At 47.7% G+C, this 113,629-nt stretch overlaps 5 protein-coding genes and 4 long non-coding RNA genes across 26 annotated transcripts; 4 read left to right on the forward strand and 5 right to left on the reverse strand.

Annotated features, from left to right (window-relative positions):
• Positions 1-2,261: 2,261 nt before the first annotated feature.
• Positions 2,262-13,115, forward strand: ENSA (endosulfine alpha). 2 transcript variants are annotated; one of them, XM_058715885.1, is made up of 4 exons: positions 2,262-2,456; positions 5,413-5,538; positions 6,825-6,991; positions 7,651-9,106. In XM_058715885.1, exons 1-4 carry the CDS (start codon positions 2,400-2,402, stop codon positions 7,721-7,723), a joined length of 423 nt encoding a protein of 140 aa, XP_058571868.1. In that variant the 5' UTR covers positions 2,262-2,399; the 3' UTR covers positions 7,724-9,106. The 2 variants fall into 2 exon arrangements, with proteins under 2 accessions (XP_058571868.1, XP_058571867.1); XM_058715884.1 differs by lacking the exon at positions 7,651-9,106 and adding an exon at positions 9,985-13,115 and having other exon boundaries at positions 2,264-2,456.
• Positions 13,116-18,780: 5,665 nt separating this feature from the next.
• LOC131504001 (uncharacterized) lies at positions 18,781-38,230 on the reverse strand. Its single transcript, XR_009257728.1, has 3 exons — positions 38,097-38,230; positions 20,432-22,148; positions 18,781-20,250 (listed from the first exon to the last, which is right to left on the reverse strand). It is a non-coding gene; the product is annotated as an uncharacterized LOC131504001 (long non-coding RNA).
• LOC131504002 (uncharacterized) lies at positions 27,765-29,203 on the reverse strand. Its single transcript, XR_009257729.1, has 2 exons — positions 28,862-29,203; positions 27,765-28,621 (listed from the first exon to the last, which is right to left on the reverse strand). It is a non-coding gene; the product is annotated as an uncharacterized LOC131504002 (long non-coding RNA).
• MCL1 (MCL1 apoptosis regulator, BCL2 family member) lies at positions 38,031-42,900 on the forward strand. The gene is made up of 3 exons (XM_058715882.1): positions 38,031-38,825; positions 39,180-39,427; positions 39,962-42,900. The coding sequence occupies exons 1-3, from the start codon at positions 38,138-38,140 to the stop codon at positions 40,076-40,078; spliced, it is 1,053 nt and encodes a 350-aa protein (XP_058571865.1). The 5' UTR covers positions 38,031-38,137; the 3' UTR covers positions 40,079-42,900.
• An 8,367-nt stretch (positions 42,901-51,267) lies between these two features.
• ADAMTSL4 (ADAMTS like 4) lies at positions 51,268-62,087 on the reverse strand. 2 transcript variants are annotated; one of them, XM_058715886.1, is made up of 18 exons: positions 61,955-62,087; positions 59,393-59,497; positions 59,151-59,208; positions 58,513-58,865; positions 57,606-58,281; positions 57,255-57,357; positions 56,388-56,524; positions 55,821-56,025; positions 55,416-55,588; positions 55,151-55,262; positions 54,862-55,047; positions 54,537-54,666; positions 53,991-54,195; positions 53,471-53,647; positions 52,974-53,180; positions 52,682-52,861; positions 52,265-52,409; positions 51,268-52,112 (listed from the first exon to the last, which is right to left on the reverse strand). In XM_058715886.1, the coding sequence occupies exons 2-18, from the start codon at positions 59,410-59,412 to the stop codon at positions 51,976-51,978; spliced, it is 3,204 nt and encodes a 1,067-aa protein (XP_058571869.1). In that variant the 5' UTR covers positions 59,413-59,497; positions 61,955-62,087; the 3' UTR covers positions 51,268-51,975. The 2 variants fall into 2 exon arrangements, with proteins under 2 accessions (XP_058571869.1, XP_058571870.1); XM_058715887.1 differs by lacking the exons at positions 59,393-59,497; positions 61,955-62,087 and having other exon boundaries at positions 58,513-58,602.
• LOC131504007 (uncharacterized) lies at positions 59,100-64,424 on the forward strand. The gene is made up of 3 exons (XR_009257734.1): positions 59,100-61,660; positions 63,964-64,067; positions 64,157-64,424. It is a non-coding gene; the product is annotated as an uncharacterized LOC131504007 (long non-coding RNA).
• A 3,061-nt stretch (positions 64,425-67,485) lies between these two features.
• LOC131504006 (uncharacterized) lies at positions 67,486-73,396 on the forward strand. Its single transcript, XR_009257733.1, has 3 exons — positions 67,486-67,754; positions 70,538-70,711; positions 72,464-73,396. It is a non-coding gene; the product is annotated as an uncharacterized LOC131504006 (long non-coding RNA).
• A 16,900-nt stretch (positions 73,397-90,296) lies between these two features.
• Positions 90,297-96,089, reverse strand: ECM1 (extracellular matrix protein 1). 5 transcript variants are annotated; one of them, XM_058715902.1, is made up of 11 exons: positions 95,882-96,088; positions 94,599-94,661; positions 94,404-94,493; positions 94,146-94,226; positions 93,970-94,050; positions 93,618-93,674; positions 92,997-93,313; positions 92,305-92,679; positions 91,527-91,747; positions 91,273-91,360; positions 90,297-90,610 (listed from the first exon to the last, which is right to left on the reverse strand). In XM_058715902.1, exons 1-11 carry the CDS (start codon positions 95,952-95,954, stop codon positions 90,380-90,382), a joined length of 1,677 nt encoding a protein of 558 aa, XP_058571885.1. In that variant the 5' UTR covers positions 95,955-96,088; the 3' UTR covers positions 90,297-90,379. The 5 variants fall into 5 exon arrangements, with proteins under 5 accessions (XP_058571885.1, XP_058571884.1, XP_058571882.1 ...); XM_058715901.1 differs by having other exon boundaries at positions 93,618-93,671; positions 94,404-94,505; XM_058715899.1 differs by having other exon boundaries at positions 94,404-94,505.
• A 484-nt stretch (positions 96,090-96,573) lies between these two features.
• TARS2 (threonyl-tRNA synthetase 2, mitochondrial) lies at positions 96,574-112,690 on the reverse strand. 12 transcript variants are annotated; one of them, XM_058715892.1, is made up of 19 exons: positions 112,560-112,690; positions 112,055-112,251; positions 111,598-111,721; positions 109,868-109,992; positions 108,626-108,743; positions 108,190-108,254; positions 107,824-107,902; positions 106,551-106,697; positions 106,293-106,391; positions 105,941-105,970; positions 105,753-105,853; positions 104,880-105,042; positions 104,518-104,655; positions 104,273-104,350; positions 102,226-102,347; positions 101,916-102,017; positions 101,668-101,740; positions 100,959-101,073; positions 96,574-96,935 (listed from the first exon to the last, which is right to left on the reverse strand). In XM_058715892.1, the coding sequence occupies exons 1-19, from the start codon at positions 112,623-112,625 to the stop codon at positions 96,787-96,789; spliced, it is 2,091 nt and encodes a 696-aa protein (XP_058571875.1). In that variant the 5' UTR covers positions 112,626-112,690; the 3' UTR covers positions 96,574-96,786. The 12 variants fall into 12 exon arrangements, 10 of the variants coding, with proteins under 10 accessions (XP_058571875.1, XP_058571878.1, XP_058571877.1 ...); XM_058715895.1 differs by lacking the exon at positions 106,293-106,391; XM_058715894.1 differs by lacking the exon at positions 105,941-105,970.
• Between the last annotated feature and the right edge of the window lie 939 nt (positions 112,691-113,629).

Genomic DNA, 113,629 nt, shown 5'->3' on the forward strand with positions numbered 1-113,629 from the left:
CTGAAAACATGCTTGAATTGTGTCTGTTTTCCCAAAAAGAAAACAGAGTTCTGCCTCCTCTTCATTATTCTAATTCCTTCCTCTGCTTTACTGTTGAATATTGCTATCACTTCCTCACTCTTTAACTGCATGCAATTTTGTCCCCTCCATCTTCAACTTCTGTCACTTTTTTCCTGGTTCTTCTCCTTACCCCTCTGATCATTTGTGTCTGTGTCCCTTACCAACTTTTATCCAGTTTTCCATCTTGGGACTCTTTCATTCTCCTTAGGTGATCTCATTTACTTCCACAACTTTACTTACATTTACATGAAGAAGTCCAAGTTTTGCTCATAGTGACCTTCTACTTTTCTCCCAAACTCTAGGTCTACATTTCCTAGACCTCTAAAATGGTAGCTATGCTGGAGATCTTGGGTCATTTATCCAAAGGCTTCATTGACTGGATAACTCCACCAAATGGCCCATTTGTCTTACAAAGTCAATGTTCTCAAAGCTGAACTCATTTTCTGTTTCCAATTCCATTCTCATATTGACTTCTTGAATTATTTCTGCAATATTACCCTGAAACACATGGCCACCTCATTCCCTGTATTCACTCAGCTGTGAATCTCATAGACACAGACTTTCTCAATTATGTTCATAGTTTTCTATAAACTACCACATTTCTAGTTTAAATCCCAATTCTCTTCCACCTAGAGTATTGTAGTGCACTCCTTGCTAGACTGCCACTTCTGGGGTCTTTCTGCATGGAATTCTGAATTATTTTTATTCATTATCTCCAAATGAATCTTCCTAAAGGGGAAGTTCTGATCTGCCCACTCTCTGGCCTAAAAACCTTAAATGTCTCTCACATGGATTACTAAATTATTCACAAGTGCCTTATCCTGGCATTCAAAGCCCTCCATGTTTTGCACTCGATTCTATTTTTCTAGCCTTTGTGTTGCACCTATCACCTGGAATACCCTTCCTTCCTTCACCTTTACCCAGAAAACTGCTGAGTTCTTTAAAACTTATCTCAGGGAGACCTGGCTAATTCAGTCACAAGCTGGTTGATGAGTTTGAGTCTCACGTTGAATGTAGAGTTTACTTGAATAAAAAACAAAACAAAAAAAAACCCCTTATTTCAAGTGCCACCCCCCACCCCATGAAGTCTTTTTTTTTTCTTGGTCACAGGTGGTAGGGAATCTAAACTGAATATGACTCTTCCTACGAACCCCTATAACACTTTATTAACACTTTTATTTCAATGCTTACCAGATTTTGCCTGGTATAATTGCGTATTACAGTGCTTCTCAGACTTTTCCAGAAGTACACCTAATTATACAAAAAATGAACAGATAGCCCCAAGGCTGTCACAAGAAGCTGGCTGGAAAATTAAACTTTAATATGAATTTTTCAGTGTTATTAGTATTAAACTGTTTGTTTTTAATATAAAAATGTGGACTGACACTCCAGGAGGATGTGTCTACTTAATCTGAGGGTACACCTGGCACACTGTGAAACCCCTCCCCACATGTCCATTAAGCTAAGAGCAGAGACTGTCTTATTCTATACGTACCACGTAAAACTAATATATTACCATCTACACACTGACGCTCAAGAAATACTGTTGAACTGTGACTCAGGATACGTTAACTAGTGTTAACTGTATTTACTAAATGTTTACCATGTACCTAGAACTGTGCTCTCCGTTTCAAGGAACTTAGTCTCCATGGGCTGACCCTGAACAAGTAAAAAACTGTACAGAAGAGTTAAATCATGGAACGTAAAGCCTTCTGTGCAAGACAACTTGGTTTGGGGTCCCAGTCTCTCCCCTCCAAACACCAAGTACATACATGGCAACAGTGTTGAGTACCAATTTAAGGTATACTTTGACTTCCAAATTATTTTCTGAAGATTGAGAGTTTTCTGCTAACACTGCACAAAGCTTAATCCTCTTTATCTGAAAATGAAAGGTTCCCATCTTTTCGCTCTCCAGTTTGAAGCTCAGCAAAGCCTTCCAGGTGCCGGGCCGTTAGACAGAAAGAAGTCTCGTCCCACCAAAGGAGCAAAAATGCCAAGCTAGCTGCGCCGCCCACTAACACCCCCACGGGCTCCCAATTGGTCCTCGGAGCTCACTCTGTGTCCACATTGGTGTTCCAGCTTGCCTGTCGCCTTCAAAGAACCCACCTCTAGCCAGCGACTATTGGCAGATCGTTACGTCATTGCCCTATCTACCTCACTCCCATTGGCTCCCATAGGAAGGGGCGGCCATAACGTCACAGGCAGGGGCCGCCATTTTGACTGAGCAACCCTAGTGACAGGAGCCGAAGAAGCAGCGCAGGTTGTCCCCGTTTCCCCTCCCCCTTCCCTTCTCCGGTTGACTTCCCGGGCCCCCTACACTTCACAGTCCTGGTCCCGCCATGTCCCAGAAACAAGAAGAGGAGAACCCTGCGGAGGAGACCGGCGAGGAGAAGCAGGTGAAATGGAGGGGGTGCGGGCCGGCGAGCTGGGGGCGACCGTGATGGGGCGGGAGACGGTCTCCCACCAGTGCGGATTGGTCGCCATGGTCTCAGGCTCTGCAGGGGTTGGCCACTTCTTGCGTCACGCAGGGTGAGCTTTAACACAGCTTGCAGCTCTGGGGCTGGTTGGTTGGGCCCGTTGTCAGTCAGTGCCTTACTCTTTCTGATTGGCCAATAGGCCTACTGCTCAACACATTGAAAAGGTGCTATCATTGGCCAAACTTGGGTGCGGGGCGGGTGTTTGGAAAGACTGGGTGAATGAAAGGGGGCAGGTGGTCCTGAGAAGCGATGTGTGTTATTGGTAGAGAGGGGTAAAAGACCCAGCAGCTAGGCTGGGTTCCCAATCAGAAGGATACAGGTGGAAGTAGAGACGATTAAAAAGGACCAGCATTGGGCGAAGGGAGAAGTAATTATTAATCATGGCTACTTTAAGGCGGGCAACTTTCTCAAGAGACCTATTTTGACGGTTGGGGTCCCACTGTTCCCCAGCCTCAATTGGGAACTAACAGGACTGAAGAGGACTAGAGATCGATAAAGCATAATGGAGATTAAACCTAGGAAAGACACGAAAGGAATCGTGACGAGAGACTCCACCCTATTTCCACCACGACCCCGACTTCCAAGGCAATGGGACTTAGTTCACCCACAATTCTGTGATGAAAACACCCCAAATAAACCTCTTCTTGGGGCTTGTATTTGACTTACAACATTTAGTACTGAAATGTTGTGAAAGGCACCTGATATATCTGCCAGATTTTCAAGGGAAGGGAATATAATTACATTAAAAAGAGACACAAATTGCTTTAGGTCTTTCTTTTTCTTCCTTTCTTTCTTAGGTCTTTCCTTCCTCCCTCCCTCCCTCCCTTCCTCCCTCCCTCCCTCCCGCAGGGGAGGCACTTGTGAGCGGGGGAGAGGCAGAGATAGGAGGGACAGAGGATCTGAAACAGGCTCTGTGCTGACAGCAGAGAGCTTGATGCGGAGCTCGAACCCACTAACCGTAAGATCGTGACCTGAGCAGAAGTCAGGCGCTTAACCTACTGAGCCACCCAGGTGCCCCTAGGTCCTTTTTTAAATAATTTTTTTAACATTTATTTTTTTGAGAGGAGTGGGGAGGGGCAGAAGGAGAGGGAGACACAGAATCCGAAGCAGGCCCCAGGCTGTCAGCATAGAGTCCCACGCAGGGCTCAAACCCATGGACCACGAGATCATGACCTGAGCCGAAGTCGGATGCTTAATCGACTGAGCCACCCAGGCACCCCCTTAGGTCCTTTTTTAAAAAATGTTTTTTAATTTATTTATTTTGAGAGAAAGAGGGAGAGGGGATCCCAAGCAGGCTCCTTAGTCAGTGCAGAGCCCAACTCAGGGCTTGAACTCACAAACCATGAGATCATGACCTGAGCAGAAACCAAGAGTCAAATGTTTAACCAACTGAGCCACCCAGGCACCCCGGCTTTAGGTCCCTTTAAAAAGTCACTAAAGAAAAGGGCATTGGGGCCCACAAAGACAAGAAGAGAGTAATAACTACCGTGAGAGCCCCTGCAAGCCAATCCCAAGTTCTTGGCATGTTCCCTAAACTTCCATCACTTGCCCCACTGGGGAAGGTGTTGACCTTTTGGCAAAAACTGTGGGTAAATACTAGTGAACCTCCTGTGTCTTAATTTTCTTGAGGTTAAAAATAGTGTCATTTTTATTTCTTTACCTGTTACCTTCCTACCTAAGGTTTATGGAAATGCTGAAGCAAAGTTGTTCCTTTATTAAGGTAGAGACATTTGGAGAAGGCCACATAGCTCAGAGAGGCTTAAATCAGATGACTGCCTTAGACTCGGGGTAAAAGGGAACATCTCAGCAGAATTATCCCCTTTGATTTCCTGTTTGACCTGTACTGTGTGTTAGGGATAGCCAGGGAACTTTCCTACTCCTCTTGGATCACCAGAAGCCCTAGTTAGCTCTTTTCTTTCTTTCCTAGCTCCTTTGCTGAATAAGCTATGGTTTGCTCTTGATTGAAAAATTGTGTTTAGGTATTATTTTTAACTCCAAGTCACTGAAGTGGTTCCTTAAGCGTAGTGTGAGAAGCAGAGTGTGTGTGTGTGTTTTCTCACAGTACAGTTATCTTGAGCTTTAAAGATTTGAACAAAAGTCTAGGTTTGTTTAGGAACAGGGTAGAGACAGTATATTCACAAGAGGGTAGATTTCCAGGAAAAGTTGATAGTATAAAGTTACTAGGGGCTCCTGGGTTGCTCAGTTGGTTATGCATCCCATGACTTCAGGTCACATTCTTACGGTTTGTGAGTTCGAGCCCCGCGTCAGGCTTTGTGCTGACAGCTCGGAGCCTGGAGGCTGCTTCGGATTCTGCGTCTCCCTCTCTCTCTGCCCCTAACCCCCTCACACTCTGTCTCTCTCAAAAATAAATAAACATTAAAAAATTCTAGATATTAGAAGGGTTGCTTCCCAATTTTTTTAAGTTTATTTATTTATGGGGCACCTGGGTGGCTCAGTAGTTTAACCGTCTGACTTGGGCTCAGGTCGGCTCACCATTCGTGAGTTCAAGCCCCGCATCAGGCCCTCTGCTCTCAGCGCAGAGTCGCTTTGGATCCTCTGTCTCCCTTTCTCTCCTGCCCCTCCCCTGCCCTGGAGCATGTGCACACTCACTCACATGCTCTCTTAAAAATAAAAACTTTTTTTTTTTTTTAGGTTTATTTTGAGAGAGACATAGTGTGAGTGGGAGAGGGACACAGAGAGAGAGAGACAAGACAGAGAGAATCCCCAGTTTGCACTGAACTATCAGTGCAAAGCCCAATGTGGAGCTCAAACTCACAAACCATGAGATCATGACCTGAGCCACTTAACTGACTGAGCCACCCAGGTGCCCTTGCTTCTCAATTTTTAATTTAATTGGCCCATTTGTTTCCTCCAGGACACACAGGAGAAAGAAGGTATTCTCCCTGAGAGAGCTGAGGAGGCAAAGCTAAAGGCCAAATATCCAAGCCTAGGACAAAAGCCTGGAGGCTCCGACTTCCTCATGAAGAGACTCCAGAAAGGGGTATGGGACCCAATCTCTTATCCTCTTACTGGAGCCAAAAGGGTCTTTAGTGATGAGATCTGTAGAGCTTCTTCTGAATGTTTATCCAGAGGTTCTGCTGTTGGGCAGTAGTAGAGAGGAATTAAAAACTTGTAAAGAGCGAGGCAAATTATTGTAAATCCCTAATATGGTATCATACAGGGTATGAAGGCTTAATGTTGAGACATTTGGATGTGGGGGGCATTGGAGGATTGGGGGAAGGAAGGATGTTAGAAACTGAAATGCTGACTCCCCCAGGCATTTGCCTGTTTAAATGGTGGGAGTTTTAGGACTGCACTTTTTAAGATTAGAGCTAAGTTTTGGGGTGCATGATTTCAAAAAAAAGATCAAACCATCTGTCCTATAGATTTCTTCAGCTTGAAATGAATAGCTTTCTTCAGACCCTTGAAATTAGCACCAGCCATTAACTGTGCTCTCTCAAGAGACTTATTTTTCCATCCAGAGTGGTGGTCCTCACCAAGGGAGGGTCTGCTTTCATAGCCATCTAGCTCCCAATCAGGTTTCTCAGTCCCCATAGGTACCTAAAGCTAATTGAGAGATTGTAAGGCAGTAAACTGCCTGAGGGCGTTCCCAGGTGTGGATGAAATAGACAGTGAAACAGATCCCTGTGGAGAATACTAGTTATTGAGTCTTAGGCACAGATGATGATGTGATGCTGATTTGCAGTTTACCTTGCTGCAGGCAAGGCAGGCGTGGGCAGGCTGTCATAGCCATGGAACATGTGTGGGAGCAGTGGGAGTCAGAGGAAAAGTACATTATCCTCATGAACAAACCGTTTCTATTCATGGTCTGAGGGAATCATTTTTAATTTTGAGGTTGTAGGCTTGAGGTTGATCTCCTGCTGATTGCTAGGATAGCTCCAGATTGACACTTCTGTATGTCTTGTTAATTTCCCCAGGACTAAGCCCATTGGAGACTAATAGGTCCGCAGTAAGCCTTAATGAATAGCCAGTAATTTGGTTGAACCATCCTGTATTGATGGGTGTATAAAGGATGTAGGGGCTATCTCTTTGCTCATAAAATGTCTACTGTAGCTAGGAAACTGCCTACAACCTGAAACGCCAGAACACATTGGAGACAAGACATAAGTACATGTAATTAATGCTAAACTATGTGTGTAATGAGGTTAATCAAGGAAGACTGGAAAAATCTAAGCATTGATGAGGGTTTATAATGGATGTGGGTCTCCTTGCTTTCGAGGAAGGCCAGAGTTCCTCACTCACCTAAACATCCCTCTTGTCTCCTAGCAAAAGTACTTTGACTCAGGAGACTACAACATGGCCAAAGCCAAGATGAAGAACAAGCAGCTGCCAAGTGCAGGACCGGACAAGAATCTGGTGACTGGTGACCACATCCCCACCCCACAGGACCTGCCCCAGAGAAAGTCCTCACTCGTCACCAGCAAGCTTGCGGGGTAACCTGGGCCCCCCCTTCTCTCCCCTTCCTCACCCACTGGACTTTAATATATCATAGGCAGGGATGAAATGAGCACCTAGATAGATCTTCTCAGCTTGCTAGCCAGAAATGACTGTGATTCTCCTGGGGGCTGCTGAGAAGGTGATGTGGGTTGAAAAGGGGCTCTGAGTTCATTTCTTTGATTAAATTGAGATTTTCGCACCCTCACTGTAGCCCAGGTAGGGGCCCAGAAATAAGAGACTAGGATTGGATAATGCTGCAAATGCTCTTTTTCTTTTGTATGAGAAACTGGGGAGATGTGATTTCTCCTTTTGGAAGAGAATATCCCAAAATTGGTTAGGCTAAGCCTTGGGAATAATATAGTAGATTTCCATCTAGAAGCTAATCCGACATAGCTGGGAAAGGTAGACTGAATGAGATCTGTTTTCTGTGCTTCTACGTGTTTTTTCCCTTAGGCTGCTATTGCTTTGTGTTTCCATTATGTCAGGTTTAGAGAACCCTCAAAAAGAAAAACTGATTTGCTTGCCTAAAACTACAGTGCCCACCTAACCTCCCTTACTCAGTGAGTGTCTCTTACAGGTTACCGTGGCTCTTAAATAATGTAAAGATTGGAGAACTTCATTCACATGAAATGGGCACCTTCTCTCTCTCTTCCAGCATGTTGCTTTCGAAAATATGGGATAGTAGAAAGATTCGCACTGGCTTTGGAGTCAAGATATCTGGGTTTTAGTTGCACTCCATCTCAGCAGAACTGATATGTAACCTTGGTCATTTAACCTCTGTGGATTTCTATTTCCTCATCTGTAAAAGAGCTGAATATAGATAAGATGGGTTAGAATTTTAAAATCCTGTAACTGCCAGCTGAAAAAAAGTCTGTGCTATTCATTGTAAAACTAAGTGAGGAAGGCCTGTGAGTGAGCCTACAAAGGGGAACCATTAGAGGACTACATGGGGAGAGAGGAAGTTGAGATTTGGGGATTATAAATTCAGGCAAGAGGGCCTCATAAGTATCATGGACTTAAGGCCAAGGGAAAAGTTCTAAGAAGCTAGCTTTATTGAAAGCTTCTTGCCTCTACCCCCACCCACTTTCCTGGCCCCCAGTCTGGGCCTTTGCTGCTAAAAAGCTGCTCTGGGAGCCAGGCTGCAGGCCTGAGGACACGTGCTTAGTCACGCACATGTAGAGTCCCATGTTTCAGATGTGATCAGATGCCAGGCGTACTGCTAAGGAGACCAGAAAAAAAGGGGCAATCTGAGCCAGCCTCCAGGCCTCGGTACTGTGGTGGGGCTGGAGCAGCAGGTTCCTAGGAGATGATTCACCGTGGAGGAAGCTGGTGGAGGAAGATGGTCAGGGGGCGAGAAATGGAGCACTGATAAATCTCTGCCTTCCTAGGGCTCAGTAACTCAGCTCTTGTGGGATGAGAAGCAGCAGTGGAGATTCAAGAGCAGATGGAGGAGAGGGGTACACGTGGCCAGCGTCTTCAGTCTGCTTATCACTAGCTTGGCCTGAATCCTACTGCTGGTTATGACAGAGAGGGCCAGGGCAACAACTAACTGTTTAAGAGGACAAGATTCTGTAATTCTCTCTCGCCCTCTCACCTCACAAATCCTAATACATCAAACCTTTGGGCTGATGAGAATGACCCGTGGTGCCTGGCTGGCTCAGTCGGAAGAGCGTGCGCGAGTTCAAGCCCCATGTGGGGTGTAGAGAGTACTTAAATAAAACTTAAAGAAAAGATTTAGCAGGAGAATGACCATGAACTTGCTGGTGCACATGCAGAGTGATTGGCAGGTGTGTATACTCCTTTCCTGACCAGCCATTCACTTTTCAGGCAGTCACTCAGATGGGGTAGGAGAGAGTTGGTAAGGAAGGAAGGGAGAGAGCAGGATCCCTGGATTTCCTGGCCCCCAAACTCCTTAACTGTCACTTGTAATTGTATATAATTTTTGTGTTTCTTGCTTCATTCCTCATGCTGTCTTCCTTAAAGTCCTTGTGGGAAGGGGAAAATGCTGAACATCCTTGTATAGTTTCCTCAACTGTCCCAGCCATGTTGTACATAGATATGTCATGTTATTATATATATAAATATATATATAATTTTGTACGTTTTCTTCATCTCCGATCTTCTCGAATTTTGTACTTTTTTCTTTTCTGTCTCAGCTGCTTTCTCTATTGGTCATTTGAATCTTCAAGACTGAGGTCACAAATCTGGTTTTTAGGAAGGAATAGAAAAAATAGGGAAATCAGAAAACTGTTGATCTTGCTCTTTCTCTACCTGGTCATCTTCAAGGATAAGAAACAAAGAAACAAACTACATTTTGTATTTGCCACCTATTTCCACAGCATGAAATACATCACGTCCATGGCAAAGAAGGGTCATTCCCAAATCCAGATCCAAATTGCTTTGATTAAACCTAGATTATTAAATCCACTCAGAACAACACGTGTGTTGTCTGGCCGTGGACTACATGCTGTCACCACCTCATCACTCTTAGCCCCCTGTCAGTCTCTGCTGCTGCGTACAGCTGACTGTGGCCATGCCTGTGAAACCAAGCCTGCTCTAAGCCAGGCAGCTTATGGCCCTGCAAACCTCCAGTTATTGTGATCTTTGTCTAAAGAATTTTCTGTATTGCTTTCATGGGTATCTCCAAAAAGGTAAAGAACACTTTTTGTGGATAGAAAAAAACTGAAATTCCCTCCCCCCCACCACCACCACTTCTCCCTCTCCTTCCCTCTCTCTCTCCCCTCTCCTTCCCTCCCCTCCCCCTTCTCCTCTTCTCTCTTCTCTACCTCTCTCTCCTTCTCTCTCCCTTCCCCCCTCCCTTCCCCCCTCCCTCCCCAGCTCTCTGTGGATCAGATTCAGGCATGTGCCAGGTAGCCTAATGATTGTTAAGTGTGGAAGAGTCATGGGGTAGGGACTGGGATGGAACTTCGAATTTTTTCCCTTATTACTTGACAGTGTTTTCTTTTTCTTCTTCTGTGTTCGTCCGCAGTGGCCAAGTTGAATGATGCTGCCCGGGGCTCCGCCAGATCCTGAGACGCTGCCCTCCTGGGTCCTGTGCTGGCTCCTGCCCCTCCCTGCTTTGGCAGCCAGGGGTCAGGAGGTGGCTCGGGTGCGGGCTGGAGAGGCAGAAGCCCCTGCCCGTCGGTGTCCCAGCGCATGGAGCCCCTTGGGCTGAGCACCAAGACCCTGAACCTTTTTTGTTTTACCTTTTTTCCAAATAATTGTGGGGAGAAATCTCAGTGAAATCCTGGGGGGTGGGGGGTGGGGGGTGGGGTGGGGGGGGGGGTTGGTGTTTGAGAGGGTGGGATGGGAAATTTGTGGGGGATATGAAATAGGACTTGGAGTTGATAAAAACATTCCTGACTATCTTCCTTCCCAACCATGTGGCTGGTGTGGGATGGGTGTAAGGGGGAGGAGTGGAGCAGATTCCAGATGAAGAGTTCTGATTCAGCTCTGTAGAAAAATGCCTTGTTTGCTTGGATGTGGCTGGGGACCTGGGGTCAGATAAAAGAAACTGTCCATCTAAAGATGACAGAAGCAAACAGCCCCTCTGGTCCCGCAGAGCAAGCTGAGAACCCAATGTTAATTGTTCATTTTAAAAAGTGCTGTCCTTGAAATAGATTTGCTGTGGGGAAAAAAAGGGCAGTGAGTGTGGGGAAAGGGGCCATGAGCGTGGGGAGCCCCACAGAGCCCAGGGGACTTTTTGAGTATTTGAAATAAAAAAAAAAAAAAAAAAAAAAGAAGATGACCCACAAAAAAACACAACCCAGAAATATTCTGAAGCAGTTGGTGTGTTTTATTGGGGTTTGGGGAAAGGGAAGAAAATGAAACTGAAGACAGCATTCAGGGGAGAAGCTGGTATGGGGCCCTGAGTTCTAAGGAACAGGGGCCCTTAATACAGGATGTGACTGGGCTTGCCGCTTCCATCACTCAGGGAGAGGGAACAGGGTTATTGGCGTATATAGATCAGGGCTTTTCCGGACTCCTGTCCATCCCTTTTGTTTGTGTAGCTAGTGTAGAAGATGTGTCAACCTCGGGTTTTGGTTCACAAAATAAGGAATCTGATCTAGTTTATTAACACCTAGAGCTTAGTATAGGCTAAGCAAAAAAGGAAGCCCACTCTTCCTTTTCCCTTTTAGTCTTCCATTCCTTCATAAGTTCTTAAGTCTGTGAAGGAGAAATGTGACCTCTGGTCATAAGCCAAAAGCTCAACCTTTCTGTTTGTGGCCAGCAGGAGGCAGAGTGACTTACTTCCGCACCATTGTCACAAGTATCACTGGAATCCTGCCTCTGTAAGAAGTTAAAAATTGCCTGTGAATGTAACCTAGAAAACCAACATTACCAAGGGAGAAACAAACTCACCTGTCTCTCCGTGACACACACCAACATTCACATACAGTAGATGAAATCTACTTGCGCATTTTGCCCAACTTTGGGTAGGAGAGTTTGATATTTTCCCAAATGTGATTGGCTTCTCAAATGAGTATGCATCAAGGAAGATAAAGTCCAGGAGACGTAGATATTCCAGCGAACTCTCCATCTTTTTGAAGGGGACGGGTAATTTTAAACTAGACTAGGAACGTGATTCTCAGTATCTAACTCATTCTTTCTCTTTAATCAGAAGTTTTCCAAATATGTTTTCAGTTCCTCAGGATGTTACAGACTTGCTGTCTTCTGCTTTAGCCAGGGGATGGTGATGCCTCTTAGCCATCAGCCTTTCTGAACCACATGCTAGACACTGAGCCAGCCAGGTGGTATGGAGGTACATTAAAGACATTCCCTACCATTGTGGGGTTTATTGTCTTTGTGAAAGAAAACATCTGCAAAAGTTCACATACTTGAAACTTACAGACTCAAAGCTATGAGCTGTACACACACAAATAGAATGTTTACTGTAGTGGGGTGAGTCTTCTCATCTTTATTCCCCTTCAGCCAGTCCCATGACTTCTTTTTGAGCATGACTTCCCTAGTGTATGTTTGCCAGGTGGATACAGCTGGGGAGTGAAATCAGTGAGGCTGAATGTGGGATCATTTGGTGCAGGTTCATTTTAATACAGATAAAGTTGAAGTGTAGAAGTTATTTAGGAGGTGGCAAAGTTAGGTTGCTGAAGAGATCGAAACAGTCTCTCAGCTTATATATATGACTTTTCCAATATTCCTGGCTTCCCTGGTCCTTAGTTCCAAGCTGTAGCGTTGAGGGATCCTGAGGGGCTGAGAAAGGACTGTGGCTATCTCTATTTTAGTGTAGAACCTTGCCATTCCTTCTCCCTCACCCCCATACTACAGGGCCAGGCAAGCAGGACAGATTGCTCTGCAGTGCCTCAAGTAGCTATTCCTGCCCACATCCCAAAGAGTGAGGTAAGGGTTCTTCCACTCCTCCAGCATAGTTGAGTGATGATTGTACTGACAGGCGTCTTGACCATCTGATATACAGGGTGGCAGGGATGAAGTCACCATTATTATTGTCCAGCAGCATTTATTTTAAGCTAATGTGGCCCGGGCATGGAAAATGCAGGCAAAAGAAAAAAAACTTGGAGCCTTTCCATTGAGAATCTCTGCAGTGAGCCAGCAGTACTCACACGAGCAGTCCTCAGGTGTATAGTGCCCTCTACTGGGCCTTGACGGGGGTTAACTAGGAAAGGGAAGCTAGGACTTGACAGAGGCATACAAATAAATGCAAATTCTAAGCAGAGTTTTAAGCAGAATTCTTCTAAGGGAAGGAGAATCAGGAGAAGGGTTGTTAGCTAACTTTTCTTAAGAGACTGGGGACTTACTAATGATGAGGTGAGGCCTCCCGTTCTTGGGCAAGAATATTTTCATTCACCGGTAACTGCTGAACACTCACTTTGCAATTAGAAATATTAGCTGTTGTTGGGCAGATAGACAATGTAAGAGATGGTGTCTGCCCTGAAGGAACTTGAAGCCTCATTGAGACGATGCTTCTACACATAATGCAAGGCAGCATATCATCAGTCCATCTGTAGTAAAAGAATCCCAAGAAGGGAACATCCAAAGGGCTGCAATCATTAGGTAAATACTGGTGGTGGAAATGAAATTGTCCAGTTTGATTACTTAATAAAAGCCCAAAATATGCCAGGTGCTGTGCTAAAATATAAGTGATATGTGGGTGCTTCCTTTTTCCATGTGAAGAAATCATGCTACCGTGTTGAACTTGGGTAGTACCCAAGTAGGCCTAGCTACATAGAGGAATGGGGATGAGCAAATAATAATTGCTAAATGTTTTGAGCACTTATGGTGTGTCAAGCCCCATGCCGAGTGCTTAACACACCCTCACAGCAGCTCCATGAGAAGGCAGTCTTACTGCTGCCATTGTCCAAGTGAGGAAACTAAAGCAGTAACTTGCCCAAGTGGCACAGCTTCTGAGAATGGAGGCAGGAGTCACTACGGTGTCTGCAAAGGGATGGGGAAAGAGTGATCAGGAACACTTATGGAGCAAGTTCTGAAGGAGGAACAGGATTTCTCCAGAAAGGTAAGGTGACAAGGGGCATTTTGGTAGACAGACCAGCACTTAGAGAAGGATGGGGCCGTGTGGAGTCGGTGGTATTTCTGCAACAGCAGCATCAAGTCCTGGGGAGTGGCTGGTACCAGGCCAACAGGGCAGATAGGAGCCACATGACAGAGGCTATGACAGGCAGGCATGCCTAGGGACCTGATGGATGGCAAAGAAGAATATTTTAGGTCAATGCCAAAACATGTGGAGAAGGAATTTGAAGGTGAAGGATTTAGTGATGGACTGGCTCTAGCATCAAGTTGTCTGGTTTTTATCTATTTTGGTAACTCAGGACAAGTTTCTTAAGCTCTCTTTGCTTAGTTTACTTACTTGTAAAACAGGAATGATGTGGTACCCACCATGAAGGGTGGTCGTGCTGACTAAACAGCATTAAGGTGTGCAAAGCCCTCTCTTCAGGGATTCCAACAGCATGTAAGGAGCCGTCAAGGAGCTTACAGACTATAGAGGGATATAATAAGGATGGGTAGACAAGACAATTAGAATACAAGAAGGGATGAGCACAAAATGTTCTGGAAGCACTTACCTAATTTGGGGAGGTAGAAGAACAGAAAAATCCTTCCACAGAAAGGAGTTAGTAAGCTGAAATCTGATGCAGTAAGACTGACAGGTAAAGGTTATGTCAGGAAAGGGGATCTTCCAAAAGGAAGCATGTAACAAGATGCAGATGTAATTCCATTACATTGCAATAATTGGAAACTTGAAGTAATTGAGAGTAGTTGTAGCATGCCATGCAGCAGGTCAGGCTGGAGACGGGTGGAGGGAAGCAGGAGTCCGATCACAGAGGGCCCTTTGGACTTTATCCTGGAGGCAATGAGAAGCGCTGTTTAAAGACTGAGCAAAAGAATGACGAGTCAGATTGGCTCTTTAGAATAATCTTTCTGACTACGGTGTGGGCAAGAGGTTGGAGAGGGTAAAATTGAGGTATTTAGAGGTGCTGTTAACAGGATGGAAAGTTAAGGGATATGGCAGTTGTAAAGAAAAGATGATTCAACCTGTGGCATAAATTTGACATAGCAATGAAGCATCATTACCTAAGTGGGGAATTCTGTACTACACTCCACTTAGTAAACGGTTACCACAAGCTATTATAAATAAGACAGACTGTTGTGTTGCTACAGTACTTAGGCTAGATATGATTAGGAACTAAAGAAGGTAAAGACAGTAGGGATGAAGAAGAGTGGACAAATTCAAGAGATACACAGGAAGCACAATCAACAGAACTGGATATGGGGTGTAGGACTTGGGAAGAGAAAGCACTCTAATAAAAGATCCCCAGGTTTCTGGCCTCGGTTACTGGGTAAAGGATGATGCTATAACCTAGAGAGAAACTACCACTGAAAGAGCAAGTTTAACAAGGAAGATCATGAGTTCTGTGTTGCAGAAAGGATGATACGAGGTGCCTGTAGGACATCAAAGAATAGGTTACCCATAAGTTACTGCATTTAGGAGCCTAGAAGGTGAAGAAATCAAAATAGGAAATGTAGATTCTGTGAATTTCACAGTACACTTAGTAATACTATGGAAGTGAAAGCATATAGAGCAAAATGACTGGAGGACTGGCCCTGATGAAAGCTAACATGTGAAGGCAATAAAGAAAGGGCCCAACAAAACAAGAGAATCTGGAAGATGTGGTGCCCAAGAGTTTAATGGAAGAATTGAGTCAATGTGAAATGCTATTGGAGGTTGCTGAAGTAAGAAATTAGAAATATCTCTTCTATATAATAAAAAGTCCCCCTTGGGGCACCTGGGTGGCTCAGTAAGTTAAGTGTCCGACTTTGGCTCAGGTCATGATCTCACAGTTCGTGGGTTCGAGCCCCATGTCGGGCTCTGTGCTGACAGCTCAGAGCCTGGAGCCTGCTTTGGATTCTGTGTCTCTCTCTGCTCCTCCCCTGCTTGCACTCTGCCTGTCTCTCAGAAATGAATAGACGTTTAAAAAAAATTTTATTTTTAATTAAAAAAAAAAAGTGCCCCAAGGGGTGCCTGGCTGGTTCAGTCAGTGGAGCACGCAACTCTTGATCTTGAAGTTGTAAGGTTGAGCCCCATGTTGGGTGTAGAGATTAAAAATAAGATCTTAAAAAAAAAAAAAAATGCCCAGAATTTCAAGAAATGTGTCACAACAGTGGGTAACTCTATTTGTCATGATTATAGTTTAGAGTGTCTATGTCCACTTTCTATATTTTTCCAGATTTTGGAAATGAGTGTATATTTGATAATTAGAGGTCATTTTAATTCTAAAAACAATAAAAATCACATTTTTTTTTAATGGACTAAAAGGGTGTCCATTTGATTTGGCAATTAGTAACCTTCTTGAGCCAGCAGTGTCAACAGATTGGTAGAGGTAGAATCTTGCCTGTAGAACCAAGTGGTGTGAGAAGGTTTTCTTGTTTTAAGATGTTAAATTTAGGCACATTTATTGACTTGAGTGAAAGGAACCAGTAAATGTTGAAGCTCAGCGGAGAATGATGAAGAAAAAGGAGGGGATGTAAATGAGTTCAGGTGGATATGGTCAATTAAACATTTCAACATACATTTATGAAGCACTTATGTGCCAACCACTATGCATGGTGAGGTGCTGGGGCTGGTTTAGTTGGGAAGCCAGCTGTGTAGGAAATTGGTCTCAAGCAGGGAGATGTTTACTGCATCCTGCCTGAGGCTCAAGGTGAAAATATAATGAGGGGTAAACTCACAGCTGTTTGTGACTGGGGTTGGTAGTTGATGGGAGTCCTTCTCCGATGGCTTCGCTATTCTTTGCGGAGATGTAAGGTTGCAAGTTGACAGGGAGATGAGAGTTAGGGGGCTTAAGAAGAGTGGCCATCGTTTAGGAGAGAGGTTGAAAGGGAGAGGAATGGAAGAGAACAGACAATAATACTAAGTAAAAGCGTTAGAGAACAAGTGTCAAGGGCCTAACAGATTGGAAACATGAATGTGTAATCCTTGGAACGTGTAATCTACTGGAATGGTACCAATCTATATTTCTGCTGTTTTCTTTAGCAACACCCAGCCGCCTGGGTACAAGAGCAGATAAGATGCATTATTATGTAGCTCCTGGATCATAGTCTGTGGACACATGGAGTGGATTGATAAGGGAATAAGGGGATGGAAGGTGCTGGGGAGGGACAGTTCAAGATATCCACCCGATTCAGACCGGGTGAAAAGGTAGGCCAAAGAAGGTATGATCAGCTCTGGTCAAGAGAGGTCTTGATAAGGTCAAAGAACTGATGATGATTTAGAAGTGAAAGAAGTGTTTAAGTTGGAAGCTCAGGACCTGGTGGTCACAGTGATGTTAGAGTTAAGATTTTGGAGTTGGAACTCTTCCATGTAATGAAATGGGTAGTAGGAATGGGTGTCTAAAGTCGGGTAAAATTAAAGGTCATTAGAGTCAAAGAACAAGGGAGCTCCTACATCCAGCTGCAAAGGTAGGTAGCTCAAGTATTTGTGGTTTTGTTGTTACCTCTTGTTAAACCCAACTGTCTTTTTTATAAAAGGAAGATTAAAGCAGTTAGCTTACAAAACAACAACAGAGAATTATGGGCTTGGAATGTTGGATCAGTAAATCAAGGTGTTGCAATCAACCCAGAATTATGTAGGATTGGGGAGAAGAGGAAGCCTCGTACCAGTCCTGGTATAGAAGTGACCAGGAGTAGCCAAGAACATGAAGGAGAGTTTAGCCTGAACTCCATAGCAGGAGGAATGGCATGTAAATATCTTAGAAGAATAATGGCCTGAAAATGACATTAGGGAGCTAGGAGTATCTCAGTTTCCCCACTTTCTGATACTGGAGGAGGGGAAAACCCTCCAGGGCTGCAAACAAAGCAGGGTCTGAGGGGAAACGTGGGTGTAATTTGAATGAGTGGGTTGAGGGAAATTCCTCTTAAGAGTTTCTGTGTGAGACCTCAGAGAAATGAGGGGACCAGGGATGAAGGTTTTGTAAGTGAGTGGGAGAGTTCTGCATTGGGGGCAGAATCCAAAGATCATACAGAGATGGGACCACTTGTGCAATGAATTCACATTAAGGTTCTCAACTTCGGTTTAAAAGTTGTTTGGTATCAGTCTTGACCAAAGTCCCCAGAGGGTTATGGGGCACAGTCTCCTCAGGCCTGTCTCCCAGGGTCCTCAGGGGTAGGTAGGTTGAGCATTCCACCTCTGACAAGGCATCCTAAGAAAAAAGAGAATGGAGCAGTAGCTTAAAACTGATTATAAAAAGGAATAAGTAGGCTAGACTAAAACAAACAACTGGAAGAGGGTCCTTCATTCACTTATTTTACAAGTATTTATTGAACTACCAGGGCTTGGTCTCATTTATTGCTATATCCTCACCATCAAGAATGGTACATAACAGGGGCACCTGGGTGGCTCAGTCGGTTAAGCATCCGACTTCAGCTCAGGTCATGATCTCAGTTTGTGAGTTTGAGCCCCACATCAGGCTCTGTGCTGACAGCTCAGAGCCTGGAGCCTGCTTCAGATTCTGTGTCTGCCCCTCCCCTGCTCATGCTGTCTCTCTCTGTCTCTCAAAAATGAATAAACATTTAAAAAAAAAATTTTTTTAAAGAATGGTACACAACAGGTGTTCAATAAATATTTGTTGAAGAATTGTTCATTGTCAATCTGTAAATATTCAGAAAAAATTAAAAAGAGTTTGACCTCCTGCCACAGTCTCTGAATAGCAGAAACAGGGGATAAGCAGAAAGACAACACCTCTAGTGAGAGAACAGCTTGGGAAGGCTACTCCCCAGACAAAGCTGGACCTCTTTTGGAAAACTTTTAGATGAGCCACATGACTAAGAGCAAGTAAGAGCCAAATACTCTGTCAACGAAGGATAGCTTTTCTGTAATGAAAATGTCTCCTTATGACAGGAAGAGCACTCAACACTGATAACCACACTGTGATAAAGTGGCCCCTTCAGTTAAAAGTTTTGATATAAGTAGAGCTTTGGTGACAGAGGTATGTAGTGTATTTAGATGGACTTTTTTTGCACCTTGTTTTGACATACTTATCATAGGTAGATACTAGAGATTAAAACAAAATATGAACTTACAACTAAAATAGTTAAAAAGCTCAAACTGAATATAGAGTTTATATAGTATATGAACTTCTCTCAAATTATTCATATTAACCTCTAGGACTGCAAACCCATGAACAAGCATCATTCTTGATCTAGTGCCAGCTACCTACCTTAACGGCCTCAAACCCAATTAGTAACATCAAACTGATACATATGCTAGAATATTTGTATGTTTTTTTATTTAAAAAAAATTGTTTTATTGATTTATGAGAGAGAGACAGCATGAGCGGGGGAGGGGCAGAGAGAGAGGGAGACACTGAATCTGAAGGAGGCTCCAGGCTCTGAGCTGCCAGCACAGTGCCCAACACGGGGCTCAAACTCACAAACTGAGATCATGACCTGAACTGAAGTCATATGTTTAACCAACTGGGCCACCCAGGTGCCCCTACAATATTTATATTTTTAATGAGAAAGAAAACTCTCATGCATTAGCAGACCTGTTGGTAGGGGGTGAGAGTGAGTGGTTAGCAAAAGCAATTTACTGTTGCTAAAATTACCCCATGAAGAGACCACCTACTCAGAGACACAAAGGGAAGTCCTGGCTTCATTCAGTGACCGTGAGCCCTGGCTCAACAGTTAAGGTCCATGTCTGAAATGCCTGTTATGATTAGGAAAGTCTGAGTCCCCTTCAGACTTCCCTACTTGCACTTCTGAGTCATTTTCTGTTCCAGTGACCAAAACTGGGCACAACTACATATGAAAAATATTCAGAAGTGCAAAGTTTGGGAACTAAAGGGACATTAGAGATCATGCATTCAGTGTACTCACTTCACAAATGGTAAAACTGAGGCCAAGAGATAGTGCCTTTTGCCTAGCTGCACAGCCGTTAAAGGCAGCTTTAAGGCCATCTTCTATAGAGGCTGACTTCACAGCAAATTTGGGACTCTGGCTTTCATTTATTTTTATTAGAAGTAAACAAACTAGGTGCACCTGGGTGGCTCAGTTAGTTTAGCATCCCATTCTTGATTTTGATTCAGGTCATAAGCTCATGGTTCATGGGATCGAGCCCCACATCCGGCTGTGTGCTGACACTGCACAGCCTGCTTGGGATGGGCTCTCCCTCTCTCTCTCTGCCCCTCCCCCACTCGTGCATGTGTGCACTCTCTCAAAATAAGTAAACATATTTTAAAAAATTAAACTAAATACTCGGGTTGGAAGCTTGAGAGGAGCTCAGGGCCAAGCTGAACAAGCTGGTGTCCATGGTATCCCCTTCAAATAACATGTGATGGTGTCCTGCAGTGGATCGAGGAGAGGGCTACTGTAGGACCAGCATCCTCTAACTCATGCTTTCTCTACCTTGGGACTGTGAACATTTTGGACTAGGTACATCTTTTGTTGTGGGCACTGTCCTGTATATTTTAGAGATGTTATCAGCAGCTCTGTCCTCTACCCACTAAATGCTCAGTCAGAACAACAACAAAAGTCCCCAGATGTTGCCAAATGTTCTCTAGGATCCCCTAGTTGAGAACCACTGTGCTGACTTAAGGAAGGGGCTCCGGTAACTCGGTCCTGGTCGCATTTAATCCTCTCAGCAGCACCCATCCTTACTCCTATACCCTGCGCCTGGCTTCTCTCCCTCATGTTTCCCTCTGGGCATGGTAGCATGCCTTCAGCAGATGGGATCCTCCAGCTTCTACCTCCATGGCCCCGAAAGTGACACCTGGGGTGAAATAGGAAGCAAAAGTTTCTACCCTCCCCCTTTTGAACCAAGGGGATCCCCCCCTGACTGCACAGGAATTTACATACTTGGTTAAAATAAGACAAAATGTATGCAGGGCTTAGCTCTTAACTGCAACTGCTGTGAACCGAAGAGAGATCAGGGTCTTAAGCCCCTTTCCTACCTTGGGGGTGGGCTGGGAGGGGTAGATGAGGGCACACCAAAGGAATCTGCCTTTTCTGCACAATTTTCCTTTGACTCAGCAGGCAACTTCCCCTCCCCAGCCACACTCATCCTCACCAGTGCCCATATTTAGACACTGCAAGCCTGTATTGTCATAGAAGGACAGAAACCAGATGGTTGCTATAGAGATGTGTTTACACACACCCCTAGAGCATAACCCAGTCTGAGCCTGAGTGGTAGGGATGAATGGCAGTTCTTGCTGGGACATGCAGTTTTCATAATTTGCTATTACCTTACCTCTTCTATTCTCCACACATTTTTTTTTAAGTTTTATTTATTTGATCTCTACATCCAACGTGGATCTTGAAGTCACAACCCCAAGATCAAGAGTCACATGCTCTTCCGCCTGAGCCAGCCAGGCGCCCCTCTCCACACAGTTCCAGGCTTCTCATTCCTGCTTCCAGATACCACTTCCCACTGACAAGTACTGTTCTTAAGCATCTTCTTTGCCTGAGGAAGTCACAGTTTAAACACAGAAGTACTGGGGTGCCTGGGTGCTCAATTAGTTGGGTGTCCGACTTCAGCTCAGGTCATGTTCTCACAGTCTATGAGTTCGAGCCCCGCGTCAGGCTCTGTGCTGACAGCTCAGAGCCTGGAGCCTGCTTTGGATTCTGTCTCCCTATCCCTCTGCCCCTCCCCCACTTGCACTCTGTCCCTCTCAAAAATAAAATTAAAAAACTAAAGAGAAGTACTTAACCTTTCTGAGCATCAGTCCCTTCATCTGTGATATGAAGATAATTATAATACAAACCTTAAATGGCTTTTGTTAGAATGAATTAGGTGTATGTAAAGAAATTTGGACCGTGGCTGGCAAAGTAGACGCTCAATAAATGGAATTTGTTCTCACGCTAAAATAAAACCCCATTCTGGGACACCTGGGAAGCAGCCACTAGTGCCTTTGGAAATCTTGGCTTATGCCTCCTCTGACAGTAGGTAAAAAACTGTTGTGGGAGGGAGGAGGGTTGCTTTGGTTTTTTGTCTTTGTTGTGTTCAGCTGGAAAGCTGTTTTGGGAGGGGAAGTCTGGGCATATGATCTCCTCCTTTCTGCAATTTGTTTTGTTTTTTTATGTTTATTTTTGACAGAGAGAGGGAGAGACAGAGCATGAGCGGGGGGGGGGGGGGGCAGTGGGGAATGGGGGGAGACACAGAATCTGAAACAGGCTCCAGGCTCTGAGCTGTCAGCACAGAGCCCTACGCGGGGCTCGTACTCACAGACCACGAGATCATGACCTGAGCCGAAGAGGGACGCTCAACCGACTGAGCCACCCAGGCGCCCCTTCATTTCTGCAATTTGAAATGAAAGACACAGGGAAGAGAAGACACAAGACATCAACTCATCCTTGCCTGGCTGAAATGGAAGAATAAAAAGGAGGCAAAATGCTTTCTGGGCCTGTGGCTCGGGCTCCTCTCCTCCAGCAGACCCCTATCCAAGAGGAGGCTCGCTGTGTCCATGTAACAAGCCGAGGCTTGCTCCTACTGTAGATTCTGTGCATGATGCCTGCTGAAATTTTTGAGGGAGAGAAAAAAACAGACAAAAAACTGGTATTTTCTAATACCAGATAGAAGGCAGGTAGTTCCACCCCAGGTAAGACTTCTCTTCTTCAGCATGAATTTAGTGCAGAGCTATGTTCCTGAAGGAGGTCTCAGCTCCTCCCAACCTGCAAGGAAACAGAAAGAAGAAAACATTATGCCTTTGTATTGTCACTTCTGTTTTGTCTCATGGAATAGATATTACTATCCTATTTTCACAAGTAAAATTGATTTGATTGAAAAAGGCCTGGAAAGATTAATGCTAAACAGAATTATAGTCACTTTGGGAGGTGGTTAGGGAGGGGTAAGGGGAGTGGGCTTGAAGGTGGTGATCAAAGGAAATTTAGTCTCATCTGTCCTATTTTGTTTTTTCAAACAATATTTATGTATTGTATAATTTAAAATTAAATTTTAGGGGTGTCTGGGTGGCTCAGTTGGTTAAACATTGACTCTTGATTTTGGCTCAGGTCATGATCCCACAGTTAGTGAGTTCGAGTCCCACATCCAGCTCCAAGCTGACAGTGCGGAGCCTGCTTGGGGTTCTCTGTCTCCTCTCTATCTGCCCTTCCCCCGCCTGTGGGCTTTTGCTCTCTCTCTCTCTCTCTCTCTCTCAAAAACAAAAGTAAACTTTAAAAAAAATTAAATTTTGAATTAAAAGATTATATTTTACAAAACTTTAATGAAGTTCAGAAAAGGTAATTTATATTAGGCCACTTGGTAATTCACAGACTCCAAAGTCCATGGCTGCTCCAGCAAACCACAGTGCTCTCTGTGTTCATCCTCATGGAGAACTAGGTTTAGAGCCAGGAGGGAGTCCTGAGCTCTCCCTCACAGGGGCAGTGGAATCACTGTGTAGCCTTGGCTTGGCTTTCTTTTTTTTTTCCCTAAATCACTAAAGGGGATCATGCCCAGACCATGTCAGAACAACTTGCTGACTACCCTATGAGTTGGCCTGTGAAGTATGACTGAATCACAAAGATCCCAGACAGGAAACAGGGAAGGCTATAAAGCAGGACCAATGGGTGGCTCAGTCAGTGAAGCAGCCAACTTCGGCTCAGGTCATGATCTTGTGGTTAATGAATTTGAGCTCCACGTCAGGCTCTGTGCTGACAGCTCAGGGCCTGGAGCCTGCTTTGGATCTGTGTCTCCCTCTCTCTCTGCCCCTCCCTTGCTCACAATCTGTCTCTCAAAAAGTGAGTAAACATTAAAAAAAAAAAAGTTAAATACTGAAAAAAAGGATGATTAATAAAGCAGATTGTTTTATATTTAATAAGATTTTTTTTAAGATTTGTTTTTTTTTTATTTTTTTTTAAAATTTTTTTTTCAACGTTTTTTTTTTTTTTTTTTTTTTTTTTTTTTGGGACAGAGAGAGACAGAGCATGAACGGGGGAGGGGCAGAGAGAGAGGGAGACACAGAATCGGAAACAGGCTCCAGGCTCCGAGCCATCAGCCCAGAGCCTGACGCGGGGCTCGAACTCACGGACCGCGAGATCGTGACCTGGCTGAAGTCGGACGCTTAACCGACTGCGCCACCCAGGCGCCCCCTTTTTTTTTTTTTTTTAATGTTTATTTAAGAGAGAGAGTGTGTGGGTGGGTGTGCATGCACATGCAAGCCGGGGAAGAGCAGAGAGAAAAGGAGAGAAGATCTGAAGTGAGCTCTGCACTGACAGCAGAGAGCCCAATGTGGGGCTTGAACTCTTGAACAGTGAGATCATGACCTGAGCTGAAGTTAGACACTTAACCAACTGAGCCACCCAGGCACCAGCCCCTCTTTTTTTTTTTTTTTTTTTTTTTTTTTTTTTAATAGGCCCCATGTCCAATGTGGGGCTTGAACTCACAACCCTGAAATCAAAAATCTATGCTCTACTGACATGTTTCAGCTGGAGTACCAAGATACAACAGATATGAAATTCTATTCATATAAAAAAAAGTGGATATGCTGGGGAGCCTGGGTGGCTCAGTCGGTTGAGTCCAACTTCAGCTCAGGTCATGTTCTCTCAGTCTGTGAGTTCAAAGCCCCGCATCGGGCTCTGTGCTGACAGCTTGGAGCCTGGAGCCTGCTTCAGATTCTGTCTCTCCCCCTCCCCTGCTCGTGCTTTCTCTCTCTCTCTCTCTCTCTCTCTCTCTCTCAAAAATAAACATCAAAAAAGTGGATACATGATTTTCAAAAGAAATTTCTTTGGAGACAGCTACTACTCTGTTGTGAGCCACACCAAATCCCAAACAGAAGCAGTGGGAGCACTTCTCTCTTCTCCTCAGGCCCAGAACAAGTGGCCTCAAGGGACCACTGAAACCTATTTGTCTCTGGGCAGAGGATGGTCATTAGACTGCGTATGACTCATGGTAGAGGAAATTCAAGGCAAAGGTTGGCTAACAACAAAGCCTGAGGTAACCAAGTAAACAGCTACATTTTGGAAATAATTGCACTGTCTTGTGACAAAAGGTCAAATATACATTAATCCCATGGACCAAGCATGGATCCAGTTTAAATCCTACTCAAGAGAAATTTGTGGGGGTGTCTGGGGGGCTCAGTTGAGCATCCAACTCTTTTAGTTATGTTTTTTACATTTATTTATTTTAGAGAGACAGAGACAGAGCACAAGTGGAGGACAGGCAGAGAGAGAGGGAGACACAGAATCTGAAGCAGGCTCCAGGCTCCGCGCTGTCAGCACAGAGCCCAATGCGGGGCTCGAAACGATGAACTATGAGATCATGACCTGAATCGAAGTCAGACACTTAACTGACTGAGCCACACAGGTACCCTGAGCATCCTACTCTTAATTTCAGCTCAGGTCATGATCCCAGGGTCATGGGATTGAGTCCCACATGAGGCTCGGTGCAGACAGTATGGAGTCTGCTTGGAATGTTCTCTCCCTCTCTTTCTGCCCCTTCCCCACTCATGTTCTCTCCCAAATAAAATAAATATTAAAAAATAAAACGCTAGAATTTCTAAAGAAGAGAACTTTGTGGAAGCATAGTGGGATTCTTCACAAACGGTTCTGTATAGAACGGACCTCTGGGAAACAAAAGGATGAGAGGGGAAACTCAATGAATCACCTCAATGTCATCTTTGAAAAGTTAACATCCTCTCTAAAACAAGACAACTTAAAAGAAAGGGGTATTAGGGATTTGAGCTTTGGCAAAGCTGGCTGAGACCAAGGGAATTTATTTATTTTTTTTTTTTTAAATTTTTTTTTCAACGTTTTTTATTTATTTTTGGGACAGAGAGAGACAAAGCATGAACGGGGGAGGGGCAGAGAGAGAGGGAGACACAGAATCGGAAACAGGCTCCAGGCTCCGAGCCATTAGCCCAGAGCCTGACGCGGGGCTCGAACTCACGGACCGCGAGATCGTGACCTGGCTGAAGTCGGAGGCTTAACCGACTGCGCCACCCAGGCGCCCCAAGAGACCAAGGGAATTTAAAATAGACTCTTTTAGGGCTCCTGGGTGACTCAGTCCATTAAGCATCCAATTCTTGATTTCAGCTCAGGTCATGATTTCCTGGTTCATGAGATCGAGCCCGCATTGGGCTCTGTGCTGACAGTGTGGAGCCTGTTTGGGATTCTCTCTCCCTCTTTCTCTGCCCCTCCCCCCTCATATTCATTCTCTGTCTCTTTCTCTCAAAAATAAATAAAATTGACTCTTTTTTTTAATGTTTATTGATTTTTGAGAGAAGGAGGCAGATGATCTAAAGCAGCCAAGCCCACCAACCATGAGATCATGACCAGAGCTGAAGTCAAACACAACCAACTGACCCACCCAGGTGCCCCTAAAATAGATTCTTAAAGTCAGTTGGAACCTTGAATATCATCTAGTTCCAACTAATTCCTCCTGAATTAATCTCTTCCACAGCATCCATGACAAGTGATTGTTCAGTCTTTTGAATAACTCCAGTGTCTCAAAACTTCCTCTCGCCTTCACCCTCATTAAAACTATTCAAGTGTTTGAGGACCACTTCTCTCTACATCGCACTTCACTAGATAAACATCCTTCCCTGCTGCAGTTATTTCTCCCTGATTTGATATGGACTCCTAGCCTGACCCTGGCTGCTTTCTGGAAGAGCTCAAATGTGTCAGTGTGCCTGTCTGACTTTGGTGCAGACGTGGCCTGACTGAGCCAAGGAGAACTAAACTGTCACTCGCTTGGTTGTGGAACTGGACTGTAAGAGAGCCTTAGGTGTCCTTAGATTTTTTTCACTTCCTACCTTATCACACTATTGACTCATTAAAACTAAATAAAACCTACAGGTGTAATTGTGGAGTGGGGTAGGGTTGTTTTAATTTGTTTTGACTTAATGTATAACATACGGATTCATTTACTTTAGTAAACATGTAAATAATAGGGATCAAAATCTTCATTCAAAAAAATCACAGAGCCACCTGGGTGGCTCAGTCGGCTGAGCGTCCGACTTCGGCTCAGGTCACAATCTCGCAGTCTTGTGAGTTCAAGCCTCGTGTCAGGCTCACTGCTGTCAGCAGAGCTCACTGTTGTCAGTACAGAGCCGCCTACTTCAGGTCCTCTGTCCCACTCTCTCTCTTTGCCTCCCCTCCCCCCCAGCTTGTGTCTCTCTCTTTCAAAAATAAACAGACAAAAAATTACAGAGGCGCCTGGCTGGCTCAGTCAGAAGAGCATATGACTCGATCTCAGGGTTGTGAGTTCAAGCTCCATGTTGACTATAGAAATTACTAAAAAAATAAAATAAAATAAAAATTTAAAAAAGAAAACTATAGACAAATCCAAAGTTTTCTTTGACCATTATCCCAAATCCTGGTCCTTTCCTTTAAGAGACACATACTGTTTGATTTTGGTTATGTATCCTCCCAGACTTTTTCCTATGTATTTACATGGATATATATTTACATGTGGAAATAAGCAGTTGCAAGGGAATTTTGAAACCTAATGTATCAGGGGCACTTGGATGGCTCAGTCCATTAAGCATCTGACTCTTGGTTTCAGGTCATGATCTCACTGTTCATGGGTTCCTGCCCCAAGACGAGCTCTGTGCTGACAATGCAGAACGTGCTTGGGATTCTCTCTGTTCCTCCCCTGCACACATGCTCTCTCTCTCTCAAAATAAATAAATTTTAAAGTTTAAAAAACAAACACATAAATGTATCAAATGGTTTGTATTATTCTAAATCTTTTTTCATTTTAACACATTTCAGAGAACTTTTCACATCAGTACATATAAAGCTATCTCCCTTTTTATAACTGCTATATAGTATCCTATAGTATGGATGTATCATTTTAACCATTCTGTTGTTGGACGCAAATTGTTTCCATTTTTTTTTTTTTGTTACTACAATGTTTCATTGAAAATTCTTTATGACTGTTAGTGTTATACAGGAGTATCTCCCTGGGGTAAATATTAAGAGAGTTAATTGCTGGGTGGCAGGATGTGTACTTTAAAATTTTTAATAGATACTTAAAAATTGCCCTAAAATGATCTATATTCCCACCAAATTTATGAGAATACCTCAGCCACTTACCCATATTTTGCTAACACTTGGTATTAGCAGCCTTAAATTTTTGCCAATAAGATGAAAGTTATCTCATATAATAACACACACATGTATATGTATGTATATAGGTATAAGTGTGCATGTACATATGTATACACCTTTTGTATGTCCTCTATTTTTTTAAGTAATCTCTGCACCCATCATGGGGCTCGAACTCACAACCCCAAGATTGAGAGTCATACACTCTACTGACTAGGCAGCCAGGTGCCCTTGTGTCCTCTATTTTTTTTTTTTTAATGCTTATTTATTTTTGAAAGAGCAAGAGACAGGGAGACAGAGGGTCTGAAGCGGGCTCTGCACTGACACCACAGAGAGAGTCCAATGGAGGGCTCAAACTCATGAACCATGAGATCATGACCTGAGTGAGGTAAAGTCAGACACTTAACCGACTGAGCCACACAGGTGCCCCTATGTCCTCTATTTTAATTGCCTACTTTGCCCATATTTCTGTTCAGTCTCCTAAGTAATTTTCAAAACATTATTCTATATTGCCTACAGAGTATACACATACATAACCTTTGCGCTATACTTTACATTTAATCCACTTAAACTAAGTCTTGTGGGGTGCCTGGATGGCTCAGTAGTTTGAGCACCTGACTCCTGATTTCGGCTCAAGTCATGATCCCAGGGTCGTGGGATCAAGCCCTGTGTCGGGCACCAAGCTGAGTGTGGAGCCTGCTTGGGATTTTCTCTCTCTTCTTCTGCCCCTCTCCCCTGTTCTCTCCTTGTCTCTCTAAAATTAAAAAAAATAAAACCCTAAATCTTGTTAGATTTGATCTAGCCTATCAAGATCTCTTTGCATTCTGATTCTCCTCTCCAACAATATATTGTCTCTCCCATATTCTTGTTATCTACACATGTGATCACCTGTCATCAATGTTCTTTTTTTTTTAATTAATTTTTAAAGTAATCTCTACACCCAACATGGGGTTCCCACTCACAACCCTGAGATCAAGAGCTAGATGCTCTACCGACTGAGCCAGCCAGGCACCTGTCATCAATGTTGTTAACTAAACCATTTGTACAAACGTTGGACAGGACAGCTCCCAGGTCAGTGCCTGGTGGAATGTACTACAGACCTCTATTATTTTTTTTTAATTTTTTTTCAACGTTTTTTATTTATTTTTGGGACAGAGAGAGACAGAGCATGAACGGGGGAGGGGCAGAGAGAGAGGGAGACACAGAATCGGAAACAGGCTCCAGGCTCCGAGCCATCAGCCCAGAGCCTGACGCGGGGCTCGAACTCACGGACCGCGAGATCGTGACCTGGCTGAAGTCGGACGCTTAACCGACTGCGCCACCCAGGCACCCCTACAGACCTCTATTATTAATGGGATTCTAGATGGTGCTCACATTGCCTTTTCACCTGACAGCAATTAGGACCCTCGTTCAATTGGAACCTGCATCTTCAGGCCCATTGTCAGAATTCACAGAAGAGAAGTCTGAGTTCCATGTCCCAGGCCAAAAGGAGAAAACTTGAAATTGAGTTGTAAACCAAGTTTATTCTCCCTTTCTTGGGCGTCATTCATCTGGGTCAGCTTCCCTAAGCATTTGCTTCTTCCAGTCAGAACCTACAGGTTTTCTAAAAACTTAGAAAATGTCATTCATTATTCAGTTTTGTATCGTTTTAGTTTGGGCCAACTACAGTTCCAGTCTAACAGATACTTTGTGGCTTCACTTCTTACCCTGTCCACCTGAGGTTCCACGGACAACGATCTATCTCAAGACACTCTGGGGCGCCTAGGTGGCTCACTTGGTCGAGCGTCCGACTTCGGTTCAGGTCATGATCTCGCAGTCTGTGGGTTTGAGCTCCGCGTCGGGCTCTGTGCTGACAGCTCGGAGCCTGGAGCCTGCTTTGGATTCTGTCTCCTTCTCTCTCTGCCCCTCCCCACATGTGCTCTCTCAAAAATAAATAAATGTAAAAAAAAAAATTTTTAAAAAAGACACTTTTAGCACACCTTCAATTACCTGTCTTTTGTTCTTTGGTCCCAAGCACTTCACCACTCCCGAGTTCTAATGAATCTAATCTTTGTTTGTTTATTCAAGAAATATTTATCAGCTGCCTACTGATGTGCCAAGAATTTTAGGTGTTGGAGGCAGAGGTGTTTTCTCTACTTCTGCTTATTGGCTGCTGCTTTATGGGAGAGCATTTATGCGAGTCAGAACTGGTACCCATGTGTAATTTCCAGCCTAACTTGGCAGTCCCCACAGGAAGCCAGATTGCTTGTGAAGTTCCTACAGCTGTTCTCCTCAAGCACCAGTATATAGTCCTAGCCTCTGCCTTTTGTAGACCACCTTGTATTCCACCTCAAAAGGAATGAGTATCCCATCTGTATCTTCTTGCCTAGTTAAATAAAGAAGAGATGTCCGTTTAGAGGCTTTAACTTGGCCCTCCCATCTGTCTCTCTTCGAATACTGGTGCCCTATCAATGGTCCCTTCTCTCTTCTTTATAAATTCTTTCATGTCAGAAGATCACTGTCCCTAGCCTACAAATATGTTTGAATCCCTCATTTTAATTTTTTTAATGTTTATTTATTTTTGAGAGAGAGTGCGTCTGAGTGGGGCAGGGGCAGAGAGCAAGGGAGACAGAATCTGAAGTAGGGTCCAGGCTCTGAGCTGTCAGCCCAGAGTCCGATACGGGGCTCAAACTCATGAGCTGTGAGATCATGGTCTGAGCAGAAGTTGGACACCTAACCAACAGAGCCACCCAGGTGCCCCTGAATCCCTCATTTAAAAAAAAATCTTACTTTTTTCTTGAACCCAACCCCTCTGGTTTCTCATCACTCTAAAATTTTGAGGGGTTCCTAGGTAGCTTAGTCAGTTAAGCATCGGACTGTTTTTTTTTTTTTTTTAATGTTTATTTATCTTTTGAGAGACAGGAGAGCGAGTGAGTGCCAGCAGGGGAGGATCAGGCTCTTTGTCAGTAGACAGCAGAGAGCCCAATACAGGGCTCAAAACCACAAGCCTAACCAACTGAGCCACCCAGGTGCCCCAAGCATCCAACTCTTGGTTTGGCTCAGGTCATGATCTCATGGTTCATGGGTTTGAGCCCTGCCCTGGGCTCTGTGCTGACACTCCAGAGCCTGCTTACGATTCTCTCTCTCCCTCTCTGCCTCACCCCCTGCTCATTCTCTCTCTCAAATAAACTTGAAAAAAATAAAATATAATACATACATTTTTAAAAATTTTTCAACTACTATTTATTCTTTAACTCAGTGAAATTCAGCTTTTGTCCTCATTAATTTACAAAATCTATTCTCAAAATGGTGTAAATGCTAAGTACAATGGCCTATTTTCAGTCCCTACCTGAATTTTTTTCCTCTCTTGTCTTCCAAGGAAGACTTTCTATCTTCATACATTCAATAATTGTTTTTCTTTTCTTTCTTTCTTTCTTTCTTTCTTTCTTTTTTTTTTTTTTTTTTTTTTTTTGAGAGAGAGCACAAGCAGGGGAGAGGGGCAGAGCAAGAGAGAAAGAATCTTAGGCAGGCTCCACCCACATCACAGAGGCCGACACAGAGCTCAATCCCACGACCCTGGGATCATGACCTGAGCCAAAATCAATACTGAGACGCTCAACTGACTGAGCCACCAAGGTGCCCCATATTTATTGATCGCTCTCTGTGTGCCAGAAAATAGCAGTGGCAACATAGAACTAGCTTCTATTCTCATGGAACTTGTAGTGGGGGCCGGGGGAAGGGTGTGGGGTCACCAACATTCAACAGAGAATCAGACTTCCATTCTAGCAATATAACAGACCAAATACTCTCTACAACTATTCCATGACAAAATGCCTCAAAACACTAGCTCAAATATAAAAGGCAAAAGCATGAATCCAAAAACATAAGGCTGAAATTGGTGGTTGTTTTAGAGACATCTGCTAACCCCCGGTGACAAAGCTTCCATCTAAGTGGTTTCTCAGGAGACAGCAGACTAAGCCTAGGGCTTGTGCAAGAACAGGGACTGGAATGTCCCTGAGTAATGCTAGGACTCCTGCAGGTTCCACTGTCAGAGAAAGGGTAAAAGACAAAATACCCACCCTGGGAAGGGAGACAGAAAAGAAATGCCCTTATGTTGGCTCAGAGTGAGGGGGAAAAGATCTTCCCCTAGAATTCACAAGTTAGTCCTCTCATGGGTTTATAGCCTAAATCCACTCTACCTAAATAAGCAGAAAATTTTAAAGCTTAGATTTTATTTTTAATGTTTATTTATTTTTGAGAGACAGCACGAGTGGGGGAGGGGCAGAGAGAAAGGGAGACACAGAATCTGAAGCAGGCTCCAGGCTCTGAGCTGTCAGCACAGAGCCTAATGCGGGGCTCAAAATCACAAACTGGGAGATCATGACCTAAGCCGAAGTCCCACGTTTAACCAACTAAGCCACCCAGGCGCCCCAAGCTCAGATTTTATTTTATTTTATTTTTTTAATTTTTTTTTTTAACGTTTATTTATTTTTGAGACAGAGACAGAGCATGAACGGGGGAGGGGCAGAGAGAGAGGGAGACACAGAATCGGAAACAGGCTCCAGGCTCTGAGCCATCAGCCCAGAGCCCGACGCGGGGCTCGAACTCATGGACCGCGAGATCATGACCTGAGCTGAAGTTGGATGCTTAACCGACTGCGCCACCCAGGCGGCCCTCAGATTTTATTTTAAAGTAATTTACAAGTTGGTAGTATCCCCAGGTACTTGAAAGAAGCAAACACAAATCCTCTGGAGGAAAGCACCTTCAATCCAGACCTCAAAAGTTCCCTAAATTTCTTTCAAAAATGAGTTCACAGAGGTGTCTGGGTGGCTCAGGTGGTTAAGCATCTGACTTCAGCTCAGGTCATGATCTCACAGTCCATGAGTTCAAGCCCTATGTCAGGCTCTGCTGACAGCTCAGAGCCTGGAGCCTGCTTTGGATTCTGTGGTCTCCCTCTGTCTGCCCCTCCCCGGCGCATGCTCACGCTTTCTTTCTCTTTCTCTCTCTCTCTCTCCCGGCTCATGTTCACGCTTTCTCTCTCTCTCTCTCTCAAAAATAAATAAACATTAAAAAAACTTTTTTAATGAGTCCACAAATAAAAATCCCAAAACACAAGGAAACAGGAAATAAGACACCGTGAATGAGCAGAAATTATAAATAGCAGAATTAAGCCCACAGAGACATTGGATATTGGAATTATAAGACAGCCTATAAATAAGTACGTTTAATATATTTAAAGGAAAAAAAGAGGGGCACCTGGCTGGCTCAGTCAGAGGAGCATTTGACTCTTGATCTTGGGGTTGTGAGTTCAAGCCCCATGTTGGGTGTAGAGATTACTTAAATAAGTAAATAAATCTTTTTTAGAAAAAAGAAAGAGTGAAGGAAGTATGACTAAAGAATAAAAGACTAAAAACATGACAAGATGGGGCACCTGGGTGGCTCAGTCAGTTGAGCATCCGACTTGGGCTCAGGTAATGGTCTTACAGTTTGTGGGTTTGAGCCCCACATTAGGCTCTGTGCTGACAACTCAGAGCCTGGATCCTGCTTTGGATTCTGTGTCTCCATCTCTCTCTGCCTCTCCTCCACTCGCACTCTCTCTCTTAAAAACAAACAAACATTAACAAACTTTTGAGAAAATGACAAGAGAGATTTTAAAAGGTACAATCAGGGGCACCTGACAGCACCTTGTGCTGTCAGGTGGCTCAGTCAGTTAAGCGTCCGGCTCTTGATTTCAGCTGAGGTCATGATCTCACAGTTTGTGGGTTCTGGCTCCGTGTCTGGTTCTGTGCTGGCAGCGTTTGGGAGCTTGGGATTCTCTCTCTTTCCCTCTCTCTCGGCCCCTCACTCATGTTGTCTCTGTCTCTTTCAAAATAAATAAACTTAAAAAAAAAAAGGTACAATCAAGATCTAGAAATTAAACATATAATTAAAATAAATAATTTAAAATTATTATTAAAATACATAATTAAAATTGCCATAGATGCTCTGAAGGAAAATTAACAATGCTATGAACACAGGGGCACCTGGGTGGCTGTCGGTTTAGAGTCCGACTTCGGCTCAGGTCATGATCTCACAATTTGTAAGTTCGAGCCCCATATTCAGCTCTGCACTGATGGGGTAGAGTCAGCTTTGGTTTCTCTGTCTTCTTCACTCTACCTCCTACCCTGCACATGCCCTCTCTCTCTCAAAAACAAATAAATAAACGTTTTTAACATTCTATTAAAAACATAAGAGTTGACTCTAAGGGTGCCTGGCTGGCTCAGTCAGTGGAGCATTTGACTCTTGATATCAGGGTTGTGACTTCAAGCCCCATGTTAGGTGTAGAGTTTATTTTTTAAAAATAAAATATTTTTAAAAATAAAAATTAAGGGGTGCTTGGGTGGCTCAGTTGGTTAGGCCTCTGACTCTTGATTTCAGCTCAGGTAATGATCCCCTGGTTTGTGAGATCGAGCCCTGCATCAGTCTCTGTGCTGACAGTGTGGAACCTCCTTGGGATTCTCTCTCCCTCTTTCTCTGCCCCTCCCTCTCTCTCTCTCTCTCAAAATAAATACATAAACATTAAAAAAAAACAATAACAAAGACTACCCTTCATAGCCTCCCTTGCAGGTAAGAGACCATATGACTAACTTCTAGCTAACAGGATAATGACAAAAATGATGTGCAACTTATGGGAAGTGTCATTAAAGGAAACTAGACACCCTCTGCATTCCCTCTTCTCCTTCCTGCCGGCAAGAATGCAGGTAACACGGGTGAAGCTAGCCTGCTGGACCATCAAGTAAGAAAGCACATATGAGGGCACCACCACCTGACAGAAGAAGAAATAGGATTCCTGATCATAATGGAACTACCATGCCAACTTCGGGTTCCATCAGAGAGGAAGAAGAATAAATACTGGATAAGGCAACTAGCAATGTTTGTTACACCTTCCGAGAGGCTACCGAATCCCAGTTATATGCTAGTTTAACCTGTGGGGACTAGGGCCTGAAATTAATGTCCTGTAGGCAAAGATGACAATTACAGTGTTGTGATGGGAGGGTAGGAAAATAGCGATGCTGGAGGCATGGTGCAAAAAAGTACTGATATGCAGTAAGAAGTGCAAAAAGTGGCCAACTAAGCCAGAAGTTCAAATAATGATTTTGACAAAAAAACAGGACATCAGGCAGATCATGACCTCATGGTTTGTGAGTTCAAGCCCTGTGTCAGGGTCTGTGTTGACAGCCCAGAGCCTGGAGCCTGCTTCGGATTCTGTGTCTCCCTCTCTCTCTGCCCCTTCCCCGCTCGCACTCTCAAAAATTAACATTAAAAAAAAAAAAAAAAAAACAGGAGATCAGGAGTGCCTGGGTGACTCAGTCAGTTGAGCATCTAATTCTTGAGTTTGGCTCAGGTCATGATGCCAGGGTGGAAAGATCGAGCCCTGTGTCGGGCTCCACGATGAGCATGGAGCCTGCTTAAGATTTCCTCTCTCTTCCTCTCTGTCCCTCTGTCCTACTCTCACGATCTCTCTCATTCTCTCAAACAAAAAACAAACCCCAGGAGATAACCGTTTCAGTGTGTTATCAAGAATAACCATTAGAGGGGTGCCTGGGTAGGTGGGTCGGTTAAGTGTGCAACTCTTGGTTTCAGCTTAGGTTATGATCTCCTGGTTCGGTTTATGAGTTTGAGCCCTGCGTGGGGCTCTGCGCTGACAGTGCGGAGCCTGCTTGGGATTCTCTCTCTAACCACTCTCTCTGTCCCTCCCCCGCTCATGCTCTCTCTCAAAACTAAATAAATAAACTTTAAAAATAAATAAATAAATAAATAACCATTAGAGATTATGGTCACAGAGGGATTGTTTAGGAAAAAATTATGCACACCTTATAAATGAGGCTAGGGGCACCTGGGTGGCTCAGTCGGTTAAGCATCCAATTTCGGCTCAGGTCATGATCTCACCGTTTGTGGATTCCAGCCCCTAGTCGGGCTCTGTGCTGACAGCTCAGAGCCTGAGGTCTGCTTTGGATTGTGTGTCTCCCTCTCTCTCTGCCCCTCCCCTGCTCACGCTATCTCTCTCTTTCAAAAATAAACATCAAAACAAAAAATTAAATAATAAAATTAAATAATAAGGCCAAAAGATGACATGATCTTTCAATACAGAGCACTTTTTTTGTTTGTTTGTTTATTTGAGAAAGAGCACACACACGAGAGCAGGGGAGGGACAGAGCCAGAGGGAAAGAAAATCCCAAGGCAGGCTCTGTGGTGTCAGTGCAGAGCCTGACACGGGGCTCAATCTCACGACTCTGACATCGTGACCTGAGCGGAAAGCAGGAATCTAACACTTAACTGACTGAGCTACCCAGGCGCCCCAATGCTAGAGCATTATCAAGTAAATCCACCTGAGGGTCACCAGATTATCTTGGGGAATGTAATTTTGTTTGCTTAGCACCCAAAAGTTTTACAACTTCCAAAAGTTAGAGGGTAATGTGCAGAAAACTAACAAGGTGCAGTGATTTTTTTCTAGTCTACTAAAGAAAATAACCCCAAAGTTACAGTTTATTGCCCTATAGGACATCAACTGCGTTTATACCTAAGCATCCTTCTTCAGCAGTTCTTTCCTTGATAATAATATAAATCTCAACTTTTCATATCTTCATGGAACCAGTTTTATCATTCTGTTAATTTCTTCATTACTAAGGTAAATAAAATTTTGAAAATGTGTAAAAAAAGAAAGAGTATAGTATAAAGAGGACTTAGAGCTCAAAGGCAAAAGATTAGCTTCACCTCAGTGGAAGAGAACAGGGTATTCCAGTAATTCTGGAAATTGCTATCAGCAGAGTGGAGAGCTTCCCAAAACTCAAGTTTATATATAGGGCCTAAGAACAAAACAAAACCAAAAACACTGTTTTCCCAAGGTGAGGAATAAAAGGGATGAGTAATTAAGAGAGGCAATAAGGATGAGAGCAAACGTTTTTTCATTACAGAAAGGGAAAGGCAACATGAAATATTAAGTATGCCCAATTTCAGGCCCCAAAAGATGTAGAATAAGGTTCTTAGTTCCTTGGAGAACTTGGGGAAGTTTCAAAGGATTTAATACACACCTACAAAAAAAGATTGGCACAGCCAGGATGTCAACAATGCTTTTCTTTTGAGGGTCAGGACTATGGCCAAAATAGTTACCCTAAGAACAAGAACCATTCTTGAAAGGGTGTGTACTCTGACTCTGAACAATACTAGGGATCAGAAGTACTAAGTGATTTTAAATTCCCTGAAATACTAAGTGATTTTAAATTCCCTGAGGACAGGACCTTCCAGATATCCTGAAGACAAACCGATTCCGCCTCTAAACTGCACAGACCTCCCAGCCTACTACTGAGACTCGCGGCTTGCTAGAGCAGTCTGGAGGCGTCTGGAAGGTGGTCGGCCTGTGAATCTTATGTAGTATGGATGCCTACATCACGATCATGCCACACACTGTTTTGTCATCCTCTTAGTCATGAAGCACTATAGACTATAGACACCCTGTCCTCAAGAGGGTGATCCCTGGAGTCAAAGGTGCCTCATACCCACCCACTACAAAAATAAAAGGTGTCAGGAGCCTCAGAAGAGATGCGAATAGGGTCAGGCTTACATGTCAATAAAACCAGTGATTGTGGAGTAGAGATAGGAGGTGAGAGAAAGCAAGTAGAGAAGCAGAAATAAAATTTACTTTGGGCAGAACAATTTCCTTTAGTCAAGTTACATGTAAGTGATCCATGGGGCAGTTCTTGGACCGTCCCATTTCCAAACATTGTTGGACTGAGAACAAAGGGCAGAGGATGTGCAAAACAAATGCAGGTCCCCAGCAGTGCCGCTTAAGGACCCATATTATCTAAATGGTTTTTTCTTTGTTTTGTTTTGTTGTTTTTTTTTTTTTTTTGAGAGAGAGAGAGAGAGAGAGAGTGAGCGTGAACACGAGTGGGGGAGGAGCAGAGAAACAGGGGTACAGAGGATCCGGAAATGGGCTCTGCTGACAGCAGCCAGCCGATGCGGGTTTGAACTCACGAATTGTGAGATCATGACCTGAGCGGAAGTCCGCGGCTCAACTGACTGAGCCACCCAGGAGCCCCAAGAACCCCTATTATCTAGACTGTTGTTTCCCAGCCACGGCAAAACTTCTTCATCCCCTTTCCTTAATTTCTGAATGACTCAATGGGTAAGACTTTAGTAGCGGAAAGAAAAAGCCTCCGCCACAGAAGCAACAGCCGGGGCTCGCAAACCAGGAGCCTGGAAAGCAGCTAGGCAGCCATTAACAGGCCCACATCGGCGCAGCGGAAGAACTCGAGCCCACCAGCCCCAGCTCCCGGGTCGCCGTTACGTAACCCACCGCGTGCCCACCGAGTGTCGGAAGACCCCGCCCAGCCCTAAAGCCCCGCCCCTACCCCTACCGGCCGGTGAGGTGCCGTGCGCAGCTCTAGGGAAGCTTCCTCCCCTTTCCCCTTTTATGGGAGTACTTTTTTTTTTTTAAAGATTTGCTGACGTCACCGAGTAGGACTGGCTCTGAAACCTTGATATAGGAGGCCCTCTCTCACTCCTTACTTCCGCTTCCTTCAACCGAGGAGTCAGGGCCTCCCCCATTTTTCTCACCCAGGAGGAGGAGGCGGCGGCGGAGGCAGCAGCAGCTTACGATGTTTGGCCTCAAGAGAAACGCTGTAATCGGACTCAACCTCTACTGTGGGGGGGCCGGGCTGGCGGCCGGGAGCGGCGGCGCCTCCTCTTCGGGAGGGCGGCTTGTGGCTGTGGGGAAGGAGGCCACGGCCCGGCGAGAGGTAGGGGGAGGGGAAGCCGGTGAGGTGATTGGCGGAAGCGCCGGCGCGAGCCCCCCAGCCACTCTCGCGCCCGACGCCCGAAGGGTCGCGCGGCCCTCGCCCATTGGTGCCGAGGGCCCCGACGTCACCGCGACCCCTCCGAAGCTGCTGTTCTTCGCGGCCACCCGCTGTGCGTCGCCGCCTGAAAAGATGGAAGGCCCAGCCGCCGACGCCATCATGTCGCCCGAAGAGGAACTAGACGGGTACGAGCCAGAACCTCTGGGGAAGCGGCCGGCTGTCCTGCCTTTGCTGGAGTTGGTCGGGGAGGCCAGCAGTGGCCCCGGCACAGATGGCTCACTGCCCTCGACGCCACCCCCAGCAGAGGAGGAGGAGGACGAGTTGTTCCGGCAGTCGCTGGAGATTATCTCTCGGTACCTTCGGGAGCAGGCGACCGGCGCCAAGGACGCGAAACCACTGGGCGGGTCTGGGGCGGCCAGCCGAAAGGCGTTAGAGACCCTCCGACGGGTCGGGGACGGCGTGCAGCGCAACCACGAGACCGCCTTCCAAGGTAAGGGGGTTGGTTAGTCGCGGAGGCTGCGCTGCCCTGGTTCACCTGTCCCCGGACTCACCCACCGAATGGGGGTGGAAACCGAAAACAAGTCAGTGTTGAAACGACTCGCAGTCTATTTCTGAAACCAGAATATTCTGGCCGTGAGTCATTGTTTCCGCCCATCTTAATTCTTGTGGAAATGGCAGCTCTGTTCAAAGCCCGGAAAGGGTGGGATGTCATTTTTCAACTGGGGTCGGCCCGAGTTCTGTGGACCCCAAATAGCGATTTCCCCCGCCGTGGGTGGGCAGGCAGATCATGCGCCGGTTTAGACAAAGGAGGCCGTGAGAACCTGCATGCTTTTCTTCCTCTCAGGCATGCTTCGGAAACTGGACATCAAAAACGAAGACGATGTCAAATCTTTGTCTCGAGTGATGGTCCATGTTTTCAGTGACGGAGTAACAAACTGGGGCAGGATTGTGACTCTTATTTCTTTTGGTGCCTTTGTGGCCAAACACTTGAAGAGTATAAACCAAGAAAGCTGCATCGAACCATTAGCAGAAAGCATCACAGATGTTCTTGTAAGGACAAAACGAGACTGGCTAGTCAAACAAAGAGGCTGGGTAAGTTTGTTTTAAGGTCGAAGGGGGCCTTGGAATGGAAATGGAATGAAGGATTTTATAAAGAAGGTCTGGGGTTATCTCAAGCTTTTTATGATGCACAACTCAGGTTTCAGGCTCTAACTTACGGACCGGTTTGCCTAATACTGATTTAAGTAGTGGGCTCACTGAGATAGTGTGGTATGACTGTCTTAAATTCTTGCATCAAAAATCCCGGTTCTGTAGCCTGTTTTACTGGCTGTTGAAACTTTTGTTTTTGGTATTGTAATTCAGCTGGATACTCTTCTGTGGATACAAATTATGAAAAAATAAGAATCACTTGGGCGGATGATAGTAAACAACGTTTCTGAGTGTCCGTCCCCCCCCCCCCCCCCCCCGCCCCGCATTTGTCTTCTGCCGTCTGGTGTAAATAATATTTGGTTCATTATGTTTGGGGGGGAAACCTTAGATATTTTAATTCATCTTTCTTTATGAATAGTGTTTTTAAGCCATTGGAAACCCATACTTGAAAATGTACTTTTCTTTTTTGTTTTCTAGGATGGGTTTGTGGAGTTCTTCCACGTAGAGGACCTAGAAGGTGGCATCAGAAATGTGCTGCTGGCTTTTGCAGGTGTTGCTGGAGTAGGAGCTGGTTTGGCATATCTAATAAGATAGCCTTTTAAGTGCAATAATTGACTTTTAACCAACCCCAGGCACCAAAATCACATAACGACTGCTGTGAATCAAATGTATTTATGAAGTTGGACTTCAAGCTGTCCAGGCTGTAACCTCCAAGAGTTCTACTCTAGCAACGTAGAAAAGCAAGTGGCAAGAGGATTATGGCTAACAGGAATAAATACATGGGAAAAGTAGTCCCCCTTGAAGAGTCACTGTCTAAAGCAAGGTTCAATTTCAGCAACAGGCAAACTGGGGGGCCGTGGAAGAGGACTTTTAGAGTTAGTGAAGATGGTAGGCTTGAAGAGACTTGATTTCCTTGTCTAGAACAGGAGAGTGGCCAGTAGCCAGGCTAGTCATAGAGTCCATTAAATGTCCACTGAAATAATTAACTTCTTATAGTGTTAAAAGAGAAGCACTAACAATAACAATGGCAGTGATCTGTATAAAATGGATTTAAGCTACAGGTAATAGAACTATGACTAGAAGCCTCCGTACTGTACAACAGAGTGTGAAGGGAAGCTTTTTCTCTGCAATTAGCTTTTCCCAGGTGTACTTCTTGAATAGAAAGTCCAAGTGCTCAGGACTTTTTATACCTGTTCTACTTTGGCTTGGTTTGAGTGGTTTAGTTTATTAGCCTAGTAATGGCCAAGAATACTTGACTTAAGGCTCAATAATGACAATTGCAAATATGAAAATATCCTCAATTTTTAAGACAAAAACAACTTGTAAATGTATTTGTCTGTAAAAATTGTATATATTTTTACAGAAAGTCTATTTGAAATGTAAAGGGATGAAAAGTCTCAAAATACATTAATTTTTTCATACCCGTTTGAAATTTCCAACTTCTGTAGTTAGGAATCTATTTCTTACAGCTTTTCTATTCTAAATTTTATCCTGGTCAGTTATAGATTGTATACAGAACCAGTTGATGTAAGTGTATGCAACTTGGTTGTAGTGGAACAATTCTGATTCATAACTGTGCAGACTTTAATTTTCCTATCTGATTTTGGTAAGTATTCCTTAGATTTTTTTTTAACTGCGATTGAAAAATTGAATGGAAATTCATCCTTTCACTTCATTACATGTAGGTTTTCAATAAGTGAGTCAAGGTGGAGTTTTAAGTTTGGTGGGCGGTGCCGGCTGGTGACTTAGAAATAATGGGTTCTGATTGGGCAGCTACTCATTTCAGTTCTTTCCATTTGGGTTAATTTACTGGTCAAATTTAAATTGAGTTTATGAGCTCATCTTCAAAGCTTTTGCTAAAAGATTTTCAGCTGTTCCAAATGGGACTTACTAGCAGTATGTGTATAAAAAGATCACATCAGGTGTATGAGAGACATTTGATCCCTTGTTTGCTTAATAAATTGTAAAACGGCTTGGAAAAGCAGGCTTATAGTCTAACCATGGTGCTATTATTAGGCTTGCTTGTTAAACACAGGTCTAAGCCTATCAATAAAACAAATACTTATGTTTCATTTCTATTAATGATTCCCAAACTTTGTTCAAATTTTTGCATTGGCATCTCTTTGGATTTCAGGCTTGATGTTTTATCAAACTTTTTATTTTCTATACTTCCTTGAAGTATTTGCTGCTTGTTCTCCCTGTACAAATAGTTATATCAGTTCCTACATCCTTACCATGCCATCTCTGAACTCCTACTGGCCCTTTTAGTTTTTGGCACTATGAACCCTAAGTAACCCCCCAGGAGACCACAGACCTTCATCCTTAATGAATTTTATCCTTGGGAGGTGGTAGGTAGTACAGTGGGTGCCATGACCATGAGAGACATATGGTGGAGGAGTCCCTTTTCCTTTGATTGGTACCTTTTCAGTTACTGCTTTATTCTATCTTTGGGGGAAAAGTTTTTAAAGTCCCTTTAGGAATTTTCAGAGAAGGGGGACAACAAATAGTGTGACTTTTCTAGGTTCCTTTATGTTTGAAAAAGCTCATTTAAAATTACAGAAAGGGATGGGTTCTGTTAGACCTCAGAGTTCTATAAAAACTGGTAAACTGAAGAAAGCTTCTGTAGTAGATCTAGGGTCATTTGAAAGCTTCATCCTTGGAACGTAACCTTTGGTCTGTGGACTCCAGATGAAAACAGGCATGAATAAAATGACTAAGAATGTAATAAATAGGGAAGGATTGCCCTGCCTGCCCATCCTTGAGCCATAAGGTCATCTAGCTAGAGCTATTTTTACCTATGTATTTATCGTTCTTGATCATGAACCACTTATTTATGTCATGTCTATCTCTAAGGACCTGAAAGCACTTTATGTAGTTTTTAATTAATCTGAAGATCTGGTAAAGGTGACTAAAAGGCCTGTCTCCCCATATCCACTTGTGGAAGTAAGCGCATAGATGGAGATTGGTGGAGTTTAGGGAACCCACCCCAATTTTCTAGGTGTGACTGCTGAAATGTAGAGAAGGATCTTAGTTGAAACTTTGGGTCAGGGGCTTGGAGGGCTTAGCCCAAGTGCTTTGGGGAAGGTTGGGTGGTTTTGTAGGGAGAGGAGGCACGTGTCCTCAGTGCTGGCTAGCTGCGTAGTTCAGGCAAAGGGTTGTGTGGAAAGCTGGCTCTCAGCAACTTGTCTTCTGTCTCTCAGGGAAAACATGCAGTCCTGTAGTGTCCGGGCACACTCTGTTGGGGGCGAACATCTTGGTTCTGGTTAAAGAGCTCATGCTATTGGCAGCTGTGCCAGGAAGGGTCCAGGAAGGGTTAGGACCAACTACAAATTAACATGGGCTGTAAAATGTAGTGTGTTTCCCTAACTTCCTGTTTTTCCTGAGAAGAAAATAATAAACCTTTTATTCAAATGCAAGGTGTGGTATGGGTGTTTTCTAATCGATGATTGTCTTCCCCCCACTTAGGCCTTTTTAGGGAAGTCAGCTGAGCAAATAAGTATAGGTGAGTTGACCAGCAAAAGCCCCATAAAGCTAATTTGCTCTCAGGCAAAGGATAGTTCCCTTCAGAGTAACCATTTCATTGAAATCAGGGGTGTTGGGTTTTGAAATGTATTACTGTGGTACTTGGGAGTAATTCTTCTACATTTTAAGCGAGAATCAAAAATCCTGATTTTTCTTTTAGTCACCATGTGCTGGTATAATTTTGAGGTAAGCTGTTTCGTTACTGCATTTACTGTATCTCCCCATCTCAACCTTTTCAGATGAAGGAGCTAGAAGAATTAACATCCACAGTTTAAGAGTTTTGATAAGATTCTTGGTACTGTTTCAGTACTTTTCCCCTTTCCTCTCTCAAAAAGGAAGTGGAGAGTAAGCACTTAAATTTCAGAAACTCTATCTTGTCTTCAACTACCTTGAAAGAAAGGGAGCTGAATCACCATGGCAATGTGCAAATATGAAGTTTGCATATTGGTTTTAAAAGCCCTGAGCACCGGATGCCAATTGTACGAACAGGATTCTGTGCTTTTGTGCACTTAGAAGCACATTTCTGCTTAGAAGCTCCTCTTTTTCTGGAGTCTGACTACCAGAAGAATGCAACTTTTTATCCTTACAAAGAAAGCGGTTACATACTAATGCACTCCTAAGCAGAAAATTGAGGGGAGGGTACCTTAGGACCCAAGGGCCCAAATCTTGGCCCCAGCTGAGTTGTACACAGTGCTATTGCTCCCGTTGATAGATTGTGATGTGAAGCCATTTCTGTGGTCATGTTCCTTAGTTTAACACCTTAAAAACTTGGCTCAAATGGTAACCAGGTAACATGAGTCACCGAGGGAGTCAAAATAATCAACACTTCCCTTCATTTGACACAACCAAGACTTTGTCTTTCAGTTCCTGTTTTTGTGACTTTAGAGCTACCTCTTGCTTCATATAATTTCCTTTCAGAAAATTTTAAAGCAGTTGTGACAGCTGGTGGATTTTACAAAAGTTAAAGTGAAGTAACTTGTACAACTGGTTTGTAGCATGGATCCAGCCAGATTCCCAGAGCATGGGTGGTTTATTCCTGGAGTTCAAGATGATCTATCTTAAATTATCCCTAGCTCTTTTTGGCCCCACTTGTTCGATGATTACAGAACTTTGTCTTCTGCACCCTACCACACTGTTCAAAGGCTTCTCAGTTTCTAGATTTGAAAACTTAGACCTTCTTTGGTTTCAGAGTTGTTACAGTGTTATCTTAGTTATGTGAAGCATGTGGAAAGAAGGGGGTTGGGAATCTGTCTCCAGGCAGATGAAACAGACCTAAGAATTCAGTGGGGTTTTTTTTTCTAAGATTTTATTTTTGGGGCGCCTACCTGGCTCAGTTGATAGAACATGCAACTCTTGATCTCAGAGTCATGAGTTCAAGTCCCACACTGGGCGTGGAGCCTACTTAAAAGATGAAGTAATCTCAACACCCAACATGGGACTCGAACCCACAACCCTGAGATCAAGAGTCCCATGCTCTACCAACTGACGTTAGCCAGGTGAGCTGAGAATTCAGTGTTCTTTACTAATAATTCTTGTGAGGTAAAAAGGGTACCTGTGGCAGGTTTTTGTACCCACAGCATACCTGGTTTCCCTTTGCAGTTCCTTTCTTTACCTGAATAGAATAGTAATTCTTAACTGGTGGGAAATCTGTGAGGGCCAAGAATGCTACTCCAGGTTTTACCCCTTCCAAGCATCCATTTCCAGGTCTTATTTCTGCCATTGGTCTCTGTATTCTTAACTCACTTTGCCTTCTCATTTCCTGTTCAAGGATTACTTTCCGTTTAGTAAGAAGTTTAGTAAGAACGTTTCAACTGTGCAATGAGCTGGGACATTTAATGAGCTCTAGGCAGCCAGATGTTTGTTGAGTCTCTTCATTCATCCATTACATGTCAGTGAACTACTTGCTATTTACCTTGCACTGTTGGATGCTGGAATTATAAAGAGAATAATTCTTTCTCTCAAATTCCATCAGAAAAAAAAACTAGGGAAAAGGGTGTCTGCCTGGCTTAGTCAGTGGAGCATGCGACTCTTAATCTCAGGGTTGTGAGTTCAAGCCCCATATTGGGCATGGAGCCTACTTAATAAAAAAGGAACAGTGGGAAGACACATGGCAACTAATGGTAGATCTTTGATTGGACCCTTGGTGAAAAAAGCTCTAGTGTGCACAATTAGGGAAATGTTAATATGGGCAGTGTGTTAAATGGTACTGTATCATGTTACATTTCTTGAGTGTATTATAGTATAGTTATATAAGAGAATGTTCTCAGGCTGAAGAGTTGAATGTATCACAAAACCATATAATGAGAAAGCAATTGTGCCAAGATGGCTTACAGGCTTACAATCTAGTAGGAGTGATAACTATGGATGAAAATAATTAGAGTACATTTCATGAAGTGCTATGATAAAGATATTCTTTTTTTTTTATAAAAATTTTTTTTTTTTAATGTTTTATTTATTTTTGAGACAGGGAAGACAGAGCATGAACAGGGGAGGGTCAGAGAGAGGGAGACACAGAATCTGAAACAGGTTCCAGGCTCTGAGCTGTCAGCCCAGAGCCCAACGTGGGGCTTGAACTCACGGACCGAGAGATCATGGCCTGAGCTCAAGTCGGCCGCTTAACCGACTGAGCCACCCAGGCGCCCCTATGATAAAGATATTCTAAGATAAAGGGTGGAACAAAGCAGGGTGACCACTTCTGGAAGCAGATGGTCAAGGGTTCAAAAGAAACATTTGAGGTTGAACCTTAAAGAATGAGTAGGAAACAAACATGCACAGAAGCATGGAGTTGGGAAAGAACTTCCAGGAGTGCAGGGGGAGGGTGGGGAGGTTTAGATCATTTTTTTTCTTCTCATTTCCTTCCCTGCCTGCCTTCCCCTTCATCATACATAGCCACTGAATATATCTCTTCAGTTTCTTCCATTTGTGGCCTTATATAAAAATAAGGGGAGCCTGGGTGGCTCAGCCCAACTCTTGATTTCAGCTCAGGTCATGAACTCACAGTCCTGGAATTGAGCCCTGCATCAGGCTCCACGCTGAGCGCGGATCCTGCTTGGGATTCTCCCTCTCTCTGCACCTCCCTGGTTTGTGCTCTCGCGTGTGCTCACTCTAAAAATAAATAACATTTAAAAAGATGGAAAATCCCTGGTGGAGAAAAAAAAAAAAAAAAAGATGTGTCTTTGGTCTTAAAAGTCTGAATTTGGTGTAAATGACACACAGCTGGGTGGATTGTGTTTATTTGGGAAGTAGAGAAGATAGACCCCATTGATTGTTTTCCCCGTCACGTCAGTGGTGGCCCTGAATACACTCGGTCTCGGATTATAGCCGTCCCTGTCCCTGGATCTCGGTGTAGGAGCTGGCTTCGGCAGACCTGCTTTGAATCCAGCTGTTTTGAATAAAGTCTTCAGAACCTCACCTGGGGTAGCTCCCTCGCCAGCCATCTGTCCTTTACCCACCCAGGTTCACATAACCAGGCAAAGGAACCAATTTTTCCAAGTCAGACCCAAGAGTGCTGTGCGCTCTAGAGAACAGACTTTTAATAAAGGACAGCCTCCCAAAGCTATTTAATGGGACCCCAAGATACTGAATGGTGGCTCCACTCTCCCTAATCCCGTTCCCGTGGGAGACTTGATTACAGCTATTCCCATCCTGGTTAAAAAACCAGTTTGCTCTAACTGCCCAGTCTTCCCCACAGGCTGCATTCTTGCCCATGACCTCATTGTTTTGGCTTCACTGCCTGTATAAATCCGCAGCCAGTGCCAGAGGTCTTAGCCTGGGCCCCCTAACTAGCTGGGGCTGCATTCCATTCAGAATTTCACCACCCCCACTTGGTTTTCTTCCCGCCCTCATGTGGTCACATGTGTGTGTTTATTCAAGTTAGCCTGGGACAAGGTGTGCTGGGAAAGCCAGCCAAGGAAGCAGACAAGGAAAAGAATGTTTAACTGTTAGGTTTCATCCTGGATTAGATGGCTTTTCCACTTTGTTTTGATTAAGAAATGTCTTCAGTTCTGTGCCCCCCCCCCAAAAAAAAGGTTAATTTTCTTGTCTAGTATGGGGAGCTGGTTTCAAAAATTTTGCTACCCATTTGAGTCCCCCCTACTTGGCTGAGCTGTCTCTCAGGTGTTGAGACTTCAGAGAGGTGGGGGTTTCACCTGGGAAACCTCGCCTTGGAGGTTTCTGTGCTCAGATCTTTCATGAATCCCCACCCTCAGCTCACACCTCCACTCCTGGAGCAGTTCCTACCCACCTCCTGTCCTTGTTGGGAATGGTGGCCAGGAGAGACAGCTGGGCTGCTGTAAAGAGCAGCTATTAGGTTTCGCTGCTTTGTTACTGAAATTTCCTCAGAGGATGGCTTGTTTATTTCCTGAGACCCTGAAAGCCCAGATCTAAGGCAAGGTGGGCCCACCCAGGCTGACGGGCTTTGGGAAGGGCATTTCTCTTATGTGGTCAAGTTTTGAATTAATGTTGTATGCGTAGCAGTATACTCCTTTCCTCTAACCCTCTCTTCATCTCAGAAAACAAAAAACAAAACTGCAGACTGAGGTTGTGGGAGGTGACATTTCTTCATTTCTCAGAAATCCCTCATCAGGCAAAGTAGAGAAACAGAAATAGGGAAATAACTTCATGTCGAAATGAGGTTGTGTGGTGTGTGTGTGTGTGTGTGTGTGTGTGTGTTTTGAAATGAGGTGGCTTGTTTTCAGTTTTAAGGAACAACAGCTTTGGAAGAGCTTGGTAATAGTGGAGAGGAAAGACAGGCAAGGCACGGAAAAGTACGGCATGCACATCCTAACCCCAACCTGAGAGCCTGAAGTTGAACCCATTCCTCCTCTAACTACTGAGGTTCTTTCCCAGGCCACTCCAGCAGCTCTCTGGTGCTGCCTGAGAAAATGCTCTGGTCCATCTGCTTCCTTCTGCACCTCCCCTTCAGCTCATGTGGCTGGTTGTTTCACTAGGATCTGCCTGCCATGCCCATGTACACCTTGTTTTGGACTACTCTTGCACATTCCTCCCTCAAATTCTACCTTCAGACCTCAACCCTGAAACACCTCCTAGAGTTTCCCCAGTCTCCGGGGTCAAGGAGCCCAAAGTCAGAGTCAGAACTTGTGCTGTCTAGTTTGAAGTTAACGCAACCTGTTTATTGCTCTCGATCAACTCAGACTTAGGTACTTTCCTGAGGCTTTCTACTTCCTGTGGAAGAGTCCCCCCCCAACCCCCACCCTTTCAAGCTAACACCTCTTCATCACCTGCCTGTGACAAATATGCCCCCTCTGCTCTAACTTTCCCACCCAGCTGCCTCCCAGCACCTGAGATGGTGGTTTTGAGCGATGTTGGGAGGAGGGTAGGAATGTGGGAAACTCCAGCCCCACCACTCACGCCCAAACTACAATCTCTGATTCTGGTTTGATTCTCTGTAGTGCAAGGAGAGGGGAGGTCTCCCTGATTCAGCTTACTCTGCTGGGGGAGCATGTTAAGTTAAAATGAAGTCTCTATTTGTAAAACTAGGCAGAAGGGGAGAGGGAGACATTAAAGAGGATCTGGTCGGAGAGAATTTGGAGGGGAGTTTCTCCTGGCATGTTGTTCCCACTCTATCCCTCCTCCCTCCCACTGTCTAGACCCTCCAACCATATTTCTGCTCTCGAGGACTCCTGAGAGAGGGAGCCTCAAGGCTGAGACACTCATGCCATGCAGGGAGGCCAGCCAGTGGACCCTGTGCTCTGTTTCACTCCTAGTTAGCAGGCACTGAAGCTGCTGGGGTGAGGAGTATGGGTCTCCACAGACTCACCCCTGCAGCTGTGAGCACCTGCTTGCAAGGAGGCCCAGGGGGGTGGGGAAGTCTAGGAGATAAATTTAGTCTGAAGGCTGCAGCTTGATTGGGTTGGGTAGTTACCCTGGGGAAGCTAGGCTGGGGGAGGGGAGAGGAATTCTGACCTAACTGAACTGAGATCTCATAAGTTCACCCCCTCCTTCCCCCCTGCCACACACACACTGAGAAATGAGGAGCCCTCGGCAAGACACTGGCTGGCCTCTGCACGCTTGCTCTCTCTTGTGCATATCAAGATTGTTCCTATAACCACCCCACCCCCACCTCAGTTCTCAGGGGTCTAGTTCCTCTGAGTCCTTCCCTAAATTCCCCCCAGTGCACCAAGCCTAGAGGCCCCTCTACCACATCTCTCTGGCCTTGGCTTGCAGCTTCCTCTCTCCCAAGTCCCTGTAGAGGGTTTCAGAGGTCAACAGAGAGGTGTCTGGCCACACTACTACCCTCTGTGGGACCAGGAAAAAGGGTTGCTCAGGGTCAGATTCCCCTTCCTGAAAGCTTCCATGTTGACCCCATACTGACTTCAGTGACTCGAGGAAAGAATCCTTAGGGGCTGCACTGAATCCTACTTAGCTTTCAAATGAAAGGGGAGGAGTGCCTGGGTGGCTCATTTGGTAGAGGGTCTGACTCTTGGTTTTGGCTCAGGTCATGCTCTCAGGGTCGTGGGATCGAGCCCAGTGTCAGGCTCTGGGCTGAGTATGGAGCCTGCTTGAGATTCTCTCTCTTTCCCCACCAGCTCACACTCTTTCTCTCTAAAATAAAATGAAAGGGGACAGGGGGAAACCCCCAAACAAAAGCCCATATCCTGAGAAGTCAGAGGCTGGTCGCTGTGAGGGAGGTCAGGGGCAACCAGAAAGAGCAAGGAGGTGCGGAAGTTGGGGGAACCCGAAGAGGGGCTGTGGCTGCATTGCCCACCTGTGATTGGTTCTCAGGCTCAGGCCAAACTCCAAACCTGCCCAGCAACAGCCCTGAGAGGCCCTAAAAGGGAGGGGAACTTCAGGGAAGTCAGCTGAGCTGGGGCCACCGCCCAGGCTGCAGCTTCCAGGAATCGCTGGGAGGGCCCCTGCTACTCACTGTCACCCCTCCCTCCATGTTAGGACTCCGCCTTCAGCTCTCAGTATCGACCGGGCTGGCTCAGGCCCCACTTCCCTGGTTCCCACCCCCCCCCATCTCTGATCCCCTCACAGGTTCACTACAGAGAGGAACATGTCTGACACCTCCTCTTGAGGCTCAGGGTCTTCAGAGACATTGACACCAGGCTTGCCTTGTACCCTCTTTCCTCACTCGTTCCCTTTGGACTAGTTTCATTTTCCTTTCCCTCACTCCCTTGGCCTCCTTCCTCACCTACTGTCCTCCCAAGAAGTTGCCCAAGGTCTTCCTTCTCAGCCACTTCCAACCCAGGGAGAGTCTAAGTCCCAAGGCAGCAGTATGACACCAGGGAGCTGCTAGAGAAGTCCTGGTATCCTTCATGAGATCTTGATGTGTTCAGGAAACAGCAGAGTTCAGTTGTTTCCACAGGCCTTTATTAACGGTCTTACTTGGCCAGACTTGAGGTACAGGGATGGGAGGAGGGAGGCCTCTAATGCGGATGAATGTTTCTGTTGCACTGCACCCCCCTTCCTCTCCTAGGCACAGGGACCCCTGGAAGTGTAGCTTCCGGAAGTGGAGACCTGCACTCAGGCCTCAGAATTGCCGGGGTCAGGGAAAGGATCTGTATTATATGGAAAAGGCTGCTCACTCACACACCACCTCTAGCAAGCTATTTACCTTGAGAGATGACAAGGGCGAAGGAGGGAAGGAGACAAGCGTGATACATCTCTGAAGAATGTGTCTTTGGCAGGACATCCAGTACTGCCTTGGCTCCGCCCTCAACCCAGCCCTCAACCCCTAGAGCCAGGCCAGGCTCCTCCTCCTCCAGCCGTTTCCGCTGAGGGAAGGGGGAGGGGCATAAATCAATTTATTTCCCCCTACCCTAGCAAAAGCAATAATAAACCAAGATCCAAATAGAGAAATAAATGAGTGATAGCAGAAAAGACGGGGGAGGCAGGCAGGGCCAAAGAAAGAGAACGGGAAAAACAAAAAAAACCTTAAAAGCCAGCTGCCATTGACAGCAGGGCTACTAGATTCCAAGAGATTTTATAGAAAGACTCGGCCTACTGAGAAACCCACCATAGGCCCTGCAGTTTCTCCTCAGCTCTGGAAGCAAGCTTCCAACTCTTTACCTAAAGCGGGAGAAGCGGTGACCTCTAGTGGCCAGTGACCAACCTGCAGGGCCTAGGTTGGCCAGGATCCTCTCCCATGATTGGGGCTCACTCATTGGCCTTTCGGGGCCCAGACTCTCCGCCTGGGCTCTAGGCCCTGTTCCCCTTCCCACCCCTCATTCTGACCTCACACTGCTTGTCTAGGTGGCCCAAGTTGCTGGGTTCCCATCAGGACAATAAAGAACCTCTTTCTCATTTGTCATAATCATCTTTAATAAAAAATAAATTAGTTCTGGGGTGGGAATCATTTTAGGAGGTGGGGAGCGGGAGCAGGGGCTAGGGTGTCTTGTTCTAGCCTTTCTTTTTTCCATCTTCTGCCCAGCTTGTCCCTGCTCTGGGGAGGTAGTCTCTCTTCCTGGGGCAAAGCAGGATTGGCAGTGGCTGACCCTTATCCCTAGCTGATTATGAAAGGTAGGGATAGAGAGACTAAGTATGGGGGGAGGGGTTGGAGGACAAATGGGTGGTTTAGAAGATGTGAGGCCTGAACATGAGAACTGAAGTGCAGGGCACAAAGTTGGGGTTGATGGAGAGGCCAGTCACCAGGCAGTCTGGATTACTAAGGAGCTCTCAGCCTAGAAAAGTCTCAGAGAAACAGGCATGGTCCCTCCCCATTCCTCTTCAGTTTAACCTCTTTTTTTGAGAAGTAATACATGTGTGTGAGCACACACATCCACGCGGACCCAGATACACACGTGGGGCCTATGTGCACACATCCCCTCAACCACACACAGACCCAGCCACACACACATCATGATGGTTATCTTGCCGCCTGCAACCACCCTAGGGGACATCCCTGGTGAGACTAGGGCAGGCTGGAGAGCCAGAGGATATAGAGTGGGCTGATGGGTGGGTGACTGATGGTGGAAACCATGAGGAGAGGGTCTCTTGGACTCATTTCAGGCGGGCTCTGGGGGAGAACGCTCCAGGACATGGGCGCAAGAGCGGCAACAGGTGGCTGTGTAGTAGGGATAGACGCAGAGACGGGCCTGTACCACCAGGGGGCAATGTGGAGAGCTGTCCTTGCACTGATCATCTGGGGACAGAGGAGGCCAGGGGGCACAAGACAGTCACCCAGACCCTTCCGTTTGGAGGTGCAGTGCCCACTCCCACTGGTCCTTTCTCATCTCCCCCACACTTCAGTTAAGTCCAGTGTATTGGGGTTAGGGAGAAAAAGGGGCTCTTTACCAGGGCGCTGGCTGCAGGGCTGGCTGTTACAGGGTCGTTTCCTGGACGGCCGCAGGTGAGGAGGGCATCGGACGCTGAGGGTCTGGTTGGCGGTCAAGCACTGGACCTCCCTTGTCTGCACACCCCCCTGGCAGGAGCGAGAACACTGGGGAGACCCCGACTATCAAATCAGACCTTCGCTGTTACCTAGGCTCCTCCTGAACCCCACCACCTTCCCTGAAAGTAGTATGGGGGGTGGGGGCTCTCCTGGAACACTGTGAAATCCCACATGGACAGGTCCCCCACGTCTATAGGGAGTAAGACAATGGTAAACCATCGCAGCTGGCCTCATCCTGGGACGCAGTGGGGATACCATAAGAGGAGTCCCCCTTTCCCTGGAAGTCCATGCAGAGCAGGGTGAGGGAGCCAGGCACTCACCGGACTCCAGGGCGTGGAAAACCACCGGTCCTGGCAGTCCTGCCCCTGACAGGGCTGCAGGGCAGGAGGCCTGGGCAGGTGGGAACAGTTGCTGGGAGAAGTCACGTTGAACTCAGTACCCAGTTTGGACACACAGATGATGTCTCTACGCTGTGTGCCAGAGCCACACTCCGAGGAACACTGATACACAGGAAAGGGAGGGTGTGCAAGGGGCAGAAAGAACAGGGATCACTCCCACCGGCCCACAGGGAATCCCACCAATGGGCACCCCCCTCCCAGGCTCTTGGCTCACCTCAGCCCAGGGACCCGTGTACCAGCACCAAGAAATCTCACAGGGTCCTAAGCTGCAGGCACGCATGTCAGGGGGACGGCTTCCAGGCGCACAGCTCTGCTCACTGGTCCCTGCTCCTGATTCCTCCTGGCCCGCCCCATGGGCCTCCCCGCTCCCCAGGCAAACCACAGACCTTCGCTGGATTCCTGTGCCACACTCGGCTGAGCACTGTTGAGAAGGTGATGGGTAGGGGAGGAGGAGAGGTGAGGGTGGTGTGTCCTGGATCCCCAGAGTTAGGGAGTGCCCAGGGTACCAGCCAGATAAGCGGAACCTGTGCTGGGAATCCAGGACCCTAATGTGAGCTTTGCTCACTTATCTCTGAGTTTCTGGCATCAGCAGCATCTAGCACACAGTAGGGCTACTGACGTGTACTATGTGTACTGACATGTGTTGGAAAGAAGGGTCCTGGGTGTGGGGCACCAGGGATGTGGGACTTGGATAAGGGGTGTAGGGCCCACCTTGGAGCTCCAGTCGCTGTGGAACCAGGCTGTAGTACAGGGCCCCATGTCACAGGGCTCTCTGCTGGAGGGCCGTGGAGGGCCTGATGCACACTCCCTCTCGCTCACTTCATCACCATTGTTTCCCACACAGCGAACTTGCCGACTCCTTTGGCCACGCCCACACCGCACAGAGCACTGAGGGTAAGAGAGCATCCCAGAGCCTGGACCCCCAGGCTTCCTCCCTAGCCTCCAGCTCCAGGTCTGTGGCCTGGGAACCAGGACCTGCCTTTCGTCCCTAACTGGGCAGTTACATGACTTTATGCGCTGAGGGGCAGGCTGAGCAGGTGGCTCTGGGCCGGAACCCCTGGTTCAGTGTCTTATCTGCTTTATAGATGGGAGTCTCACAAGAGATCTTGTCAGTCAAAAAGCTTCTGCTGATTAAAAAAAAAAAAAAGGAAAAACCACTGCTTTAACTCACTGGTGCCTTTCATCTAGGGTCCTTCCCATTCTGGCAGCCTCCTGACCCAGTCCCACTCACCTGGCTCCAGGGGGAACGAACCTCCCAATGGCCACAGAGGCGTAGCTGACAGGGCTGGGTGACGTTGGGCCGGGGGAGATGTCCGCAGCGCTCCGGAGGCACGGAGGATCCACCCCCCCCAAACTCCTGCCGGCAGCGCAGCTGACGGTGCTGGGTGCCAGGGCCACAGGAGCGGCTGCAGGATGTCCATTCGCCAGCCTCCCAGCTGTGGGCGTGGTGGGGCAGGGGAGAGGCAGAGACACAGAGGAATAAAACAGAGACACAGAGATGCGTGGGGCTGCCATATGTGGGGCAAGGGATGATGGGCTTAGGGTGGGGAGGCCCCACAGAGAAGGAGCATCTTCAGAACCTGGAATCTGAGTTCCCTTGTGGGGCTCAGGCTGCTGGGATTTTCTTGCTGTCTGGGGAATGTAAACCTTTCTACTGACATGCTGTCTGTCTGCAGCCAGGAGACCTTGGGTACTGGGCCCAGAATGCAGGTGGGATCCTGAGCAGGGACGGCTGCTGTGTTTTAGGACCCTAGCCCTCCCTGGGGATCATACTCACTATGGAGGGCACGGGGGACCGTGGCAGGGCTCCAGGGGGTCTGGGGGCCTGGCTCCCATGGCACAGCTGTGTTCATCCAGTTCCTCCCCTGACTCACGAGACATGCAGAGGAAAATGGGGCGCCAAACACCTGAAAGGGATGAGAAGGAAACCAGGGGAGGCAGTCTGGCTCAGAGCCCAGTGTCAGTGGGGCCCCAGGCACTGGAATCTGACTTGGCACAGAGTCAAGGTGTGGACCCACACTCCTGAGTGTGGGATCAGGCGCGCCAAGTCAGGGATCTGGGCTGTGGGTGCCCGGAATCCAGGCTGGTACACGAAGTCTCACCTTTCCCACAGGATGCTGAGCACTCCGAGTGTCCCACTCGTTTCCAGTATCCAGTCGGAGACCCCAGGGGGGTCCTGGGATGGGGTGGAGCGCGCATCTGGGGGATCCGCACCTGACGCTGGAGAGTGCCTGGGGTCCGCGCAGGGCGGGGCGCCAAAGCGGGTGGGGGTTCTACCCTCAAAATCTCTATGCAAGGACAGTGGAGTAGACGAATCAAATGCACCCCACTGCCTCCAGACTCCCCTTTCAGACCCTCCCTGCATCCCAGGTCTGGGGAGCAGAGTCTTACCCTGCTGGAGGTGGGGGAGGTGGGGCTCTGGGGTGGTGCTCTCAAGATCTGGAGGAGGTGAAGAGATAACATACTGATAAAAAATGCCTGGGTTTTCCTCCTGAAAGATCACCTGGGAAGAGAAAGAGAAGGTAATGAATTGTCTGGGGAAGCAATAAGGGCATACCACTCGCCTTCCCTCCATCTTGAGACCCACAGCTTTGCCCTCAGAGGGAAAGCCTCCCACCACCCCCCAGCAGTCCAGCTTCCTGGGCCCCAAGCTCACGTAGACATCCACAGGCTGGGTAGTGGGCCCTTTGGCTGACAGACTCTCCCCCTTGCCCTCCTCTCGAGAAGGACGGTTGTACAGGAAGACAGTCCCACTGGCCGTGTAGGACCCAGGGGGATCCACAGCCCAGTTTCCATTGATGATGGACTGGCCCCCAGGGCCTCGAAGGGCTGGAGATTGGAGATCAGGACACCAGATCAGTCGTGATGTCCTTCTCCTAGCACTCCCTAAGCCATGCAGAGCCCCAGATGCCCCCGTTCTCTCGCTCTCTCCACAGGGCAAGGAGGCCCCGACTTCTCTCTGCTTGGCCCATTTGCTGTGTTCAGAGCAGGTGTAGAGGGCTGAACCAGGAGACCAGGAATGGAATGGAGACCCAAGACTCAGGGAATCCAGAGAACTCACCAAGGTAGTTGGAGCTGGGCCGGAGCTGGGCGATCTGGAGCTGGGAGGCTCCAGCAGGAATCGACAGGATCTTCTGATAGCCCAGAGGGCCCCCCCGGTCAGTGAGGTTTCCTGAGATGAGGCGGCAGGTGGAATCATCACCCCCACAGACCCCACAGCCATCCGGACGCCTGCCAGAGCCGAGGATCCCATCACAGCCGGGGCTCTGGGGGAGAGTGAGGCAGGGGCCGCTTGAGACGAGATACCACCGCACCCCAGCCTCATCCTCTTCGGACTCTCCAGCTTGCCCTGCACCTTGATCTTTACTGCAAGTGAGAATGTGTTTCTCTGCCAGCCCACCAGCCCCAGCCACCCTCCACCGAAGTGTGTATATGCCTGAGGGGGTCCTTCCTACAGTTCACCTCCTGGTTCTGTTCTCACTTCCAGCTGGGCAGGGAAGAACTTTCCTCTGTGCAATCTCAGCCTAGGGTTTTATTTCTGTGATGATGACTAAGGAGACTGTGTGTGCATGCCTATATGTGTGTGTGCGTGCGTGTGCACACACACAGACACACCATCCTCCCTCACCAGACAGCGTCCGGCCACACAGATGTCTAGGGCTCCAGGCTGACACAGGGTCCCATCCTGGACCTTTTCGGTATGACGGACATAGAAGCGGAAGCCACGAGGACGGCAGTTCAACTCACAGCGTTGGGAGCCCTGAACTAAGAAACAGGGTAGAAGGGTGGTTAGCTGAGGTCCCTGGCGAGAGGCCAGCTGGCAAAGGTCCCCAATTAGCTATAGGGCATCCTGAGGTTGACTACGTCACTAGGATGAAGGGAATATGACAATTGTATTTTCTCAAAGGTTCCTTTGAGGGTCACACAAAAGTTGAGTCAGATCAGTTGAGGTCACGGAGACCAGTGAAGAGGCTGTGAATCGTGAGAGAGGAGATACTTGAAACCTATGATCACGCGAGCTCACAAAGGGTTTCTTGGCATCAAGCCGACACAGGCCTAAAATCAAGTGGATGGGAACTTGGGAACAGGTGGTCTAACAGCAGCCAGGGCCCACGGTGCACCACGCCCTGCTGTCGCACTGAACGGGACCTCCCTGACCGTGCCCCTCTCATGTCCACCCCACCTCCTGGGATGGACTTCCCACAGGGGGCCAGCCAGAAGGTGCCTCTGGACACTACCCCTCCCAGCCCGATCCCTCTGCTGATGATCCCATTGTCATCTGACAGCTGCGCCCTGTCTGGAAACCCACTCCCCTTTCTGTGCCTGTGCTGTCTCTTCACCCTGGCCCTGGCCCTGGGAAATAAAAGAAAATATTTCACAAAAGGGAAATACAAGGGCCTCCAGAGGAGATCTAGAGGGGCTGGGTGTCTCCCTCTTCCTGCCATCCCCCAATCTTAAGCCAGTTCAGCTTCCCCAGGGGGGCTACAAACCTCACCTTCTGTGAAGGGCTCCCATTGGTACAGCTGGCCCATGAACTCCTGGGAGTCAAAGGCTGCACACTGCAGGGCCCGGGGGTCTGGATGCTCAGGGGGGCAGGGCTGAGGTGGGGGGGATACAGAGGAGTCAAAGCTGGGGAGGAAAATGGGGGTGTGGGTCAGGGCTGGATTTGGGGGTGTGGGAGGGAAGGTCAGGTCTGTGGAACAGCTCTGAGGCCCCTACCCTGAGGAGGTCAGATGCCAAGGCCCTTCTCCCTCAGGTCCCGATCTGACAAGCCGAGGCCCCAGACTCAGGGTCAGGGGAGCAGAATTGCAAGTTTGGGGAGGGGATGGTCTGAGGAAGAACTCACCGCTTGGCTGCAGGCTCTCAGCTGCTCACTCTCCCCAGAACATCTTGGGACAGGGCTACTGGGAGCAAAGAGGTTCCAGAGGGAACTGGAGTGGGGACCAGCACTCAGCAGAGGCAACCAGCCATCTGGGTAGTGAGGGGCAGGCTCCGTGAGGGACCTTTGAAGATTCCCCCCAGGACTCCAGTGCTCCTGGCTCTGGTGACCTCTGCCCCGAGGGGCAGAAAGGAAAGGATTAGGGTGCCTGTCTGGCACCTGGAGACTGGCCCGACCCTGGGAATTTGGCATTCTTGGCTGAGGGGGCATGTGGAAAGGGCTACTGTCCCCTGGGGAGGGGATGGACAAGAGGATGTCTGTGCCAGAGGCTCTGGGGTGGGGCCGTGTGGGGGCAGGCCTGGTTCTAGAAGGCCCATCTGTCTGAGCAGCATGGGGGCTTCGGGGCTCTGCTGGGGGGGACAGGGGGCGGGAAGACGGTTCTGTAGGAGGGAGCTGAGCTTGAGCTGTGTGGTTTGTGGAAGATGGCTCTGTTCTTGGAGTCAGGGATGAAAGAACTGAGGTGTGGGGGAGCTCGGATCTGCGGAGCCTCCGGGGGTGCCTGCGGTTCCGATGGAGTGGCAAAGCAAAGGGCACTCTCCCGTAACCAAACATTCCCGGCTTGATGGGGTCTCGAACTCGGGATCTGAGAAGGTGTAGCAGACACTTCTACTGAGAAGGTGTAGCGGTCACAGCTCAGGCCAGCTCCGTCCGACCCAGCCTCTTCCCCGGCCCGCCCCGTCCCCCCCTCCTCCTGGCGTCTACTTCGAGCGCCAAAGATAAGCCTCCCGCTGCCACGCATCCTTTACTCCCGGTCCCTCAGTCCCAAGCCCGGCCCCTGACCCAAGTCCCACCCTTCCCTGGATCCCAGCCTCACCTCCGAGCTGCTGGAATCTCCTGGGCCTCTGCTCTCCCTAACTGGGAAGCAGGACCTCGAAAGGGGCCACCTCTTCCCCGAGGCTGTGGCCTGTACAGGGGGAGGGTTTCTCGGGAAGTCTGGGGTCTGGAGCCCTGACCCTGGGGGAGCAGGGCTTCTGGATGTCTTGGGGGCCGGGGTGGGAAGGGCAGGCCCTGGTGTTGAGCTGTAGGGAGCTGACAGGTCCGACTCCTGCGCTGCACCCCAACTCCACAGGGCTGGGAGCAAGAGGCCCACTGGTCCCAAGGACCCCAGATGCCCTCAGGGCCCTGGCCCTCCTCAGGGGGTGTCTGAATAGAGTGTCCAGACAACACCTATGTGGACAAAAAGGTCAGACAAAATTAGAAGGATTTTCGCAGAACTGTGCAGAGTATCCACTCCAGTGCCTGAGGGCTGGGGCTGTTGTTACTGGCCTGAGGACACATTCGGTAGCACAGGTGAGACTTGATGTTATTTGGCAAAGAGTTAGTGAGCTGGGGGGGGGGGGGGGGAGGGAGGCTGGGAGGGCAAATGCAAAAGGGGCCATCACTCCAAGGCCTGTAGGAGTGGGGTGGAGGATAGGAAGGGGGCAGGGTCCCAGCCTCTGGTGCCTGGCTTACCTCCTGATCCAGGCAGAGCTCAGGGAGGGACAGAAGCAGCATCAGGCACAACTGGGACCTGCAAACCGGCCAGAGGAGGTGTCACAACACCCTCCCCACCCCCAGCAGGCTCCCCGCATCCTGATGCCAGCTTCTCAGAAAGCAGAAGTCACTCATCACTTGCCCCCGCCCCGCCCAGTAGTGGCCTGTCCGTCACTTTCAGGAGCAGAGCCGCCCCCCCAGCCGGCAGCCCCACCGCTTACCTGCCCGCCCACTTCTCCATCGCTCCTCCCTTGAAGCCCCAGGCCGGGAGAGGGGACCGGAAGTAAACACGCTACTCCGGCATCTGAGCGTGGAGGGGGCGCGCTCTGCGGGGACAGAAGCCCGGTGGTTACCTCTCCAGTCTCCAGAGCGCTGGGGTTGGCAGGGATGGCTCCTCAGGACATCGAATGAGGATGGAGGTTGGGGGGGGGGGGGGCGTCCCACCCTTTTCTGACACTAAGGGTGAGAGCGGGAAGGAATGCTGCCCCTTCCCGCCTGCCGAGACTGGAGGGTGGGGGTCTGACCTCGGCCTCCCGACTGTGGCCCAGTCCCCTCCCCTCAGCCTGCAGGAACTCCTCAGCCCCTCCCCCATCCCAACCAGGGGCTGTTTCCAGGCCAGCTCAGGCCACACAGGCCACACAGGCGCGCACATCTCCCCTAAGATGATTTTCTTCTGGTCCCACCTCCCGCCCTCCCAGGGGTCCCAGAGGGTTGAGGAGGGAGGCCTGGGCGAGGACATGCCAGATGCCGGCTCTGAGGAGGTGACAGGAGGCCTCTCTGGGCTTTCCATATCCTACCTGCCCCCCAGCATTTTCTTCCCTTTAAAACTAAGCTCCTTCTGGAGCCCCAGGCACATCTCTGCCTCAAACACTTTCTAGCCCAGGGACAAACTAAGTGGGCCAATGGTTTAATCTGTAGAGAAGCAGGTGATTTTCCCCTTGCGATGTAAGGGGACCCCTCCCTGTAAAGAAGGCTCATTTCAGGTGCGACCATGATGGGCAGGGGGGCCCCAACGCAGGAGGGATGCAGCCAGAGGGGCCGTTGCTCCCCAGTCACACACCTCGCACTCTGAGGAGCCGGGAAGTCCTTCCTCAAGTCTAGCTTCCATTAGCAGGGAGGTGGAGCTCAGAAACCTCCCCTGGTCTCAAAGCCACAGCTGCCCCACCCCTCCAGCCCCTTGCTGCGTCCCACGAGCCCTCCCCACCCCCAGTCCTCAACCCGCTCTTAGTTCTGCTTTCCAGGAAAAAAAAAAAAATGTTTCTGTTGGATCTGAAAGGCACCCGGGAGAGGAATCCAAGGAGCTAATGCTGAGGTGGGCCAGCTCAGGGGCAGGAAAATGGCAGAGGGGAGGGCAGGAATGTGCTTGGGGGTAGCAACATTCAGCTCCACTCCCCTCCCTGAGACCCCAAGACGTGGATATTTGAGGGAAGGTTTGCGGAGGACGAGCCTGAGTGCATAGGGTCACCTCAGCTGCTTGGGGTTGGGAAGGGGTTGCTGATGGCTGCTCTTTTCCCCCCGGCTGGGCTGGCCACTGAGGTCACCAGCTCCACCCTGATGGGGGCGTAGGGGCTCCAGAGAAGGGCCAATGGTCCACCCAAATCTTCAGCTCTCTGCCTGACTCTGTGCCTTGATGCTGAAGAGGAGAGATGGGGGTGTGATCACTGTCTTCCCCTTCTCTGCTGCTGGGCACCCACCCTTTCCACTCCCTCTCAGCCTCTGCTTCTCTCTGCTCCCCCCAGGGTCTGTATCTTGCTGTCTCTATGGGTCTACCCAGTACACATAATCCCATCCTGAGCTGGGTTTGGCTTCAGCAGTTCCCTGGAGAAGTGAGGGGTGGGGGTGGGGGTGACGTGAACTCCTGGAGCCCTGGCCAGGCCTGGCTCCCTCTCTGGAAAAGTCCTACCCCACCCCCTGCACAGCTGGGCAGGGGGCCGACACCCCCTCCGCTGCAGAAACAGACACACATTTGTGCTTCTCCCCCTTTGCATGTTCCTCATCTGGTGTGTCTCTCTGCCCAGGGTGAGGAAAGGAGAGGTCAGCAGTGGTCACCCTGGTGCCAGGCTGGAGACTGGTCTGGACAAACCTGGGCTCCTCCTGGCCACACCTCCACACTGGCCAGTGAGGATCAAGAAGGGGAGACCTGGGAAGGGCCACACCCTTCATCCCCAGAGGGACCCACTTCTGGGAAATGGGTCACTGCTGCAGGGGGTGGAACAGCATGTTTCAGGGCTTGTCTGGAGACTCCCTAGCCTGGGTCAGAACTCTGTCCTCGCTGTGCCAGCCTCTCCTGGGTCCTGGACGACCATTCCAACAGGTGTCCTTCCTTTCGAATCATCAGGCTGAGCTGGATCAAGGGCACCCGTCGGCATCCCTCCCAGGGTCCCCAGCCCCATATCCAGAATTGGAGGGGGTGGCAGGGGCACACACCGTCCAGGAGCACCCCTCCTGGAGGAGAGCAGGGGGCGCCAGCGCGTGCGGGGAGGTCCTGGGTATGTTTTCCAACTTCGCTCCGTGACTTAGTAGGAATTTTGGCTGATTTTCCGCCCGGGTGATGGGGCCAGAGTTCCACAGGATCAGAACGCCCTCCCCAGAAATTCGACCCCAGGGACTGGAAGATCTTCCGAGGCTACAGAGCTGGGGCTGGGGTCGCGGCTGGGGCGCGACCGCGGGGCACGGGGCGCGGGGGCGGGCGCTGGCGAGCGCGGCGGGGGCTCTAACGGGACCCGGGGAGAGAGGGCGGCCGGGGCCCGGGCTCCCGGGGCGGGGGAGGGGGAGGTCTGTACCTGCTCCGCGCGGCCCCAGCGGCCCGTTAACCCTTCTGCGCCCGGACGCTCCCTGGAGGCAGCCTCGCTCCGCGGCGGCCACTGCGGCCCCTCAGCCGGGCTCGGGACACTGCCGCCTCTGGCCGCGGCTCCGCCCCCGCGCCCGCCCTCGCCCGCCGGCGCCCCGCCCGCCACGCGCCCGGCCCGCGCCCCTCGGCGGCCCCCCGCCCCCCGCGCGGCCAGGCCACCCACCCGGGGCGCGGGCGCTGACCGCCCCTGTGTGCTGGCGCCCGCCGACGGCTCAGGCGAAATCCAGGCCGTCCCTGCCCGCCCCGGAGGCAGCCGTCACTCCGGGCCCCGTCCGGGGGGGGGGGGGGGCGCGCGCTGGGCTGGGCCGGTTGGGGGGGGGGGGGTTCGGGACCCCGGCCGCCGGACCGTCCCTGCACGGGGGCGGGGGGCGCTGCCCTTGAGCGCGGTGGGCGAGCCCCGTGCGGGTGGGGGCTGCGCGCTGCGGCGCGGTGAGCCGTCGGCCGTCCCTGCCATCTCCTCCACGCAGCCCTCCTGCCTGTCCCAGATTGGGCCGTGCCCTGTGTGGTTGGGAGAGCTCCGGGCCCTCTGTGAGCCTCGGTTTCTTCATCCGCAACATTTTACACACGGGGGCGTAGCAGAAGGAATGCGCTGACTCAGGAGTCAGGGGATCTGGGTTTGAATCTCAGCTCCAGGACGTGCGGCTCTGTGGTCTTGGCCGCAGTTTCCCCACGGGTCAAATGGGGCTGATCTGATATATATGATAGACCCGGAGATATGTCTGTCCATACGTATCTGGAGGAATGCACCCCAAACGCGGAGTGAGCCGCCACACCTGAGGAGGGGAAAAATAGGCTTTCGCTGTTTTGCTCTATATGCTTATATAGTGTTTGAATTTGTACCCAGAAGCGTTATCTATGTTATTGGCGTAAATAAATAACATATACAAAATGTCTGACATAGAGTACTTAATAAGTGGTCACTATTAGTTTAAACATTTTATTTGCTATCCACTCATGAACCACAGCCATGTATTGTTAGGTCTACCCACTATTTTAAAGCTTTTTTTTTTTTCATTGACTTGTCAATATTTTAAAACCAGATGTTTCATAACTTCTCTTGAAAAACAAAAACATAGAAATAAAAGCTCTAGCAACATTGTCCTGTGTCACCACAAAATCACAGGGTCTCAGGCGCTCCCACCTCATGTTTCTTGAGCACCTGTTTTTCCTTGGTGCCGACACAGAGGGCAGTCTGTGGCCTCAGGGAGTTGGGGCTAGTTGGACACAGCCAACCACCGGGAAGTAAGCACTGAACTCAACAGAAGCCAATGTTAATCTGGAAGAGATGAGGGAAGTGAAAATCTAAAAGCTTTTAAAATGTTAAGAATTGGGGCGCCTGGGTGGCCCTGGCGGTGAGCGTCCGACTTCAGCTCCGGTCATGATCTCGCGGTTCTTGAGTTCAGGCCCTGCGTCAGGCTATGTGCTGACAGCTCGGAGCCTGGAGCCTGCTTCTGATTCTGTGTCTCTCTCTGCTCCTGCCCCACTCACACTCTGTCTCTCTCTCAAAAATAAATAAACATTAAAAAAAATTTTTTTTTAAATGTTAAGAACTGTTGGGGCGCCTGGGTGGCGCAGTCGGTTAAGCGTCCGACTTCAGCCAGGTCACGATCTCGCGGTCCGTGAGTTCGAGCCCCGCGTCAGGCTCTGGGCTGATGGCTCGGAGCCTGGAGCCTGTTTCCGATTCTGTGTCTCCCTCTCTCTCTGCCCCTCCCCCGTTCATGCTCTGTCTCTCTCTGTCCCAAAAATAAAAAAAATAAAAAATGTTAAAAAAAAAATAAATAAAAAAAAAAATAAATGTTAAGAACTGTTTCCTTATTTGAAGTTCAACATGTATGTTTTGTTTTTTCAATAAATCCTTAAGTTCTTTCCAGACAAGGACTATTTAAGCTACTTTGTATCATCTATATTTTTTCATACTTTGTGCTTTTTTTGTATTTGTAGGGTTAAATATTTGAATTGCAATGTTCTAGAACAGACAAATGAGTCCCAGGTGCCCAGGCCTGCTCTCCCAACTTTTCCACCTAAGCCCAGAGGCCTACGGGCAGGTAGGTAAGCTGGCTAGGGACCAGAGGCCTCTGTGATTTTGTAGGGATTCAGGACAATGTTGCTAGAGCTTCTGTTTTTGCGTTTTCAGGAGAAGTTGTATCCGGTTTTAAAATATTGACAAGTGAATAAAAAATCTCAAGACAGTAAGTATACCAGAGGTGCCTGGGTGGCTCAGTCGGTCCGACTCTTGGTCTTGGCTCAGGTCATGATCTCACAGTTTCGTGAGTTTGAGCCCCTCATCAGGCTCTGTGCTGAGCGGAGCCTGCTTGGGATTCTCTCTCTCCCTCTCTTTCTGCCCTTACCCCACTCATGCTGTCTCTCTCAAAATAAATAAATAAACTTAAAAAAAAAAAAAAGGCAGTAAGTACACTCCACAAAACCTATTGATCAGATTTGTCTACAAGCCTCAAGTTTGTGCCTCTCCTTAAAACATCCCTGGCATTGGGGCACCTGGGTGGCTCAGTCGGTTAAATGTCTGACTTCGGCTTGACTTATGATGTCACAGTTTGTGGGTACAGCGTCCAGCCCAGCATGGGGCTTTGCACTGACAGCTCAGAGCCACTTTGGATTCTGGGCCTCCCTCTCTCTCTCTCTGCCATTCCCCCACTGGCGCTTGTGCGCTCTCTCTCTCTCTCTCTCTCTCTCTCTCTCTCACACACACACACAGACACACACACACACACACACAAATAAATAAACGTTAGGGGCGCCTGGGTGGCACAGTCAGTTAAGCGTCCGACTTCAGCCAGGTCACGATCTCGCGGTCCGTGAGTTCGAGCCCCGCGTCAGGCTCTGGGCTGATGGCTCGGAGCCTGGAGCCTGTTTCCGATTGTGTGTCTCCCTCTCTCTCTGCCCCTCCCCCGTTCATGCTCTGTCTCTCTCTGTCCCAAAAATAAATAAAAAACGTTGAAAAAAAATTTTTTTAAATAAATAAATAAATAAATAAATAAACGTTAAACCAAACAAAACCATCCTCAGTGTTGGTCTTGTGTCCCTAAAGAGCTTTCGAAGCTAATGGGTTAATGCTGCTGTCCCAGGAGGGCTGGTTTATCTAGGGACTGTTGGTGACAGACAGCCCTAACCCAGAGGCATATTTATAGCCCTGGGTGTGGAGGGGAAGCCCCTTTGCTCAGACCTCAGAGCACAAAGCAGGTGATGAAACGCCCAGCCCACAGGGCCAAAGGAAGATATTTTAGGTCAGGGGACCTTTCAGTGACCCTGAGTGACATCCCATCAGCATTCATTTATCTAGGAGGAGGCAAGCTGCCAAACAGGAGGGTGCCACTGAGCACAGCAGAGGGGGAAGGAGCCTGGGTGGAGGGAAAAGGTCTGCCTTTGACATTTGTAACTGCCATGAACTGAAGGTCAGAAATAGTCCCTTCCATTAAGAAGTGGCTGTGGATGAAAGAACTCATAAGATTTATCATTGTCACCTCCTGTGACTTGGTGGTCTGAAAATGTTGTATAAAGGAAAGAATTTCCTATGCCTTGGCAATTTGTGAAGTACCAGCTTAAATTTGCGGACACTGTCTTGAGGATAAAAGGAAGCATTTTTCAAAGGCTATATAATCAGTAGATGTTCACCCAAAAGTATCTCTGAAGACAGGACAGGTAGAAGATGAAGAGGAGGACGAGCTGAGAATTTGTCTGACTTTGAACTTAACACAGTGTCCTGATAATAATATAGCTAACATTACTCTGGACTCAGCAGTGCTTACTTACAGCTATACAAGTGCTTACTCTGTGCACAGTCCTCAGCTTAACAGATTTGGAAACAAAGACACAAAGAGAAATGCAGTACTTGGCCCCAGATCTCACAGGTAGAAGCTATTATCTGTATATATTGTGTGCAAGTGAAATTTTTGAGACATTTAGCTGAGTTTGTATTGTCATTTTTTTTTTTCTGGTAGTATGTTAAGGGAGTTCTGTGTTGAATTAAGTAACATTTTTAACTACTGTTTCCTGTGAGACACTGTCCCTATCCTAGATAATGCTGATGATCATACCAGTGTGTACAGGTGGGGCCCAGGAACTAATATGAAACTGTGCCTTTTGGTTTGTGGCCATAGCAACCATTTTCAGAAAGCCTGGTGTTTGCCTTTCTGCCTCTCCGAATCATGGTTTGCTCAACTCCTTTGTTCCAGAAGAACCACTCTTTTCCCAGTCGCTACACACCAGGCTGATCTCCAGCTGTTGATTCCCAATGTCCTGTCACATTGGTTCACACTGTTTTCTTTCACTGATGCCATTCTTCTGACCATTAGGCTTTGCGTTGGCCCAGTGAGCTCACTTCCCACAAGTTATGACAACAGCCTATTGTGATCTGTTTCCTACAAGGAACCTGGAGGGTGGGGATCACTCGGCCACATCTACCTTTGTATTCACCACCTCGCCTTGCACATAGTAGGCATTTAATAAATGCTTGTGGGATGAGTCCATGAAGGAGAAATGGCGAGCACTGCCTCAGCTCTGGACACATTCCAGCACTTTCTGGTGGTTGTCTTGTCCTATCATGGCTCACCTGGCTCTGGGGTGATGAAATGATGCAGAAACAGAATGTGACCCGTTTGGTAAACGAGGACCAAGACACGGATGGGACGCTCTAGTTTCCTAGTCACTGCTCTAGAGTCATTACATTTGGTCAGAAACTCCCAAAGTCTGAATTTTTCTTGATTTGATTTCCATATTTCAATCTAAGAGTACCTCTCAGGCAGATCTTGAGACTGCCTCAGTACCTCCCTGAGTCATGTATCTGTCTGGTCGTCAGCATTCCGCAAACAGGAAGTGCTTGATAAATCTTTATGGAACTGAATGAATTGATTGGACATAACCTTGGCAGCCATTAAGTTTACAATATCATCAGTCCTTTGACAACTGTGTTAAGTGGTTTGGACCCATGTGCGTATCTTCTTCCATATGTGTTTGCAAGACATGGCCATAAGCTAGAGCTTCTGGATCAGGCCCCCAAAATGTTTGCGGATACTCATTGTCTGCTAAATTGGAAGGTTCCTCAGACGATATCCTCTGTTATAGTCTCAGCACAACCGATTTACAGATTTAACAAGATGGTACCTGTCACCAGGGATGGGGAACAATTGGCCAGGACCTGTCCCTCTGACGCAAGCTTCCGCTCAGCCTTGTCTTTAGGATCTTCGAGAACATTTATCAGTGTCTGTGTGCCCTTGCAGCTAGCGGGGCCTGGGAGCCCATGGTGGTCCGTGCGGTCGCTGCTGCTGCAAGCTGGGGAGACTTGGCACTGGGTCCTGAAGAGGTTAACCGTGGGGGGACGGCGCTGATCCAGACTCCAGTCCCGGTTCTGCCATTTGGGGGTCGTGTGGCCTTAGACACGCTAAGCTGCTGCTCTGTCACCTCTGAACGTCGACTAACGACAGTATCCAGCTTACCTACTTCACAGGCCACTGTGAAAACCAAAATAAAAATGACAGCATGCATGTGAAAGCTTAGAGTCCTATGGAAAAGTAAGTCGTGTTAGGTTAATGATGCTGTTCAAACTTTTTTTTAGTTGATGGGCCACATAGATCAAGACTCTGGCTTCAGTGAAGACTTCAAGCTGCCTCGACATGATGCCCGGAGTTCTCCACTGAGGGTGCTGTCTCAGAACACAGCAAGACTCTGCCAGGACTTGCCGGTGACAGAGTGGACATATTCCTGTGTTCTCACAGCAGGTTGGAGATCGTGGCCTGGCCTCTGTGCCAGGGATTGGGGGAAAAAGTTATGTTGCTGTCTGGGCAGAAGCTGATTTTCTTACTAAGAAATCTGGCACCAGACGTGTGCCACCAGGACTGAGTTCTGTGATGTCTTCCCAGCTTGGCAGACTCCTTGTCGCCCTGGGGCTCTGGGACCACAGTATGTGGTGCTGTGGACTGGCTTAGGTTCAGCAGGAGCTGATGGGAAAGGTGCCTTGGGAAGATGGGCCAGGTCACAGAAAGAAGGGCAAGCACTGGCTAGTGGTAGCGGGGATGAGGCTCGAGGACTCCAAGCACTCTGAGAAAACACAGCAACCTATTGTTTTGGTATTGGGTCTGGGAGTGCACTTCATGTACTGGCCACACATAGTACTGTGACCAGTTCCAAGATCAACTACAGATGTGAATTCAGAGCAGGACACAGTGCATTTTCCCAAGTAAGGAGGGTGACAGACACATATCTTCTCAGCCCAAGGAGGCTTCTACGAGTGAATAAAGGTCCATGTGACAAATGGGCCCAATTTCTAACCCCTCACCTAATTGTACAAGTAAATTAAGAATTCTCCCATCAGATGGGGCACCTGGGTGGCTCAGTCAGTTAAGTGTCCGACTTTGGCTCTGGTCATGATCTTACGGCTTGTGGGTTCAAGCCCCGTGTCGGGCTCTGTGCTGACAGCTCAGAGCCTGGAGCCTGCTTTGGATTCTGTGTCTCCCTCTCTCTCTGCTCTTCTCACACTTGTGCTCTCTCTCTGTCTCTCAAAAATAAATAAAAACATTTTAAAAATTAAAAAAAAAAAAAAAAGAATTTTCCCACCAGAGCAGAGGTATACAGAGAGAGCAGGTTCTGGAAGTAATGTGGGTCCTAGTCACAGTTTGAGGAAGGTGTCACTTTCACAATTACAGAGCAGAGCCAGAGTCTCTGGGCCAGAATGTGAGCAAGTCATTTCTACTACCTGCACGTCAAGAATATAGCTTCTTTCTTCATGGGTTGTTACTGGACACACTGGACTCTAACTGCCTTAAAGAAGGGGCCACGGTAATTCTCCCCACATGAATCTCACTCTTGTGCCTAGAACTTTCCCTGCCTTTCTGGAGAAAACCAGTTTGGTGTCAAATTAATCTGGACAGACTGTGCTGAAGGCCTAAGAAAGGCAGACATAAAGGGTAAGAATAAGGGTACAAATTCAATACCATGGCCCGAGAGGCAGGCAGGGCTGCCAAAGGAGAGGCAAGAATTTTGTACATGCCAAGGACTTGAAGTCAGAAATAGAAGAGTTGGGGCATGATGTGAAGGAAAGGCGAGCTGAGGCAGGAGGAAGTGTGGGCTTGCCCTCTGACCACAGGCCTTGGCTCATTCAGGGGCCTCAAAAGCCCTGAATGCACAAACAAGGGCCCACCGGTACTGGAGAGGGTCTCCCTTCTCTGCTCACAGCCTTCCCTGCTCTTGGCAGCATCAGTATCTACCTGGCTCTGAGCTTGGCATTCAGAGCCTTGCCCTGTGGCCACAGCCGGCCTCTCCAGCTTCACCCCCACCCCAAACAGGCTGAGCCCCTCAGCCAGGGCCTGTGCTAGAAGGTCCTCCGCCCTCCCTCCCCTCTGTGCTCGGAACATCTACCTGCCAAGCCCCAGCTCAGTCTCTCTGAGGGAACTCCTGGTGTCCCAGGACCATCTCTGTCCATGTCTCTCCCTGGCCCAACCCTCTGGCCATGGCAGTTCTCTCCAGGCCAAGGGGGCCTGTCACTCAGGTGTGCCTGCCGATCACCCGTGGGGATTATTAAATTACAGGTGTCGGGTCCCCAGTCTGGGTGATCTCGTTCCTGAGCTCCATGGGTGATGGGTGCACGCCCGGGCATGAGGCCCCTCATCTAAACCACTCGTGGGGAGGTTTACCTGTGAACCGGGTCCTAATCTGGGTGCTGGAACACAGGTCTGAAGGAACCACATTTCAATTTCTTTCTCAATAATTTGTTTCAAGCTTTCCTGACCCTGGGGCGATGGAAACTCAATTGTCAATTTCAGGGATCCCACCCTCACCTTTGGGCACTCAGCAGCGCCAGCTGAGTTTCCAGAAAAACTGTGTTGGTGACGGCAAAGCTGTTTATTCACAGAGAGGCTGACAAATATCCTGGAGCAAAGGTCAGTCCGTCTTTCTTGCTCTGACCTTGCCGCAGCCAGGGTCACACGCCCAGAGGAGGGACGTGGCGGAGGAGCCGGTGGGGACACACCAGGTCAGTCTGTGGCAGTGGCACCTGGAACCTGGGGGAAGGAAGGGTCGTGATGAGGTCCACTCGGTTTACTTAAAACTGAATGAAGTCTTCTCCCCGAACCTGCTTCCTCTCCTGACTTCTCACCTGTTGTTCAAAATCCTAGAGTCCTCTTTAAGCCTTTCTCTCCTCGCCCTAGAACAGTGTGGAACTTTAGAGGCATTTTGCCTAGTCCTTTATTAAAAAAATTTTTTTTAAGGTTTATTCATTTTTTAGAGACAGAAACAGAGCCTGAGTGGGGGAGGGGCAGAGAGAGAGGGAGACACAGAATCCGAAGCAGGCTCTAGGCTCTGAGCTGTCAGCACAGAGCCCGACGCGGGGCTTGAACTCACGAACCCTGAGATCATGACCTGAGGCACAGTTGGATGCTTAACCAACTGAGCCACCCAGGCACCCCTCACTTTTGAATAACTAGATTATTTTAAAAACCCCAAAAAACTAGATTATGAATTGCCCAGGGCAGGGGCTTTGCCTCATACTTCTTGGTTTCCCCTGCAGGACCTGGCGTTGAGGACTGCGTGATAAAAATCTCAGTCACCTCTTGTGTGTGGTGTATGCTGAGGGGAAACTTCAGCAAAATGCAGACATTTCTAGGCAGAAATGTCCACTGAGCCATTATAAGCCCAGAAGAGCCGTAGACATAAACCGGGAAGGAAATATTTACCATACAGGGTGAGCAAGCCCCAAGAGTAGCCGAAAAACTCTCGGGGGAAAGAAGGGGTGCACAAGTCCAGCAGGTGCCCCAGAACAATAGGGGAGACAGAACACACTGAGGACCAAAAGTCAGAACCAGACTGAGGCTTTGCTGCAGCAGGAGGTGACCCAGCGCCTGTGGCCACGGGCCCAGGTCACCTCTGGCAAACACACAGGTGCGCCACTGCTCCCGATGGGATTTCCTGGGCTCTCCAGTGACCCCTGCCCTTCCCGGGGCTGGGAAGTGTGGTGGTCCCTGCTCAGCAGCCTCCTGTTCCATATGGGACTCCAGCCTGGCTCCCCAGCTTTCCTGCTCCGGCTGTGGCTGGCCGCTCTCCTCCCGTCCCTGTTCCTTCACCTCTGGGCAGGGTCCGCTGCCATGGGGGGCAGCTGGACAGTCAGGTGATGGAGGGGCAGTTAGGCCCAGTACCAGTCACTGTCCTCTCCCTGCAGATCCCATCCCGCTCCAGAGGCGGGGAGACACCAGCACGTGGGGGTTCAGAGACACACCACGGGCCCAAACTCTTCACCAGGCTCAGGGCCTCCCAGTCCCTATAGGGTCTTCAGATTCATCCTCTCATCTGATCTTCCCCCAAACCTTGTAAAGTGGGGGTGCACTGGAGGACATTCCAGCCATGCATCAGATGAGAAAAACGAGGCAGGAGGTGCCAAACATTCCACCAAGCGGGAGCCGGGACTGGGGTGTCCCACCTTCTGGCCCAGCACTTAGGGCAGGGGCAGGGAGAAGGCATGGTGGGCTCAGCCTGGATTCCCTGCGGGGGGGGGGGGGGGGGGAGGGGGCGGTGAGTGGGGGCTTAAGTACCATCACCCTAAGTGACAAGTGGCCTTTTGGCACTGGGAGGAAGCAGTGTAGGCTGTCTCCTTATGTTACAAAAGAAAGGGCCCAGGAGGTCTTGAGCTGCTCTGGGCCACAGGTTCCTGGAGCGCAGAGTGGTGGGGGGGTCCAGGGACTCTTACTCCAGGCTGGAATGAGCCGCATTGCACACTCAGTGTGTGGAACAGTCAGGACCCATGCTTTTGTCCTCTGGTGACTGGGCCACAGATCGGATCCCATTTGTGCAAGGTTGTGGGGCCCTTCTGCAGATCCCTTCGTTTTCATTCATGAGCACTACAGGCACAGTATTCCCAGCCTGCCCGGGTTCACATCCCAGCTCCCTGTGTGCAAAGGGGACATCCCTATGCCACTGCCTAGGGGTTTTTTGGGGTTTTTTTAAATGTTTTTATTTTTGAGAGAGAGAGAGAGACAGAATACTAGCAAGGGAGGGACAGAGATAGAGAGGGAGGCACAGAATCCAAAGCAGGCTCCAGGCTCTGGGCTGTCAGCACAGAGCCTGATGCAGGGCTTGAACTCGTGAACTGCGAGATCATGACCTGAGCCGAAGTCAGACGTTTAGCTGACTGAGCCCCCAGGCACCCCGTAATGAGGTGATACACATAAAGTCTTTAACTGAATAGCGCCTGGCCACAGTAAGTCCCCACAATATCGGTTGGTGTTATTATGCACTTATTCTAGAGTTAGAAGAATGGGCTGTAGAATTGTTTGGCTATGCAAGTGTAGGTGTCTGCCTGCATACCCCCGTCTGGTCCGGAGGCCTCAGGAGGAAGGTGTTGCAAGGTCTGCTCTGTGGTTTAACTGACCTGCATAGAACCTCCTTGGTCCCTTCTCCAAGGGTGGACCAGGAGGCCCTCACCTGCTCTGCATCCTGGCAGGGAAATGTCGTCAGCGGCTGACTCTGCTCTCTGACCCTTGGCCCTGAATCACCAAAGAACTGAACACCCCAGGGAGGCTGGTCCCTGCCCACTGGCTGATCACTGAGAACAGGTGGGTCCTGAAGGCTGGGCCAGACTTATTTTTGGGGAGGCGAAGCAAATCCAAGCCGAGATGTTGGAGAGAATTAGAGAAAACACCCCCATCTCAGCTCCCATCTGCCAGGCTGGGGCTGGGCACGGCACAACACGAAAGCAGAGCAAGGGGGACTTGACTCAAAGCAAAATGACCAACCAAGAGGCTGGGAAAAGAGGCGGGTTCAGATCGGAGCCAGGAGCTCCTGGTGGGGTCAGCAGGGTGTTCGGGAGGCTCGGGCTTCTCTCTATGAAGGTTTGGGGACCAGAGGGGCCCGGGACATGGGCAGAGGACAGTGGGTTTGGTGACCTGAGCAGAGGGCATCTGTTCCTGTCCCTCTCCTGGGGCAGTGAGGCTGGTGCCCCCTGGGCAGCTGAGCCCTGGGCAGGCTCAGGGCCAGTGTGGCCTCTCTGGGCGGGGTTCTCCAGTGCAAGGCATGTGAGCACAGGCTAGGGGTGGGGCCGTCAAGTTAGGACCAGCAGATATGTGTTGCTGCCTCTCCCTGGCCACACCAAGGCTTTGGCACCTTCTTCCCCACCCATCCATTCCTCTCCAGCTTCAGTCCTTTACACTGAAGTGGACTTTTAAAAATAGGTAAAGCACATGGTACACAGTGGAAAGTTCCCTGTCCTGCCCCGCCCCACCTTCCCCTCCTCGGAGCAACATCTGTGTCCTTACTGGGATGATGCATGGGTATGCTAGCATAGAAGTTAATATTCTCCCTTTCTGGCTTTTTCTGGTGGCAGAGATTCCTCCGAGAGTCTGAAAAAACTCACTGAAATAGGGTATACACACACACACACACACACACACACACACACACAAATTAGTGTGCAATTTCAGGGGATTATAACACACTCTTGTGGCCCTTTTGATCCTACTCAGCAAGGGATTCTGGTTGTGACGTGTCTGGGTCTGATCCACATTTTCTCTCCTTAACACTGTTACCCCACATACACACTTCCCCTGCCTGCCAGGATTTGACAAGATTTCAACAAAGGAGAGCTTCTAAGGCCTTGATGGAGCAGCTTAAGCAAGCAAGCCGTTCAGTGCCTTCTTTCAAAAACTCCCTGTTAAACTGAGGCCCAAATAAAATCTAAACTCTTAGAATGGCTTGGGAGGCCCTCTACTCGTGGTGTCCCTGAACGTCCCTCCTGGTCCCCTCCAGCCACGATCGCCCTCTGACCACACAGCTCTGGCCACACCGATCTTTCTGTCACACCCAGGTCTCACCTCAGGGTCTTTGCTTAAGCTGCTCCCTCTGCTAGGAAAACCATTTCCCCTGTTGGCTGCAGTGCTGGTTCCTTCTGGTGTCCCTCCCCAGCCACTCTCGTGTGTGCCCCGCTCTCGGCACCCCTTCTGGAGGGCACCATCCCATTTCATTTTCCTCGGTGCGCTTACTCTTCTGAAGCTGTCTGACTTCTGTAGCCATCTACCGCCCCTGCCACCAGGACACGAGCTCTGGGAAGTCAGAGGCCTTGCGTGTCCCACCTCTAGTGCCCAGAAGGGGGCACTCAGTAAATGTCTCTGCATTGACTAAAGAATCTTGGTGGAGATCAGATATGAATCGAGACTCAACTCTCCATCCCATCAAAGTAGCTCCAGGCCATCCTGGCTCCCGCTCTAGGCAAAGTTCCTGCCTCTCCCTCATTTCTCTATTCCCAGATGTCCTACCCTTTTCCCAGATCTCTGGGGCCCCTCCTTCCCAATCAGCATCTAACAAAAACTCTTTTGTGATTTTATGCCCGGGGGATTTAATCTGAGTCAATTTGGCATCGCCAGCCCTGGCTCAGCTGAGTCCAAAGGTCTGATCAGTGTTTCCAGCGGACTAGCCAGCAACTCTGTCGTCTGAGGGCTCTGAGCTCCACCCCAGTGGGACCAAGGGTACTGATGAGGCCGGTCCTCGCCTCGCTCACTGAGCTGCCATTCCTGGGCCAATAAACGAAGCCCGAACAAGTGAGAAAAGCAAAGGCTATTGATTCAAGAGCTTGCTACAGCAAGGGAAGTCAGTCAGCCATGGTCACTTGCATTTTAAAAGAGACTCCAGGGTAGGTGGAGGGGTGGTAAAGCTTTATTTATAGCAGAGAAATGGGAAAGATTCAGGTACCTGGTGCCTTCTCTGGAGCCTGTTGGCGTGGGGAAGCTGGAAGGCAGGTGACTAGAAGCCAGGCATCCTGTATGACTGGTTGGGGGTGCATATTTGACTCTCTGGCTGGTCCTAAGTTGCAGAGTGGACAAAAGTTAGGGAAGTTGTCAGTTCTGGCCATTTTGAGCCAACTATTCCAGAAGTTAGTGGTTAGCTTTCTGAAATGCTCCTAGACATAGTCTGACTTGTTACAAACGGGACCTATGGATTACCTGGGTGGTTTATTGTATTTGAGGAGGTGATTTCCTGGGCGGGTTTCTGCAGGTTGTGGATGTCCGAGGTCTGTTTTTCCATATGGTCTCGCCATTGTCTGTGTGTTCAGTGCAGATCAGTCTTTTGGGGACTCCTCCCTCCTTCCCTTGAACACGGGAACATCCCGGGCCAGTAGAACCGTCAAGTCTTTGATCTCCTCCGTCCTGCAGCTCTCTGGCGAGAGCCTTCGCGGTGCAAAGAATGGAGAGAGGTGCAGTGAGAGGGGCAGGAAGGCCTGGCGGTGAGGCACACGCACCCACGAGTCGTGTGTTGGGTTCAACGCAGGGATTCTGAGAAGGTTTTATGAAAGGTGTGGGGTTTCAGGAGTGGGATTGCTACAGATGGAAACTGGGGAGAGACAGGGGGGACACTCTTGGAAGGGAATACGATGAGGCAGGGGGCAGGTGGAGAGACCTTAGGTTAGTCACTTCCTTTGAGTCTTAATTCTTCACTGTGTACAGCCTCTGTGAGGCAAACATGGTGTGCATGAAGGTGCTGTGAGCTGTGAAGGTTTCAGCATGAGGGAAGGCTGTGGGAAACACCTGGAAAGGGCCTCTCTCATCAGAATAAGGAGGCTGAATGTACCTAGACAGTGATAATAATAATGCCAGCAGTGGGGTGCCTGGCTAGCCCAGTCGTAGCACATGTGACTCTTAATCTCAGGGTCATGAGTTCAAGCCCCACGTTGGGCATGGAGCCTACCTAAAAAATCAGACAAACAACCAAGCACTTACTGAGTTGGAGTCACTGCTCTAAGCCTGCAGAGAACCCCGGCAGCAGTCCCATGAGGCAGTTACTATTATTATCTCCATATTACAGGTGAGATACCTGAGGCACAGAGCAGCTAAGGAGTTTGCCCTGAGTCACACAGTGTCAGAGGGGAGAGAATGCTTAGATTGCGTGCTTTGCACAAATCAGCAGCAGCTGTGTACCCTCAAACGCTGCCTGATTCAAGGTCTTTGTCCTCGGATGTGTGTCCCAATGCATCATCATCAATCAGCTATAATAAAAGTCAGCTTTCACTAAATACCAGGCATGGTGCTAAGCATTTGCATTAACTCACTTATTTAAAAAAAAAAAAATTAAGTTTTTTTTTTAATGTTTATTTATTTTTGAGAGAGAGAGACAGAGTGTGAGCAGGGGAGGGCAGAGAGAGAGGGAAACACAGAATCTGAATCAGGTTTCAGGCTCTGCACTGTCAGCACAGAGCCTGACATGGGGCTTGAACTCACGTACTGTGAGATCATGACCTGAGCCAAAGCCGGGCGCTTAACTGACTGAGCCACCGAGGTGCCCCTTTAAAAAAATTGTTTTAAGTTTATTTATTTTGAAAGGGGGGGGAGGGACAGAGAAAGAGAGAATCCCAAGTAGGCTCTGCACCTGCCAGTGCAGAACCCGACGTGGGGATTGAACTCATGAACCATGGGATAATACCCTGAGCTGAAATCCAGAGTTGGAAGGTTAACTGACTGAGGCACCCAGGTGCCCCTGTACTAACTCATTTAATCTTTGTACCAGCCCTCTGAGGTAAGGAACTGTGATTATCGTTTCCACTTTACGGAGGAGAAAACCAAGGAGTTGCGTGGCATAGCCCATGCCTCTGACTTTGAAGTCTGCACGCCCACCACTACCACACGGCCTCTCTTCAATAAGCAAGGGCTGGGACTACTCATCACTCAAGCCCTGATCCACACGGTGGTCTGTGCCTAGGAGCCAACTCCACATCAGTGGTTCTTGCCTTTCTTGATCACAGACCCCTTTAACACTCGCCCCAGGAAAATGTGTGCATGCACACACACTCACACCCCTTAAGAAATTCACAGATTCCCTCCCCCCCCCCCCAAGCCTTTCCATGGCAAGTGGGTGATGGGAAAGACTTCTGGGGTGAGTGTTTCAGCCGGGGGGTATTCTCCAGTCTGGAACAAAAGGGCATGGCTTTGAATTTTAAGAGATTTACTTTATTGAAAGAGTGAAAAGTCAGGGGCGCCTGGGTGGCTCAGTCGGTTAAGCACTCTTCATTTGGGCTCAGGTCACGATCTCACCTTGGTGAGACTGAGACCAGCATTGGGATTGTCTCTCTTTCTCCCTCTTCCTCTGCCCCTCCCCTACTCACACGCATGCGTGCACACACTCTCTCTCCCTCTCAAAATAAAAATAAACAAACATAAAAATTAAAAAATAAAATTCCAAGGGTGCCAGTCGGCACGGAGCCTGCTTGGGATTCTGTCTCTCCTCTCTGCCCCTCCCCCACTTGTGCTCACTCTCTCTCTCTCTCAAAATAAATAAACTTAAAAAATAAAAAAGTAAATACATAAAATTCCATAGCTACTTTTATTTACTTCACTAGTGAACAGAACAAAAAGCAGTCCATCCTGAGAATCCCCATCTTTGGATCAATTTAATTACCCACTTCTCTCACACATCTAGCCAGCTGAACACTGCTGGAAGAAATCTCATAATTCTGCCCATTTATGCCAATGCACATTTATGGGGTCTAATCCCAGCTGGGTCTTTAACACTACTTGGCAGCTCTTGTACCAGATAAACACTCACACTCTTTCTCACGATGGCCACTCCAACCCTTCTGTAATGATTCTTTGAGCTTTAAAAGTTTTCATGTGTTAGAAACATAATTGCACAAATTTTAATTCATAACCTCCAGGATTTTTATCCAGTTTCTCCATGTACTTGGGCTCTTGACCCTTTATTTTTTGGATAATTATTTATTTAGAGGCTACTATGCCTGGCATTGGGCTGGGCTCTAGGACCCGACTATGGTCTCTGTTCCCACGAACTTTACAGCCCAGAGAAAAAGACTATCATTCCACAAATAATTACAAATATGGTGAGGGACACTAAATGTGTTGATGTGGGGATTTCAGGAAGGCCTCCCTGAAGTGGTGGCCTTTCAAGCTGAGTCCTGAAGGATGATATGTCAGTTTGGAATGCTTTGGGCTGCACACAACAGAAAATCTGACCAACAGTGAAACCATAAGGATGTTTATTATTTCCTTAAGAAGTCTAGCAAAGGGGTGCCTGGGTGGCTCAAGTCAATTAAGTGTCTGACTTTGACTCAGGTCATGATCTCATGGTCCGTGGGCTCAAGCCCCACATCGCGCTCTGTGCTGACAGCTCAGAGCCTTGAGCCTGGTTTAGATTCTGTGTCTTCCCACCTCTCTCTCTGCCCTCCATGCTCACTCTCTCCCTCTCTCAAAAATAAACATAAAAAAAAAAAAAAAAAGAAATCAGAGCCCCTTATCCAAAAAAAAAAAAAAAAAAAAAAAAAAGAAGAAGAAGAAGAAGAAGAAGAAGAAAAAGAAGAAGAAGAAGGTCTAGAAGCAAAGAGTTTCAGGGCTTTTAGATAGCTCAACAATATCAATATCAATATCACTGATATCCCTACAAATTTCTTAGCTTTTCCCTCAGTCATAAAAAGGTTGCCATAGATTCAAGCGTGACTTACACAACATCACTCTGAAGCACAAAGAAGAGAAAGGGTTCTGGTCCCCCAGCAGCTCTCTTTCAGAAGGGCACAAGAATTCACCCACAAATTCCCAGGAGTTTTTCTCTTTTTTCCCCCCAAAAGTGGGTCATATGCCCACCTCAGGCATAGAAAAAGGGGGTTACCATGACTCACTTAGTCCAACCAGGATCAATCCCGTAGCACAGTGAGGATCCTACCTTCTCTGAAGATATTGCTGCTTATCGGACTCCTCAAATGAGGATTAAAGGGTTTACCAATTCTGGATATGGACACCTAGATAATTCAAATAAAATTAACCTTCATACCAATAAAACTTAAACTTTTAAAAAGTCATCTTTTTTAAAAAATTTTTTTTCAACGTTTATTTATTTTTGAGACAGAGAGAGACAGAGCATGAACAGAGGAGGGGCAGAGAGAGAGGGAGACACAGAATCTGAAACAGGCTGCAGGTTCTGAGCGGTCAGCAGAGCCCGACGCAGGGCTCGAACTCACGGGCCGTCAGATCATGACCTGAGCCGAAGTCGGACGCGTAACCGACCAAGCCACCCAGGCGTCCCTAAAAAGTCATCTTAAAAGCATCAGTGGGGTGTCTAAGTGGCTCGGTCGGTTAAGTGTTGACTCTTGGTTTCAGCTCAGGTCATGATCTCATGGTTCGTGAGTTCAGACCTGCATTGGGCTCCGGGCTAACAATGCAGAGACTGCTTGGGATTCTCTCTCCTTCTCTCTGCCTCTCCCCTGCTTGTGTGCGCGCTCTCTCTCTCTCTCTCTCTCTCTCAAAATAAATAAACTTAAAAAAAAAAAAAGCATCAGAGAAGTAACAAGATTTGAGGAATTGCTGAATTGTGATGCTGAGATACTGAAGAGGGGAAAGTGGAGAAGTGAAGTCTCTTCTGAAGGTTGCTTATGCCCTGGGGCTTTGTTCTGGAAAAGGCTGAACTGCAATTGTGGCTGCATGGAGGGGCTAGGGTGAAAATTTCAAAGTCAGGTGGTTCTGGATTGCTAGTGCCCTCAAGAGCTGGTAAATAATAAGTTCTTTTTAGAGAAAGACACTATTATCTTGAACCTCAAGGTATTTCTATAAATAACTTTCAAAAACAATGTCCAGTACACAAAGATAACCCAAGGACATCAGACAGCATGAATAAGAACAGTAGGTACAACAGGTCATAGTAGTAGACTCATAGGGTCTCCAGATATTGAAATGATCAGCACAGATTACAAAACAATAAAATCCAAGAATGGAAAATTTGGCTGGGAAATAGAAACTTTAAAAATGATATTACAAATCTTAAACAGGGGGAACAATGTAAATTCTGGAACTTAAAACTACAATAACCAAAATTAAGAACTGAAAGAATTTTACCAGCAGATTAGAAATAGTAAAGGAAAAATTAACGAACTGGAATACAGGTCAGAAGGAAATACCAAGAATGATGCATAATGGGGGGAAAAAAAAGGAAATGCAGAGGGGCGGGTAAGAGACATGATATCACAATGAAAAGGTCTAAGCAGAGTCCGAAAGGAAAGGAAAGAATGGACATAGGCAATAATTGATGAAATAATGGCTCAAAAATTTCCAGAGTTGATGAAACACATTAAATCATACATTTAAGAATCCAACAAATCCTAAGCAGGATAAATACAAAATTCACTGCCTTACACATTAGTGAAACTGCAGAAAACCAAAGACAAGGAGAAAATAGTAAAAGTGGTCAGAATAAAACACAAATTACCTTTAAAGGTCACAACAGGGGTGCCTTGGTGGCTCAGTAGATTAAGCATTCAACTTCAGCTCAGGTTATGATCTCATGGTCTGTGAGTTAGAGCCCTGTGTTGGGTGTGAAGCCCGCTTCGGATTCTCTCTCTCTCACTCTCTCTCTCTGCCCCTCCCCTGCTTGCTCTCTCTCTTACAAAAATAAATAAACATTTAAAAAAATTAAAAGCCACAACATTCAAAGGACCCACACTTCTTGATTTCAAAGCTTACTCGAAAGCTACAGGAATCAAGACAGTGTGGTAATGGCATAAGGGTAAACAGACAGGTCAGTGGAATAGAATTCAGAGTCCAGAATAAAACCTCACATTTATGGTCAATTGATTTTCAACATGGTGCCAAAAATTCAATAGGGACAAAAGTCTTTTCAATAAACAATTCTGGGACAATTGTATATCCACATACAAATAAATAAAAGTGGACCCCTACCTCATGTGATATATAAAAATCAGCTCTAAATGGGACAAAGACCTAAAAATATAAAATTCTTAGAAGAAAACAATCACAGGAATAAATCTTTGTGACCTCAGGTTAGGCAATGGTTTTCTAGATATAACACCAAAAGCATAAACAACTAAAGAAAAAATAGATTAGACTATATGAAATTTAAAACTTTTGTGTTGGGGCGCCTGGGTGGCTCAGTTGGTTAAGCGTCCGACTTTGGCTCAGGTCACGATCTCTCGGTATGTGAGTTCGAGCCCCGCGTCGGGCTCTGTGCTGACTGCTCAGAGCCTGGAGCCTGGCTCAGATTCTGTGTCTCCCTCTCTCTGACCCTCCCCCGTTCATGCTCTGTCTCTCTCTGTCTCAAAAATAAAATAAACGTTAAAAAAATTTAAAAAAAAAAAACAAAAAAAAAAAAACAAAAAACTTTTGTGCTTCGAAGGATACCATCAAGAAAGTGAAAACACAAGGGCACCTGGCTGGCTCAGTTAGGTAGAACATGCAACTCTTGATCTTGGGGTCATGAGTTCGAGCCCCACATTGAGGGTAGAGTTTACTTAAAACAAATAAGTGAAAAGACAATCCACAGAGTAGGAGAAAATGTTTGCAAATCATATATATGATAAAGGACTTTTAATGAGAATATATAAAGAACTCTTACAATTCAGTAGTAAAAAGACAAATAACCAGTTAAGTAATGGGCAAAGGATTTGAACAGACATTAATCCAAAGAAGACACACAGGGGCCCCTGGGTGGCTCAGTGGGTTGAGCATCTGAGTCTTGATTTCAGCTCAGGTCATGATCTCATGGTCCTGAGACCAAGCACTGCGTCAGGCTCCACGCTGGCAGCACGGAGCCTGCTTGGGATTTTTTTCTCTCCCTCTCTCTGCCCCTCCCCTGCTCGTGCTGTCTCTCTCAAAATAAATAAAGAAACGTTAAAACAAAACAAAAAACAAAGAAGACATACAAATGGCGAATAAACACTTGGAAGGATGCTCAACATCCATCATTAGCCAGTAGGGAAATGCAAATCAAAACTACAATGAAAAGTACTTCATCTCACACCCACCAGAATGCTAAAATAAAAAAAGACAGTTAATAGCGAGGTTGATGAGGATGTGGAAATCTGGAACTTCACATACTGCTGCTGGGAATGTAAAACAGTACAGTCACTTTGGAAAACAATTTGGTAGTTCCTCAAAGGTTAAACATAGGATCACTGTATGACCCCAAAATTCTGCCCCTAGGTATGACCCAAGAGAAATGATAACATTTGTTCTCATAAAAACTTGTACATGAATATTCATGGTGGAATAATAGAAAAAAAAAATGGAACTGAAACGTCCATTAGCCAATGAATGGATAAAATGTGTTATACCCACACAACGGAGTACTATTCAGCCATAAAAAGGAACGAAGTGCTGATATATGCTACAATATGGATGGACTTTGAAAATACGCTAAGTAGGGGCGCCTGGGTGGCGCAGTCGGTTAAGCGTCCGACTTCATCCAGGTCACGATCTCGCGGTCTGTGAGTTCGAGCCCCGCGTCGGGCTCTGGGCTGATGGCTCGGAGCCTGGAGCCTGTTTCCGATTCTGTGTCTCCCTCTCTCTCTGCCCCTCCCCCATTCATGCTCTGTCTCTCTCTGTCCCAAAAATAAAATAAAAAACGTTGAAAAAAAAAATTTTTTAAAAAAGAAAATACGCTAAGTAAAAGGGGGTAGACAATGAAGGCGACATATTGAATGATTCCTTTTACATGGAATTGACAGAATAGGAAAAGATCTATAAGGACAGAAAGTAGATTAATGGTCACTGAGGGGTGACAGGCAGGGGCTGGGGGGTAGACAGGGGGAATGAAGGTGACATCTAAATGATAAAGGGTCTGTTTCTGGGATGATAAAAATGTTCTAAAATTTGTGGCAATGGTTGCACAACTTTTGTGAATATACTAAAAACCCACTTTGGGACACCTGGGTGGCTCAGTTGGTTAAGTATCCGACTTTGGCTCAGGTCACGATCTCACAGTTTGTGAGTTCGAGCCCCGCATCGGGCTCTGTGCTGACAGCTTAGAGCCTGGAGCCTGCTTCGAATTCTGTGTCTCCCTCTCTCTCTGCCCCTCCCCCACTCATGCTCTGTCTCTCTCTTTCCTTTAAAAATAATAAAAACATTTAAAAAAATTAAAAAACGCATTTAATTGTATACTTTATTTATTTATTTATTTTACTTTTTTTTATTTTACATTCAATGTGGGGCTCGCACTCACAATCCTGAGATCAAGAGCTGCATGTTCTACCAACTGAGCCAGTCAGGCACTCCTAGCTGTATACTTTAAATGAGTGAGTTATATGATAAGCAAATTACATCCCAGTGAGGGAGGGAGGGAGGGAGAAAAAGAAAAGAAAAGAAAAGAAAAGAAAAGAAAAGAAAAGAAAAGAAAAGAAAAGAAAAGAAAAGAAAAGAAAAGAAAAGAAAAGAAAAGAAAAGAAAAGAAAAGAAAAGAAAAGAAAAGAAAAGAAAAGAAAAGAAAGAAATGGAGTGAGACTGTGTGAGCAGGGGAGGGGCAGAGAGAGAGGGAGACACAGAATCCAAAACAGGTTCCAGGCTCTAAGCTGTCAGCACAGAGCCTGATATAGGGCTCAAACTCACAAACTGTGAGATCATGACCTGAGCTGAAGTCAGATGCTCAACCAATTGAGCCACCCAGGTGTCCCAGGACTTTTTTTTTTTTTTTTTTTAGATCCAACTGTTATGCTCTTTACTAAAGATAAAGATACTTCATAATTATAAAAAGGTTCAATGGTTTAAGAAACAAAAAGTTCAAGGGTTCAATTTACCAGGAATATATAATAATTCTAATTTTTTTGTACCCAATAACATGATCTCAATGTATTTAAAGCAAAAACTAAAGTAAACAAATACCTGATCATAGTAGAGATTTTCACATACTCTTTCAATAGATAAGAAAATCAGTAAAGATTTAGAAGATTTGAATAATATTATTAACTATATGTACCAAACAAATATATAGAATACTGTATCTGAAAAACTGCAAAAATACACATTCTTTTCAAACACACACAAAGTATTTATAATTGACCATATACTAAGCCATAAAGCGAGTTTCAACAAATCCAAAGGGTTAAAATCATCCAGAATTCATTTGTTAGGTGAGACACAATTATGTTAGACATCAGAAACAAAAGGACAGCTAAAAACCCCCAGATGTTTGGAGATAAAATAATATGCTTCTAAATAACTCATGAATCAAAGAAGAAATCAGAATTAAATTACAAAGCCTGAAATAAAAGAATTAAAAAATATTACATATCAAAGGTTGTGGGTTACAAGCTATTGATGGAAATTTATAACCTTACATAGTTAAATCAGAAAAGAAGAAAATTTGAAAATTAATGAACTTAGATGCACCAAAAAGTACAAAAACAGCAAGTTAAACTTGATGAACTTAGAAATAAGGGAATAATAAAGATAATTGAAAGCATACATTACACACAATAGAATAAAAATAAAATAATTTGGTACTATGAGAAGACTAATGAAACTGATCAACCTTTGGTCAAATGAAAAAGAAAAGGGAGAGAGAGAGAAAGAGAGAGAGAGAGAGAGAGAGAGAGAAGACACAAATGAACCCTGTAAGGAATGAAAATGAAAAACAGGGCATTACTATAGTCCCCGCAGACCTTCAGAAGAAACCAAGAGGATATTAGGAACTTGACACTAAAGCACTGGAAAATTTTTATGGAATGGATACATCCCCAAGGGGGAAAAAGACAGTTTATAAAATACTCAAGGAAAAAATAGGAATTCTGAAAAGACCAGTAACTTAAATGAATTTACACACCAGTTTAAAATTTTCCCCGTCCCACATGGCTTCCTCAGCAACTTCTATCAAACTATCAAATATTTACAGAAGACAATGAGGTCAGTATTGTGCAAACCCTTTCAGAGAAAAGTAGTAATTACTTTCGCCAACTTATTTTGAGCCTAATACAATATATTGTAAATATATTTTTACATTTAATATTTATATAAAAGTAATATTAATTTTTGTATAAAATATAAAATATATTTTTAAAATTTTTGAAGAAAGGGAAGATGGAATAGGAGGACCCTGAGCTCACCTGTTCCATGGATTCAACTAGATAATGCACCAGTTTAAATAATGTAAAACTTTCTATATATTACTATGTTTTGACATTCTAGAAGAATCTTTTCCGGCTTGGGAGAGACAATTCTTCTTCTTCTTCTCTTTAATGTTTATTTTTGAAAGAGCGTGAGCAGGGGAGAGTCAGAAAGAGAAGGAGACAGAGAATCCCAAGGAGGCCCTATGCTGTCAGCACAGAGGCCGACCGTGACCTGAGCTGAAATCAAGAGTCAGATGCTTAACCCACTGACCACCCAGGCGCCCTGAGAGACAATTCTTAAGAGATGGCCCAGCTGAGAGCATCATCCAGAGCCGTCCCTCCTCTGTCCTGCCCTTTTCACTCCAGGAGGCAATACTCCTCTGCCTTAATCATCCCAGGGCTAGGTGCCAGGCAGCTAGGGACCAGCCCTCTAATCCAAAGCTGGCCAAAATTATTCCAACTAGTCAGTTCTAAACCCTTCCCTGCCTTGCCTTTTCCCCAGAAACCCCAATAAAGTCTGTGGCCTAAACCTTCTCACATCCCTTCTGCCTCCTGACTTTGGTGTCTTTCCAATGTGAAAGTTTTTTTGTTTTTTGTTTTTTTAATCTACAAAAATGGCTTTGTGTCTCCTGTTTCTAGGACCTGTGAGGTCCCCCTGCCCCCGTTCTGTCTCTTCTGTGGCTGCATCTAACCGACCACCTCATAAAAACCACGAAATATGTCATCTTGTTACTAAAAACTGATAAAGGCAGTATGAGGAAGATAAATACAGGTAAATCCCATTCATGAACAATAATACAAAAATTCTAAAAAATACAGTAGGAAGTTGAATCCAGCAATATATAAAAACGAATGACACATCATGTCCAAGTTGTGTTTATTATTATTTTAGTAATACAAGCTAAGTTTAACTTAAAAAAAAATCAATTAATGAATTTACCATATTAACAAACCAAACAAGAAAAATCATGCATCCTCTCCATAGCTGCAGGGAAAATATTTAATACAATTTGACATATATTTATGATACAAAACTCTTAGTGAGTGTGCCTGGCTGGCTCAGTTGGTAGAGCATCCAACTCTTGATCTCAGGGTTGAGTTTGAGCCCCATATTGGGGCTAGAAATTACTTTAAAAATTTTTAAAAACAAACCAAAACAAAACTCTTAGCAAACTAGGAATAAAAGGGGACTTTTAAAATAATTTTTTATACATTTTAATTTATTTTTGAGAGACAGAGACAGAGCATGAGAGGGGGAGGGGCAGAGGGGGGGTGGACAGAATCTGAAGCGGGCTCCAGGCTCTAGGCTCTGAGCTGTCAGCACAGAATCTGCGGTGGGGCTCAAAACTGAGATCATGACCTAGGCCAAAGTCGGTGCTCAACCGAGTGAGCTACCAAAGTGCCCCAATCTCCCTTTTTTTATGAAGTTAAAAATACCTTAATGTTATATTATATACCCTTATCACATACTGTACCTTACTATGTACATATATACTTATATATACATTTTGTGTACAGAGTTGTGCACATAAGAATATGGCCACTGTATCTTCTGAGTGATTTAAGGGATTTCCAAAGGTTATGTTCACTATGTAACTTTTGCCTTATGTACTGCTTTTAGAACCTAACTTTGGTATAAGGTACAACTCCATTGTTGATGGATTTAAACTTGTTTTTTTTTTTTTTTTAACATTTATTCATTTTTGAGACAGAGCATGAGCAGGGAAGGGGGAGAGAGAGAGGGAGACACAGAATCTGAAGCAGGCTCCAGGTTCTGAACTGTCAGCACAGGGCCCTATGCAGGGCTCGAACTCACAGACTACAAGACCATGACCTGAGCTGAAGTCGGAAGCTTAACCAACTGAGCCACCCAGGCACCCGCACTGTTGACAGATTTAAGAGCTATTTAGGAGATTTGGTGACTGCCTGGAATAGAAGGGAGAAGGAAAGTGATTCCCAGGTCTCTTGCCTAAACAACTGAATAGATGGTGGTTCTGTTTACTGAGATGGGGCCCACTGGGGTAGGAAGAGTTGGAGGGTAGAGATGGTCGCTTATCTTTCCCAATATTTTATGAAAAACTTCAAAACTGCAGAAAAGTTGACAGACTGTATAGTGAACACCCATATAGCTACCATATGGGTTCTACAACACACTTACTGCTATATTTTCTTTTTTATATCTTCCCACATACCCATAGGAGTTCATTATTGAATAAGCTGAATGTGTGGGATCTAAGAGACTTCCAAGTGTCATGTCTTGTAGGCTACTGGTCTAGAGGACAGAAGCACATTCAAAAAGCAGGCTGCACATGCTGCCTCCCCCTCTTCACCTCCCATTCATACTCAGTTCCCTAGAATTAGGCCTTGTAAAAAAACAGGTTGCTTACTTATTTATAATCTCTACACCCAATGTGGGACTTGAACTCACAACTGAAAGATCAAGAGTCACAGGCTCTTCTGACTGACCCAGCCAGGTGCCTCTAGAATGCAGCTTTTAATATCTTCCTTCTTTTTAAAAATTTTATTTATTTATTTATTTACTTATTTATTCATTCATTCAGTCAGTCAGTCATTTTAGAGAGTTGTGCACGCATGCGCATGGGAAGGGCAGAGGGAGAGAGAAAGAGAATCTCAAGCAGTCTCCATGCAGAGCCTGACTCAGGGCTCGATCTCACGATAGTGAGATCATGACCTGAGCAGAAATCAAGAGTCTGATGCTCAACCGACTGAGCCACCCGGGCGCCCCTAACATCTTCCTTCTAAAGATTCTTTCACTAAGGACACCAACCACTGAAGACCCCAAAACTGAACTCATCGTCCTCCTCCTGGAAACCCTGCTGCTCCTCCTCCTGTACATCTTACCTTACAGTTACCCAAATCTCAAATTTAGGGTATCTCTGGCAGCAGGCAGGTTCTTTCACTCTCATCTTTTAAATATCTCTAACAGATGTCCTCTCCCTGTACCATTAAAGCTCTGGATCTCAAAATTTCTCATTTGACTGATATTAATGAGCTACAATTTCAACCTCTGAACTGGTCCCCATCGCTATCCTTTCTCTAGCTTATCTATTCGTCTGTCCATCTAATTTATCTTTTTAAAAAGTCTGTTCACATCACTTTTCTTTTGCAATATTTTACAGTTGCTTATACCCAGATTGGCATGACTTCCATAGTCCTTCAAGATCTGCCAGAAAGTATGACTACCCTTAAATTTATAACCTCCTGCCCAGTTACCCATCCACATCATTTTTACTACTTATTGGCTCTTCAAACATACCAATCACACTTTCTGCTTTATTGCCGCCTCCGCGAAGACCTCCCTGAAAGCTAGGAGACTCTCAGAGAATCCTGAGAATACATCTAATCATTAAATATTCAAGTCTCCACAGAGATAAAAATCCTTGAGGGCGGTGCTTTGGTCTTCTTTATGGCCAGAATACTTAGACTCACCACCTAAGAATACTCTACCTGACACAAAACGGACACTCTGTTTACTTCAGCGGGAACTCTACATAGATCCAGTGCTTTGTACACTCTCCCCTTCTCTTCCTGCAAAATCCTACCCAAGCTTGAATTCCTTCTTGAAGCCTTCAACGGCCCCAACAAGTAGTTAGGCTCTGGCTCCTTTATCCACTGCCCTGAGCTTAATAAATTATACTTTAATAGTTTATCTATATAACTAAGTGCCGTAAATGTGAACACTTTCCCTTTTTCTTGGTAACTAACATCAATCCTATCCATGCTTCTGAACTCAATCCACAACCACCTACCCTGATCCCCAGAGAGTTACTTCTTTTAACTCTCAGCTCACGAAGCCTGCAATCTATTTAGCGCCTGATAGTCTTTCATTACCGCGGCTTACTATCGCGTTCCCGGTCCATCCTGTAGACTGTAACCTTGTAGGGGTGGGGAGGGCGATCCTACCTTTCTGACTCGCCCTCCAGTACTTGGCGCTGCGCTTTGCAAACGCAGCCGTAAAGCACCTCCGGGAAGCTCACGAAGGGACACAGCCCTTTGGAGACGTCCCTGCCGGCGGACCCGCCCCCTCCCTGAACCCGACCTAGGCGGAGCCACGCGCGGGCGGGGTGAGCGGAGGACTGGGCCCGGCTTCGCCTGGCTCAGGCCCCGGGTCCCAGCGGCTGTCGGGAGGATCTCCGGACATCCGCCGGCCGCTCGCGCAGGCGCGGAGACGTTCTTTGAACACGTGACCCAAGCCCTAGGCCCCAGTTGCCCGCGCAGGAGCAGGACGAGGAGCCGATCTCTCTCGCTGGTTGATCCTGGTGCTGAAGGACAGGCGAGGGAGCTGCCAAGACGTTGCTTCGTTAGAAACAGCCATCCGGCAAAGTAAATAAATAAGAGGCTGGGGAGAACCGAGAGGCAGGTGTCTGTTTGGGAGCTGCTGGGGTTCAGCTTGTTCCTAGTTGGGGCAGGACGGCGGTCCTTGCCTCACCCCCCTCAGTCATAACTGGGACCAGGGAAGTCCCGCTTTCTGGAGACTTGTCCCCACGAGACACGAGTCTTCTTTCCGATCCTTCCAGCTCCTGTTTCTTGGGGGCAGCCTCCGAGGGCTGAAGAGTCCTGCCCTTCCCCTCAGGCGTGGGCGCGATACTCTCCTAACTGGACTTCCGGGTTCCTGCCAGTCTGGCTGCCTACCAGACGCTGCAAAAGGCAGATTTGAACCCTGCTTGAAACCGCCAGTGCCTTCGTGGGCAGAGGTGCCAAGATGCACTTTTAAACCCTTGCAGAGGAGACATTTGTGATGACCTCCTGCTTATCATTCCAGCCACATCTGGAAGGGAGACCACCAAAGCCTCAGGCCCTCTCAGCCTTGGTGCTTCTCTGCCTGAGCTGTCCTGCCTGAGATTTACCTGCCCCCTGCACCTTATACTACTACTCCGACCTCCACCGCACAGAGGCTCTCCCCAGTATATCCATACAGCCCTCAGCCCTACTCCCACCTCGGACCAGGCTATCTGGCAGCCCCCTGCAATACAACTTAACACACCTGTTAGGCTCCTGAGTTATGAGCAACTTGATGGAAGGGGCAGTGTTTTCTGGATGTGTATCCCCCCCACATCTAGCATAGTGCACATCGGTAGGCGTTCAGTAAATGGATATGGAATGAATCAAAGTATGGACTTCAAGAGTGAAGATTTTAAAATGTAGGGCTGGGTTATGGCACTTTGGGGGCTCACCCAAGACATGAAACCATATCTTTTTTGCCTTTAAATGATGATAGCTAGCTAACAAGGTGACACTTGTTCAAATATGTTAATAAATTCAAGATGACAAATAGTGAAGTTAAGCTGTTGAGTTATGGTACCATCATAGCCTGTGGTATGGTTCTGCTCAGTCAATGGGGGCAGGACAGTGGGCCTCTGGGGCCAGTCACTGAAGAAAATCCTACCAGGCTTAGAAGGGTGTGTTTGTATGTGAGACGCTAAAGACAATGAGGATGGCAAATCCAAGAGGTGTTTACTGTAATGAATGTTCAAGGAGGGTGGGGTTCCCCCAATCTGATCCTCTGAGGCTCTGGGTGACTCACTCTTCCTTGAGCTCAGGGGGTGGGGCTGATATTTCTTCCCGGCGTTGGCCTTGCTCCCCCTGGCCCTTGGCATCCCCAGTGTCTCCAGCCACCAGAGCCACATTCCTCAGATAGTAAGTGTTGAAGCAGTTGGTCTGGTCATCTCCAGGACTCAGGTTACAGCAGAAAGCAGAGTCTCGCCAGAAGTTACGTCGGGGGCCACACAGGTCCTCAATGAAGGCTGATTTCTGATGGAGAAAAGTAAAGCAGAGATGATGGGGAAGGAGGTGTTGGATGGAGGTCAAGCATCAATACTTGGGTGTTCAAAGTCCCCTTGCTCTCGGCTTGTCTCCCTGGATCCCTTCCTGGGGCCAGAGAGGGTGCAAGGCTGCCTTGCATACTTAGATTCCTTGTGACAGACATATGTGCACATCTGGAAATGCCTAAAGCTTAGGGCCCAGAGAAGGCATAATAAGAACTTAGAGGTAGGGAGCAGATCAGGTCAGAATGAAGACTTCTGGGTGTGCCTAGGTTGGCTCAGTGGGTTAAGCGTCCAAGTTCAGCTCAGGTCATGATCTCACGGTTCGTGAGTTCGAGTCCCACGTCAGGCTCTGGGCTGATAGCTCGGAGCCTGGAGCCTGCTTCAAATTCTGTGTCTCCCTCACTCTCTGCCCCTCCCCTGCTCGTTCTCTCTCTCTCTCTCTCAACCATAAATGAACATTAAAAAAAAAAAAAAAAGAACGAAGACTTCTGGAACCAAGAAAAAGATCTTCCCCACTAGTCCTCTATTTCTGTGGGCGGGGGTGTGTGTGAGGTACTAAAGAGAAAGGGTGGCCTGCAGTGCTAGCCCTCTGTCTCCCCTACCCTGCTTTCCTTTGGAGACTATGACCCCCCTGCTGCCCTCACTCACCTCCTCCTCAGCACAGCAGGCCTGTTCTGGAAATGGCAGTTCGCAGCAGTGGGCAGTCATGTTCCGGATTAGCCCAGGAATCTGTTTACTATGTTGGTGGGAAAGGGGCAAGGGTCAGGGTCTTTATGCATCCCTAGGCACCAAAATGGTGCTTGGAGACCATGGTTTTGCTCTTACCAAGAGTGCCCCCAGAGGATGCCCCAGAAGGAAGGTTTGGGGGAAGGGAAGAGAGGGAAGAACCGGGTAAGACTCACTGCTTGGTGAGAACACTTCCGTTTCCACAGAGATGGCCCATGAGGTTGGGGGTAACTCGGCTGAGGTCAAGGGTCAAGATGTCTCGGTCATAGTTGGGGTAGGGAGCCCGACGGGCAAAGCACTCATCACGGGCAGGGCTAGGAGGATAGTGGCAACACGAGTGGTGGTGGGTCTTTACAGACTGTTCCCGATAACAGTATCCATCAAGGGCATCCTCCCACTGTGGGCCAGAGAGAGGGAAGTCAGAAGTCTGGACACTCGGCCCCTTCTTTTCTGACCCTCTACTGCCCTACACTATGAGATGAGGGACTCCCGGCCACAGGTGCCAAGAGGGAAGGACAAACAACCAGAGGGCATGGATGTATGGTGTTGGGAAGGAGGAAGGGATGGAAGCACAAATGAGGCTTGGCACGGGCCACGGGAGATGAGCTGGAGTGGTAGACGAGGGGGTCAGGTGAGGCCAGAGCTGGACGGATGGATGGCACACGGGTGCATGTGTGGGATCGCGGGTGGACGAGGCCAGGAGTGCAGGATGAAGGTTTAGGATGAACAGACGCAGATGACGAAGACAGTGGATGGATGGACACTTGCAAGCAGATGAACGGGCAGACGAGCTCACAGTGGGGAGGTACACGGATGGATGGACCGGCTGGATCAGAGGTCGGAGATGGGTGGGCAGGCAGACGGGCTCCTGGGGGGCTGGGACACCCACTTACAGCCTTCCACATACAGGTGTGGTTGTTCCCCTGCTCTTGGGGGGCTGGGATGCCCACTTACAGCCTTCCACATACAGGTGTGGTTGTTCCCCTGCCGGCAGCAGCGCTGGAACTCCCCCTCTAGCCGGATCAATGCCTGCAGCTGTCTTTGGATGGGGTCAGTAGCTGGGAGGTTGCGTGGCACAGAACGGAAGCGTCTTAGGTGGCAGATGTTCTTGATGTTGTCTAGAGTGGGTACCCCAGGGGGGAAAGGCATCTCGGGGCCCGAGGAAATACCAGGCTGGTGGCTGGGGCAGGCCCGGAGCTGGTAGTGCGGCCGGGGAGCTTCCTCCTGGAAGCAGGAGAATCGAGCCTCCCCCTGCCGGTTGCAGCACCAGTGGGGTCGGGTCTTGACCGAGAACTCGGCCTCACAGAATCGGATCATTGCGTTCTCCCACTAGAGCAAGAGGGATGGATCAGCCCAGCAGCCCATTGTCCACATTCCTGTCCTCCTCCCAGGCTCCAGAAAAGGACCCTGGGCAGGTAGATAAGAAAGAAGCAGAGGCTGTTCTCTGCCCTTCCAGCCACTAAGGAGGCCCATGGTAGGGCCAGCAAAAGGGACCTGGGGTTCCTACGTGCCAAAGCCGAGGCCTCTAGTCCTTCTCTCTCTCTCTCTCTCTCTCTCACACACACACACACACACACACACACACACACACACACATTGTCTGGAGGTTAAAGGACAAGTCCCAGAACCAAGAGCCCAACACCTACCACAAGTTTTGCACAGTCCAAGCGGTGTGCATGGCTGTGACAGCGGCAGCAGCGGGAATATCCAGTCTCCACTAAATTGAGGGTCTCACCCTGGCGAGTAAGGTGGGAGTATCCAGAATGTGGTAGGTTCCAAGGGCCGTACATCACATGCTGGCGAGTAGGAAGGCAGATCTGGTCCAGATTGTCTGGAGAAGGTCGCCCAGGGGGGAAGCCGTCCAGCCGGTGGCCCCAGCCCCCTGGGGACCGGCCCTGTTGGCAGTGCAGGGCTGGATTCCAAGACTCAGGCTCTGGGGGGCTATGTTCCATGAAAGGCTTTTCTAGAATGGGGAAAATAGGGAAGGAGAACGAGTAGAGGAATAGAGAAAGTCTGGATGAGCTGGGAGGACTGAAAGAACTTGGGGTTGAGAGGATACAGGGGGAAAGAGACAGACATAAACTTGTGGCTTTTACCTTCAGAATGGCTGATGGAAAGGGAAGAGAAGTGGGGCATGAAAGGTGTCACTCTTACAGTCCCCACAAGTCAGACCTGCTCCCCTGTGCTGCCTCCCAAGCTTCAGGCTTCCCACCCCAGGGCCCTGAGCACTAAATCAGGGGCACGGACAGACCAGAGCTGTCACTCACCCTCTCTCTGGTTAGATGGGAAGGTCATTTCCTCCTGATGTGGGAAAGGTGGGTCTACTAGGGTGGAAGCAGATGTGTAAACAGAAGCCATGTTGGGATAGACTAGAAGAGGGGGACGTGGCCAGTTGCCACTCATAAAGAGGAAGTCAGTACAGACACAAGAGAAAACAAAATGCGCCTTTTATGCCACTTAATCTCATAACTTTATAAAAGAGGTCTTGTTTCCCCATTTTCCCAGATGAGGAAACTAAGGCTTGGGGAGATAACTTACCCAAGATTATACAGCGAGCGAGTGGCAGAGCCCCCAAAGCCCACGCGAATCAGTCGGGAGGGTGGAGAGGGAGTCACTTACTTTCCTTCTGTTCAACAGGGGCCTGGTGAGGGGGCAGCTCTTCTTGGAGGGGGATGGCTTCCTGAGGGAGAGGGGACTCCACTGCAACACAGGAGTGAGGGCACAAAGAAGCAAGGGTCAGACTGATGGCAGCACGATTAGTGGCAGGGGGAGGAGGGGGATGGGCAAGCACTCACCTTTCTTTCCCATGGGGAGTTGGGGAGGGGGCAGCTCCTCCTCTTGGGCAGGGATGGCTTCCTGAGCAGGAGGGGGCTGTACTACAGAAGGGGGAGTGTGTGAGTGAACCCCCCCCTTGTAACCAGAGTGAGGAATGGGCAGGGCCTCCTCACCCCTCCCCATCTGAAGAACGGGAAGTAAGCCCAACCAGCAACCTGGGGCTGGGGGTGGGGGGTGGGGGGGAGTGGGTAACTGAGAAGGGTGCATGGTGGACTTACCTTCACTCTGTCCCTCAAAGTGAAAGCCAGGCTGAGGGGTGTCAGGGTGATCCATGGGGAGGGCTCGGGTCTGGGGTGGGGAAGGGGGTGCTGCATAGCCAACTAGAGGTAAGAGGGGAGATAGAGTGGACAGTTTCTCCTGTCCTCCCCCCCCCCCCCCGCCCCCAATCCCATGCTGCTCACCCAAACTCTCACCTTCTTGAATGTGATAGGTGAGGGGTTCTGGCCCCAGCTCCCTCTGCCCTTGAGCCTTGAAGTCTGAAAGAAGAGGGGGGAGTCAGGGTGGATCTGAGGAGCACTTTCTTGGCCCCAAGCACAAGATGCAGGGACAGTAGACATCAAGGGTGTAGGCAAGATGACCAAGACACCAGAAGCCTTTCCATACTGCTCCTGTCCCATGTCCCCTAATCAATCCACACCCTCCCCCCAAACCCACCTAGGTGTGACTGATTGGGTTCTGAGAAAGTCATGATATTCTGACAGCCTCACCTCCACCAGGCTCAAAGCCTTGGGTTTCCTGAGTCCAGGCTTGAAGGGAATGTGACATGGGGCTGGGGTGGGAGGAATGGGGTGGTGGAAACCCTAATCTGTGTCTCTTCCTCAGGGCTCCTGGGTTCTCCTCCTCTCAGCCTCTCAGCTCTGATGCTTCTCTAGTTTTCTACAGGAGCAAGTCCCAACTTTGAACTGGTTGGGGTCTTATCTGTTCACCTCCTCTAGGCCCTTTAAACATCTGTGGGCCTTCTCATAAGAAGCCCACACTGAAGTTTAAGTGCCTCTCCTTCAGCTGGTCCCAGATCCTCCTTAGCTTAGGTTTCAGTTTAGGACCTGGGGACTGGGATGATTCAAAACCCCTGAGGCAAACTGCCCCACAGCTGCAGGGAAAGGTATCGCCTGTGGCTGATGTGCAGTCACCAAAGACTAGCACCTGGGAGGAACAGACGGGCCTTCCAGATACAGACCAGATCTGTGGCACTCAACAGTTTCCCTTGGTAGCACTTTGTCCAGCATCCAGCAGATTATATGTGTGCTAGATAGAGTGTGTCTGTTCCCCTGTGGACGGACACCCTCTCTACTCCTCTCCTAACCAGGCAGGGAAGCAGTCCAGGCTCTCTGGGTCAGCAAATCAGTTTTGAGTAGCCAGGGGGCCCCATTCTTTCTCTCTCCCCTGCCTGACAGGCCCCATATATATATCTTACTGAGGCAGATCCCCTCACTCTGGGAGTCTAGCCACCCACTGAATTGTCCATTTTATTCCAGTTTTATGTCTTCCGGCAGCAAGCTCTAGGAAACTCTCCCTCTGTGCACCTGCTCCCCTCCCTGGTTAAAGCCTCGGCTCCAGTACCCAGGCCCACCTTGGACCAAGGCCAAGTGGACAATCACCCTTCTGGTGATGAGCCATTCAGAGGATGGCTGGACCCAGGCCCCAGGCCCACACTGGCCAGGGCCTCTGCCCAATGTTGCCTCCAACCCCAACTCACCTCCCTCGGAGGAGGCTACAGAAGCAACAGCCAGACAGGCCAAGACCAAGGCTGCTCTGTGCACGGTCCCCATCCTGGGGCAAGGACTGGTCAGTGGCACCCAGGAGGTGGGTCGTTGTCTCAGGTAGATCTGGATCTGAAGGGCTGGGCTGCTGGGAGCCTGCTTCTCCGGTTGCTGTTACTGCTGTTGTGAACCTTGGGGCTGGCTCCTTCTCCTTTTATTCGGCTATCTGGGGATCACTCCCTCCCTCCTATTTCCTGCCATGACTCAGTCCCGGCTGCTCCTCCTCTGGCCTGGCAGCCACTCCTCCCAAATTCACCCTGAAGCCTTCTGAGAGGACTGAGGAGAACTGGAGTAAGGGGAGGAGAGCATTCTTATGATCCCCAGAGAAATGGATTCTGCGACTCATGGAGTAAGAGATGTTGAGACCTGCCTTTTCGGTTCAAGTCTTCTGTCTGCATGCTGCCTACTGTGGAGCAGTACACCTGCTGAAGTGGGCTGGGGAAACCGGGCACTAAGGAATCCTGGGTAGGGGACAGAACAGCTACCCCAGGAGCGCCCCTCCCAGGGGGAGGCCAGGGCTGCCCTCTTTCTGCTTCCCCAGCACCCCAGGATGAAAGAGATGGAGACAGGGTCAAACTCCCTTTTATGCCTACTCAGGAATCAGAGATGAAGACACATACCCGGAAACTTCAAGTTTATTCTTTATTGCTTCACTCCTCTCACATCCAAATAGCTACAGCTTCCCCCAGATCAAGTCTCTTTCCAGGAGAGCAAGCTCATGCCTCCACACTTGTTCTGAGGGGCCTGGGGGCCTCCGGATTCTGGCGGTCAGTTCGGGCTCTTCCACATGAAGGGAGGCTGGCAGCTCCCGCGGGTCTCTGCCGCATCTATATACGAAAGCTCAGAACACTTGCTCAGCGTTTGGGACCCTGGTGTTCTGGAGCTCCAGCAGCCGCTGCACAGCCTCAGTCAAGTCCCGCTCTCCAAGCTGGCAGTTGTCTCGAGTCCGAATGTTCACTGTTCTCTTACTCTGCTCTTTCTGGCCAACCACTGCGGGAAGAGGGGAGGTTTGAGACTGTCAGGGCACATTTTTCTACATGGGATATACAAAAATTCAAGAGACCTAAATCTTTAGGAAGGGTGAGAGCAGAGGCCAGATAAGGTTCAGGAAAAGGGTATATTTAGCTGCCTCTTGCTTTCCAGTTTCCTGATCATCCTGACGGATAAGGAAATGCTCCAGACATTCTCCACATGCCTTATCACTTCCAGTCCTGAGCCTAGGGGTCGGAGACAGTAGGGTCAGCCACAGAAAAAGACAAACAGACCAAGAAGCAGACCCAGAGAGAAACTCTGTGTGTGTGGGCATTAGAGAGAGGGGAGGGTGGCAGGGGTATAAGAAACACATCAAGCCCGTGAGGTCATGGGGTAACTTGCTCTAAGAGCTCATGGGCAAGTGGGAGTGTAAAATGAGAGGATCAAGTAATCTGGCAAAGGAGTTTCTGCTCCTTATCATCCCTCAGGGCTAATTCCAACTAGGTCTAGAATAAACAAAGCTAACTAATTAACCCCTGATTAATCCTTCCTGTCCCTTTCTCTCTGATGCTCCTTTGGTTAATTAACCTAACAGACACCAAGAGCTAGGATGGAGGTCAGAAGAAAACTGTTTTCTTGAAACCATAAAACTCCTAGAAGAAAACATAGAGGTAATAATATCTTGGCATCAGCCTAAGCAACTTTATTCTGGGTATGTCTCCCCAGGCAAGGGAAACAAAAGCAAAAATAAACTACTGGGACCACATCAAACTACAAGCTTTTGCATAGCAAAGGAAACTATCAACACAATGAAAAAGTAACCTACTGAACTGAAGAATATATCTGCAAATGATAAGCCACCTAGGTGGCTCATCTGACTCTTGATTTGGGCTCAGGTCATGATCTCATGGTTTGTGGGTTTGAGCCCCGCATCAGGCTCTGTGCTGGCAGTGTGGAACCTGCTTGGGATTCTCTCTCTCTGCCCCTCCCCTGCTTTCTCTCCCTCTCAAAATAAACTTAAACAAAATACCCCCACAAATATACAAAGAACTCATACAACTCAACTCCAAAAAACTCCAAATCATCATATTTGAAAATGTGCAGAGGGCCTAAATGGACATTTTCCAAAGAAGACATATATGGCCAACAGGTACATAAAAAGATGCTTCACAACACTAAACATCAGGGAAATGGAAATCAAAACCACAATGAGATATCTTTTCACACCAGGAAGAATGGCTAGCACCAAAAAGACAAGAAATAACAAGTGTTGGCAAGAATGTGGAGAAAAAGGGACCCTCACGCACTGTTGGTGGGAATGTAAGCTGGTGCAGCCAGCGTAGAAAACAGTATGGAGGGTCCTCAATAAAGATTAAAAATAGAAATACCATAATGATCTAGTAATTCCACTGCATGGTATTTACCCCCCCAAAAGAAAACATTAATTCAAAAAGATTTATGCTCCCCTATGTTTACTGCAGCATTATTTACAGTAGCCAAGACATGGAAGCAACCCAAGTGTCCACTGACAGATACATGGATAAATACACAGGGTGTACGTACACACACACACACACACACACACACACACACACACGTACACTGGAATATTACTCAGCCTGAAAAAGAGTGAGATTTTGTATGTGTGACGACATGGGTGGACCCAGAAGGTACTACGCTAAGTGAAGTCAGTCAGAGAAAGACAAATATCATGATTTCACTTTTTTAAAAAAGTAATCTCTATACCCAACATGGGGCTTGAACTCATGACCCCGAGATCAAGAGTCACATGCTTTACCAAATGAGCCAGCCAGGTGCCCCATATATATGGAATCTAAAAAACAAAAGAAATGAACACACACATGCACATCCCCAAAAGAAACAATCTCATAAATACAGAGAACAAAAAAGTGGTGGCTGCTAGGGTGGACAGGTTGGGGGGATGGAAGGCAAAGGTGAAGGGGACTAGAGGTACAAACTTGCAATTATAAAATAAGTGAGTCATAGGGATGAAAAGTACAGCATAGAGAATATAGTCAATAATATTCTAATAACATTGTATGGTGACAGATGGTAGCTACATTTATTGTGATGAGCACTGAGTAATGTATAGAAGTGACACATTGTGTGTCAACTATACTTCAATTAAGATAAATTTTTTTTTTTTTAATTTTTTTTTTTTTTCAATGTTTTTTATTTATTTTTGGGACAGAGAGAGACAGAGCATGAACGGGGGAGGGGCAGAGAGAGGGAGACACAGAGTCGGAAACAGGCTCCAGGCTCCGAGCCATCAGCCCAGAGCCTGACGCGGGGCTCGAACTCACGGACCGCGAGATCGTGACCTGGCTGAAGTCGGACGCTTAACCGACTGCGCCACCCAGGCGCCCCAATTTTTAATTTAATTAAAAAAATAGGGGCGCCTGGGTGGCTCAGTCGGTTAAGCGGCCGACTTCGGCACAGGTCATGATCTCGCAGTCCATGAGTTCGAGCCCTGCGTCGGGCTCTGTGCTGACAGCTCGGAGCCTGGAGCCTGCTTCAGATTCTGTGTCTCCCTCTCTCTGACCCTCCCCTGTTCATGCTTTGTCTCTCTCTATCTCAAAAATAAATAAACGTTAAAAAAAAAAAAAAATTTTTTTTAAATAAAAATAAAAATAAAGAATATTAAAGTTGCTATGTATATAATCAGGAGTGACAAAATATACAAAAATTGTAAGGATAAAACGTGAGTCTGAAAAGAAATGCTATCTTTGCATCAAAATACTCTGAACCTTGGGCAATTTCCCCAGGGTGAATGTAGTTCACATGATCTCAGTTCAGTCTTAAGGGGAACTTTAGCAGAGATGTCTGAAAATACAGGCCCAACAGGTAAAATTCAAACACTTTGGCTGGCTACACAAAAACCCTAGCCTTGGGGCGCCTGGGTGGCGCAGTTGGTTGGGCGTCCGACTTCAGCCAGGTCACGATCTCGCGGTCCGTGGGTTCGAGCCCCGCGTCAGGCTCTGGGCTGATGGCTCAGAGCCTGGAGCCTGTTTCCAATTCTGTGTCTCCCTCTCTCTCTGCCCCTCCCCCGTTCATGCTCTGTCTCTCTCTGTCCCAAAAATAAATAAATGTTGAAAAAAAAAATTTAAAAAAACAAAACAAACAAAAAAAAACCCTAGCCTTACTCTTGAAGATATTCAGTTTCTTTTTTTAAAAAAAAAAATTTTTTTTAACGTTTATTTGCTTTTGAGACAGAGAGAGACACAGCATGAATGGGGGAGGGTCAGAGAGAGAGGGAAACACAGAATCTGAAACAGGCTCCAGGCTCTGAGCTGTCAGCACAGAGCCCGACGCAGGGCTTGAACTCACAGACCACGAGATCGTGACCTGAGCCGAAGTCGGCCGCTTAACTGACTGAGCCACCCAGGTGCCCCGAAGGTATTCACTTTCTAACATATGTTGCAATAACCCAAATGTCATCGAATGTTTTCTCACGTCTGTGATTTTGTACTTTTTTTGTTTCGTTGAGAATATTATTCTGCACTAGGTAAGAAAGTGCTTTTCATGCTTGTGATGCGATCTTCTATGACTTGCACAAATTCAAAGAATAAATTAGTGGTAGAAAAAAAAGAAGAAATGGGATGCCTGGGTGGCTCATCCAGTTAAGCGTCCGACTTCGGCTCAGGTCATGATCTCATGGTTTGTGGGTTCGAGCCCCACATTGGGCTTTATGCTGACAGTTCAGAACCTGAAGCCTACTTTGGATTCTGTGTCTCCCTCTCTTTCTGCCCCTCCCCTGCTCATGCTCTGTCTCTCTCTCCTTCAGAAATAAACATTTAAAAAAATTTTTTAAAAAGAAAAAGTTCTTCTGAGGATGAGAACTGGTTGTCAGGGGGTGAAGGAACTGAGGGCCCAAACAGCTCAGGTGTCCTGAATCCTGGCTCCCTGAAAGTCTCGCTCAGGGACTGAGCCCTAGTTAATGCAAATCCAATAGGAAAGAACAGTGTAGAAGGCTGGTGGGGGAGCACTGGGCTCGGAGGGCCTGTGCTGCTGGTCACTTACCAAACTGAAAATTGTAGTGAGCGAGCTGAGCCCGGCGGACTCTCCGGCTGAGTGTCAGCCCCGAGTTGGCATCCAGGTCGCAGACCAGCCCTGCAGCCTGCAGTCTCCGCTGCGCCTGGGGCAGGGGTTTGAGGACGGGAACTGAAGGCTCAGGGGCTAGAGTAGCCTGATACCAATCTTCCCCATGCTGTCTTCTGTCTTCTGTCCTCTGCCTCAAGGCTCTCTGGTTCTTGTGGACAACCCCTCCTCATTCATCTCTGCACCGAGGCCCCTCCCCAGTCCCTCATAGTTTGTCTGCTTCCTACTGAAGCTGCACCTGCCACCAATTCCCGGACTCTGCCTGCTTTGCCTGTTCTAGCCCGGCTCTACCCAACCAGCTACTTGACTCTGTACTGTCCACACCCTTCCTCTAGAAAGGAAACATGCAGCTGACATTTACCTAAGCCCCTTTTGTACCATGTGCTCCACTGTCAGCATTTAACATCTGTGAATTTGTTTAATTTTCACACACGAGGCAAGGAACTAGTGTCATTTCTCAGATGTGGAATATCCAGCATATATGTCAGCACCCATTCGAGACCAGTCCTGTGGCTCCAAGTGCTACTCCCCTTCTACTGTGCTGTGTGACTTCTTCCTACCCACTGCCCAGCCCCGGACTTGCCGTAGTCCTGCGTTAGCCCCTGTGCATGCACCCCCAGTTTCTCCTCACCTCCCTGGCATATTCCTCTTGCTCAGTTCCCACAGGGATGACCACCACCTGGAACGGGGACAGCCACAGTGGCCTGGTTGAGAGAGAAGAGAGGAAGGCAAACTCTTTACTCTAGCTCGACTACAAATACGGCTGCAGAGGGCAGATTCGAGAGGAAAAGAGAAGAGTGAGTCTGAGGGCACCAGGATCTGGGGCATGTACCATCTGGTCTGAGGACCAGAACAGAAATCTGGGGCCAGAGTTCTCACCATTTTCCACCACAGCTTTCCGCTAGCACTCCCAACATCCTTTCCACAGAACCTAGCACTGCTCGGTGAATGACGACTGGACGCTCTGGGGCCCCCGCCTGCCTTGGAGGGAAAAAGAGAGAAGGAGGGAATAGAGGAAATGTCACGAAATATGCACACGAGATTACCTTCTGGTTTTTAAGCAATATTCAGCTCCGGTGAAGGTGTAAAGGATTTGAGTTTCATGTTAGGTACAAAGATAGAAGGAGACGCTGTTCTCCACCTACTCCACTAGCAGCCAAGGGAAAAGGGGATGAGCACAGTTCTGTACCCCTTGTACTGGAGGTCAAATCTCAGGGGCAGCTGGAAGTCAAGTTGGATTGTCCCACACTGATGGGGCCGGCCCAGGGCATCGCGGAGGTGCACATCAATCTGGAGGAGAGAGACGGAGGCCTAAAAGCAACCAGAAGCAGTACCCTCTACTGTCCGCACCACCCACCTTCCACCTGCCTACGTGCCAGGCTTTCTGAGAGACTCCTCACCCAGCTCTGTTGTACTCTTACTTCACTCACTGGACACCCCAGCAGTAGCTCTTTCTACCTGATAATGGTATTATGACCTTAGGGGACTTTGATACAAATGACCCACCCACAACCTGGCCTCTGAATTCCTTGAGTTCGTCATTTCCGGGATGTCTACCTGCACCCCACCCTATGGATACAGCCTTCATCTTGTCATCGCCCAGAATGGCTACACCTCTGGAACAGTCCATCACACACCCTGCTCTGATTACTGTCTCTTGGTTTTCTGGCTCTGACAAACATTCCTACAAATGGCTCTTTAATTTCCAGGTTGCTTAATTCCTCTATTTCCTTCCCATTCACAGGCTCCATCCACCTTTCTTTCTTTCCCCGTGTGGCTGGAACCACTTTCCCAGGTTCCCCTCTATCACTGTTCTTCTGTCACATCCCCATGGCAAATCCTCAACCTGGTGGCACTCCTGCCCCCCACCTCCTTGCCCCTGCAACAGAACTGCTCAGAGCTGCTCAGCATGTCCCATACCACAACAGATACATAAACGGGGATTGATGCCGCCATGCAAATCCCTGTTCTGAACCTCAACTGGACCCTGACTGCTGTCGGCAATCCCCTGCTGCCCTAATCAGTTCTGTGTCCTGTTCTCTTCAAGGACTTTCAAGCTTTCTCCTCTCTTCCTATCTTCACTGCCCCCACTAACAACTCCCCTCTTCCCTACTTCCATCTCAGCAAATGATCCTGTCTCACATTTTATGGGGAAATCAGATAATGACATCATGAGACGAAAAGTGTCTCAACTTCCTGTCACCACACTTATAGACCTCCTTGCATGTGCCTCCAACCTTTCTTCCTGCCTCCAGAACAATGGCAGAGGTGATCTCTTGTGGGCTCTCAATCCCACCCCTCAAACCTCCCCAAGAACTTCCCTCCACTGAAACCCCTTCTACAACTTCAATTTTTCCCTGACTCAAACACGCTCTCTTTTATCAGAGCTAAGCATTCTTGAATTTCTCTCTTCATCAAAATCTCTTTTGACTATCCAGGCCCCTCTTGCTACTCTCCTTTGCTTTTTGAGAGCCAAAATGCTCAAAAGAGTTATGTTCATTCATTTACCTCTGACTCCCACCCCAGCCTCTGTACAGAAATGGTGCTTCAACATCTAATAGCCTTTTCATGGAATCCAGTAGACACTTTCCAGTCCTTTTTTCCCCCTGACTTGTTTTACTTCTTCCAACTTGCCCTGTTTACCCTGCCTCCACCCTCTGCCTGCACTGTTCCCACCTGGAACCCCTCTTTCCTTGGCCAACAATGACCTTTAAGGTTAGAAAGAGAATTCTGCAGGGGCACCTGGGGAGCTCAGTCTTTAAGCATCCAACTTCGGCTTGGGTCATCATCTCACAGTTGATGAGTTCGAGTCCTACATCGGGCGAGTTCGAGCCCCACTTCAGGGAAAACATGAGCAGGGTGAGCCCTGCTTCTCTCTCTTCCCCTTACGGTATTCTCCCTCTCTCTCTCTTGATCTTTGCCCCTCGTTCACTTACACCCTCTCTCTCTCAAAAAAAAAAAGGTAAAGAAAGAGAATCCTGCAAGAAGCCTTTCCTGACCCTCCCTCCTGAATGATATGCTCCCTTGGTACCTGTGAGCGCGGGTTCCGTGGCCCTGAAATGCCTATTTGCCTCCCACACGCCTCACAGGACCATAAGCTCCATGGGGCCAGGGAACATATTGCTCTTCTTTCTATCCTATACAAGTTAAAAAATATTCCTTTGTGTCTATTAAATACCTAATAAAACAAAACAAAAAATGAGTAAATACAACTCTTAGGAGGATCCCCAACTTACTTTAGGCCCATAGAAGGCACCATCTCCAGGGTTGAGTTCCCAGGGTTCTCCAAATTCTTCCAGGGCCCGTTGAAGGACCTTTAAAGGGAATGAGACGAGAGAGGAATGTATCATTTTAGACTTTATAAGCAACAGACCCCTCCAGTCCCCCAACAAATGACCTGCTTGGCATATGCCTCTATTGAGGACCCCAATTCCCATCTCCCCTCTTCTGCCATCAGAGAGTGGTTTATCTGCCTCCTCACCTGCTCAGCCTGGTCCCAAAGGCAAGGCTCGCCCAGGAAGCTAGATGGCCGGGTAGATAGAGCCAGGCGGAAGGAGAAGCCAAGGACAGTGTAGACAGAGCGGAGGAAATCAAGACAGCCTTGTATCTCTGTTTCAAGCTGGGGACAGAAAATAAGGGTGAGTGAGTTGTGTGTAACCTAGAATCCTGGAGTGATGGGAGTTTTGGGGGAAACACAGGGCAAAAACATAGAGGAAAGCTGGGGCTATCATACAACTGAGTTGTAGTATACAAAGAGGGAGACAGGGAGCAGGAGTGTTGGCAGTTCAAATGGAGAATGGAAGGCGGTTTAGAAATGCTTTGGTGGAGCTGGGGAAGGGCCACCTGATCCGGTGCACAGAAGATGTGAGCGTCATCCTGCTGGAAGCACCGCAGCCGGGTCAGTCCCCCCAGACTGCCAGAGGCCTCGGCCCGGTGCAGGGCCCCGAAGTCCGCCAGGCGCAGGGGCAGCTCTCGCCAGGATCTGGGCCGGTGAGCGAACATCAGGCTGAGATGGGGATGAGGAAGGGTCAGGGCCACAGGGAAAAGCAGCCCCCGCAGACTGCATCTCTGCCCAGTGTGCTTGCTTACTTTCTCTGCGCCATCAGCACACCCTCTCCCCAAGTCCTGTCCATCCCACTCAGCAGTTTGAGCCCTTCCTGGTTCAAAGTGCATTTCTCAGGGGCGCCTGGGTGGCTCAGTCGGTTGGGCGTCCGACTTCAGCTCAGGTCACGATCTCGCGATCCGTGAGTTCGAGCCCCGCATCGGGCTCTGGGCTGATGGCTCAGAGCCTGGAGCCTGCTTCTGATTCTGTGCCTCCCTCTCTCTCTGCCCCTCCCCTGTTCATGCTCTGTCTCTGTCTCAAAAATAAGTAAAAACATTAAAAAAAAATTTAAAAACAAAAACAAAAACCAAAGTGCATTTCTCAGAACAACAGCAGCAGACTTCATTTACTGTGCCCCTATTGTGTGACAGGCACTGAGGTGAAAGAGGAACTTCGGACAGCAACTCCAAACCCCTGATGTTATACAAGGAGACTAAGGCTCAGAGAGACACAATGGTTTTCCCAAATTCACAAGGTTTTCTGGAGTGCAGATTTAAGACTCGAATCAGGTGTTGTAGTGCTCTGCCAAGGCGCTTTCTATTACTTCATATTCAGCAACCTGGTTGCCTACCCCCAGCTCTGGGAGGACCCAGGCCTCTTGGCTCCTAGCTCACCAGTGTGCAGGGCAGTTCATGGGCTTCAGGGCGAGTGTGTCTGCAGGATGGCTAGGAGCGTGGTCACTCAGGGAGCTGGAGAGCCTGTCAGAGTCTGGGGGCTGCAGGGCAAACATATCCTCCTGATAATGCTCCCAGTGTCCTGACACCTCCCAGAGCTTCGTAGAAAACAGTATGGGGGTTTTCACCTCGGAAAAACCACGGCGGGTGTACTCGGCCTGGAGAGGAGGGCACAGGATATGGAAGGCAGAGTGACTGGGGGAGGACAGCACAAATATGGAAGGCAGAGTCGGGGAGAGGCAGGTGTGTGATCCTCCGGGGACCTCAGGTCAGGCTGATCTCAACTACAACCTATTAAGTACCGTGTTCCCTCTCTACGCTCCCCCCTCGGTGCACCACACATTCCTAGGACCTTGTTAAAGGCCACCAGCACCTTATAATGTTTATGTTCGTGCTTCTAATCCCGCTCTTCTAACACTTGGCTTCTGGGTCCTGATTTCCTCTCTGGTCGTCCCTCCTCTGGACTGGAGGCCCCCTTACCCTGATGAAAGCCACCAGTGCATTATACACTCTCGTCCCTCGAGGCAGGAAGAAACAGCTCCCGGGGCTCAGTTCATGGAAGAAGAAGAGCTCCTGTGCCTGAGTCAGGAATGGCAATGTCACTTGGAGAGAGAAGCAAGGACTTTGGAACCCAGAAGAAATAAATGATGGAGCTGCTCAATCTGCTGGATTCAGAATCTGCTCCCAGCTTCACAATTAGGTTCCTTCACGCACCCTCTCCTTCTCCAATCTCCGTACCTTCCCAATGCGCCGGTGGTCCCGTAACTCCGCTTCCTCCCTCCCTTCTTCCCAGGCTCTCAACTCCTCCATTGTGGGGAAGGAGATCCCTGACACTCGCTGCAGTGGCTCTGGGGCACTTGAAGACCTCCACAGGGATGACGAGTTCTATGGGAAAACAGAGGGAGTCAAAGGGAAGATGAGGGACTGCGGGTACCCAAGCTCTCCTTCGCTGATGCTCGTCTGATTCTGAGCATACGACACGCACCACAAGTGTCCCGTCTCAGCACTCACTCCATTTTCCACTGCCTCCATCAGCGTGATACCCCTCAGAACCCCTGCCATGTTTACAGCCTTAGACACACTGGATGCTTAATTCCCACTTGTATCCTGTTCAAGCCTAACCTTATCCTGCCACCTCTTTTTCTCCCCATTCTCCCACCAGTACATTCTTTCTGTACTTAGAGCCCCCCTCCCCCACCTCTAATCAATGACTACTCATGGGAGTAACCTTCAGCTCCGGTCAAATGTCAGTTGTTGTTGTTGTTTCTATCCACCTGCTTATCAATCTCCACTATGCCCTATTCCTGGCCACATGAAATTCAAATGCTTCTGCCTACTCTTTCCTCATACAATTTAACAAGAAACAGCCAGCGTTTTATACCACTTTCACCTGTGTTAATTGACTTTGTCTCTGTGACGTGGATTTATTGGTAGGACAGGAATTAACAACAGTCTTATTTTATAGATGGGGAAAATGAGTAAGGAGATTTACCCAAGGCCACATACTTTACCTATGGCAGAGCCAGGACTAAGCAAGATGAGAGGTTTTTAGTCCAGGGCTTTTGGCTGCACATTCCTGCCTCTCCTCTCGCTCCCTGCTCCCATTCCACCGAACAAATAACTCACCTGGCCCAGGCACAGGATTTTCATAAAAGGCATGACTTGAACTTAGAATACTCTCCTTGTGCCTGTCCAGTGGGGTTCTACACATCCTCTCCACAGCAGCCTCCCCTATGTGACCCTGTCCAGACTGTTCTCACACTCCCTCTCCACCTCCCTAGCACTGAGGTCCAACTACGGATTGTGAATTGGCTTCTGAGCCCCGGCAGGATGTCCAGCAGCTGCCATCACACTGGGAGTTTGTGGAAGGCAGGAACCAAGAAATCTTCCTCCTACTGGATTCCTCCCTTAGCTATAAGAGGAGAGAAGGGGTTGAGAGAGCATCTTCCTACTCCCCTGCTCATCCCAGTGAAAGCAGGAGTCTTAACCTAACCTTGCCCTCACAACTGACCGTCAGCAGCTTCAGTCCTCCAATCTGTCCAGTATGCCGAAGGTGGGGGCCCCGGCAGAGGTCTACCAGCATGCCACACCTGGGGGAAAGCAGGGAACACTTAGTGGTCTCCAAATTCTTGAGCTTCCGGTGTTCTCCTGGCCTCTAGCAGACAGAAAAAAAATGTAAGAACTCTTCTACAGAGACAGCAAGAGCTTATATATATATAATATATATATATTATATATATAATTATAAAAATAATTTCTTGTTCCCATTATTTTTCTGAACAACAGACTACCTTCTACCTTCTTTCCCTCATTCTATTTCTGGCCTTCTTTTGTGCATACCTACCTCCCCGTTTCCCTCCATTTTGACAACGCTCACCCATATACTATTGCTGTTGGACCTGTCACTTTCTCCTCAATCAGGCGAAGCTTAAAGGGGTTATCCTGGAAGGAGAGAAGAGTGAGGATAAGTCTCTATTCCCATAAAGATGTTCTGGGAGAGGGGTGTATGGGTGGCTCAGTCAGTCGAGTGTCCAACTTCAGCTTAGGTCATGATCTTGCGGTTCGAGAGTTTGAGCCCCACGTCAGGCTCTCTGCTGACAGCTCAGAGCCAGGAGCCTGCTTCAGATTCTGTGTCTCCCTCTTTCTGTCTGCCCCTCCCCTCTCTCTGCTTGTGCTCTGTCTCTCGCTCTCTCAAAAATAAATAAACGTTAAAAAAAAAAAAGTTAAAAAGAAAAAAAGATGTCCGGGGAGACAATCACCCCTTCCCCCATGCTTTTGGATCGTCCTCCTAAATGTGTGCACCCCCACCCCACCTTGAAGAGCTGGCGAAGCTGATCCTGGGAAGCCTCTAGCCTCCGGAAGGGTTGAGCAGCAGCTGCAAGTTCCTGGCAAATCCGCTCCAAAGCAGGCAGCTCTGAGCCCCGGACTGTCCTGGAAAGGTGAGAACTGGTTGGCGTTCATCCTTTAAGAAGCATCACCTGGGTGCCACACCTGTTGGCTAGGGGGTGAAACCCTGCTCTCCACAGACATCTAGAATTATTGGTAAAGGCAGACAAACTGACAGAAAACATAAATAGGAAATCAGGTATAAATTTTACAGTGGGAGCAAAAGCTTTATATGTTAAATTAAAGGTCGGATGCAGACAATATGGACAGACATAAGGCAATAGTAATGAAGGATGAAGTAAAAAATAAAAGCCAAAGAATTCATAAAGACTAGAGAAGTTTCAATGAGAATTAGACAGAAAAGGAAAAGCATGGACTAGGGGAGAAATTGGCACCAATATCACAGCAAAGGCCTGGAGAGGCCCTCCTCTAAACTTTCTCTTCCAAATTGAACATCCCTGACGCCCCAGAAGAGGATGCAGAAACCACTCGGGTGAAACAGTACAAACTCAGTATAAAATGAATTAGGTTTGAGAAGATAATGTAGAACATAGTGACTATAGTTGATAATTCTATACAGTAGGCATGAAATTTGCTAAGAGTAAACCTTAAGCAATCACACACATGAAGTGAGGTGATGAATGTACTAATTAACTCAATTGTGGGAATCTCTTCACAATGAATAAAAATATCAAATTATCAGCTTGTTCACTTTATTTTTTTATTTTTAAAAGTTTAAGGAGCGCCTGGGTGGCTCAGTCACTTATGCATCCAACTTCAGCTCAGGTCATGATCTTGAGGTCTGTGGGTTTGAGCCCTGCATCGGGCTCTGTGCTGAAAGCTCGGAACCTGGAGCCTGTTTCAGATTCTGTCTCCCTCTCTCTCTGCCCCTCCTCCACTCATGCTCTGTCTCTGTCTCTCTCAAAAATAAACAAACATTAAAAAAAAAGTTTAAGTAATTCTCTACAACCAACATGGGGCTTGAATCCACAACCCTGAGATGAAGAGTCACACGCTTTTCTGACTGAGCCAGGCGCCCCTCACGTTGTACACTTTTAATATATTACTTTGTCAATTAAATTCCAAAAAGCTGACAAATGAAATAAAATATGGTGAGATATCTAAGAAACCACTCCAGAATCATTCTCCTCTCTGCTTGCACTACTCACCGTTCCTTTCCCAGGAAGAAATCATGGTAGAAGCCACATTCTGTACTTGGACCTCGGCAGAGGACAGCACCAAGGAGCTGTTCAGCTGCTGCTCCCAGGACATGGGTGCTGGAGTGCCAGAACACCTGGGTTCACAAGAAAGGAGTTCATAACCACCGCCTTTGTTTTTTTATTTTATTTTTTTTCATAACCTCCTTCTTTAACCCCTCACTCTCTGATACTCTTCTCAGAGAAGCTGGCGTGAAACCAGTATGGCTCTTCTAGAAATACCTATCACAAGATGGGGAATCTGACCTTGGAGGTGAATACTAACTAAACAGTAAAAAGGAGGAAAAACTGAAAACAAAAGGCTAGTAGAAACATGCGCAGACAGGGGTAACCCCCACTCCCACTCCTCAGTGCTTCCTGGTCCTACAGCATAGAAACAGGGCCTAGGCTTCTTTTTCTGCTCCTATAACATCCCCTTTTAGGGCTTCAGAGTAAACTACCTTCTCAAGACCATAGTTCCTAAGGGCTCTATTTGATCTTTTAGTTCTATTTTTCTCTATTCCAGGAATCTAGTGTGATGCAACCCCTCCTCTAGGATTTGTTCACCATTTATTTATTTGTTGTTTATTTATTTTGAGAGAGAGTGCATGTGTGTGTGCTAGTGGGAAAGAGCAGAGAGAGAGACAGAGAATCCCAAGCAGGCTCCATGGTGTCAGTGCAGGGCCGGACACAGGGGTTAATCTCACAAACCAGGAGATCATGACCTGAACTGAAACCAAGATTTAGACGCTCAACCCACTGAGCCACCAAGGCGCCCCTTTGGTCACCATTTAGATGAAGATGATAAAACTCCATTTTTCTGGATCCTAGTAGATGAGGTCTATATTACCCAAGCTGACATGAAGAAGACAAAGTAGGGAGGAGGAGTTGTGTGCTCAGTTGTGGAAGCCAAGTTAGAATTAAAAAATATATGCCCGTAGAGGTGCCTGGGTGGCTCAGTCAGTTAAGCGTCCGACTTTTTTTTTTTTTAACGTTTATTTATTTTTGAGACAGAGAGAGACAGAGCATGAACGGGGGAGGGGCAGAGAGAGAGGGAGACACAGAATCGGCAGCAGGCTCCAGGCTCTGAGCCATCAGCCCAGAGCCCGACGCGGGGCTGGAATTCACGGACCGCGAGATCGTGACCTGAGCTGAAGTCGGACGCTTAACCGACTGAGCCACCCAGGCGCCCCAAGCGTCCGACTTTGACTCAGATCATGATCTCACAGTCTGTGGGTTTGAGCCCCGAATCGGGCTATGTGCTGACAGCTCCGAGCCTGGAGCCTGCTTCAGATTCGGTGTCTCCCTCTCCCGAACCTCTGTCGCCCCTCCCCCGCTCACACCTCTGTCTCTGTCTCTCTCACAAGTAAACAAACATTAAAAAAAAATTATAAAAAAATATATGTTACAGATGACTTATGATGTATGTCTCTAGGGTTGAAGTGACAGAACTGGCATATTACCCTTCTATTTTCAGCTTTCCTTTTTACTAGTGCAAATGATGTTTACTTAATGGACCTATGTTGAAAATTTTCATCCTAAGTTTCTAGCTTATCCAGGGTTAGTCAAGACAAGCAGTCTGTGGTAGGTCTCCCTCCCAACTGCAAAGGGAGAAACTGAGGCAAAAGAAATACTAGAAGTATGCCCACTTAAAAATCCCTTAGTTTAGTTGTCACTGTATTCCTGAAAAGGAAGAAACTTACTGCTTTGCCCTCTGCAGAACTGAATGTCAGAAATCTGAGGTCAGAATCTGTCTCCAAAGGCCGTTCCAGATCATAAAGTTCTCCATTCACTTGAGCAGCCACTGCAGTATCTGCCAGTGTTGAGCTTGGAAATTGGGAGGGGGGGGGGAAGTGAGGACAAAGAAAAAGACATGGTCACAGTCCACAGGGGAAGACAGGGACTAATCTCTCAATAGTTCTAAGCTTGCAAATGGGGAAAGGTGTCACCAGAGCAATAAAACCTATCATTTCTTTTCCCAATGGATAAAAAACAAAGGGTAGAGACTCTGAAACTAACCCAGATGAAAATGAATTCTCATGAAAAGGCGATCTTGATAGAGATGGAATAGATACCAGGCATAATTTTCATTCTCTGCTCGAGTCCAGCGAAATACAGAGGGAGAAGGATGATCCTGGTAGGTACAAAATGGTCTGGTACCTGATCTGCTGGGCTAGCTGGTAAGGGGTTGTGCTCCATGCCACAGCATCCACCCTCTGGCCTCCAGGAAGTGATATCTTAATAGTCCGGTGCTCCTTCTGTGCCACGCTTGCTAACTTCTTTACTTGAGCAGTCCATAGCTCCTCAAAAAGGCCGAGCCGCTCTGCCAACCACTGTGGAGGGGCTGGCACAGCTGCCTGGAGAGAAAAATGTTAGGAGGTAACTCAGGTCCCATCATTCCTTCCTGGGATTGAGGCTGGCAGGAGGTGAGGGTACCGAAGTGGCCTTAATCCTAAACCCAGGCCTTTAAGAGGGCTGGGTGATACAGGGCTCTAGACTAGGAGCCCTAGCCTCTCCTGGTGGTCGACTCTAGGGAAAAGATGGCTGTAACTAAAGGCTTAGCGGGGCCGGATCCAGGGGCTCAAGGCAGGGGTTGGGAGCCTGCACTTTGGGCCTGGTCTGGGTCCGATGCGGTTCTTAACTTTTGGGTGGGTACCTCACGCACCGTGTGTAGCCGGCAGGTTTGCAAGCCCGACAGCCGGAGTCGCCGCCACCTCTGACACAGGCCCATGTTCCTTCAAACCCGTGCCTACATCCTTAAACAAATTATCCTCGACTCTTTCACCGGATTTCTCATAGGTTTCCGGCCCAATGACGCCCAAGCCCATTGGCTGCGGCAGCTGCCACTCTAACCCGGGACCACCTCCAGGAGCTCCGAAGTGGTCCGCCCCACACTGCTTGAGCGGCGGTGTGGGTGGTTCCCGCTGGCCGGAAGACCTAAACTGTTACACACACTCCCAGTCCCGAAACTTGGTTTCAGCTAGCGGTAGCAAGAGCATATTCTGGCAGCGTGGAGGAAAGGGGAGTGAAAACTCATGAGAAATGAGAGTGGGAAAAAAACGGAGGGGAAAGGGTAGCTCGTCATTTCCTTTTAACCATAGGTTTTCTTTTATATCGTCTTTACTGGCAGGTAGAAATCAGGGGGATAGACGTTGGAACCAAGTGTTAAATCCTGGACCTGCCATTCACAATATAATTTTAGGTGGATTACTCCATTCCTTCTAAACTTCGATTTTCTCATACATAAAATAGTAATAGAGGCTCCTGGCTGGCTCAGTCAGTGGAGCGTGAGACTTTTGATCTTGGGGTTGTGAGTTGGAGCCCCCACTTTGGGCGTAGAGATTACTTTAAAAAACTAGGGACGCCTGGGTCGCTCAGTAGGTTAAGCGTCCAACTCTTGATTTCTGCTCAGGTCATGATCTCTTGGTTCCTTGGGGCTGATCGTGGCAGAGGGCTCTGCGCTGATGGCATGGAGCCTGGTTGGGATTCTCTGTCTCCCTCTCTCTTTGCCCCTCTGTGGCTTGTGCTCTCCCTCTCCCTCTCTCTCAAAATAAACATTAAAAAAAATTTTTTTTAATCTTAAAAAAACAAAATGGGTATAACAGTAACACTCCCAATTGTCGAGGTTAGTTTCATGTAAATCATGCGTGGTACTCAGTAATGGGCTATAATAGCGACAAGCTGTTAGAATAAATAAATTTAATAGCTTTGGGGCTGCACCAAAGAATCTACAGA

The sequence above is a fragment of the Neofelis nebulosa genome, chromosome 2 (assembly GCF_028018385.1).
Source record: "Neofelis nebulosa isolate mNeoNeb1 chromosome 2, mNeoNeb1.pri, whole genome shotgun sequence".
Taxonomy (NCBI): Eukaryota; Metazoa; Chordata; class Mammalia; order Carnivora; family Felidae; genus Neofelis; species Neofelis nebulosa.

Bases quoted from the DNA above. Each gene is read 5' to 3' on its own strand.
- ADAMTSL4 (XM_058715886.1), bottom strand. From the start codon at position 59,412: ATGGAGAAGTGGGCGGGCAG. The intron at 58,866-59,150 runs GTAAGCCAGGCA...TTGTCCACATAG, and splicing joins AGCTCTGCCTGGATCAGGAG to GTGTTGTCTGGACACTCTAT. The intron at 58,282-58,512 runs GTGAGGCTGGGA...ACACCTTCTCAG, and splicing joins GAGATTCCAGCAGCTCGGAG to ATCCCGAGTTCGAGACCCCA.
- ENSA (XM_058715885.1), top strand. From the start codon at position 2,400: ATGTCCCAGAAACAAGAAGAGGAGAACCCTGCGGAGGAGACCGGCGAG. The intron at 5,539-6,824 runs GTATGGGACCCA...CTTGTCTCCTAG, and splicing joins TGAAGAGACTCCAGAAAGGG to CAAAAGTACTTTGACTCAGG. The intron at 6,992-7,650 runs GTAACCTGGGCC...TCTCTCTTCCAG, and splicing joins GTCACCAGCAAGCTTGCGGG to CATGTTGCTTTCGAAAATAT.
- TARS2 (XM_058715888.1), bottom strand. From the start codon at position 112,625: ATGGGCCTGTGTCAGAGGTGGCGGCGACTCCGGCTGTCGGGCTTGCAA. The intron at 108,744-109,867 runs GTGAGTAGTGCA...TCACCTTTCCAG, and splicing joins TTCTTCCTGGGAAAGGAACG to GACAGTCCGGGGCTCAGAGC. The intron at 106,698-107,823 runs GTCAGTTGTGAG...GTTTTCCCATAG, and splicing joins GAGGACTGAAGCTGCTGACG to AACTCGTCATCCCTGTGGAG.
- ECM1 (XM_058715899.1), bottom strand. From the start codon at position 95,954: ATGGGGACCGTGCACAGAGCAGCCTTGGTCTTGGCCTGTCTGGCTGTT. The intron at 94,662-95,881 runs GTGAGTTGGGGT...CTCTTCTTTCAG, and splicing joins TGTAGCCTCCTCCGAGGGAG to ACTTCAAGGCTCAAGGGCAG. The intron at 91,748-92,304 runs GTAAGTGGGCAT...TCTGGCCCACAG, and splicing joins ACACCTGTATGTGGAAGGCT to TGGGAGGATGCCCTTGATGG.
- MCL1 (XM_058715882.1), top strand. From the start codon at position 38,138: ATGTTTGGCCTCAAGAGAAACGCTGTAATCGGACTCAACCTCTACTGT. The intron at 38,826-39,179 runs GTAAGGGGGTTG...TCTTCCTCTCAG, and splicing joins CCACGAGACCGCCTTCCAAG to GCATGCTTCGGAAACTGGAC. The intron at 39,428-39,961 runs GTAAGTTTGTTT...TTTGTTTTCTAG, and splicing joins TAGTCAAACAAAGAGGCTGG to GATGGGTTTGTGGAGTTCTT.